The sequence below is a fragment of the Alnus glutinosa genome, chromosome 9 (genome assembly GCF_958979055.1).
Source record: "Alnus glutinosa chromosome 9, dhAlnGlut1.1, whole genome shotgun sequence".
Lineage (NCBI taxonomy): Eukaryota > Viridiplantae > Streptophyta > Magnoliopsida > Fagales > Betulaceae > Alnus > Alnus glutinosa.
The window spans coordinates 28,443,391-28,558,158 of NC_084894.1; the positions used below are offsets into that span (position 1 = coordinate 28,443,391).

Below are 114,768 nucleotides of genomic sequence, written 5' to 3' on the forward strand. Positions count from 1 at the left end.
TTTTTTTTATTATGAAATTGAGTCTTCAGAAGATTGCTTGGTTTTTTTTTTTTTTTTTTTTAGATACGTGAAAAAGAAATTACATTAACTAGGGCCGGGCAACCCAAACCATAAAAAAATATTAAAAACTTTACCAAAAAAGCATTTTTTTTGCCTGCAATTTAAAAAAATAGTTTTTTACATTTTTAAATCAAAAATTTTTAAAAACGTAATTTTCAACTGTTTATTTTCTACGATTTGATTTAAAATCGTACTTTTTATGTACGAAAATCACAATTTCAAACACACCCTTAGTATATACAAACAACAAAGGTGGCTGGCTGCTTGGAAAAAAGAAGCTTCAAGATCGATTACTCTTCTTTTCTAATATATTTATGAGTAATTAATGCTAAGAAACACAAATATTATTTCATAAATATCTCATAAATTTAAAGTTTTGGGTCGTTCATTATTAAATCTTATCATGTTATTTTTATAAAATATATTTGTGATGAGTAGCAACACAAATATATTACTCCATGTAATTTTATTTGGCAATTCTCAACGATGGTGCAACCTGTCACGATTCCGAAGGAAAAATTCTTTATGCATAATCATGCAAATGCCCCCTCTACCATTCCTATCGGTGAATCAAAAAGGTAATCACCTATTATTAGTAGCGATGGTTCAGTGGTTCCAAAAGATTTTTTTTATGAAGTGTGGTAAGTATTAGGAATGATGAGTTTGAATCCTCCGATGAGAATTACTATTTCTTGATTAGTGTTGGCTACTTGAGTCTCACGTACTGATGCTCCGGTAGGGCTGGGTCAGTATTTACATGATTCGGCAATGTACTTACGTCTACAAGTATACTGATATATTTCAGTATCTGAAGAAAACTCTAATTGTACGGATATATTTTGGAACACCCTCAAATTTTTTATAGTATTCTCTATACCAAAGAGAATATGAGCCATTTGTTTCAACAGTCAGGCTATGACTCAATTAGTCTTAAGGAAGTACCTACCATTCTTCGCCATCTAGGCCCCTCCAAAGCAATTGTTCTACCATAAAATAGTCACAATTGGTCGCCCCATCCTACTCTTTTAATTAGAAGAAAGGAAGCTAGTACCTCTTATGAGGTGGTCAATCATCTTTAATGTATTGAAAATGGTTATTAGCTCCCAAAATATGTTGGGGTGGTTAGATCACTTTCAAAAGCATATTTTATAAGTGGTCCGGCCACTCTCTCACCCTTATCTCTTACCCTTAATAGATGATCGTCCACTCATTTGAGATTGTTTAATCACCTATTTTTTCTTAAAAATGGTGACCGACCATTCCAGTACGTGTTCGTTACCTTCTTTGGTTTTTTTTTTTATTATTTGTTATAATATAACATGGCTCGGCTCATTATGAGTCATACATCCTCAATTGCAAGACCCTACAAAATTTTAAGAATTGGAAGGATCTCAATTCCGTACTACAAACCAAGATGATCGATGGAATTCACTGCAATCTTCGATCTGCCCAAAGAAAAATGAAAGGGGGATTGAGGACTCCCTGATCTTTAAAGTCACAATCATAATCTAGACAATCTCATTGTTGTCCTATTTGCCGATTGCCATTCGACTAGGACATTATTGCCCCACCATCAAAGATATTTACAACCTCAATCTCTTCTAAATTTCTAATACTCCTCCTCTCCTCTCCCCTCAATTGCTGATTTTTTTTTCTCTTTATTCGAAAGGATAGGAGAGGTCGGCCAACTGTAACTACTCTTATATGCTGAATTGAGAGTGACTTTGATCCTTCTCTCCTTTTTTTTATTATCTTCTTTATTTTTTTTTTCATTTGTTTAGGAAAAAACAATGTGGATTTTGCACAACATTTCTTATAAATAAACGGAGCAAAAAAACAGCTTAAACAAGGGCTGGAGAAGTCAACCAAGTAATTATAGAAGTTACTCTTGTGTTTTTTTTCCGTCCCTCTAAAAATAAAGTGACTTTTAAAATTATCACTTGATCAAAATTCAATAGTCATCAATTACAAACTCAATACTAATTTTAAAAGTTATATTATTTTTAGAGAGAGTATGAACAAAATAATAACTTTGGACATTCAAAATATATTATATTATGCATCAAAGGACGTCAACCAGAGTGCCCACCGCATTCATTCGGCCAATTAGTATATTCTATGTATTATATACTATATACTATATAAAGTAGTGGGTTGAGAAAAGTATATAGCCTTTCCTTTTCAATTTTCCTCTCAATGTTTGTAAAAGCACTTGCAAATTGAAAGACCCCTTTCACTTATCTTGTGCTTATCCTCTCTTTTTGCTATTATTTCTTTTATATATATATATATATTCGTTTTTCAAGCTAATCTATCAATGACCTCAACATCATTGTCTTTTCCTCTTTGAAAACCCATAAACAAATGCAATTATAGTGGTTGAATTTATGACTTACCTGCCACGTCCACCCTTTCTTTTTTTTTTTTTTTTTTTCTTACAAATAAACTAGTTGATGAAAAGTTTGACAAATCAAAGCCTATTAATTATAGTTATACTAATACCATTGTTTTACTTCCATTTGCTCCCAACGGCACGGTGGCTTGTGCACCCGGCACCCCTCGATGGGGTAGTCAACACCCCTCCTAATTTTATTTTATTTTTTTGTTTGCGATTATTGGTGTACGTGCTAGAGTCTATTCGATAATTCGTAAAATGCTTTCGTGTCAATACTAATGAACGCCAATAATTATTTGGAAAATAAGTAGCAGGCTTGTTGTATGATTCACTAATTGAATTATAGATAATAATAAAAAATATTTTATATATATATATATATATATAGAAACTTTCAACGTCTGACGATCAATTTGGAGGCCATTTTTGGGCTCTGAAACCAATTGCATTAGTCAATTGATGACAACTGTTTTAATCATGCGCGTATTATATACAGTTTGATTAATTCTTGAAGAGGAAAATGTATTCAATCCAATCAGTGGGCAATGACTTTAAAATACATTTCAGTAACCAGCTGGAACCTATAATTGCCACCACAGGTTACGACCGGTTAAGACATTAGGAGGAAGAGTATAACTTCTATCCGGTCGTGGTAAAAAGGAATGGTTTTTTACCCACCAAAAAAAAATTGACATGCTGGCTAAAACTTAAAAAATGAAATGATGTTGGTGTATTGGATCCTTCTTACAACTCTCCACTTCTCCCCACCGCCCAAGAAAATCACGATTTAGCCTGAAGAAAAACTCCCCCAACCGGAAGAGCACCAGCACTGCCCCAAATCCGCGGCCCCACCGTGGCACTACCCAGGCCGAAGAGCCACCACCACCGGGCCACGCGGCCACCCAAGGGGTCTGGGGGTGGCTTTCAGGCCACCCCTAGATGGATCTAGGGTATGCTCGAAGGCCACCCCAAGCCCTGGGGTGGCCATGCGACCACCCTCGGCCACTAGGGGGTGGCCACGCGGCTACCCTTGGTCCATGGGGAGGTCGCACCGCCACCCCGGGGTCGAGGGGTGGCCTTCGGGCCAACTTTCCTGTCCCTCACCGTCGGCCCAAGTCGACTCTGTTGGCCAGCCTATTGGTGGCGACTGCGGTTGTAGTGGCAGCGGTGGCGGGTTACGCTAGGGATGGGGTTTCTGCAGGTTGCAGTCTTGGTTGTTTGAGTTTTTAGTTCATTTTTTTTTTCATGAATTGGGTGTGATTGGGTGTTTTCACCATATATTGCTTTGGTGTGCTAAACTGACTTGTCAAGTGCTTATTGGTGGGCAAAAAACTCTTGTTTTCTGCCATGACCGTATAGAAGGGGTTCTCCTTTGAGAAATGTTTTATTTTATTTTCTTATTTTTTTTCATGTCCTCTTATTTTAAAAATTAATTATTAAATTTGTAGGACTCATCATGTTGGTCATTCCTAGATGTTTAATGTTATATTTTTAGCAAAATGTTTTCTTTTAAATTGGGTCAGGAGAAAGTCTATTAAATTGACATTTATTCTTAAAACATGTGATTTTCAAAAATAAATAAATAAATAAAATTCTCCTATATATATTATATATGTTTGGAGCATCCACATTTTGGATTCCTATGTAAAATGACTAACCAAACATCTTCATCCAATTTTCTTGACCAAATGCATTTTTCTTTTCATCTAGAATTCTTACCCAAATGTAGGGAAATATTGTAAATGAATGAATAGGGTTTTTTTTTTTTTTTATGATTTTCTCTCTCTCATACTCTCTCCCTCTCCCTCTCTCTCTTTCTTTATTAATTTTTCTCTCGATCTTTAGAACAAGTCTATGTTTAAAAAAAAAAAATGAAAGAAAATAAAGAATATTTAAATTATATAGAAAATAAATAAATAATCGAATGTAGAATGCATTTAAAAAGTCATTAACTAAAATAGAAAAGATAGTTTGTGGTTATATATATATATAGAGAGAGTAATTCTAAATACTCATCTTCTATTCTATTACATTCCTATACTATTAGGCAAATGTAAAAGTAACCATCAGCCTTTAAATTTTTTTATTTTTTAATAAAAATTGATTTAATGGTTAATAAATACTGCCACATCAATCTAATGATTAAAAAAATGAGATGAAAATGAGTATATCGAGTTAATATTTTATCACATTAATGTAGATGTTCTAATGCCGGCTATTCGAAGAATTACTTTGTTTGTTTTAACTGTAACCAGTAACCATGCATTATTAATTGTGCAAAGCGTGCATGTTTCTATTGAAAACTTTGGGTAATTAATTAGAACTTGGCCTATTTTATATTCAATTGACTTATTAGAACATTAATCTAAAATAATTTATTATTTATTCTAGTATACCATACTATCATGAAATCAAATTCTGTTGGAAATCAAGATTGTGGGTGGTAAGAAAAATATGTTGCATAATTAACGTGGAGGATTACAATGAAATGGACAGGTTAAATGGATTTGGACACGAGTGACTATAAAACGTTACAATTTATAGTGGTGGCATCATATCATCGTCCAATAATGCCTCCAAAAATTGACTTATTTGGTTTTTTCCCACATTTTGCATGAATCATTATATACAATTTGACAACGTCTCTGGCCAGCCCGCCATAGGGTTTGCCTAGTGGGGGACAGCTAGTTTAAAATAATATTATTTAGTTTGAGAATTATGGTAAAAAGCTTAAAAAAAAAGGATTGCCTTTGTCTGATAAAGAAAAAAAATGATTAATGATCAATCAAACATTTGATAGTGGTATTGAATAATATTGGCATGAATGTTTTGTACAATTTTAATAATTTTTTAAAAAAAAAAAATTAAGTATTGAATATATAGAACCTACGTGTAGGAAAATAGATTTAATAATTAGTTTGAAAAAAAATTTGTAAGAGAAATGATTATTGTACAAGTACTCTTGACACAACTTTTTTACTACTCCAACGATTTTTTTTCAAACTAACCATTGGATTTGTTTTCTTACATCTGGGTCATAAATATCCAACGGTTGATCTTAAAAAAGAGTAATGTTTCTTACACAACTCTCTCACAACTCTAACTACTTTTTGTTATGATCAATCATTGGATTTGTTTTTCAACATGTGAGTCCTAAATATTCAATGGCTGATTTTAAAAGAAAGTTGTTAGAGTTGTACAATAATTGAACGAAAGTGTGTATATTTGTTGTGCAGAAAACATTACTCTATAAATTAATGTGGCAGTTTTATTGAATAATGATTGTTGTACACCAAGTGTACAACAATCATACAACACCCCTTCACAAGGGGTGGGCCCTACAATGTATGGGACCCACCCCTTGTGAAGGGGTGTTGTATGATTGTTGTACACCAAGTTTTATTTGACACCTATTATGTCGGGAGAAATGATCCCTACACTCATTTCTCACAACAGCTCCACAACAAGCTGATGTGGCTAGTAATATTTTATTATTTTTTTACAAAAAGAAAACAAAACAAAACAAAAAAAATAATAAAATATTACCAGACACGTCAGCTTGTTGTGGAGCTGTTGTGAGAAATGAGTGTAGGGATCATTTCTCTTATGTCGGTTCTTAAACAATTAAATATATTTTTCAAATCTTATTGTTTAATTATTTTTTTTACTCATATCGTATCACGTATTAACCTAAACTGTCACGTTAAATTTATAAGAGAATTATAGTAAAAATTGTAATAATCCATAAAAAAAAATTTATTTATGTTTTTTTTTTTTGTTGTTGTAACTCTCGTCCTATCAGATCACTGACGTGGAACACACTTGATTGAAAAGAAAGAAAGAAGAAAAGATCTTAAATTTTTTTGAGATTTTTTTTTAATTGATATTTGAAAATTGAAAGTAAGAAATATCAGAATTGGAAAAGGAAAAAATAAATAAAAAAAAGTCGAGCTCTGATGCGTTGGTATTTCGTCCGAAGAATCAGACGGTGGTGATGGACCCAACCATCACAAACAAGAATTCTTCACTGCTCGACGAGGAATGCACCAGCCGGGAATCGAACCCGGGTCTGTACCGTGGCAGGGTACTATTCTACCACTAGACCACTGGTGCTTGTTGTTGTGTATGTAAGCATATTTAATATTAACCGCTTCATCGCCAAAAAATACAGGAAGTCATAATTTAATGCTTAAAAACAAAATAGCAATCATGTGCTTAAATAATTTTGAAAAACTTTTGATCAACTTGGGTTGGGCTGCTTGAATAATTTAACTGCCATGTGGCATATGTCATGTTAGTCAAAACTGTTTGATTAATAACAATTTTTGGGCCTAGGCTTGTTGGTCCTTAACACCCATCGGTTAAGCAAACTGTGAGCAAATTTTTTTGTGTTTTTGGAAACATCACCTTCATTAGAAGAGAACAGCCCCAAAAGAGGATTATGATGATTCAAAGGACATCACAAATACAAGATTAAAAACAGAAGACAAATTTATCGCCCGAAAGCGAAAGCACAGCCCAAAGGCCATCATAGTGACCAGAGATGAAGAATTTATACCCATTAAGTCAAGATAAAACATGAGCTATCAAATACAATGAATAATAAGACATGAACTTACATTTAGGCCTCCAAAAAACAATAAAGCACAACCTATCTAAAGATAAGAGGCCAGGTCTAACTAAAAGCTACTTAAAAGCCCATACGAAATCAGTCCATTGCAATGATGCACTATGAAAAAAAAGAATATACAAAAACCAAAGAGAAAAACATCCACCGCCATCGCTGGAAAAAGAGCCAATCATCACCTGAGTCGATGCGTGCAATGCACCAATATCTCCCAAGACTCCCAGCAGAACCCAACCACTACAAACCACCACCAACAGTCACAAACTAAGCCTGAGAAGCAAGGCATAACCCTCACGTGCCAATTCGGGAAGCAAGTTCCCCAGCGCATGTAAGCCACGCATCGGTCAGGGAATAGCGACACGACCGCAGCTTAAGACAATCGGACCGGAATACGGTGGCAAAGACGGCTAGGCAGCGCGTGACGGGAGATCTCTAATTAAAACGCATAGATCTAGCTCATAAATAAAACTTTACCAAGCACTGCTAGATAAGGCGAAATACACTAGGGACTCAAAGAACAACTGGTTTCAAAACCAACAAAGCCACTGGAGATTTCCTGTCAGAGAAAAGAAAAAACAAGCAAAGAACACAAAATCATAAAACAAAAGAAACACTCCACAATCCCAAAGGATCAAGAGAACACCAGCCACCACCCGAACTGGTCTGGGTGGAACAAAACACCCTACCCTAGTGGTAGGGACAAAAAACATCCTCCACTGGTAAAGGTAGGGAGGGACAAAATCTCCAAGCTCCAAGCTTGGAGAACAAAAGACCGGGAGGAGGGAGGCGTGAGACCTCCCTCCCATGGCAATCAGATCTCTAAAGGAACTCTCTCTCTCTCTAGGAAGTTGAGAGCTTCTCTCTCTCAAATGTTCACGTCTTTCTCGCAAACTATGAGCGAATTAAGTTTATATTATTTATCACATTTTTATTTCACAATATTAATGTAGTAGTCTTACTCAACTCTTATTATTATTATTATTTAACAATAATAGGTTTAAAGATTAGTTGACACTATCACGTTAACATTATTGCCATCAAATTTATATCCAACCTTCAAAAGAACATAAACAATGAATTTTTCATCCATTTCAATGTCATAAAAGACTTTGTTTTGCAGCAATAGAAGGATTACACTTTACTTTTGTTAAATATGAATTTAATTATTTAATTAATATTTTAACACTCTCTTTCAGGCGTGGACTCAAACTTTGCCTCAATACTGAAATAAGGATTTGAACTCACAATAAATTTGATCATCTAATTAATACTTTAATAACTTCTTCATCATAAGTGAAAATGTCTAATTTGCGTTCTCATCTCACCGACTTAAGTAAGAATTAGAATCACCACCTTGAATGCCGGTGGTTTGTAGAGAGAGATAAAGATTCGTGCATACAATGGTTCCCTATCAATTATGATTCATAAGCTCATAACGTTCATTGTATGTTTATAAGGTGTTAAAGAGAGGGATAAATAAACTTTTATTTTTTTAAAATTTGTTTCACATATGTATATATTCTGAAAAAAAAGAAATGTAAACATTAATACTGTATTTAGTAGTTAAGACAACTACTAAAATCATTCAAAAAGATGGTGAAACTCAAGCAAGCATCACCTTGTATATACACAAATCAACTGAAATGAATAAACTTAGATACGAGAGGCAAATGCCATAAGAATGTACAAAAATGCATTTTTCTACATCAAAACAACCACAACATAGAAGGGGAGGCAACAGAAAAAAAGAATGTCTTCCCTAATGCCTTCAAAATCTTAAGCTAGATTGTTAGCATCTATGGTTATTCTCACTGTCTTCGTTCTTCTATGTATTTGATTGTCCTTCCCTGTCAATCCATCTGTGTTGACTATGCTTTCATTTCCACTCATTTATGTACGATCCTTCCAAAGGCACTCAGAGGCAGAGTGGGGGGAAATCATCTTCATCTTTCAAATGATACAACTGCACTTCAACCCTAGAAACCCAAGCAACATAGAAAAACTTTGGACAGCCCCTCAAAGGAAAAGAAAATCTATTAGCAGCTACAGGAAAATTATTGGAAGTAATATTACCTCTCTCGATTGTTTCCGGGTAATGAATTAAGACTCTGGACTGCTGATGCCAAAGGCTGAGGCGAAAGAGACCCAGATTCAAGTTTATTAGATGGGCGAGGGAAGCCATTGGCAAGTAAACACCCCCATTGGGAAATGAGAGATTGGTGAGAATCTGATGATACAGACTTCTTGCAGCCTAGAACTGGGAACTCATCATGCGAGAGTTCATGGTTGCCTTCATCAGACAAGTTCACCTGTCGTGAAGCTGGAGTCAAGCCATTGTTATGAATATCTCTCTGGAATTGACCATGAACCCCCACTGCACGATTTCTTCCTTGCTTTGAAACTGGCATGTCCCTATATGAAAGACAATTCTGCAAAATTAAGCACAAGAGAATTATGAGACTATATAGCTCATGAATGAAAAGCTTGACCAGCTCATGGCCCCAAGTAAATGATTCAACAAAAATCGCAAATGTCCATAAATATAATTCTGGATGAAAATACAAATTTTGGGAAGTATGTGCCTATTCCTCGTGGTTTTTTCTTTTCTTCTAGACCATAAGCGGAACAAGATGAAGTAGAATTAGAGTAAAATTGTGGTCTTAAAACAACACCATTTTTACTCATTTGAGAATGATCATTCTGTAACTGAAGTGACATTGGAGGCATGGGCAGTAGAGGCGGAGATACAGCATACCCATGGCAAAGCTGACCATATTGCAAGTTCCTAAGGTGACTATCATAATCCCCACTAAGGTCCAGCAAGCATTTTAAAGCTTCTGTGCTTCCAGGAACCCCAGTAATATATCTTTCTCCATTACAAGGGGCAACATTAGCGACAGAGCTGGCAACGATTGAACATGTAAATGCCATACCTGTTTGATTAATACATGAGCATACTAAATTGTTATCTGATAAGTGATTCTCTTTGACTTCAGGCCATAAAGTGGAGACCATCTTATCATTGACTACAAAATTTGCAGGCATCTTTTGACAAGGATTGCAATTATCAATCTTCCATTTCTTTTGAAACAAACCTGAACTATTAAAATGAGTTGCATGGTGAGAGTCCCCTGAAACCAAAGTACCCGAGTTGCTTTTTGAAGGCAAACAATGGGACAAGTCATTAGTCCTTATTCTCAAAATTCTAGAGTTTGAAACCTCTTTAGCATCCCCAGCAAAACAACACCCTATAACAGCATTTTTGTCCACAATGTAGTCCAATTGTGGCAATGGCTCAGAGGAAACCACTTTCTGTGAGTTTCCTTTTGGTCTAATTCCAGGATTGAATTCAATACCTGATATCGTGTCATCATGGAAACCAAAAGTGGACTTTAGAAACACTGTGTCTTTAGAGCACACTATGGGCTGTAATGATAAGGATGAAAAGTCAGAACCTCTTGCACCAGATGCCAGGGAAAGATTTTGAATATCAGTCCAACAATTGCTTCCATGCCTATCCAGAGTGTTGGAAAAGAACATTTTGAGCTCATTTGCTATTCTTTCTCTTGGTAACAAGAGAATCCCGCCAAGCTTGCAAGCCCCATATTTAAGCGCACTACGTATTCGATAGAAATTACCTGGTAGAAAACCCATGAGAGTCTGCTGAAAAAAAAAAAACATTAATGAAGAAAACGTTGATAACAACAACAACGCCAACATATAGGTAAAAGCGATGAATTGGGGTTATACTGGTGATGACTATATAAGAAAAAGAGGTGATGACAATAACAGATGAGGTGGTAATGAACACTAATGAGAAGCTGACAATGATTCAGGAAGTGGAATAATTATTGGCGTTTACAGTAATAAAATGTGGTTTTATTTTTTTTAGGTCCAATTTATGGCAATAGTGAACATAATAGTCATTTGTGCCAACAGTAGTGGCATCATACATGTAATGTACTTAATGACTGTGATGCTAGTAGCAATATTGGTAGAACCCACCTTTTAGAAACAAGATTCATCTTCAAAAGGATGATCTAATTGTCTTTCAATAATATCACCCAGCACGGAAGTCATGCATAGACTAAATGCATCAAAATATAAAGAAAACTGCCTCTACCTCTATTGATACTGCGCCCAAGGTTGTTGTTTTCTTTAAGTGGATCAATTATGTTAAGATGCTTTTGGGGAAATGCTCGTGAGTTTGTTTCAAGTCCCCTTGGTAGCACTGAAAACATCTCAAAACAGCTCCTAAGAAACTCTTTACTTAGCAGTAGATGATCTCCCCCATTTTCTGGTATCTCAACTGAAGAGAGAAAGAGAAAGATCAAGAAAACAACAACAAAGGCATCCAATGTCACAAAGACAATGGGTATATTACTCACCCCTAATCTCAGGAAGAGAAGATCTACAAACTGGTCCACTTAAACTGATACAATACTTTTCCCAATCAAATTTGCTAAAGTAATCTAAAAATCTATAAAGAACCTATTTAAAAAAAGAAAAGAAGAAAAAGGGAAAAAAGAACAAACACAATTAAATACTCAATCCAATATACACATAGTGCAAGTAATTCAATTAAGATTTGTAGGAGTACTCACAGCTAAAGGTTCATTTAGGGAAGAATGAAATAGATGAAAAATATAAAGGACCAATGTCTCCAAAGCATATGTTGAAATCAAGCCATGATGAGCACCAAGAATACGACTTTCATAATAGCACCAAGCTTTTATAAGAATAATGCTGCGTTTAAAGAGATGATCTTTACCAACGAGGCGATCAACCTGCATAACAAGTAGCGTTAGAAATATGAAACTTCCAAAAGGTAGTATTTAATTAAATCCATATTCCATATTGTTTAAAAACATAAAGCTAAACAAAAATGTTGCAATTAGAATGTAATGGAATGATAATCAATGTACAAGCCATTTTATAGACAAATACAAACAAATAATATATATTCTACACATTTTTTTTTTTTTTATGAATTAAATTGATTTCAAAGGCTAATGTAGAAACAAAAATTAACTCATTCAAAATCATTTGTTATAAAATAAGATAATTTATCCTGCAGCAGACTAGTTACATTGAAATACGTGCCAATCACATTTTAAAATCTGATAAGGCTTCCTACATACCTGTTCAAGAAAACAAAGTGTACAAAGTCCTCCTAACTGATTGAAGGATATATCTACCACAATATTTTGTACAATACATTTCAAAATCTTAACCTGCCACCATTAAATGTAGCTACAATTAATAACAAACTTCTATAAGTTAATAATAATACATATAATGACACAAGATGTCAATCATACAAATAACATCTTTTGAGTTCTAATCAAGGAGGATTTCAATTTCAATAGTATTGGGTTGCAAGGCATGAAAATTTCAACCCACATGCAAAGTGACACAAGCCAATTCACCACAGTTTTTTTTTTTAGAAAAAAAAAAAAAAAAAAAAAAAAAAAAAAAAAAAAAAAAAAAAAGTAGAGAAGGTGGAGAAAACCTCAGCATCAATGCAATGAACATCTTTCACTTCATATGGAGGAGCTTCATTATGTTCTTCTCTCCTTAGAACGGCAAGAACATCAGATACCAAGGAATTCTCGATGTTTGGACAGCTAACTGCAGTCAAATCAATATCCCCATCAGGAAGGTATGTTTTTAGTGGAACTGATCCATATGGGAGCACCTGTAAAAATAAGCATACAAAATCAACTTACTGAACTTGTAAGTCTTTCAATGAAATTGAGCAAAAACCCCTTCAGCATCACTTGCTCCCATATATTAATATTCTCAATACTTATAACATCCAAGAATTAGAATTGAGCAGTTGAATCCTTACCTTGCATTGATCGAAAGGATCTGTCAGCCTTCCTTTAGACAAAATAGTTCAGTCCAACAATGCAAGTTCTCTAAATTACAAGAAGTTCTCTAATACAACTATTTAGATCGTACCATAACACCATTATTTACATTTAAGCCATTTGACATTCAATCATAACCCAATGAACCCTCTAACTAACTATGCTCATAAAACAGACATCTACACTCAAGAAAGCAAATACAAGAAAACTTCACTTAACTTGCTGCAACAAGTAAAAGTACAATTACTTACACAATGAGCATCCAATCAACCCTACAATTATACACATGAGAGATGTAAAATATATCCTTGACTACTATCTCCTTCACTAACTCTTACCTTGTTTATATCATTCCAAAATTTCATTTGATATTGAATCTCCAGGTACCTTCATTCATTCATGAATTATGAGTTGATCTCTCTGGAAACACTTTATCACTCATATCCACCACCTAATCATATAAAAAAATGACAAACTCAAATCTATATCCTTCAACTCCAAACACAAATAGTTGGCAACCACAACCTCACATGTAACGACCCGCTTTTTACAAAAGAGCGTAAGTAATTATATCTGGATAATTACGTATCGTTAACCATTCAGAGTTGATAAAATCTAGCAGCGGAAAAATACGAATATCTTTTTTTTTTTAACATCACCGATAGGGACAACTCCCTTACGATATATTCAGAGCTTTAACTGACATCTTCTAGAAAATACATTAAAAATCTTTACACTATTTACAAAGAAACATGTGTCACATATGACACTAAAGCCTGCATGGAACTTATTAATTACAAGTAAATGTCTAGACATATTACAAGCAAATAGTACAAACATCTATGAGTACAAAGTACTAAAATCCTAACTACACAGCTATAAATCTCTTAAGCTAGCAGTTAATCCATTCCATAATCTTCAGTACCTGCGCAAACATCTATGAGAAGGTGGTTACCGCCACAATCCCATAGTTCCATGAGTGAGCTAACTGTCTTTCAACAACATCATGATTTATGCGTTATTTTAAGGAACAGATATGACATAATGATGTGGTGATAGTTTTTCATGCAAAGTTTAACAGTTTATATAGTGATTACACTCCTCTCTTGTAAGGGCACGTTCCCCCGTTTAATTGTGTTTCTCGAGGCCGTTCCCTCTACATTACATTTTAATTAGCTTTGTTTTCGCACTATTGGAGACCTCCCTCCTCTAGTGCTTTGAAAGACGTTCCAATCAATATGATTATTAGGGTTTCCGGTTCAACTCTATCATGAACCTTTGGGAGACGTTGCGCCCAATATTAATAGGTTGATTATTAACAGTATGCAATAATCAGTCACACGAATCCAATTAAAATAAAACATAAACACAACATTACTGAAATCCAGTGCTACCCTCAGTAAGTATAAAAATACTTACAGTCCTTTTGTGCTGTCTCAATTCATCATCTGCATCAAACACATATACATGTGCATACAATGTCAATATCATTACTTTCTAGAAACTCATGCCTCAACATGAATTCTATTTTTATACATAGACACATACATAGAAGCGATCATCTATTAATTGGAAAATCACTTACATTTATGAACACTCAACATGGTTAAAACTTAATATTTACTTAATCAATTAGCAAATCAATACTTTGGAATAACATCTAATCTAGGTCTCAAGTAATCACTCGAGTACAATCTAAAACTCTTAATATCATTCTCTATAGCATAGAGAAATCAACCAACAAGAAACCTATGTATTTTTCTAACAAAACCTAATCACTTTTAGGGAACATCAATCTAATTACCAAACCAATTAACAAAACATATTAACAATTATTTCAACCAATATATTTGAGAAATCATAATAATACAGCATGCTCAATTTCCATAATACTCAATTTCTAAAACAATGCATTGCATGATTAAACTCATGAAATCGTTTTTTAATTCTAGAGTTTTATAATTAATCAAGCCCTTAGTTTAAACAACATCACTCATTAATTATCAATAATCAAACATAATCAATACTTTAGAGTATATATATATTTTTCAAAATATAATATACATAAATAAGTTATAATTAGAATACTCAATTCTATAATTATTAAAGTTATATTTTAATATACTAGTTACTTGATTTTATGAAAATATATACTTTTAGGCTAATTAAAAACTTAGAAACTCACATTAAGGATTTCCACTCGAAAATCCAGCGAAACGGTGAGTTTGGTCGCCGGGGAAAATAGCCGGAAAGTCGCCGGAAAAGTGGCCGGAAAGTCGCCGGAAAAGTGGCCCGAAAAGTCGCCGGAAAGTGGCCGGGAAAGTCACCGGAAAAGTCGCCGGAGAAGCTGCCGGAGACACTGCCGGCGGCGGGTCGCCGGCGGGTCGGGATTCCAGGTTCGGGTCAAGCTCAGTGGGTCTGGGTTACTGCTGGGTTTAATGGCTTCGGTCTGGGCTCAGTGGGTTTGAGCTGAAGTCAGCCCATGGTGGTCATGGGCTTGGTTGGGTCAGATCAGATTGGGTTGGGCTGGATCGCTGCTGGGTTTGAAGGGCTGTTTGCTGAAATGGACAAAACAGCAAAATAGAAGGAAAGAAAGTTGCAGAAAATAACGCAGACCGGGAGAGCTTTGCATAAAATGGAGAAAGAATGAAGAAGGAAGTTGCTGTCTAGCTTTCTCCCTACTCAGTTTCTTCACTCCATCTCTAAATCTCCCTCTAACTCTCGGTTCACTGACTGAGTTTAGTGCATGCATGGTCTTCGGTTCACGGCTTCGGGGTTTGGCCGTGTCGATGGGTCACAGGTTGCTATGGATTCGGCTTCCCTCTCAATTTCCTTTCTCATTTTCTGCTGTGCCACATGAGCCTCAGTGTAGAGGAGTAGAACAGAAAAAAAAAAAAAGGAGAAATAAAAGAGGAAGAAGAAGGAAGAAGGGAACCGGGTCCTGACAGCTTCTCACCAAAACTCTCATCTTACACTCTCTGTATTTTTTTTTTTTCTTCTTTGTTTCTCTCAGACTGTCGGTCTTAAAAGGAGAAATAAGAAGGATTAAAGAAAGAAGGAATAGGGAGATAAGGAATAAAGAATTAAAAGTAGAAAGAAGGTGATGAGAGAGAGAAACATAAAATAATGAACACAAAGCATTCCATATTCGCATCTCTCCCACTAGGTTAGTGCTCTAGCATGATATAAAATAAACAAAACCAGCTTGTCAAGTTATCATTTTGATGCCTTTCGGCCAAATCGGCCACTGCATAAATATATGCATTATTATGCTTGAAGTGCCGACTGTCTGTCGAGGGAATAAAAGAAGAATAAAAAGAAAGGAAAAAGAAGACGTCGAGTGGATTGAGTTGGTGAAGGTACTTCCGCGATTAGTATAAATAGAAATGGAAGGTTTTAATAAACCAAGGGGGAAAGCAAAATAATGTGCGACTGCTTAAACGATTTAAAAATAGGTTTAAATGGAATAAAACGGCTAATCAATTTTAACAGACTGTGTTATAAAAACTGGGTCTTTATCAATTTAATAATTCACTAGAGTGTATTTTAAATTCGTTTTGAGTTTATAAATATATTTTATTATGAATAATAATGCTTTTATTATTATTACAATAAATAATAAATTGTCAAAATCATATTTGCGTAATTATGAAAATAGGATAATTAATCTAATGATTAATTATCTGTCTATTTTATTAACTCAGAAATAATCAGTTTTATTAAAACACAGCTTTTCAAATCAATTGAAAATATTTATAAAACAACTAAAATAATTATTTTTATTCTTTAACGTATTTTAAAATATGTTTTAAAATCCGGGGCGTTACATCACATCACACAATCAAGATTTCATCCAAATATATCTTGAAGAAAAGTAAAGGGCACAATGACCGTGACATTATTGCCCACCCTATACCATCACGAATGACGATGCAAAACATTAAAGCACCCAAACACACCACCTAGCTCAAAAGGCATTATCTTGCAACCCAATACACATACAATGCACTATAAGTAAAACCCAATATAGCATTCATGCAATGGGAGAACCAACAATTTTTTCTCCACCATACGTGATAACACAAGAAAAAGAACAAGAATGAGCATATATAAACAGAATTGCAAAAACTAGGCAAACCATGGAAGACCCACATGAAAGAATTGATAGAACAACAAAACACAGAAATTTGTGCATGTGTATGGTGTACCTCACATCCAACACGAGACGTAATGAGACCCTGAACATATTCAATGACCTCCCTCCTCTTGTAGTTGGTGGCCAAAGTGGGGTGAATCCTACACACAACCTCATGGGTGGTTCGCTCCGCTACAGCCCAAGGCTCGGCCCCAATGGACCCCGGATCAGGGTTCAAGGCGGGCAATGGTGGCGAAGTGCCGCAGAGGCCATATTCTTCGAAGACGACATCATTGGACCTCGGTGGCAAACAGACTTAAAGATGGCCCATGAAAGGAAAGAAGACACTTTTACACTAGAACTATGACACAACACAATCCAAATGCAATACAACACAACACAACAAAACACGCTAATCAATAATTCAGAGAGCCCCAGAAAGAAAGGGAGAGAGAGAGAGAGAGAGAGAGAGAGAGTTTTAGGTTTCTTGAGCACCAGGTGGGGCGAGAGAGAAACGACGCCGTTAGTGCAAGTGATTGGTTAAAGAATGGGATGATCATTGTGGTTTTGGAGTGAGTGCATTGGGATCATTGTGTGAATCGAATTCCCAATGAGGGAAAATATTTTTCTTTTCTCTTTTTACTTTTTTGATTCGATGTGATATGAGAATGGTGAAAAAGGACGAGAAATGGTTAGGATATGAATCCAATTTTCCAGATTCTGAATTCCCCAAATAAAACCTTTTTCCTGTTGAAGCAAACCCAACCCCACCCTTCGAAAAAAAAAAAAAAAAAAAAAACCTCAATCTCTACCTTTCTGGTCGTTTTTCTTTCCCAGAACAAAAGACACCATGAAATGTCAACGTATCTCTAGATGAATCTGTTGGAGTCATTAATGGGGTGTTATCACTAAAATTATCACACTATCTCCAGTAATTAAAAGCCAATCTTGTAATCATTAATGGGGTGTTATTACCATTTTTTATTTTTTTTTTTGGTTAAATGGAAAAAGCTAAACCAAATCTTTTTTTTCTTTTTCTTTTTTTAATGGAAACATGTCTATCACATTTACTTAAATGCTTCACCATGCCATGACATTCATTCCTGTGATTGACTGATTCTGATTGTGCCTCCATTGTGATGTTAATGCTTCCCATGCATGCTATCATTTTTCCTTGGGACTTCACCTTTGTTCCCAAAGGAGAAGTATTTTTAGTGTCTTCCAATATTGGAGAGATAATTAATGCACATACAAATCAGGTATTCATGAAACATAATGGGATAATTAATGCACATACATATCATGATAAATGCTATATACCACACTTTTTATTTAATCATACTGACGTGGCCAAGTGTATTAGCATTTGAATCAATCCTTGTTAAAAAAGAAAAAGAGAAAGAGATGCTATAATACTACATTTTAATCCTATTTTTATTTCATTATGTTGACACGACATGGTACAGTAGCCTTTGGATCAACCTTTATTAAAAAAAATTATATATATCTAAAGGTGACTAAAAGTTGTCGTGTCAGCAAAGTGGAATAAAAGTGTGGTATATGGCATTACTTAAAAAAGAAAATCCAATAACTGCCAAATCCTATTACACTAGTAGTCAATATAGTGAAATAAAAATCGCATAAATGTGTGGTGGATAGCATTAGCCCCAATAACATCTTGAAGAGTAAATACAAAAAGAAATCTCCAATTGGAAATACGTCCTATAATTGCAGCAGCCAGTAGTGAAAGATTCTAAAATTTGAACTTCATATTAACAATTGGGAAAACACTGAAAGTGACTTATACTGGAAGATTTGGGCCTTTGTCTCAGCAAATTTAGGCCCCATTGCACTTGGGCAATATTTGATCCTGTGCAATCAAATATTTGAAAAGGGTGTTCGAATGTGACAAAAAGTGTTTTTAAGTTGCTTGTTATTGTCTTTCAATTCACTCGAGAACAAAAATACAAAAGACAAAAGAAGAAAAGAAAAGACAAAGGGCCCCATTAGGAAGAACAAACGTATAGGGCATTGCTTAATTTTGTTTGATCGAGTGGGAATAAAGTCATTTCTTACATTGTATGTAGAGCAGAGATACGTATTGAATAAAAAGTCAGATTGGTTGAACATTTCAGAGTAATACGACAAGTTTGAAAGGAGTTGTATTATGGCATATGAGTCATGACCACTTCTCGTAGACGTATCAAAGTTTTTGAAGCTTAAACCCCAGCTCCTGATTTATAACAACAGTCAACAACAGATAGCCGATGATATTGCGTCGTCATTGCTTTACGATAATCTTAGCAGCCCCTTCTTCCTCTCTCTACTTCCTCACCTGAATGCCTCATCCTTATCATTTCTTTACAAGAAATACCAAACCAGAGACATAATAAATAATAATATCAATTATGCCCTAACCCCTCCTGCTTTCATGCCTTCTAACATACATAGATCCGTGCTTGGTGCATTTGTAAATCAAGCTATTGGTCAAGTGTTTTCTGTCAAATAGATTATATTAATTTTATAAAATAATAATAAAAAAAAAAAAAAAAAAAAAAAACGATGCAATCATGTCCCTTGAATAAAATAACTGCTAAAAATAAAAGTTTCTCGGTTACAAACCAATCATGGCTAAGATTAAGTTGTGAAGCAAATTGTGTTACGATCCCTTATCATGCTTATTAATATTGAGATCCTAATTTCCAATTTAATAACATTACGACTCTGCGTTCAGACTATTTATAAATTGATGCTTTCCGTCAGAGTCATATTAGAAATAAAATAAATACAACTATATATTTCCCTTGGATAAAAAAATTTAAAAATAAAAAAGTGACTTGAACATGGCCTAGCACAGTCGTTGGGCTGGGGCCCGGGTCCAGTAAGGAATAGCCTAGTCAGGAGCAGGCTTGCAAGGTTCGACTACATCAAATTATCAAACCTAACGTTGAGTATTCCTGGACTGATACAATATATGCAAGCGGTGTGGCTTAATAGCCAATTGCTGGCTTCAAGCCTTCACCATGGTGGTAAACCCAACTGCTGCGCTGACACAACATTTACTGGTTTACCTCTAAAGACGTGGAAAAAAACTGAACCCAACCAGACTGGCCAGCAAATCCTACTCTTCATTAAAAATGGGGAAAATAGACAGCCTGAGAAGGTAAACGATCATCAATGAAGGGGCAATAAACAGCCTGATAAGGGAAAAGATGATTGGGAACCACTCTAATGTAAGGTTTTTGATATGCAATCCAGCAACCCATATGCCAAAAATTTTTGAACGTCCGAACATAATTTCAGCAGCAATCTTTAAGGAGGAAAGTAAAATCTAATGGGAATCGTGACAGGATCTAATCCACAAAATGCTAAAATAAAAGTCATCGAAGTCAAAATACATTTATAACATGCAAAAATATGAGCAGCAGTTGATATTGAAACTCTCAGAGAATAAAGCAAGGCATGTTCTAATGATTCTCAAGTGCGAGCAGCAACTGGGGGTCCAGCAGGGCGCGGTCCTTGACCAGGTGCACCAGGCCTTTGCTGCTGATCCTCCTGATACAAAAGCAAAGAAATAAGGAACAGGCATCAAAAGAAAGAACGAAGGACATAGAATTCCAACACAAACAAGCCATTGCAAAGGTGCATATACTTATTATTTAATAGGCTCGCCAAAAGCACATAGGAATACAGCACTAAGATATATAAATGCTAAATGAAAGCTTAAAAAAAAAAAAAAAAAAAGGATTACTACCAGATTCACTGAACATGTATTTCATGTTTAGCAGCCAGAATACATTGGAGAAAGACGGGTAATATAATTACGAATATCATGACAATATCTTTTTGAAAAAGAAAATTCAACTGAACCAACATTCTTTTCCTTGCCACTATTTCCCATCCACCAACAGAGCTTAAATAAAAATATGGTCCACTCTGTGTACTACTTACTAGTCTAACAATCAAATAGAACTAAAATTAGCTAGCTGTACAATTATTTTACTAAACACAAGCAGTCCAGACTATTGGTTTCAGACAATCATGGGCAGAGGAAGAACCTGAAATACAATATTACCCAGACTCCACACTTCAAAGTTCATTGATTGGAGTAACATAGAATGCAGAATACATGTAGCTACAATTAAAACAAGTTCTTATAGAAACATAAGAAAAGTATTTCCAGAAGTTATATAATAAAGCTTCAGCCAAAGACCGTACTACTAAACTACCACTTGCATTAAATGCATGGTTTAGATGGCAGCCATCAATTTGCAAGTCCAAACTTGTAAAATTTCAAATTTGGGATATGCAAAGTATCAACAAAAAGCTGAGCACTCTTAACCTTACAAGTCCAACAGAAAAATTTGAATATAACACGACAACTAAAACACCATGAATCCATTCAACTACAATGCAAGGCCTCTGTACAATGTTCATCCTGTAAGCGACAACATACTAAAGACTACATCTAACAGCCCTCTAATCCTGGGGTAGGCATAAAATTTAAGACTATCAGCAAGAGATTCAAATGAAATCTGTAACTAAAACTTATTTGGCTCGATGAAAAGTTTTTTAGACTAAACTCAGATGCCAATGTGGAATTTCACAGACAGTAGAAGCAGAACCCTATAGTAGAAAATGATATCTCTCCATAACAGAATCAAACAATCAAATTACAAGACAAGGCAAACCCAACAGAGTAAAATAGTGATAGATGTGATGGGCGTACCCGGCGCCTAAAACGCTGTGGAGGTTCACGGTTCCTCCTGTTGGTACGGGACCGGACCCTCACAACATGAGAGTGGATTGCGCATGAAACACAGTACTGCATCTTCACGTACAGCTTCGGAAGAATGTAACCTTAAAATAGCATTCACCAAAAAAAACCAATACCATCATATAACGATCAATCAACATTGAATCATTAACCTCGAAGAAATAGAAAAATGAAGATAATTTTGTACCATCGTAAACACAAGCTTCTTGGACATCTCTAACTGCCGCTTGCTCAACTATGTTCCTCACCAGAAACCTCTTAATAGATTTGTCCTTTTACACAACACCCACCCCAAACACACAATGAGTCTTATTTTCTCGTCAACATCATGAAATTTCTCAGCAACCAAACCAGGCAGAGACAAGAGCATACCTTAGGGCAGCATTTGCCGCAGTTGGAGCAGCGGATGAACTTGACGTGGCCACGGCCGTGCTTGTTTCGTCCACCGTTCCTTCGCTTGAAAGTCTGCGCAAACAGAGAGAGGGACACACACACACATGTAATTAAAAGATGATGCGCAGCGATGAAATCCAGTGGTGAAGCTTAAAGCTTGAGGCTTTGATATCTTACCATGGTGATTGGGAATGTGAAACCCTAACCGTAGATCTCGGGCGCCTCCTTCGTCGTCCTTGCCTTTGCTGTGCTAGGGTTTTGTGAGTGGGATGGGTTAATTGAGATAATAGGAGAACGGAGAGTATATATATATCCTGCGCGGTTAGGGTTACTATATGGCCTGCTGCTACAAGGGTAGTTTATGAATCTTCAACTGGATCGAGTCGGGTGATACCCATGTTCAAGATCCGTTTTGCTTTTCCAATACTGTTAAATCGTGTTCGTGTGTTGGTTAAATATTATTGAAACATGAGTATAAAATTATTTAAGTTAATTATAATTTAACCTATTTAATTAAATGAATCAAATTCTTTAATTCTAACTCGCTAATTTCATGTTAAATTTGCATCGGAAGATTATGTAAAAAATTATTGGTCATAAATGTTGTGTTGTTTCAGGTTGGGTCTAGACATGGATATAAGATTATATAGGTAAATCTTAACTGACTTATTTAATTAAACCGATCAAACCCTGTTGGTACAGTTTTCGGTTCGGCGATACGAGCTATTTTAAAGTCTTTCTAATCTCCTTCTGCAAAACATTATAGCAATAAGAGTGCTTGCTGCAAGTACCAGCTGGTTCCACTCCGATACTTAAGTCAATTTCTTTGATAAAATAACGACATTGCTTCTATAATAATAATTTCAGCATTTTGATACATGGAGGTTGGTCTGTATTTATACTGAATGGTTGAGACGGTTAACCCCTTGAAATGAGGGAGAACGTCTCTCTGATCATGGTCTTTGAAATGTGGGTTACTACACGTCCCAGAATGTAAGTCTTCTGATAATCCGGAACATGTACATCCACGACCGGATTGGAGGCATCTTTGCGGAATGTGGCCGAGTATCTCAGATTCTCACGGCTTCTCGTCCTTTGACAAAAAGTGGGCCAAGCCCTGCATTAGACTCGGCTGACGAGCCTTCTTTTTTGAATTAGGTGTGGGCCTTAGTTTGACTTTCTAGCCCACTTCCCTTTTGATAGGGGCTTCCTGAATTCTAAGCTTGTGGAATCAGGTTCATTCAAGTTGGGCAGACCGGTTGGGCCCAAACTTTTGTAATGGGCCCGTTTGGGCTTTGTGGATGATAATTTCCCAACAAACCCTATAAGCCTAACCTGCTAATTTTGTATTGTGTTCGTGTCAGGTTCGCGTGTCATGTAAAAAATTACAAGTAATATTTCCAACAAAGCTAAAAAGAGAGAGAGAGTTCTTCACGTGTTACAAATGTCATCTTTGTTATCTTTTTTTCACGGCCAAATGTTAACCCATTGTTAACATGTTATAAAAAATATTAATCGATAATAATTAGAAAAAATAATTTATATCATTCAGGTTTGTTATTATACCAAACTGATTTATGAGTATCAAAAGTATGGTAAAGATCATTGGGATAAGCTAGGTGTCCAAAATGGTCCCTACCGTTAAGTGTTTAACGAAAATCATTAGATGCATACGTAGATTTATATCACAGTCTGATTAACATGTAGCATAGCTGATGGCACACTTGCTACTATTTTGAGGAAAGGTGGACAGAACAGAGGAGGAATATTCAAACCGCTAAAGGAGAGCATAAAATTTTCAACCTTTTGAAACAAGGTGGCCAAAAGAAGAACACAGAACAAGGACACCAAAAGAAAGAAAATATTATTACAAACATAACAGCTGATACATGGAAAGATAACCAAAAGACGGCAAATCTCACTACAAACTTTGGTCTCTTATTTACACTGATGCTTATTTTTCCTACATACACCTGGCCAGACCCTGCATTCAGTAAAAACCCATCCACAAGACTGAGCTTATTGTCTCTCGAGACATGGACTCTCCTTCTCATAAACTTCACTTGCATATTTCCAGTTAATAACCTTCCATATGTTCTTCAGATAATCCGCTTTCACATTTTTGTACTGCACCAGGACAATACTTTCAATTGTAAGTTGCAAAGAAGAATAAAATCAAGCAAGATAGCTGCAGATCATCGTGTTAGAATATAAATTAAATATTTAAATTAATCTATTCCTATTATCTTAAGCTTTTGGAATAAGTTGTGATTTAATATAGTAATAAAGCAAATGTCCTAAGTTTGACCATTGTTCCCGTCATTCACCTCATATTTCAATGAAATATTTTACGTGTTAGAACTCACTTATTAAAAAAGAGTTTGAGCCCACACGAAAATAGGAGTATTAGAATATATATTAAATAATTAAATTCATCAATTTTTATCAGCTTAAGCTTTTGAGGTAAGTGGTAACTTAACAGTATTTACCCCAAAATTACCTCAGGTAGCTGCTTAATATACTCCTCATACTGAGAGGTGTAGGAAGAGGCAGTAATCATCATTGCTGCATTATGGGGAAAAAGAAAACTATATTCTCCCCATCTTTTGTTCCGCTCTCAAGTCCTTGAACTTATGAAGTATCGTTTTCATCGTATACCAATTCGTTAACATACCACCGGGCCATTTTTTATTAACATAATGACAACGAGCCCTTATTGCAGCCCGTGCCACTGAATCAGCTGCTTTATTTTTGGTACCAACAATTAAGAATTGTTTTTCCCGACTTGCTGCATCAAAAACTAAATCACAAGCTTCTGATAAAAAACGAGCGGTTCTAATAAGATTTATAATATGAATACCTTTACGCTTTGAAGAGATATAAGGTGTCATTCTAGGATTCCATTTACTAGTACCATGACCAAAATGAACTCCTGAAACCATAAACAATAAGAAAAGGCAGCCAGGGGTTGAAGGGATGGGGTGGCCAGGGCAGGGCATATCCCCAAGCCATGCCCCAACTGGAAGTCCATTCAGGTCAGGGCAGGTCTCTATAAATCATATGGGGCCCTATTGTAACACCAGTGAGGTTCACAAGCAGGATGTGTGCCAAGATTCAGCTGCAGATCAAATTAGGTTCGACTACATGGACAATATAATGAACTTTCATATGGGCATATCATAAAAGTAGCGTCATATATCCAAGTGCAAATGCACACTATATCCATCCACGATTCCACTTTTCCCCCCAAAACTGAGTCATACAAGAAGCTTTCTGTCTCTGTAAAAAAATTATTAACTCATCTCCAATGCGTAAAATTTGAAACCATCTAAGAAAATGCACAAGATTCTATCTAATTGGATGCTTGGGAATTATCATGTAATTATGAGACAGAAAAATTCAAACCATCCTAGCTTCTAAATAACATCAAAAACAGAAAATTCACCTGTAGGTAATATGCATGCTCCCAAACATCTATTCCAAACAACGGGACCCAAGCTGATCCTTTAGTCACAAGTGGATCCTGTAAAATTTTATGCCGTCAAACATAATTTCAGATGTCACTTATCCAAAAATAAAAATAGAATGAATTTTAAATCTAATATAAACAAGAAAAAAAGAACTCTAGAGCATCTAAATTAATGGAAAAGCGGGACTACCATTAAAAAAAAATGCCTTTCAACAAACACAAATATATAGTTCTATCACAAACTTGAGAATACCCTGCCAGTTACCAACAAGATGCATCAAAATGTCCACATAAAATAAAAGAAAAAAAAATTAACTGACAAGATTTTGCTACAGAAGACAAAGTTCCTAAATTAGTTAATGCAACCAACAAATTTTTATGGCCAGTTTAGGTTCTTTTAGGTAAATACAATCACGCACCCATATGACATTAAACCTGTGACCTCACCCTCAACCCTTGTTTATGGGGGATGATTTCATTTGGTCCAAATACCATTGGCTTTATTGTTAGGAATTGAAAAGGAAAAAGTAGAAAACAAATCCTTCTTATATTCTCATCCTTTATCCAATAAATTGCCTCCCATCTAAAAGAGTTCATTATTATAATCATTGCAACTCCTAAAACAAAGGATTAATGTTGAACCATTGAACTTCTAAATTCTTCTTAGTAACTTCACACTAGTGAAAATATGCATATAATTTCAACTGCAAGCAGCATCAAACACTCATGCACAGAACATTTTTAACCTATAAAACAGAAGCAAACGCTGTTATGCCCAGTCCAGAAGAGGCATTCGATTTTATGGACAATACATTGAATCTTGTTGCAGGTAAAACAATCTTACAGACAGTAAAATATCAGCACGAATATCTGAACCGCAAAAATCATTGCAGGTTAACACAATCAGAATAAGCAAAGATATGATGACCACACCTGATTTGCAGTGGTTTCAACTGAAAGCTTCTGCTGCTCCTTATCAAGAGCAAGCCACTGTCAAGAATTCAAATATAATCGAGTTCCTATAAATTTAGTTCTCATCTCCATTCAATACTACTAACAGAATCTCATGGAACTAATAAAAATATCTCAAAGAAGCTTCGAAAACTTACAACCCATCCAGAGCCTTGCAAAGCAGCACCTTCTGCATTGACTTTCTGAATCAATGCTTCAAGAGAACCAAATTGGTTGTCAATGGCCCAGCCTAGGGAAGCCTTTGGAGGCTCACCACCTCCTTCCTGCCACAACATTTCAGAATGTAATTAAAGACCCGCAAAAACCGACATCGAATAAAACCCAATAATCAAGAGATAAGCAAACTTACACTAATGGGTGCGAGATTCTTCCAGAAAATCGAGTGGTTTATATGACCTTTTGCACAGGGAAGGAGTAGTTAATGGCTAAACAAAGCTGCTAAATACCATAATATCTATCAAGAAGAAGGTTCGCTAATGAAGTATAAGAATTTTAACTTTCTGACGCTTTGTTTTTATTTCCGTAAAGAATTTTTCAGACTTGTGGTCGAGGCAGAGGTCGGAAAATCCTGCAAGAGAGCATAAAACGACAGGTCGTTTTACTCCAAAAAACTGAAAAAAGAGCAGAGGAGAGGACCTGTAGTAGTTTTAGGCTTTTAGCTACTACAAGTATACAACAGAGCGCTTATCGCTAAGTATAGAAGCAGACGACCTGTAGACCATTTTACTGGAAGAACGACTTGTGGTTTGCACAAGCAGCTGACAGTCATGAATTACTTGTCTTTAGATTTCAATTATTGAGAAAGAAACCTAGAGGAATGATAGAATTCTCAAAACTTGTAAAAATTGAGCTGTGTGTGTTTGGATTTGGAATTCCAATTGCAGAGAGAGAGAGAGAGAGAACCTCCGCCGTTGAATTTGATGGCGCTCTGCAATCCGACGATGGTGGGGGAGTCGGCCTTGGAGAGGGCATGGTGGAGCTGCTCAAGGGCCTTGTTGTAGTTGGAGATGTAGGTCTGGTGGTGCTTCTGGTGGTGGAGCTGCATGATCTCAGCGCTGATCACCGGCTCCAGAGCCCCGTAGTCGTAGGGCAGGTCCGGCAGCGAGAAGCTCTGCAATCCACGAACATGCCGAAACCCCAGTCCTTGGGCTTTTCTGCTCACAATTCGTAGAGCCATCCACAAACTGCTCTCTCTACCTCTCTGGCTCTCTGTAGCTCACCCTCGTCTACATGTATCTACGAGTGACTGAGTCACAGTCTCACTCATGGCATGGGACGTGGCATTTCGGTTCTTAAGTCACTTTCTACCTCTCTCATATTTGTCTTTAAAAACACGTAATTCTCATTTTTCTTTTTTAATTTCAGTTATTTTTTTTTTCGCTTTTTTTTTTTTATTATTATATTTCTTTTTTGAATTTATAAAAACATTTTTATATGCATAAACCTAGGACTGCAAAAACAACTTTCACACATGTACTCTGCTTAGTTTGTGCAAGTTACACTTGGATAAATCCATGAATTACATATTTGGAGGGTTTGATTACCGGCGGTCTCCCAACAAGTCACTCACCGAAAGCTCCAAAAGGTCCAATAGGTCAAAAGGCCCAACGGGCCACAATCGAAGGCCTAGAAAGAGGACGATCCATAGTTAAGGAGCTTGGAAGGCCCAGGCAACCAACAAGGTCTCATGTGCACTCTCGCCAAGGTATAATGCCCAACAATTGATTCCCCACTCTACTAACTCATCCAACGGCCTACTCACGTCATACATTCCCCTAACAAACTTGAGGAAATAATCTCCACGGACCACGTTAATAACATATTGCTAGTAAAAATTCCTATAATTCTAAAAAGGAATGCAGGGGACGAAGACCTATAAATGAAACAGGAGGGCATTTACTCAAGTACGCCTTATTTGCCTTATCAACACTGCCAATTTTTCCTCTCACTCTCACCGAACTGACTTAAGCGTCGGAATTGTCCCGCTGGATCCACCCTGACAAAACCTCTAACCTCCTTTCTCTCTCATATCCTTTCCGGTGAGCGGCATGTGGTCACTGTACTGACAATGCCAAATAGACCTATATGGTAATTTAAAAAAAATAAAAAATAAAAGAAGCAAGCTATTTTCTTTGGGGAGGGGGGTGATAACAGATGCTGGGTTTTCACTGTCTCAACACTAAACAATTATGCAAATCTTTCAGTGTTTGGAAATAAGAGTATACAATTGACATATTGTCATATTCAATTCTGGTATGCATTCCATTGGGAAGCCTGATTCATACAAAACTGATAACCAAAACTACTATATAAGAAGATAAACTATTCCTCTTAACTCTGCCATATCATTCCAGAGCAGTTACAAGCTCAGATACCTAAATGGTTGCTATGCAACACATGGATGACCTTACCAGCAACATCTTCATCGCTGGACTGGTTTGTCTACCAATTTTGATCTAAAGAAAAATGATTACTAGCGATCGCAAAGGCTTTATTTATGCATGCAGGTCCTTGTTTGAATTCCATACAGGGGCTTTTGGAACAACACCATCACCTAAAATCGCAGCTCCATTTTCCACACTTAAAAGAGGATCAGATTCACTTTCCTTTGCCTACAGCAAAAATAAAGAGGTTCAGTATATTCATTGCACAAGCAAATAATACTACAGGATTATAGGAATAAAGAGAAATAAAACAGGTATGACAAAATAAAAGTAAAATTAGATGTGTGCAGTTCAAAGAGAGAGCGTAGAGACAAAGACCTTTGGGAGGTGGGAGATCCAATTTTTGTCTAATTTTTTTCATCAATAATAATCTAAAAATAATGAAAACCCTTGCATATATAAGCGTGTAGAATTGAACTACCTGGGCCAATGGCGCAGATGCTTCATTAGCCTTCTGCTGGCTCTCAACAGTGCAACAGTAAGAATAGAGTCCCATTCCAACTACAGCAATCGAAATCCCTAAAATATTGCGCCACCTAAATGGGTCATGAAGTAGAACATAGCCAAAGGCCAAAACTAGGCAGGTTTTCAGATGTCCTAGGACCTGATAGGTGACTGCAGATGTCTTTCCAATAACCAGAAAGGTACTGAAGTTTACAGAGACAGAAATCAGGCAGGACAGAACAATGAAGAACTGCAATGAAGATAACATACATATAAGAGTTAAATTAAGAAGCAGTATTTAGAAAAAGAGAAAAAGAACCTTCCACCAACGTGTGCCTGGGGGAGGGAGAGGGGGCGGGGGCAATTCTTACCAGTACTTGAGGGGTATATCTGAAAGCAAAAACGTTTTGATTAGTCAAAAGCCCATCCAGAAATGGGCCAACGATGAACAAAGTCATCGCCTGATAGGGGCAAGACTGATATAGAAGTTGGGTCGAAGTAACTTTGAACTTCTTCTGGATGGTATTCGTCATCTGAAAATAACTGGTTAAGTTGTTCGACAACAGAAACACTTTTACTAACCACCAAAAAAAAAAAGGAAGAAGATCAGGCCGTACAGTAACATATGACTATTACTTGTACAATGCAGAAGCATTACATATACAACCTGCTAGTTGCTCTGGCCACAAATGAAACTTATCCTCTCTCTCTCTCTCTCTCTCTTCCATTCTTCTTTTTCCTAGATACATGTAAGTACTAAGTTGGTACAAAGAACATGCAACACAGTAAAAGGTCACTTTAGCTAAGGATACAATCTGAGCAACGCAGGTTGTGATAACTGCAAGCAGAGACAAGAAAGAACCCAGACCATTGAGCTGAAGATCAGTCACCGTTGCAATTCCAACACCACAAAGAAGAATGAGGAGTGAAAACTGGATACTCCTACTGTAATATAGGTAAAGAAGCATCAGTACACAGTGTAATTAAATGTTTAGTACATCTAGATTACATCCAGGGCAGAACAGGCTCACCACAAATTATTAAAGCAGAAACCCACTTCATTTGGATAAACTATAATAGACAAGCAAGATCATAATGCATGCATGCATAGGTCAGAAAACAAGCAGAAGCCACTGAAGAAATTTATAGATTTTCACACAAGAAAAAGAAGGAAGACAATAAAGAAAAGAGAGAAGTTTAGGTTATTACTGAAGACCAAATTAAAGATTAAATATCACACGAACGTCTGCCTTTTAAAAGTTGTACAGATATCATTTAGTAGACTTGTGAAGGTCATACTAAACTTCATTCCCAAGATAACCATTCATATGCACAAGTGTGACCTCTTCATTCTAGTCCCAAGCTTCGACATTCTCTAGGTGGCAAATGCCTTCAAGCCAGTAGGTCTACTACAAGCCTCTTAACAACTAGTGCCAAAGGCCATCTCCATTGGGCTAGGCTTCGACAATGATGGAAGTGTTTCATGGTCACCTTAGGCCATCTTCAAGTGTTTCATGGTCACAATGAGGTTCAAGGAGAATTAGGAGTAAAGTAAAACCTAGGTTGTTGGTAAGTTGGAACCCCGACTAACATAACAGTTTTAAGTGGTTTTTAACCAAGACGATTATCATAGGGTAATAACCAAGGAGTTTAACAGAACCTAACTTAATTTTAAGATAAGTGAGAAATACTACATGGGAGCTAATAGGTGGTTAAATGTGAAATAGGTTTAGTGTTCAGGAAATTAAACCACGACTAACAATATGATATAAATCGCAAGTGATGAGCAAGACACTAAGGAGGTACAGTGACGAAGGACTTTAGCTAGACAAGTAAGCAAACCCCTTTCAAAACTAGTTAAAATTTTATCACATGAAATATGTTTTAGTAAAGTATATGTATGTATTAGAAAAGCATGAAATAGGTATTTTCCGCTGCAAGTTTCATGTTGAGGGATGGCAATAGCGCCTCAAGGTATTTATAAATGCACAAATACAATGGGGGCGTTACAATATATGTCCCTAAAGTGCTTTGCAAAGTCAAAACTCTTTCTTGGTAGTGGCGCCAAGGCAAGTACCAGAACCCTACGTCTAATGAAAACCATAAAGCATCTTTTTCCAAGATTTGTTTCCATTTCATAATTGTAATAAGATAATTAATCAACTCTTTACACTGTATCCTTTTGCATATGAGCATGTTTAATATATTTCACACAGACATTACATAAAATTGCAGAAAATCAAGCAAATGCAAGCATGTTATAGGCTGGGCACAAATGTACCAAAAACACCTTAATATTAGGCTGCACAAGAAACTTAAAGTTCTATACACATACCATATATAAACCAAACAAGTAAAACTCAAGATACTAGACAAATTAACAGAACATTAACAAACACAATTGCCTACTCGATTAAGCAGGAAGATGCATCTTCCATACATAAATTTTTACTAGTGGACCACCAGGTCAGAAATTTTAAAAAATAAAAATAAAAGATGTATAAATATCAAAATAATCAATTAAGGTATAGAAGGCATAAGCAATGCACACCTCTGCATATGCATTCATAGGAAGATATTGGGCTAACGAGATAGAAATTCAATCCAAAGCAGAGAGCTCAAAGTTCTTTATTTAAATTAGATAGAAGTCATACACATGACATACGTTTGAAGAACACAGACAAATGCCGCAAATTTATCACATTACGGATTGGAGATTAATTTAAATTTACCTGAATATTTTCCTAAAGAAAAGAGTCTCCAAAAGAACAGTACAGGGAATGATCGCCAGTTTTGTCATCTAACATTCAAAACCAAAAGAGATAAATGTTAAGAAACTGACATGCCTAATTAATATTTTAAATTGATGAATCAGTAATGTGACAGAATTAAGATAAGAAAAGGGGTGAGAGAGTCAAGTCACATATATTATCACTTTCATAAAACATGGTATTATCAACACACAATACCTCAAGACACAAGTTAAAATCTAAAATTATGTATTCGCATGGACCATGTTTTGGGATCAGGCAGGCTTTGGACACGGGGAAGAATGACCCCATGTTATTCAGACTGCATGAATCACATAGTACATACGCACATTCCGTATACTGAACTCTTTTTACATTTTGACATAGCGCGAGCAACTAATCTGTTGAAGCACAAGCACTAGCAACGCATGAATGTTATACTTCAGAATGGGATTGGCATATAACGAGAACGATATAGCATAATGATCCCATTGATAAAACAATATGATGTTACAATCACAGAATATGGACGATAAGTTAGACTAGGTTACCTGATAAAAACCAACAGAATTGAAACCCAAGCTAAGATTTAAAAGTCCAATGGAGGTTCCATTTAGTATGCCAAAACCCATTACAGCTCTTGGATCAAAAGGCTTGTGCTCAAACAATTTCATCCATAGCGCCACATGAAGAGAACAAAATGTGACCAGAAGATGCCAGCTTGTCAAGGTTGTGGCTGCGCACCACCCATTGCAAGTTAGTATCTTCAACTACACATCAAAGACCCAAAAGTTGAGCAAATAACAACGACACCACACTAACAATTCAAAACAACCACATTTATGAGAAATGACTAACTACTACCGACCACATTCCCTGATACAAAATCAATCACCCCACATGGTGGTTTTGGACCCTCTACAACCATAACCCTTAAAAGGAAAAATATTAGCCTTTTCATAGATGAGAGCTTTCTTTCCTATTTCCTTACCAAGACATTAATTTAAATAATCGCCTCCTGTTAAAATCAATTCTTCAATGGCATGTAAATCGCATAACAGAACCCATGATCTCAGTACTAGTTTTATGAGCTGAATACATATGGGATACTCACCAAATGTGAAACCAAGCGTGCTAATAAGCGCCTTGTTGCAAATTACGATCGAGACGGACGACACCACCGACAAGCTCAATGCCCCAATGGTCCCCAGCTGGAACTTCTGGCTCTCACTCATCTTTCCCCCTCACCTCTCTCTCCAAGCCCCACCTCGATACCTCTATGGATCTATCAAAATATCAATTCCCCCTATTCACAATCAATATCTCATACACATTACAAGCACACATCTATACCATACACAAACTTGTCTGCGTATACGTATACATGTACTTATTCAACACAACTACACGTAGGTACATAATGTTTACAAGAAATTCACGAATTGTACCTCAGTCGGACATAATTTATCGCACAAGGTGGCTCAGCTGTGACAATGCCAAACACAGAAAGCTTCAATGAATGAGAAAGAAAAATTGGAATGGGGATAGCGATTAGCACAAATTACAATCATGAACCCTAGATCTGCTACAGAGAAAGAGAGAGAGTCACCGTTTGAAGAATCTGGGAAGTGAAACCGAAGGAAAGCTCTTGGGATTTTTATAAGAGCTCTGGCATTGATGGTCAGCAAGTCTGGCTTTTGAGGAAAATGAAACGAAAATGACTGAAAGGGAGATTACCAGTAACATCGGCTCCGGCGTCGTTTTTGCTGGCCCAAATTTATTGAGCAAAAAACTTTTACAAAAAAAACTATATACATTATATTATATATAGTTTTCAAACCCCCCTCATAATTGAACAAAGAATTATAGGTGATCACAATCTTTATGTACGTTACCCTGTAAATTCTGTAATAAATTTGTTACTATATTGTTTTAAAACATTTTAAATGATGTACTTGGAATTAATCTTTATGTCGTAATAAATAGGCCCCAATAACCCAATTAATGTGGTTGTCCCCTTGTCCCATTGGTTTTGATTATGATAGCAAAAGTCACCTATTAATTAACGTAGCTGCTAGCTAATTGATGTCTTACCTAAACTAATTAAGTTGCTCATGTGTCACGGAGTGGTAGTTATTGAAGTGTGCGTTTTGACCGGTTTGCTTTGTCCTTATAACAAGAGATGTGCCAAGTAGGCAATGTATGATCACATTCATTTTCGACTTATATTATTATTAGGGGTGTACAAACAGTTATAACTGACGGTAATTGGCTAAAACCGCTAACCAACTAGGCGGTTATTGTATTTTATCAACTGCAACCGCTAATCGTTTAGGCGAAGACGATTTTTTTTATAACTGCCGGTTAGCGGTTATTGAGTATATAACTGGCAGTTGTATAACCGCTTTTTAATTTGGGTTTTGGGCAGATTTTGTACCAGTTTTGGCCACTTTTGCTTCAGTTTTAGTGCAGGTTTTAAATCCAAAATCCAAAATATGAACAAATACAAATCTAAAACAGAACAATCTAAATATAAATTTAAAACATTACAAATCCAAAATTATATATATAAGCGGTTATTGGTTATTAACCGTTTTTTCTAAACTTTATAACCGCTAACTGCCTCCGCCTAGGCGGTTAGCAGTTATTTATAACCGCTTTTGAAAGAGGTTATGCAGTTATATAGTTAGTGATTTTAAAGCAGTTATAATCGCTCCGTTTGTACACCCTTAATTATTATCATTAAAAAAGAAAAAAAAAAAAAAAAAAAAAAAAAAAAAAAAAAAAAGAAAGTGTGTTAGAACATATTAAAGTTAATTTTTAAAGTATACGTTAAATATTTCATTTTGAATCCATTGAAAGTGAAATTCCATTACCAATTTATGATCATTGCTATAATCGAGTAGGAATATATGATTCAAAACACGAATGGACAAAATTTTTACAATTTAATCCACACAAATCCATGATGTATAATGGATGGCTTAGTTATAGACGGGCCTCAAATTAAAGGGCCATTTGGCAAAAATCCCAACAGACTTTTATAAATATAAAAACCACCAAGCCACGACCCGACTAGCTGCCAAGATTTGAACAAAACTTTACTCAAGTATAGCGCCTAGCAATTGATTCTCCTCCATCTGCTAGCTCAACCAACTGTCTGTCCACGTCACGCATTCATTCCAAATATTCTAAAAAATGAATCTCAACATCAGTATTCTACTCAAATTTCTTTTCCGCTTAGCTTCCCCCCCCCCCCCCTCTCTCTCTCTCTCTCTCTCTCTCTCATATTCTTTTTTGCAGGCGGCATAAGGCTCACTAAAAAAAAAATGACAATTATGGACCCTTTTTTTTCTAGACGATTTCTAAAATGGTTTAGAATTAAAATTTTACATATGATTTTTAAACAATCGTCTGTAAATAAATAAATATGGACGGTTTGAGTAAACAGTCCATAAACGTGCAAACCGTTTGTTTCAAACCGTCTGGAATTATTGATATTAATGATATTAAAAAAAAATGGTGACAAAAATCACATGGATTAAAAAAAAATTATTATTATTAATTATGGACGGTTTTTTTCAAACCGTCTAGAAATGTAAATTTTTAGAAGGTTTTGCCCAAACTGTCTATAAATTTACAGACGGTTGAAATTTACATTTTTGGACGGTTTGTTTCAAACCGTTTGAAAATTCATAGGGTAGTCAAATAACGCAGATCGACACCCTCAGCCATAGATTGAAACACTATCGATGGCTTAAATGTGTCTAAAGAAAATGACGCGGATTGAGAAGAAAATGAGTAAAATTTGAACCCAGCCCTTCGATCTGAACCCCACATCGCATATTCACCAAGCAAAGAAGGCGTACAACCCCTAGCTCTGAACCCCATATCGCAAATGTGAACCCCAACCCCTTTGAACCCTAGCCAGCCAAACGACAACCCTTATGAGGCTTTGCTATTGAGTGACTTTTTTATTTGTTTTGGATCAAAAGGGTCTTTCCTTTTTGGGTTAATTGATTCACAAGGGCGACGGGATCTCGATAGAATGGCGGGATCGAGACGATGGCAGAGAGTGCCGGAGATGGAGTGCCAGATCTGTTAAACCTACGCCGACGTATGAAACATTCAGACCATATATATATTATGTCTATTTTGTTTAATTAAAAAAGATATTATCAAAACTATTTTTAGTCTTGAAAAATAATTTGAATTGTATTTATTTAAAGAGCACTCCATAAGCGTATTTGGGCTTGTTGTTAATATCGAAGAGGTTCATGGTGCCCTAGTCAATTCGGTAACCCATTAGAGTGTGTGTTTTTCTGAGTCACGGCCCATTGAATAAAATATGCCTATTTCGTTTTGATTGATGGGCTTTGACCCATTAGCATGCGGTTTTCTGCCCATTGGTAAATAAATGTTTCTTCATTTTGATTTGATTACTTAAAAAGAAAAAGAGTAATTACATTAAATAAAGTAATAAACCCAACATTTTTTTTTTCTCTTGGTTTAAATCAAAGTCTAAAATTACAATTATCATAACGTACCCTTTTTGTTGAAGATCATCGTAATCTACATCCTCATTGAGTTTTTATTAATTAGACTATGAAAACTCACATAAATTCTCCACATATATATTATATACATATAAACCTATAAAAATAATGACATATTTATCAAAGTTAACGGTTTTCCATATAATGTTAGAAATTTAGAATATTAGGATGACAAAGAAGATGTTTTTTATTTATAGAGTTGAGTCTTCTTATTTTTCTTCTATGGATGACTTTGCGCTTAATGATGTGACATTGATATTAGATGCTGATATGGATTCTAATGTGTCAACTGAAACACACATGAAATATTACAAACTATTGATTTTGAGAAGGAAAAAAAAAAAGTGACAGATGAGCCTATTTAAAATTTGTGCAAAACCTAAGAACTATATTATTGAAATTAGAAACTCAATGACTAAATTCAAATAAGATAAAAACCTAAGGAATAGATATAATTTTTCCAAAATTTAAATCATACAATTTTAATCTAGCCCCGGTTTGTTTCTCGGAGGGCCACCGATAGGTATTCAACAGTATAATTTAGAACTTTACACTATTCATATAGAATTTTAAAAAAAAAAAAAAAAAAAAAAAAAATGGGAGTGTAGGTGTTAGGACCCTAAATTTATTAGTATTTTCTGTCCAACTCTCTCAAGATTTTGAGAGAAGTATTTATGTTATTTCTATGTTGTTTCTTTTCATGCAAGTTTATTAATTTCCATGTAAAGTAATATCTTTTATTTCCTTAGTAAAAGTCCTAGTCCTAATTGAAGTTGTAAGAGGCTTCCTTATACGAGAACTCACGTCTCCTAGTCCAAACCTAATTCTAAGTCGGTTGTAGTTCTATTTAAGCTTAAGTTTTGCAATAAACTGGCAGAAAATTATTTAGTCACTCAACACTCGTGTTGTGAGATTTAAGGTCCATTCAACGACTTTAAAAGTTTAGGTTTCCTCAGAATCTAAATTATCCCGTTACCAACTTAAATTTATAACAGTAAGTCCACCCTTGTAAGAAATTGTTTAGGAGAAATAGTAATTATTTTGTTACAAAACAAAAAAGGATGGGAAAGATTGTGGGAATTGGATATTCAGTAAAATGCATGAGATATTTTACATGAGACTCACCTGTTTTGATAAGTGATTGAAGAACTTAAAATTTATTTGAGCAACTGAGTCTCATAAACACTCTTTTTATAAATACTGGTCAAATTGCCAACAATTTGTGAATAGCAAATTACTGGGATAGATAATAGAAGACAAGTGTTCTTATAATTACTCTTTAAATTTGAATACCACAAATGGCACAATTGGGAAATGGGTATACCCTGAATGAGATAATTCTCAAAAATAACTATGTGAAAGGCCCAGCGGGTGCTATTTTAGCCACCTCAGCATCAGAGAGCCACTTTCTCATACCTCCACTACATAGTACACACTCTGGCCCTTACCAAATTACCATTGTAAAAAGTAAAAAAGCATGGGGCAGCTAAAATATACATACTTTTCACTAATCTACCTCCAAATGATAGATGAAACTCTAAAATTGAACCCCTTCGAAGGTTTGACCGAACTGCCAACCGGCAGACGCCACGTTGTAGCTTGTCACAGTCCTACCGTCACTGGCGGTGACTTGGAAGGATAGGCTTTGGCCGTTGAGATACGAATTGCTCTGCCAGTTTTGTCCCCAGTTCCTTGACATTGCCTGCCATCCTGTTTTAGACCCCTTGATTGATACCGCATGGATATCCCCTGCACCGCCCACGTTGGTGATCAAGACCAGGTTGAAGTAAGAGTGGCCATTGATGGTGAATCTTATTCCTCCCTTCTTCATACAGGGCACTCTGTCATCACCAATACAACCACGTTAGTATAATGAGCTAGAAGAGTTTTAGAGTTGAAAGCTACTGAGGCATCTAATTTTTGACACAATTTACGAATTTAACACTAAATTAGCGAGTTAAGATTATAAGGTTTAACTATTTAATTAAATCGATCAAATATATAACTTTATGCTTATGTGGTTATACTCGACTCAAACCCGACACTCAAACAGAAATTAAGAAGCAAGCAGCCAATTAAGCAAAGTTCAGGTCTACTTCGCCTACCTTCTGAAGGCCACGGGCACTATTCCAGCGCGGTATTCTGCAATTTGCAAGAAAGCAGGCTCTGCCAAATCAAAATGTTGGAGTGGAGGATTGCACCATCCTCCATTGTCATTGGCCTGTGCGAAATTGGGCGGGCAAAAGTTTGTAGCGGTGACGATGATAGTGCCGGACCGGCACCATCTGGGGTCATTGTCGCATCGCATTTCATAGCAAGAACCACAGCTAAGGCCATTGTTGAACAAGGCTGTGCTTAGAGCTGCAGTGTTAGTTCCATACCCCTGGCTGTACAAGTTCCCATATCCACATGCTCCTCCTGCAAAAAGCAAAAACCCCACATCAAACACAATTCTCAAAGAAGAAGTTGAGAGTACTGTTTGATTATAAACTATATACATGTGCAAAAAAAAAAGACTTTACTTACCCATTGTGCCTGAGGCGTCGCCGCCGCCGTAGAAAGTGGCGTGAGCGCTTTCCCACCCTCCATAATCAGCGGTAGTTCCATGCAGGTGCAGCTGAAGGATGAAAAGGAGAAGAGCAAGAACTGCCATTATAGGGCTTTATGATGTGATAAAAACAGAGGAGCTTAGACAGGGAAGGTGTGGTTTGCTTTGTTACTTCATTAATGCACGAGTTGGTTACTATTTATAAGGAAACTGAGTTAGCCAGACACACACACACAAACACTTGGTGGGGATTGACAGCCGGCCAAAGCCTCAAAACGATTTGAGAAAATCAAGCGCATGTGCGCTGGTTCTACTTGGGGCTACCAACCGCTAAACCCGTGGACCAGGCCTTTGCACATGCATGTCTCAACAGTTTTCCTACAACTTACATGGGTTATGACATCATGTATGGTTTTATTTATTGCTACTAGTTTATTATACGTTTTTTATTACAATTTTCTTACACAAGAGAAATGATCCATACACTCATTTCTCACAATAGCTCTACAACAAGCTGACGTGACGGGTAATATTTTATTATTTTTTTTGTTTTCTTTTCTTTTCTTTTTGTAAAAAAATAATAAAATATTACCCACCACGTCAGCTTGTTGTGGGACTGTTGTGAGAAATGAGTGTAGGGATCATTTCTCCTTACAAAATCACGTCGTAATTAACACGACATTTATTACGTGAGTCACTTTCTAATTAATAATAGCAACGGATAACGACAGTCTAAATACGTAATTCTATCAATTTGTAACGAAATTTAGACTACCACGCCAGTTTATAAAGAGATTATAATAAAAGTTGCATAACTATATATCTTTTATGGATAAGTCGACTAGGTCCATTGAAAGCTGAATTTGCACTTCCATTTGGAGTGGGTAGGGTCTGAAGAGATAATGGTATCTTTGCACATGGGCGGAAATCTTGCTTATTGAAAACATTGGGTTCCTAAATCATTTAGACGATGCTCTTCTTCTCTCTATCTTTTTGCTTTTTAATATATTTTGTGAGGCAGTTTTGAGGGGCATACTTGCCAGTTCAACGAAATGGATAAGCACTTTGGTGATAGGACCTGCATGCCTTTTGAGCCTCTGGACTGTGACTGCAACTGTCAATCCTACCACATAGGCATCAGTGGCTTCCAAGTTGAGAAGTGCATGTTTATGTCAATCACGGACCGGGATCCTCTCCGGTCGGAGAAGATTCGAAAAGAAGCCGATCATTTATATATAAGGGTAGTTTTATAATTATATATGTAAAATTATAAAAATATTTTTGTGTATTAAGGATCGACTCATTTTCCGTTGAAAAATCAACTGAAGAGGATCTTGATGCGTCAATCACACGATGACCTTGATACGAGGATCAGTAATTTTTCACACGATTTGTGTATTTGACACAAACTTAACATAAAATTAACTGGTTGAAGTTTAAGGGTCTGTCCCGTTTAATTAAACGAATCAAGTTAGGGTTGACTTATATAGTCTTATAGTCCGTTTGGGTTTGCGATTTCAAAAAGTGCGATTTAAAATAATGATTTTAAAATGTGCGATTTGAAAAAAGTGATTTTTAAAAACGCAGTTAAGCGTTTGGCAAAATCGCAGTTTGGCCTTTAAAATCGCGAATTTACCTTTAAAATTATGCGTTTTCAAAAAAGCACCATCTTATCTGCGATTTGAAAAAGCAGATTTTCTGCGTTTTCAAATCGCAATTTTTAAAAACGCAGTTCCCAAACGATCTATGTTCTGCGATTTGGTTTAAAATCGCACTTATTGTCTACGAAATCGCAATCCCAAACACACCCTTATACTCATACCTCGACACGATTTGAATTCGACACGTAAACACGAATTGTCACTCCTACTTGATACCCTCTTTGTTTAATATTTAATCACCCAACACGATAGAATATTTAATGATATTAAATCATTATTAATACTTTAAAACAAATAAATTTAATTATTAATACTTTAAAACAAAATATCAGTTTTTACTTATCCCTCTCAATCGTGTGATTTGTTTTACACTAATCTGGCAGAAATATGTACGGATGTGCATTTTATATATTGCATTTGGATAATCATTTTCCACCGAAATATAGTTTCGAGTCTGACGTGGGCGTGGCAGACGTGAGACATCAAATGTGATGTGTCCAGTTTTTGTTGGACGTTGAGTCACATGGATGGCCGACTTATATTAAATTGGTTGGAGGCTGACGTGGAAATATTGGGCCGGGCAAGAAAGAAATGGGTAGAGTTAATTTAGTGGTTGAAGCAACGATGTCATACTGTTCTTTTCTGTGATAGCGGGCCTTGGAAGTTGGAAGTATTAATTGGTACATAAATCTGCCAAAAAAGAAAAAGAAAAATTCATTTTTTTGTGTGGAGTCGCATCGAATTAGGGGTGGGCAGGATATCCTATTTCCACCAACCGCCTACCGGCTTCTGGTGATAAGTAGTGAGAATAAAAGAATTGTTTCAACATCTGTTCAATTCGGTACGTACTAGAATTTTTATTTCGTCGGTTAACTGAATCGATATTTACCCGACTTCACAAAGTAAACCGAATTTAATCGAAATAGTCAAATTTTATTATTGTTGGTATAAAGTCGGTTATTTAACAGAATTTTTGGATTCGGTAGGCAAAAACACTCATACCGTCGCCGATTTAACCCATACCCAACCCTATCTACATGCTTGAATGTTCTTAGCTTCATCTTGTAAAAATATCAATTAAATGATTATTTTTTATTATTTTTTTATTAATTTAAGCTTTTAGGATAAATAAGAAAAATGTTATAAACCACATTTTTCATTCCACAATGCTGATGTGACAGTCCCAACCAACTTTTTTTTTTTTTTTTTTAACAATGACAGATTCAACGGCTGGTTAGGGCAGTTACTTTGAATAACTATATAATAAAAATGTGATTTCTAGCCTTACTCTTAAAATAAACGATAATAATGTTATACACCACACTTTTATGATTTTATCCTACTTTACTGATGGCCATTATCAATCGGCCCTTAAATTTTTTCAAAAAAGAGCGATCTAAAAATTAATTGACAATCCCACGTCATGTCAACAAAATAAAATAAAAGTGTAATTTCAACCGTATCTTAATACTCGATGCTTATAGAAAATAATATTATATATTCGTTGGAGTTCTCAGTGACGTGTTGCTTGACATTTTACTCTAAGCAAGTAAAGATAAAGGCAGAAGTTGTGGATAGTGATATATGAACTTCTGTGTGAATATATTTTTTTTATTTACATAAATTTTTAGAATAAGTAATTAACATAATAATATCATAACAAAATATCTTAAGTTCGATATAGGGTTCCTCTAATAGGCATAGATAGTTGTCAACTTGTCATTATCTTATAGGACAGACACCAAAATCACTAATAAAGTTTCAACCGGTGGCGATATCATCATGTCGGTCCTACCATGTGTAATAGCACATGCAAGCTCATGCTTTGCGGCTCCTGATATTCATGTCCCATTTGTAATCAGTTTTGGAAGCATTCATAAACTATAAACTATATATATATATATATATATATAAAAGTAGCTTTCCATGTCCGTTATTTAAAAAAAATAAAAATACTTTTAGTCGCTTAAAACACGTCATGTCGACTGGTGTGACATAGTTGTGATAAGTAAGTGTGAAAATGATGAACTTGAAAAAGCATCTTCCTTGTATCCTAACCTTATATTCTTACCCTAATAGAATAATGTTGCTGTTTGGCTGCCATACCATTCTTGTCTGCTCCTGAAGAGAAGGTACTGAGTTGGGTGTGAATCTTTTCTAACCGCCCTTTCTTATTTTTTTAGAGGATATATGTTGAAGAATCTCTATTGTAGATTGCATTAACATTTCATGATTCTCGAACATTATATGTTACAAAAGTCTCTCCCCTCGTCCCTCTCCATCTCTTTGTATATTATTCTTTTAAAACAAAAACATCCATAATTCAGAACATTGAAAAGAGATGGTGTTGGTGAAGAAAATAAATTGTTAAACAACTTTAGCTTGTCATCATGTGTTTATCACCATTGTTGATGTTCTAAAACAAATGTAACTAAACTAGGACAAAAGTTAGGTGAGACAGGCTATTTTAGAGGATGATTTGCAAGTGGTGGTGTCTGTATTTGTAAATCAGGGTCCTTCACTCGAATGGCAACTAGAATTTTTCATTTTTGAAGTTCGCCAACTTCTGAGTAATATTTTAGAGTGGTCTATCTAAAAAAAACTCATTGCAATGTAAATTGGACTACGCATAACCTTGTTATATGGACCGTCTTTACTGACATTAGTGGAATCATTTTCATTTCTTCAATGCCTCCGGTCGTTGTGGTCCTCATTAGTGACATCAACCCTTTTCAGACAAATCATTTGCCTTGTTGTTTGTTCCATTACTGAAATTTATTTACTGTAAGAGTGTAAGTGAGGTTGATTTCCAATATTTGATGAGATTTTGTGGTCCTCATTTGCCTTCCCTGGTCATGATGCCCCTCAACAGAGGGAATGCAATTTATTTTCTTTCTCATATTTTAATATCAATTTTGCAGAAATGAAGGGAAGGAACTGGACTTGTGATGAAGGAGACCCGACACATCGTTTTCTGGGAAAACTTTAATTAAATCACATCCACAAGGAGGCAAGAGTTATGTTTAGTATTTGTTGTTGAATAGGGTTCAAGGAAAGTGCCCTTCACAAGGGATTGTCTGATAGTCCCACCGGCATGAGAATGAAACTTCCAGCCAGATGTTGGGTTCCTGTTTTCTGGTTAATGCTAGTAAGAACATGGTCACAAATCTAAGCCACAAAGGCCCCCACTTGAGCTCCCATGAAGGTGCTTTGCTGCTAAGTCGTAAATACAGCAACCACTCTCTCTCTCTCTCTCTCTCACTCTCATGAAGGTGCTTTGCTGCTAAGTCGTAAATACAGCAACCACCCAATCTGAGGAATTCTCTCTCCCTCCCTCCCTCCCGCTCCCAAAAGGGTGCCAATACAGTTTGCGTGTCAGGCGCGAATTGTGTTGAAGCATAGGAAATAAGACTATGTACGTCAAACCTAAACTACTAATTTCGTGTTGAATTTGCAAATCATGTCAAAATTATCGGCCCTACTTATTCGCACCCAGTAAACTTGGAGTGCAAACCTTACCTACAAGTTATAAATCCCCTAGCCTCCCTCAACATAAGTCTCCCAATTGCTCCCTAATACCATAAGATCAATAAGACATTTGTCCATAAAATCCAGCCACATACTTAATGAGATCTGCATATTTGTTAATTGCTTTTTGTCTTTTGTTTTCTGTTTCACAAACTATTTACTTTTATATCACATCATACCACTTTTTCAAATAAAAGCCTTCCAAAATATTGAAAATTGGGCAGTGACTTTTGACACTTCTTTAGTCACCGCAAAGGTACACACAATAATCTTAAAAAACCATTCTCCAAGCTGGACTTATCTGCAAAATCCCGAGTTCAAGAACCTAGACAATTTCCTCTTGGTCTCCTACATTCAGGAAGAGACTTTTTACCATCCCTAGTTTCCCCTTCCAGAGAAAAACCTGCTTCGGCATAAATTGCTGAAGAATAATGCTAGAAACAACATTTTTATCTTACAATTATTTCACAATGTTGACGTGATAATCCCAACTAACCTTTTTTTTTTTTTTAACAATGACCAATTCAAAACTTGATTGAAATTGTCACGTCAACATTATAGGATAGTTGTGAATAAGAATTGTTCAAAGGAGGGTACAGAAGAAAGAAAGAAAAGACTCGTTTCCAAAAGGGAGCTGATTTCTCTGTTGCATCTCCAAATGAGTAAAAACTCACAAGTTTTCAAAAGATAACAAAACTGCTCGGCAAAGAATGTCTCACAGATTATAGTAAGAATTCGCAAACCCTAGCGTAATCAATAATCAATTGCAATAATTAAAATAATGAGTCACGGTTCAAAGTAAATGTATTCTGTGGAAATATATCTATAATTCCAATACTTCTGCTAATGATTTTCCATTTCTTACTGTTTTCCAGGAAGAGGGGATGATGATACTGACCTCCGCTGTAACCTGTAGTCAATTTTTTTCACTTGAATGGTTCCAACAGGTCGCCCTACTTTGTTATCAAATGTCCAATTTCAACAATTGCTTGGATAGAACTTAGATGACATCTTGAAGGCTGTAACGTCTTCGATGACCTGCGCAGACTTGTCTGGTGTTTCAGCTGCTTTCATATCAGTGTTGCAACCCCACACCCGAACGGCGAGTCTTCGACACTTCGGAGATGATTGTTGCAAATACATTTTGTACCAGTTGATAACGTCTATCTTGTGAATGCCAGTGAGCTCCTCTGCTTCCTTCTTTGACAAATCAAATATATACCTGAATATCAATGCTATGAATAGTTAGAACAAGTATAGTGCAGCAACAAATAGGGAAATGATAAAACTATATTAGAAAGTTATGATCATCTAACAGCATCTATCTTTGAGCAAGGATATTTTCCATATGATTTCCGACTTCCCAACATTTAAATAGTGCTTCCCAACACCCTCAAATCCCAATAGCATCAAACGCATTGGGAGCAGAGAAAGCATTGGGAACGAGAAGAAAATAAAACAAATAAAAAGGAAACAAGCAATAAAGCAACTGATCAGTCATCAAACTCTCTCATTATCATGACACTGACAAAAAAAGTATAAGCATATACATCTTATCAGTCAGATCCAAATACTCGTTTTAGATCAAACTGGTACCACCAATGTGCAGAAGCCTAGATTGTTTTAATACACTACTTTTAGATCCAACAATACTACTAATCTAATTATTGTAATGCACCCAAAAAGAAGAAAAGAAAAAAGCAGATGAAAAGGCATGTCTAGTTTAAAACTTGGATTAGTCTGACTATGAAGATATATTAGGGAAAAATATACCTACCCCCTCGAATTGACACTTACCACCAAAACTATCATGTGCAACACTTGACCCTCTTCAACTACCATTTTCTTGTAGTTGGCACCCTCCATTAGCATTAAAATGGATTGAAAATGCCGCATTTGGGCCATATGTGCAAATTTTAATTTGAAATACCCAAAATGCCCCAATTTTAGGAGTTTGAATGTCACATTTATCCTTAAAAAAAAAAAAAAACAAAAAGAGAGAGATGAGGATGGTTGGACCAACCCCTTAGGCTGAGGGGTGGTTTGGGCACTCACAAATGAGGACTTTGGGGTGGTTTGAGCACCCCAAAAAACAACTTTGGAGATGACTGACCCACCTCAATAGCCTTGGGGGTGGTTTGGCCACCCCCGAGATCCCTAAGGGGGGGTGGCCAAACCACCTAGGCTAAAAGAGTTATTCGGCCACACCTAGAAAACGACTCTGGACCCCAAACATGAGTGTGGTTTGGTCACCCCGTTAGCCCATTTATTTTGAAAAAATTAAATTTTATTTATTTGCCTTTGGTTGAAGGGTAATTTGGACATTTGAAGTAAACAATACGCACGTGCAAGTTACTGCACAAATTTTGGTCCATCTTTATGCCAAACACTAACAGAGAGTGCCAATTGAAAGGAGGTGGTAGTTTGAGTGGGTCAAATGTTACAAATGGTAATTTGAGAGCTATCTGCAAATGACCTGTGAGTTTATGACGGTTAAGTGTATTCTCCCCTAAGTTTGTCAGCCCAAACACCCTGATTTTTGGATCTAAAAACCATTGGAAAAGAGATACGATACGCTAAACCACATCCATTCACATGCATCGTCAACCAGCAATTTAATTGATCAGTAAAGTAACAAGTCTCTTAAGTTGATAAAACAACAGATCCTATGGGAATCACAATCTGATCAGACATAACCGATCCAGAAAATGATAATAATCATTCAAGAAAAAGTTATAACTGGATGGTTTTGATAATCCAACCACTTGAAAGGAAAGCTACACAAGTTTCATGTAGGCACATAACAAGGTGAAAATTTCCAAACATTCTCATTTAAATGTTAAATCACACTAATAATTGCTAATACCATTAGACAGACCACAAAGCTTATATTAGTACCTTTTATCAACAATTTGATTCCAGAACCGATTGCTTTCATATGTAAGAGATGGATCTTTCTCCAGTAGTTTTGCCATTAGGCCACTTCTGTAATTCTCAAAGGATTCGTCATCAAGCTTATCCTGCAATGCAGATATATTTTTAGATACAGAAGTCTACTTCTTTTCTGTTTCTTTTATAGTTAATTTATACATAACCCAGTGGATCTTGAACCCACAACTGCACCCTCTAACATGTTCTTTTGGGAGGAGGTGCCATTTTAGCTAGAGTATATTGGCTTTTTAAAAACAGAAATTTTTAGACAACAAATATGAAGCATTACGGAAATGATCTAGAGAAAAGGTACTACAATAATCCAACTCTTCAGACAGTTAACACTAAAGCAAGGAAAATTTTAAGGCACTTTTGAGAAATAAAAAATGAAAAAGAAAGCCCCGTCAATCAAAGAAACACGGTTGCTACAAAATTCTGAGTATATCAACTACAGTCTGAAAGGCAAGCTCCAAAAGGTTCCAGTCAAAGTCAGTCCCTGAAAGATCGTCCAAACAAGCAAAGATTTCTTATTTTCCTGAGGCCATTATCATACTTTAACCACTCAAGAATGACTTTGATAAATAAGAATATATTAGTCTTATCAGAAGAAGAAGTTACTGTGTCTAGATGATCTATCACAAGAGGCCCCTATAATCAATTCAACTGCAGACAGCCCCTCCCTCTCTAATTATATATATTATACATATCTTATCAGCAGGACATGCTGGGAGCATACATTTTAAGCACACAATGGTAAAGAAGCTAAGCAGCATTTCGAAGGAATGAACTTAAATTGCTTACCAGCAATTCTTCCAGACCATTTATGAAGTTGTCAATTCTCCCTTGCAGATAGATTGGGCTGTATTCAGAAGATTGAACAATGAAACAAAACCCAAAAACACGGTACGTTACTCGTGGGCTACATTCAACAACATAGCCAAGCTGCTCCTTTGTCCTATATTCAAGTATAGTTGAAGAATTAGAAAACTATAGCATAAAAAATAGTCAAACATGAAGAAACTCAGTTCCATCTATTTCAGATTTGTCTCCCAAAAAAAAAAAAGAAAGATAAAAAGTGGCAAAAGATTGCCTACTGCCTGTTGTTCAGGTCAATTTTTGGTGCAGTAAACAATTGCCCTTCCCACACAACCCAAAACAAAAAATTTGCTACTACTTTCGGCCTATTAAAATCACCTCAGCTGATTGAAAAGTGGTTCTTCCACAATTTCCTCAAAAAGGTCCATCAAAGCTTTCAATTTGGTTGATTCTATCCCAATTTCCTGCTCAACTTGAAAATAAAGCTGCAAGGAAAAATGGAACCAAAAGGAGAGAAGCCCAAAAAAGAAAAGAAAGGAAAAGAGAAGAGAAGGAACAAGTCAGAGGAGATCACTAAAAGATAGAGGACTTGGAGGCGTAGATGTAATACGACAATATCCAGTTTCAGTTACCTCAAATACAGAGTTTCTTTCCAACTTATTCTTCACACTGACATCTCTAATGAGGTTGGCACCAGAAGGAAGATAAATAACATGTTCTTGATACCTCATTTCAACTGGAAGTGGTGGCACAGAGAAGTTAGTTTTAAATATTTTTGATATGCCAATTGCTTCTTCTTCTAATAGATTGCCATGGCAAAGGCCCTCAATGTATAGCTGTAGAAAATGCAGATGAAAATGAATAATGCCAGAATATGTGTCATTATTAGAGCAAAACTAGAGTAAGATGAAAATCACTGCATTAATCAACTAGATAAACTTATTGCAATTATCGTCAAAGCTTATTCTACTAGTGGAAGGGCAATATTGAGAATCAAGAACCCATCATATAAACAGAAATATATTTTGTGCACCTGGGAACGCAGCTCAGGGATAAACGCCTTCAAATCAGCAAGAGACAAGTCATTAAGAAAGCACAGCTTCTCATCGACATCATAGAAACTCTTGCACAGCACTTGCAATCTTAAGTATGATGAATGACTTAGAGGCTTCATGTTGGTGTTTCTTAAAGTTCTTTTCATATCTTCTTGGATGACCTGTTAAAGACAACTTCAGTTGTTCACAGATGAGACAAACCAGCAAAAATCCAAACCAAACATAAAATCAAACTAAAATCAGATACACAGCAGAAAAGAAACACAAAGCTACACTTATATGTACCTTAAAACGATCATTGGTTGGCAAAAGAGATTTGGCTACTGCCAAAACTTTAGATAAGAGAACTGGAAGCTTATCATTGAATCCATAGACCTTCAGTTCCAGCTTATCACTGAAAAAAGATACGGAAGTTTCTAACTTGGCAATACTGGCCTGCAGAAATGGAATGAAGGTTCCAGTCATATTCAAACCTAAACGCCATATATTTGAAGACAATTGTTCTATGAGAAATGAGGTTATTAACCAAACAAGAACAGAATGGCGTTCATCGATGACAAAAAAAAGGTATTTGAGTAAATCAAAGAGGACCATCCATAGAAATGACCTCTGAATAAGGTACTATATAATAGTGCTTAGAACCAAAACAGAAAAATAATGCGGTGCTACTATTGGATGGTAAACAAAATTTAAGACATAATAATTGATAAAAGAAACATAAAGTGATCAAAATTTGTTCAGAAATAAGTTTCTTTGAACCTCTAAAAAAAACAAGAAATAAAAAAACCACAACAACAAATACTTTAGAGAAAACATAACACACTCTTGAACACAAATCTCAATTTTCAAACACTAAAACACCAACAGTCATCCAAACGGGTTTTCAGATGTGACTCCTCCACTAACTTTCTAAAACAAACCACCAAACACTTCCCAAAAAATAAAACACAAAACCCTTTTTAAATAACTTCTCCACACCATGTTTTGAAAACACATGCTCATTTTTTCAGGTGAGGAGACTCCATGTTACATATTATTTTTTTGAAAAAGGTGGAGGTTGGAGTGGCGGCCTCTCGACAAAACACTTTTCACAAACTACTCAAAAAATAAACCACCACACACTTTTTAATTAACTCCCCACACCTTATTTTGAAAGCGCATGCTCATTTTTCAGGTGTGGAGGTTGTTTTGTTATATATAAAACAAATAAAATAAGTAAAGGCTAGCACGGCGGCCACTCATGATGCCTGCCCAATGTTGGAAGGTTAGGGAAGTTGGTGACCTGATGACAAAAGAGTCAACGACCAAAGCCCTAGTGAACAACCAAGTCTTTGACCAAGAAACGAGAGAAGTCCCACTACTGCTGGTAGGCCAGTCGGGCCATGAGCACGGGTCTAGCGGCCACCCTTGGAGGCTAGCTCCAGTAGGTCTAATTTTTTTTTATTTTTTTTTTGACATTATTAGTTTCTTTTACTTTTTAAAAACACTTCACAGTTTTTTGCTGTTCATAAACACTTCTTAGTTTACCAAACAAATTTTCTTTTGTGGACCCCACAAATAATACTTTTTCAAATGTGGCCCCCATCAAAACACTTTCCAATGTTCAAATTATCAAAAACTCTTTTCAAAACCCAAAACACTTTTCAAAAACTTTACCAAACAGATACATCATCTTTGGATAAGCGTCCACTGCTTTCCAGTCCATGCAGTGAGCCACTAGAGTAATCAGCTCTACAATAGAGAAGTTGCAGAACAGACAGATTAAAGCTTAATAAATTGCAGAAGTTTGTCCGTGAAACAAATCAGTCATTGATAGGTACACATTGTCATTACTTTTAAAAGATAACTGACCTGATATATGATCTCATTCAGCTCATCTTTAAGAAGGTGAATAAATAATTCTGTCAAGAGACAACTCTTCACATTATCGTATCCCCCCTTCAAATTTATGCGGAAGTATGTATTTGCACGAGGAAGTTTGAAAATATTATCAAACTTGTACCAGAACTTCATTAGCGGTTCATCCAGTATGCACCTTGGAGAAGATGCATTTGCAGGACCATTAGATGCACTATTAGCACGAATTGAAAAATCACGTGGAATGAACTCATTCTTCGCAGGCAGGTGCAATAAATAATCAATTTCTGGAGGATCCCTCCACAAATCCATTAAAGATTGAGAAATATCTTCCTCGGTGTAGCGTGAACAAAACCAAGGCTCACATTGGGAATCTGGAACACAGTTAGAGAATAAAATGTTATGGAGCTCAATCATTTTTATAAAACTATAACTTCCAGCATCAGCTATTAGGATAAAATGTATAATTCACTATAACAAAACCAGAAGTTCGACAGTAACTGTGGAGTTGCAAAACTAAGATATAAAACAGTGAAAGAAAGACATAGAGAAGTGTGAAATATTTTCATTCACCCAAAAAAATAAAAACATAAAGAAGAACAAAAAACACTTAAATGAGACTCTTATCACCCTTATCTCATAAAAGGAAAACTGAAGTTCACAATACAGTAAAATATACTAAGAATGATAAGTGGATCTAAAAGATTTACCTTGTGAATTAAAGGACTTTGATATTACATCGATCCTCATGTTTTCTGGTGTGAAGAAACCAAGAACATATTTTATCATTTCCTCATCCCATATCTTGTACACATAATCCCCATAAATAACATGCTCTGCTGGATAAAAAAGCAAATTCTCTGCATTTAAAAAAAAAAAAAAAGCAACATTGAGAAAAGGAAACCTCCACAGGCCAATGGAAAATGAAATAAACCATCACTTCTGAAGAAAACAAGTACACCAACATAGAGCAGTGACAATTATTTGAGAAACTAGCCACATCTTATTTAAAGATCAACACGCAATAAAGAGCCAGATGCAAGTAAAACTAACAAAAGAAACACCTGAAAGCTCAGCAGCGTAATCATCCTGAGGTTGCTCCTCTGCAAATCTAAATTCCATGTTCCCAATATCCTGGAGTTCCTTAAATATCCATTCTTGCGGGGCAATTTGACGTAACAACATAAGGTACTGATATACAAAGCCAATGATCTCGAATATCTGCACAATAAGCACAACCATATAGCAAAGTAAAAGTAAAAACAATAAGTCAAATTTCGGTTCCAATGATATCCTTAGCACTGAATGATGCTTTCAACAAGCTCGCAAGTGCACCACATTTTAATAAGTTTATGATTCATCACATTTCTAAAAAATGCCTCTAGGAAAGCAAAGCCAAATCTGAAGTTGATTTCCATGATCAAGAGGACCGTCTCACCAGATAAAAGAACTCACATAAGGGGTCATAAATGATAAATGTTATTCTTCTACAAAAAGCAATCTTAAGAAGATAAAAGCAGTACCTTTTCCAAGCCAGAGTCAGTGAGGTGTATGGACATGGCAAAGACGTAGGCTACAGATGATCGGTGCATTCCTTCATCCCCAACACCAGCAGATAGAGATGTTGCCCAACCTCTAGCCTTTAGAAAGGAATGCAAGCTTCCTCTGCCCTCTAAAAAGGTCACAATATGTGCTCAGAATTAAAACTGAAGCTAAAAAACATGTGGCTGGCAATAGTTGTTCTTTTTTAAAGATTTCATCAATTCATGGTACTGTGCAAGTGAGTATGGTAAGAAAATCTTTTCTTTTCGGGTTATTCTTATTTTTGTTGTCTAGCTTTATGTGACGTGTGAATGGTGGTTAACCGCAACAAAGTTCTATTAAAATATTTCCTTAACATTTTATAAATAAATCAAATTTTCTTTTACAGATGGTAACCAGTAATTCACCACGCTTGCAATTGTTTTCCATGACATGTATTCAGAAGCTTCATATATCTAAAAGAAACCACAAATTAGGCAAACTTCTTTCACCTAAGAAGAAGGCAAAGGTATAATCAAATGAATGAAAAAGAAGCACTGCAGATTTCTAACAATAATCAAACAAAGCATCAAGAACAATAAGCATTCCCATCTTTCACTCAATTCATATATTTTTTATGCATGTACACATGTTATGTGTATTCATGTATGTAAAATCACTTTGTTTAAATGCGACCATCTAAGATAAGCCACAATGTATATCTTACCATGTCCGAGGAGATGTGCTAAATAGTCTTCTGGTTTCTTCAAATAGTCTCGATGAAGACATGGCAGTGTCCATGTTAAGTCGAGTATATGAACATCTTTGACAGCTTCTAACCTATAAAGTTTACCAGCTTTCCAGATAGAACCTTCCGCCTTAAACTCCAGATTCACTTGAGGACCTTTTTTCACATTACCAAACAATTCCTCAACCCAACTCTCAAGAACATCCAGAGACTCTGCAGCATTACAGTGTAAAACTATTAACATTAGCAAAGTGAAGATTTACACTCAAAAACATTTCTAATCAATTCCCTCTATGAATTTCACTTGTGTCTTCAACATGTATCAATAAAATCAACTATTTGCACTAGTATCCCACATACACACTAAACAAGGAATTGATAAATTTATGACAGCAAACAAAACACCAAGACGAGCCTTTATTCCCCTTTTTCTAAGAGGTCCATGGTTTCAAGTAGGGTTGGTAATTTATAATAAGGTTTTTTTTAAATTAAAAAAAAAAAAAAAAAAAAAAAAAAAAAAAAAAAAACTTTAAAAAGATCGGGTCGGGTAGCCCGGCGGGTTAGTCGTGTTCAGGTTGAAGGTTTCAACCCGATTAGTAATCGTGTTGGATTCGGGTTGGCGGGTCAAGCGGTTTGACCTGAACCCAACAACCCGAATTGCCAACCCTAGTTTCAAGCATTAGAACTGCAGATAAAATATAAATTTATGCCTAAAGAGAACGTTTCAAAATGAATGTGCTTGCCGTTTGGAGTCAACATTGGGTCCGAATACTGATAAGAAAATGTGAAAGTGGGCCCAAACAATTACACAGGCTAATTGGAGGGGAAATTGCTTTACTAACCAGATGTCTTAATAACACGTCCACTGGACTCATGACTCCCACTGTTCAGTGTTCACCCCATGATCAACACTATCTCCACGAAAGACATTTATCCCTCCCAATACAAACAAGTTACAACTAGGCAATGCAACATCCAGGACCCACCAACATTGGCATCACACAACCACCGGCACCGCCAAAAAGTCGATTGACCACTGCCATCATTACCATCAATGTCTCCACCATAACATTATCACCAAAACACTGCTATCACCACCTCTCCACTGCCAGACTACCTACATATGCCACTTCCATGGAACCCAATATCATTTACAAAGCAGAAAATCCTTACCTCCACTAGAGTTTAATTCAGCTGAACTCTTATTCCTTATACCTATTTCAGTCCAAGCACACCCTAAATGGTGCAATATACAACATACAGTATCTGGAGAATCAGAAAAGAAAACTCTACCTCCACCAATGACAACCAGCTTCATTAATCCACCATAGTAGTAATCTCTGTACAATTTCAATATTTGTTCCCGCAAATTGATCCCTTTTTCCATAGCATCAACCAAGCTCTTCTTATTGCCTGCAACCAAGCACAGAACAAATTACTTACAAAAAGAAAAGGGTGTTATATCACAGAAACTGACAAAATTTTAGATGCAAAGAGGAAAACATAACAGATTCAAGTTTACCCCAAAAGAATCTGTTAAAAGGGTGACCAGATGCAGCTGTATGACATTGAAGTTGTTGAAGGCGGCATCCGTCATTTTGCTGAACCTGGTTGAATTCTATTTCCATTTTATATTATATTATGGTACACAGCATCAGCAATAAGAAATATATGTTAACAGCACAGTTGTAAGTAAGCAAAAATCAATCTCCTTTAGAAAAGGAAAAAATGAAATGGATTTACTCAGATAAGAGTGGGACACACCTGAATCTACAGCAAGTACTTCTCTCTCCATGGCTTCAATTTTCACTAGAGGTGAAACAAAAAACTGAGAAAATCTGATAAAACGAAAACAAAAAAAACAAAAAACAAAAAAACATAATTATTAATACACTCACTGATTTTGAAATGCAGTATATTGGAAAATATATTAACAAACAATTATATAAATAACTTGGCCAATACCACTAGAATTTCAGGCAACATAGGACAAGACACTGTGTCATTAGCAATCCATATTGCAATAGCAACAAAATACGGGAGAAACAACATAGCATATATATTACATTACACATCAGTGAGAATTTTTTGGTGAACGTTTATACAGTTTAAAAATCAGGGAGATGACGGCGATGTTAGACATTATCACACCGTTGCATTCATTGATCTTATAAGCATCCAGTTCCAACGGTCTATTACACTGTTCATCTGTTACAAATATAAACATCTTAAACAAATAGATTTTTCTTTCAAAAAGAACTGCATTTCCTCCAGTTAATATTAACTGTACTTGCAGCATATGCAAATTGATATTTTCAAAGTTTTAGACACTGGTTGCAATCATCAAGATGAACAAGATCTACTACCAAAGTCAAAAGAATGAAGGAAACCACAACCTTGACTGATCAACCAAAAAAAAAGAAAATGACTACACTTATGAATACAAAATCAGCATCTACCGTTTCAAGGCACCCTTGAGAAACTCTCGTTTCACTTCAAAATGGTAGCAGGTATGCTCACTTTCTGTGTATGCATTTGAAGAGCCTCCATGCTTGGACAAGTAACTATCATACTACTAGCAAAAAAGAAAGAGTCAAACTGGTTGGCCAAACTACCATTACTTTTTTTTTTTGATAAGGAAGAGAAATATCATTAAAAAGCACAAAGCGCAATCAAGTACACAGGAAGTATACAAGAAAGGCATCTAAGAAGAAAAAGAAAACAATACAAGGAAATCATTAAAACTAAACGATAAAGGTGTGAGGAACGCCGCAGCCCAAGAGTACAAAGAATGAAAGAAAAAGGAAATGAGTTCCTCAATAGATCTTTCTTTGTCCTCAAACTGCCTATCATTGCGTTCCCTCCACAAGCACCACAAAAGGCAACAAGGGACCATCTTCCACACAGCTGCACTTTGAGAACGACCACCCGTCCACCAGCAAGCGAATAAATCTACCACCCGAAGAGGCATAACCCAAGACAAACTGAAGCGACTAAAGATGGCATTCCATAGAACGCGTGCAACCTCGTAATGGAGAAGAAGGTGATCCACCGACTCCCCATTCATTTTGCACATGCAACATCTATCAATCACAATGACACGCTTCTTTCTGAGATTGTCCAAGGTGAGGATCTTCCCTTGCGCTGTCGTCCAAGCAAAGAAAGCCACTTTCAAGGGAACCTTGGTCCGCCAAATACTTTTTCAGGGAAAATGAATAGCCTCTTTGCAAACAAGAGCCTTATAGAAAGATCTAGCATCAAATTTCCCTTTGTGAGAAGGAGACCACCAGAGCGGATCTTCCCCATCACAATTCACTCTGGTTGAGTACAGCAAAGAGAAAAAAGAAGCCAAAACATCCACCTCCCAGTCATGGGCCGCTCGAAAGAAGCTAACATCCCACGATAGGACCCGCTCACCACAACCAAATGGTCTGCAACATGTGTATCCTTGTCACACACAATGTCGTACAAAACTAGGAAAGCTTCCTTAAGAGGCACCTCACCACACATCATCCCAAAAACGGATCCTAGATCCATTTCCCAGAATAAGTCTAGTATAGCTGCAAAACAACCTCCACCCCTTCCTAATATTCTTCCATAACCCCACTCCATGAGACCCAGGGGGGTCTAAAGAACACCAACCATCCCAAGTAGATCTGAACTTTGCATCCACAACAAATTTTCAACAAGCCTTTCTCTCATGGGCATAGCGCCACAGCCACTTCCCTATCAGAGCCATATTGAAAATCCTCAAATTTCTGATGCCCAGCCCACCACTAGAAATAGGAGACCAAACTACCATTACTATATCACACACAACCAATCTCTGCTTTTATTTTATTTTTTCTTTCCAAGCGATCTCTATTTTAAATTGAAAATAATCAACAATAGCTAAAACATGCATAAGAATATTGACCAAGTAAAAGAATCTAATGTAAAAATGACCTAGAAACAACTAATGCACTGGGATCAAGGTGAAAACTCTCAAACAAAAATTCAAATAAAGCATTTTATGCTGGTCCAGGGGCCTCCATGCCTAGAATGTGTAGGTTGCCATCCAGAAAATGAAAATCTCAAATCATCCAAAATTAGGAAACGGATCCTCTCCATTTCACGAGTGAAATGGAGAGGATCCGGTCCCTTGTTTTACAAGGGGCAAAATTGTCCAAAAAATGCTATTCCCCAAAATTACCATTCCCTGTGACACCCAAAATTTGTTCCACGTACATTCAAAAGCATAAAATGGTGACTTCTCAAGTGAGTATTGAAAGAAATTTCACCCCATGATTTCTTTTTCTTTCAAAATAAGTGTTCTAATGATATAAATTTCACAAACAGACCTCATTTTCATCTGGAAATTCAGTACTCCCCATGAAAAGCATGTGCTCTGCAAAACATAGAATTTGTAAGTAATGTCCGTGTATCAACTTTGGAATTGCTGATAGAAAATTGAAGCAAAAGAAAGAAAATTGGTGAAAGTACTATTTCCAGTTGAATAGCACAATGGCATTGCAAAAATGTTTGCAGGACGCAGTTCTTCCATTTTAATGTAAATATCCAAAATATGACCCAATGCTACATAGCTACTCTTACACTTTACCTCATAACTAAATAAGTATCCAAGATTCATAAGCTGCTAGTCACTCACTATCTAAAGCAATCCTCAATATTAAGAGTTCCCTCCTCCTCTCTCCACATACGCTTGAACCTTTTCTCTTGGGGAAGCAAAACAGGCAGCTAACTACCAAGGCTAGAAAGAGGGTTGATTGCTCAATATATATTTTTTTTTTGATAAGTAAGAAAACTTTATTAAAAAAGCGAAAAGCGCTCCTAAGTACACAGGAACACCCAGCTAACCCACAGAAAAAACCCACAAGAACCTACGCACGCACAAAACCCAAAGCCCCCAAAAACCCAAAATCCATAAGAAACTTCCAAAAAGCCCAAACTACAAAATACATCCCAGAAGAAACCCCCACCCAAAATCCATGAAAACACCCCCAAAACCTTAAACTCGAAATACAAGCAAATTAAGAGTTAGAAATAGAATTGAAGTGTAAAATGACCAAATTAAGCATTCTACAAATCTGTGAAGTATTGGATTCAAGCCCCACTTAGCCTCCATTCCATTCAAACAAAAAGAATCTAACTTCTTCAGAAAAAAAATATATGGTAAAACTGAAACATTATATTTACCTATCGCAAAAAGCCTATGATCATGTTAATTGGGATTTTCTAATGTAGATGATTGGGAGATGTGGTTTTGGGGGGAATTAGTGCTCTTGGATAGCTCACTATATTTCACCGGTGCGGTTCTCAGTTTTGGTGAATGGCACTCCTAACGGTTATTTTAGTAGCTCCCGTGATTTGAAACAAGGAGACCATTTGTCCCCTCTGATGTTTGTCATTGTGATGGAGGCATTAGATAGGATGATATATGCAGTAGTGAGTGGGGGATTGTTATCTGGCTTCTATATGGGGCCGGGGATTGATATCTCCCATCTTCTATTTGCAGATGATATGTTGATTTTTAGCAGGGCTGACCCAGATCGCCTTCGACATTTGTGGTGCTTGTTTTTATGTTTTGAAGTTGTCTCGAGCTTGAAAGTAAATTTAGCTAAGTTAGTATTGGTTCCTATGGGTGATGTTGATGTGGATGGGTTGGTAGATATTGTGGGTTGTGGGGTTTTGCCCTTGCCTTTGAAGTATCTTGGTCTTCCGTCAGGGACTCCTACAAGGCCAAGGCTATTTGGAATGAAGTTATTGAAAAGATAGAGCGGTGCTTGGCTAGTTGAAAAATAATGTATTTGTCTAAGGGTAATAGAGTTACCCTTAAAAAGAATACACTTTCCAACTTACCTATGGACTTCATTTCCCTCTTTCCTCTTCTTGCAGGTGTTGCAAACCGTATTGAGAAGTTTCAACGTGATTTCCTTTTGGGGTGTGCTAGGTGATGAGTTCAAATATCACTTGGTAAGTTGGTCCAATGTTTGTTCTTCGACCTCTGAAGGAGGGTTGGGGATTCAGGACTTGCTAATGTCCAATCGAACTCTCTTAAGGAAATGGTCATGGCGCTATGCGCATGAGAGAGAGGCTCGGTGGAGAGTGATGGTCAACTCTAAATTTGGTAGTTCGTAGGGTAGGTGGTATTATGTTAAGTCTCTTGGGACGCATGAGGTGGGTCTATGGAAGAATATTAGGAGAGGTTGGGGGAATTTCTCTAGCCATACCAGATTTGAGGTTGAAGATGGATCCAAGGTTCGTTTCTAGCATGATTCGTGATGTGGGGATATGACTCTTAAGGTCGCATTTCCATATTTATTTCGCATTGCGAGTGTGAAGGATGATTTTGTTGCGTCTCACTTGGAATTGTTGAGTGAAGCCACTTAGTGGAATGTAAGTTTTGTTAGACCGGCTCATGATTGAAAGGTGGATGTCTTCACCTCGCTATTCATGGTGTTATATTCAGCTAGAGTGAGTCGGGAAGGTGAATATAAGCTTTGGTGGATCCCCTCCAAAAGAGGTTTGTTCGCTGTTAGATACTTCTATAGTGTCTTGGCGTGCAATGAGGGCTTACGCTTCCATTGGAAGAGTGTTTGGCAAATGAAATTTTCTTTGAGGGTGGTCTTTTTTGCTTGGTTGAAGGCCCTATAAAAGGTCCTTACCATGGATAATCTTAGGAAACAGCATGTCATAGTAGCTGATAGGTGTTGTATGTGGAAACGGAACGAGGAGTCTGTGAGCCATCTTCTTCATTGTGAGGTTGTCGGTGCCTTATGGGATGTATTATTTAGTCGATTTGGGTTTGCTTGGGTTATGCCTAGACGAGTAGTCGATTTATATGCTTATTGATGGACTGTCGGGAGTGCTCAAAGTGCTATTGTGTGGAAGATTGTGCTTTCATGCCTTTTGTGGTGTCTATGGAGGGAAATGAATGACATAAGTTTTGAGGTTCAGAGGACTTTGGAGGAGCTGAAATCGTTAATTTTTTATACTTTGTATCTATGAACAGCAGCTTTTGTTTCTCTTTATTAGCTATCATGAATTCTTTGTTCTCTTTTCTCCTTTTAATTAAGTGTTTACTGATGTATACCGGGGCGCTTTACGCTTTTTATAATATCTCAATTACTTATAAAATGAAATAAAAACCCTATTGAGGATGTCAACTTTCAATATCAAAGATGCAGTCAAAAACCATATCATTCACAGAGATTTTGTAGCTAATTGATTATCGTTGTTTTTTTCGGTGCCAAAAGAAAAGGAAACGTGAAAGAAGGACAAGTTTGTATGTTGATAAATGATAAATAATCAAACCTAGAAAATGCGCAAGCCCCTGTGCCTCAAAAGGATCAGAGAAGCTGCCCATTCCTACACACATTGCTGCCGCTGCCTGCAACAATAAACATACAATTCCAATAAACAAATCAAATTCAAGGCTGGTAATTGAAGAGGACTAATTAGAGAATCAGGACGGAAAATGAGAAGCCCAAGTAGACACGATGGTCGAGGAATGCCAATTAACATCATGTTCACACAAGCTTAATCAAACAGTATCTTCAAATAAAAAATAGGCAGAAACGTACAAGTTATTTGATTCACAATAAACCAAATAAAAATAGTAATAAACTTGGAAGCAAACAGCAGTCCCACCAATCTCAAATTTGTGATTGACAATCAGAGTTTCAGAACGTTTACAACATTTTATGGGACAACCAAGCCGAAATTTGATTTTCAATTAGAGTAGCAATGTACAAGTGAGTAGAGCAGACTTTAAGTTCCGTCGTTTTCTACCTTTTCCTATCCTTTCTTAGCAACCATACGGTGAATTTAGCAACTTTCTGTAACTGGGTTATGCACAAGGATCCCCAATGTCAGCTGGGTATTGCAGATTCGAATGTGGAAAAACAAAGACTAACCTTCTTAGTCTGAGAAGAAGAAGCACCTTTCTTTCCTTTGCGAAGAACTTCATGGTCCTCCCCTTCACCTTTCTCTTCTTCTTCCTCCTCCTCTTCTTCTCCTTCTTCTTCACTGTCCTCGTCCTCTTCCTCGCCCTCCTCTCCTTCGCTATCTTCACCATCCTCATCGCATTCCTCTTCTACTTGTTCGCCATTCTCAAGGGTCTTAGGAGGCCCATCTGGGTAAATCTCGGGGTCGTGAACCAGCAAGGCTCGGAGCCCATTCTCGAGCTCGATTAGCCTGTACAGACGCCTATCATTCGGAGACTTAATCACCACATCGTCCGAAGACAAAGTGCAGCGAGCAGAACCCATGGTTTGTTTGTTTGATAGAAGAAGAATGGGGAGAGAGCGAAACGTCCAGAGTCTGCAACGTATCGCTCTCCTTCCTAGCACTCCGACTAAACTATTTATACCAAAAGGTAGTGTGCGCGAGGGTTTTGATGGAGTCAAATAAGATTCGATGCGGCTTTTAGAGGTCGTAAGCTTGTCCATAGCGATGGTGCGCCTGGTGCGGAAAATTGTAGGACCATCATATCCCCGATCAAATTGGCTTATATCCGCGCGGTCACCTTTAGCAATTGAGAAATGCTAGGTGTACTTAAATTTTTACAAAGAGAAACTTACAAATTGACATGGAGCCTCATGAAAGGCTCCACATCAGCTTAATAATTAAATCAAGTTAAAACAAATTTTAATACATGGACAAAAATACCCTTCTATCTTTTGTTAAACTCACCCGCCGGAAACTCAGCAAGTCGGCCACCACAACTCTGACCCCGACCACCAAAAACCCAGCACCTTGACCCACCGGAAACACAGTGTTAAGGGATTTTCCTCCCCACCTTAGAAAATGTCCACGTGGAGCCTTGAGCTATACAAGGGTAAAACGGACATTTTACATGTATGAGTATAAAAGGGAGTATCAAAATATTATTAAGAGGAGGATCTATTCTGGTGAGCACTCTTTTTCTCTCTCTCTCTTTCTCTCCTCTCCACACAAACCTTGGCTGACTTGATCGTCGGAGGAGGCTTCGCCGGCCGACCCCCGGCAAGTCTTTCTTGTTTTGCAGGCCAAGGCGCGGGCGAAGAGGACGTCTCTGATGATGCCACGTCACCGGACCAAAAAAAAAGCATCAACATTTGGCGCCGTCTGTGGGAACGACGTGATCGTCCTTACTAAAATCCAGAACGGTGACTGGTAATCAGAAACGCTCTTCGGCAGGCAATGAGAGCAGATCCCTGCTCGCATGCGGAGATTTCAAGAGGACTCCTGCCGATGTTCATCGCTACCAAACCAGGAATGGCCTCTACGAACATGCAAGATGAGTTTTTTATATCATGGAATTTCGTTCTCACATCTATACTTTTCAGTGATGCTTACGGAAGATAATTTCTAAAAAAAAAAATTGGTGTCCAAAATCTTGCTTTGTGAGAAAAGGAAAATACTTAAGTCTTTAAAATCATCCATTGCATGAATCGTGGCTCTGTCAGTAAATGAGAGATAGAAAGAGTGGCCACGTTTTGTGACTAAGGAAAGTGTGGCTACATGGCTTGGGGTCAAGTCAAATTTTTCTGACAGAAGTCATACTTCATTTAATTGACTTTGACAAAAAGCAAAAAGTGAAAGGCTGAGAGTAGGCCGCGTGCTAAACTTCAAGAAAATTGTGGAGAAAGCAAATATTATTTTATGGAGTTCTGTTCCAACTTGGTCTTGAGCGAGTTTCTAAGAAGGCTTTTCTGACAGCATTATTAATTATGCTTTGTGATTGATGAAGGAGACATCAATATGACCCCGGACGCGGCTCGCCCCCGGATTCAATTTTTATGAGTGTACGATTAAAGGGAGTCCCTTGCACATGTTAAATGGGGGCCCCCTGCACCTGTTATGTGGCCTCCACTACGTGGTAGTAATCCGGGAATGTTGGTCCCCGACAACGGATATCGGCACAAGAGGCTAAGGCGTCGAGGTTCACCTCTCGTCTTGTCTTCGGACATCCACGTCAAGGAGAAGAAAGGATGCACAGCAACAGAATTCGAAATAATATATCGTTCATGAAAGAAAAACAAAACAAAAGGGGAGTCCAAGGATGTGTCCGAGGACGATTCCGGGTTGTTTTTAGAAACTGCTCGAGATGCTTTCACAGCTTCGGCTACTTGTTGATATGGGGACAGCAACTGGAGGTCCGGGAGCTTTCAGAAAAAATCCTCAGAAGTTCCAGGTGACTTGCACTCCCTTTGGTATTGCTGGGGACAGAAGTCCGGGATCAGAGAGGGAATGTGCAAGTGGGGTCCGTTTGGCCTCATTAAATGGAGCAAAGATTTAATATTTAGCTCATCGGTCTTGAATAGTTCTAAAAGGAGTTCCGGGGTAGTCAGAGGATGTCCCACATTATAGTGCGCTGCGCATGGCCATCTCCGTGCGTGGGCAAGTAGTCTTACTTGGAGAAGACTCATCTTACCTGGGTTAGTCGATCGGCCAGCCCATCAACAATTGGCTTCTCGTGAACAGGCTCTTAGGCTGCATATGGAGCCCATTTCGGTTCAGAGACACTCTAGTGCACTTAACTGTTTATTAAACATGCGCCACCTTCAGGCCATGGTCACTCATGTAGATGGTTTGATTTTTACGATTCCTAAATATGAGAAAGCATGGTGCGTGCAAACCGCATGGTCGGGCATTTTCGAGGAGTGATACGTGAACCGCTCTTGTATTTCGGCTAGCCCGTTCAGGCTAAGAGGAGGCTTCTGTGCAGATGGAAACGGATGCTAGTAGCGATATAAGATTGAAGCCAAATACCGAATATAAACTTAATGTGCAGCTAGATGGATGAGGGAAAGAGGTACCGGGTTGTAAAGCTTCTGGTAGAGGTAATTCTGCAGACTCGGAAAGGTGAGCCATGCAGAGGTGAGTTGGGTTTGAGAGCCGAAGATTTGTCTGAGGTCGGTTTCGGGATTACTTCCGAAGTCGATTCCGGAAACTTGCCCGGACTTCGAGCGGGACCCCGGACCTCAGAGACAGAGAGCTCTACTGTTGATTATGAAGCCAGCTTACAATTATACGTGTGTGGGAGAAGAGTGGGTCCGGCTTTATAAGTTTTTGTTGTTGTGTGAGATGGTGTTACGACTGAACGGAGGTGGGTTATGTAGCAACAATTCACCCCGGACATGTTCTGTAGCTAGTTGCCCAGCACTGCAGATGCCTTTTGCAGAGCCGGACATCTAGGAGTGAACTATGGGTTGCACCAATCAGACTCCCCTCCATGCACGGTCGGCGTCGCCGAAGACTTAAGTTGCAGTGAGCAGTCAAAGTCCGCGCTTTGTCGTCTCTGGAACTGCTTCCGAGGGCATGTCCGTGGTCGTCTCCGGGGTTATTCCCTAGAAATAGTCCGAGGTTAATGCTGGAATCTTTTCCGAGATCGTATTCGGGATTGAGCCCCATCTCCCTGCGTTGTCCCAGAGCCTTCTTCATGGTGGGAGAAGGAAGTTCAGTTTGGTGTGCTCCACGAGGGTTGAAGGTTCGAGATCGGGGTTGAGCGTCGGATCTGTAATGGTACTCACTCGTGAGCGTCGACCATCCTTTTTGGGTCGCTTCATATCGCTCTAGCCTCCTGTTGTTTGGGGAGCGAGGGTCCTGTTTTCTCAAATAGGAAGAGGTACGTAGATATGTCGGGATTGCGTCCCACAGCGAAATGGGGGCCGCGTATGATGGAAGGAAACTTGTGTTCGAGATGAATCGCTGATTCGGGGCTCGAAGACCTCGGGCTAGACCCCGGACCCCAAAGGTGGATGCGTGTGAGTGGCTGTTGAAGGCTAGAGGCTCGGGGCTGAGTATTCAAAAAGGAATTGACCGGAGCTATACACCCTTCCGTCTTTGGCCGGGGAGGTTACTGAATGGACCAGGCTTGAGTACAATGCATGCAGAATGCAGGTTGCATACTGTGCTCGTCGGCCTCCCCGTGTATGTGGGAGCTGAACGTGATCGGACATCCGCTTGATCCCGACAACGGTGGTATAAGAATGATGGTATCTTACGAACAACGGTGGGTAATCCTTTGGGCTCCAAGAAGTATTTAGCTGAGATAGTCCCCAAAGTTGATTCCGGAATTTTTTCCGATATCATGTTTGAGGCCGACCGCTTCTTACATAGCAGAGGACTGTCTTCGGCTGAAGAAGTAGCTTAATACGATTGCTTTTATAGCAGTCGAGGGTCCGGAGGAGTGCAACAGCAGAATTCATGAAGGAATGTCGTTCATGAAAGAAAAACAAGGCAGGGAGTGAGTATTAGATGCTCCGGGGTTGTTTCCGGGATCATTTCCGAGACTATGAGACACCCATGTGAAGACTTGCACTTGTGGTGAGCGGATCATCCCGTAGGAGGAGACAAGAGGTCGCCTGAATATGCTGGCTAAGCATGAAAATGGACATGGCCCGCCGATTGAATAGCAGAATATGAAATGGTAGACCTCGTGGCACACGTTTGGCCGCCCGGAACTTCGGGCACACTGAGCAGTGTCCGACCATCTAAGATAGCACTAGCCAAGGATGTTGGAGGAGGAGAGGGCATTGCACAGTTGTCAGAAGCGTGTTGTTCTAGCGGCAGCTCTGGTAGAGCCCTGCCCGTGGGAGTCTGGGGCCCGGCCTGGCCTTTCACCAAAAAAAAAAAAAAAAGGAGAAGAGGTTGAATTCCACTGAATAAAATCTCGGGACCGGAAGGATTCAGGTAAGTCCCCTTTTCTCTTTTTATTTCACTTTTATTAAAATTTGGATGTTGAATATTGGTGGCATGGATGTATGTATATCAATACCCCTTGGGATAAGATACAAGGGTAATAACTTTCGGGATATCAAACCTGGGAAGGTCTCTGATAATTTCGTGATTTCAAGATTAATGCTAGACATATTCTTTTGTGCCTGCCGACTCTCAATTAATATTTGGATTCGCTAAATGCTTTTGTAAGCTTCGCTGCAGGCATGATTAAAGACAAGGACGACGAGGAGCATAACCTCGGTAAAAAATCACATTGACGAGGAGCATAACCTCGGTAAAAAATCACATTGACGAGGAGCATAACCTCGGTAAAAAATCACATTGACGAGGAGCATAACCTCGGTAAAAAATCACAATGAAGACAACGAGGAGCATAACCTCGGTAAAAAATCACATTGACGAGGAGCATAACCTCGGTAAAAAATCACAATGAAGACGACGAGGAGCATAACCTCGGTAAAAAATCACATTGGCGAGGAGCATAACCTCGGTAAAAAATCACATTGACGAGGAGCATAACCTCGGTAAAAAATCACAATGAAGACAACGAGGAGCATAACCTCGGTAAAAAATCACATTGACGAGGAGCATAACCTCGGTAAAAAATCACAATGAAGACGACGAGGAGCATAACCTCGGTAAAAAATCACATTGACGAGGAGCATAACCTCGGTAAAAAATCACATTGATGAGGAGCATAACCTCGGTAAAAAATCAAGAGAGGAATAAGGGCCTCGGTAAAAAACAACGAACCCGAGGAGGTGACCTCGTTAAAAACAGGGAAGAAGACGAGGATAAGGCTTTGAGAGAATCAGGTCACCGAATAAAAATCGGCTTTTGGCTTTTCGGCCTTGATTCATTTTTATAGGCTCTGTGCTCCCAAGACAAATCACTCCGGCTAGCTATCCTCAGACCGGAGTGCTTTGGGGGGGAAGAGATTGGGGAATTGATTATTGAATGTTCGTGGAATGCATTTCCGGGGTAGATCGAAAATTGAGAAAGGAATATTGACAGATAGAAATTTTCTATCAAATTGCAATTGCAATATTACGGGGAACACAACCTCGTCAAAAAATCAAGATAAGGAATATAACCCTAATGGCGAATCATCAAGGAGAGACAGCTTAGTCCCGGTTGGGGACATCTTTTATTGGATAAGGCCGGAATGCCTACATCCCGGCCTTCGGATGGCTCTAACGAGACTGGGAACTTAGACAGAAGCAAATCTGTCCACGGATGACACCAGAACGATTGTTTCTCCATTTTCCCTTGTGAAATCCCACTGATCACCGAAGCACATCGGGATGATTGCTGGGAATGCCAGAAAAGCTGATCTACTGAGTGCCGTAGATTGACAACAACAAATTCGGCGTGAGAAATTATGATTTCCCATTTTCAAGACCATTTGTTGTGCTCGGAAACCCTTGGGCTGGGGAAACGTCCCTGTAGCGGACTTTGCTCCCGGGACGCCAATGAGTTTCGGACTCCTGTGGTAGAATAACGCGAAAAATGGAATGGGATGTTTCGCAGACTATTCCTCCTTGAATAAGGGGGCCCTCCTCGGATGAGGAAGCTAGAAAACCCTTTTCGGACAAAGGACCACCCCTCTCGATAAAGGACAGGGGGGTGATGAGGAAAGTCCAATATCAAAGACAGAACTAATTATGACGGCCCGTCCGTCATCGGGAGCTATCTATGCTTGGGGTTACATGAAGGACGAGAAATTTCCGGTCTAATGACCCAGAAGTCGAATAAGGAAATTGGGGTAATTACCTCTTTTTGAAGAAATGGAAAAGGCGATTGCGCCTCTAGCAGTCCCTGAACTTCAGGCGTGCCGGTTAACGGGCACGCATATACCAAAAGAAATTAATGGCCCGGCGAAAGGTTTCCGGCTGTTGGGAACGGTAGATATGTTAAAATGCCATTGGAATTATCGTCCGGGAAAGCATAATGCTGATGCTTTGTATGACGTTGCGCGGGCATAATTTTACGATTTATGAGACATCCATTTCGGTGGTAATCCGAGGAAATTATTAGAGATTAATTTGGAATTCACGTCGTGAGGGTGTAACTTTCGTCAAAGAAGAAGATTTTATTAGATTTACTCAAAGGGCACACGTGCATGAAGGCAAAGAGAATAGACAACCCCGGAGGAATACTATGCATGATAGTCATTTGATTACAAGTAACCCTAACACAGTGAAGAGGAACTGCCTGAAAAATCTTGAAAGGATCATCTGCGCAAACTCCAAGCACGGCCTAAATAGTTGGGCTCCCACGGACTGATGGGACAAAAGTTGGGTGCTGCGCAGTTCCTGTAGGCTGGACAGGAACAGGTTGGTGTAAAGCCGGGGGTCACACACCCTTGTGTGTTTAAAGCCGGAGATCGCACATTCAGAAGAACCGCCGTGAAGAGCAAATACTCTAGGACCATCCACGATGAATTTGTAAATATGTTCGGTCGTGAGGACCGCGCCAGGAATGAAGGGCAGTGCAAGAAGATCTGAAAAAAAAAAGAAAGGGAAAATCCGATCTCCGGGGGAGGGATAAAAAGGAAGGAGAATCTACTCGAATAAGCAATCGGGAGACCAATGACCTTCTTGCAAAGGGAGTGACGAATAAATAGGAAGATAATGACAATCAATACACACATGATTTACGGGGTGTTAGGTGAGCCTGACTAATGATGAATTTATGATGAAAATAAATTCTTGATTACCTGCCATAGATGGCCTGGAGCCGCATGGAACAGTAGTCAAATAAATGTTCAAGTTTTCACGGAACCAAAGGAGGGCATTATGCAAGTTGGGTGAGGAATGATCGATGAGTCAGTCAAGTAGCAGAGATTTCATTAGGTAAATTCTCCATACCTTTATACCAAAGATAGGAGAATTGGGGGGTAAGTGTTAAGGGATTTTCCTCCCCACCTTAGAAAATGTCCACGTGGAGCCTTGAGCTAGACAAGGGTAAAACGGACATTTTACATGTATGAGTATAAAAGGGAGTATCAAAATATTATTAAGAGGAGGATCTATTCTGGTGAGCACTCTTTTTCTCTCTCTCTCTTTCTCTCCTCTCCATACAAACCTTGGCTGACTTGATCGTCGGAGGAGGCTTCGCCGGCCGACCCCCGGCAAGTCTTTCTTGTTTTGCAGGCCAAGGCGCGGGCGAAGAGGACGTCTCTGATGATGCCACGTCACCGGACCAAAAAAAAAGCATCACCACCCAGCATCCCAGACCCACCGGAAAAAACACAGCACCCCAGACAATCTTGGACTCGACCACGATCCCAACCACGCTTCTAGTCCCCTATCTCTGGCAATCTCTTTCTCCCCCCTCTCACCGGTTCAGCCATCGGATTTTTGACCGGATCCAGCCGAAAACCCACGCTCAGCCGGCGTGGGTTTGAGAGTTCCGGCTGAAACCTACTCTCAGTCGGCGTGGGTTTGAGAGATTCAGTCGGATCTCACATTTGGCCAGATCTGGTATCTCACACTCGGCCAGATCTTGTGAGATCCGGCCGTATCTCACTCTCCGCCGGCATGGGTTTGAGAGATTCAGTCGGATCTCACATCCGGCCGAATCCCATGCTCAGCCGGATCTCACCAGATCCGGCCGTATCTCACGCTCGACCAAATCGCTGTTCCGGGCAGATCTCTTTGAGAGATCCGGCCAGATCCTCGGGTGTGCTGGCTTCCTGTGATCGGGGCCGGGGGTTTTCCGACGTGGCTGGAGGACCGGCTGTCCGACGAGCTGGATTTTTCCGATGATGGGAAAGAGATCTGGATGGGCATTTTTCTTTGGTGTATCTTTTTGTGGATTTGAAAGGGTATTTTCGTCTAATGCCAAATGCAATGTCAGTTTGTAAAGATCCCTTTGTAAAAGTGTTAGTACCCCTAGCATTTCTCTTAGCAATTAGCATCTATACAATGTATAACGGGCTTTTTTGGCAAATACATGTACAGAACAGAACAAAATAGTGAGTTGTTAATTTTGAAATTAGTAAAAAGTGATGATGTGATATAAAAAAGTGAAAAAGTTTTGTATTATAGTGAATTTTTTTATTTGAATGGTAATAAAACATTATTAATGTGATATAAAAAGTAAAAAAAGTGGGAATGTTTTGATGTTGATTGGTATTGAGAAATATAAAAAAGTTTTTTTAAAAAAAGGTACATGAACAATACACGCATTACCCAGCCGCATTATCCGTTATCGTCCGCACCCGCTGCCGGAAAGCACATGTCACGTAGGTGGTCGGAGCTCGGCGCGTGGTCTTCACCCGCCAGAGAGCCTTTTGCTCTTTGGCACGCGTGACGGTCACACTCCGCCTTTTATGGTTGTGCATGGTGGGGGATGGTGTCTACGGTGCCCGATCTGCTGCGAGGTGCAACCGGTGACGGCGCGTGTCCTTCACGCGTTGCCGTTTCTAGTGAAGTCAACTCTGTCTTCACTGCTGGCGGCTTATTTTGGATGTTTTTCTGCTTTGTGTTTATGTATATTCTTGTATCTGTGTCACAATCTACCGTTTGGTAACTACTTTAAGCTAGGTTTTTTCATAGCTTTGTAGGTAGAGATTATTTATCTCTAGTTCACAGCTATAGCTTTTGGGCATTGTAGTTGTATTTGGTGTTCTTATTCTTTGTATTGTTTCTCTGATTGTGTAATCCATTTGGGGATTATTTATCAAAAATGAAGAAGAAGGCATTGTTTCAAGAAAAAGAAAAAAGAAAAAAAATCAACTTTGAGCTTTGTTTGGCTGGCTTTTTTTTAGATTGAAGCAAATCGATTTGTAGAAAATTTCATACAACCCACATATAAGAGTGACACTTGTCTTTTAAACATGTGAGAATCACATGTTTTTTTTATTAATGTTATTAAAAAAGCATGTGAGAAGCACATGCTATTAAAACAACATGTTTTTTTCATATGCCAATGGACACATATCGATCTTATATGTTAGTTGTATAAAATTTATTACAAACCGATTTGTAGGAAATTTCTATCATTTAGATCGTGTTTTTGAGGAATGTTAGACATCCAAATACTTTTTTATAGAATTTAGTTTCAACCTAATGTGTCACAATCCCATGAGATCTATCATTTTGGAAAGTGTACCACAATCTTATAGGATCGTGACACATCAGGTTATAACCAAATTCTAAAAAAAAAGTATTGAGATGTCTAGCATTTATCTTTTACTAATTATGTAATGCTATGGATATTTAGTATATACATTTTTTTTTTAATTTTTTTATATATAATCAAAATGATGTATAGACTCTACTTAAGTAGTTAACTACTTAACTAAGCTTATATAGTTAGTTAGTTGCTTAATAATATTAAGTTAATATATATTAACTAATTAGTAAATAACTTAATATGATAGTTGATACTAAGTCGGTATATATTTATACATACCTATAACCTATGCGTGTGACTTATAAGCTTTAATCGAGTCGAGCGAGTCGGCTTATAAGCTTTAATCGAGTCGAACGTGTCAAATCGAGCTTTATACGAGTTAACATGCTTTAATTGAATTTGGTCAAATGAACTGAATATGTTACAGAATAATTGAGCGAAATTTGTATAGTCACAAATCGAATTCGGATAGAGTTTAAACGGGTATTAACGAGTTGTGGAACTGTGATTTATTTATTGTCCACAACCAAGTGGCTTTCATCAAATGCGGCAAATTCCTACCGGACCGCGTAACTGTCAGAACCAGGTACGTTTTCATCTCTCACCACGATGACGTTTAAAGATCAATTCCCAAAGCCTTTAAAATCGCATTTTTCCATGGCTAACCCTAACCCCAACTCTTGATTTCCCTTCGAAATCAGTCGGGAACCCTAGTAAATCCCCAAATCTATGGTTTCAATTGCATTTTGGTTGTGCTAATGGACACGGACATTTGCCGCTGGATATCGGAATTTGTGATGCGAAACACTGCTGCCCAGGACCACGTGATAAAGAAACTTCTCCGGGCCCTTCCGGTCTCCGGCGCCGACTCGCGGTTAAAGAAGACGGCGCTGCTCCGAACAATACAGGCCGAAATCTCGGACGCCTCGCTGAACGAGACAACGCTGGATAATCTGGAAGTAATGGAGGAATTGGACCGAGATGACGGGGCCGAGATATCGAAGGCGTTGAAGGCGGCGTACCGTGCGGTGGCGGTGGAGTGCACGGTGAAGTACCTTGCAGGGACCGGCGACCGGCACGGGAAGTACTTTGAGGCCGTGAAGAGGGTGTGGAGGGGGAGGATTGGCGGTTTGGAGAGGTCGGGGAGGAGCGAGCTGGTGACCGGCGAGTTGAGGCGGTGGGGGGATGACGTGGAGGCGGCGGTTTGGGACGCGAAGGTGGCGACGAGGTTGCTGAAGGTGAACACGAGGAACGAGGCTTTGGAGGCGGTTAGGATTTACATGGGCGAGGCCTGGGCGCTTATGGGTCCGACGTTTCTTCAGTCCGCTGCGACGGTGGCCGAGCCCGATGGTGTCCAGACATACGGTGCCAGTGTAGGTGATTTGGCTTTGAAGAATGTGGTGAACCGGGTCGAAGAAGTGGCGGCAAAGAATGTGCCTAATGTGGGTGAATTTGCTGTGAAGAAGGTGAACCAGGTTGAAGAGGTGGCGGTGAATACGCCTTGCGTTGGTGAATTGGCTGGTAAAACAATGAACCAGGTTGAAGAAGTGGGGGCGAAGAATACGCCGAATGCGGGTCAGGATGTGGATGAATTGACTGCAAAGAAGGGAAATCGGGTGGTGGCAAATTCGCGGAATGTGGTTGAGTTGGAAGCGGAGAGGGTGAACCAGGGTCAAGAGCTGGCGGCGAATATGCCGAATATGGTTGAGTCGGATGCGGAGATGGTGAATCGGGTTGAAAAGGTGGCGGCAAATATGCCTAATGTGGTTGAATTAGCTGCAAAGACGGCGAATTGGGTGGCAGCTAATATGCCGAATGTGGTTGAATTGGAAATGGAGACGGTGAATCTGGTTGAAGAGCTGGTGGGGAATACGTCTAATGTGAGTCAGGACGTGGGTGAATTGTCTGAGGAGACACCAAATCAGGTGGTGGTGAATACGCCTTGTGTGGGTGAGTTGGTTGGTAAAACAATGAACCAGGTTGAAGAAGTGGGGGTGAGGAATACGCCGAATGCGGGTCAGGATGGGGGTGAATTGGCTGCAAAGATGGCAATTCAGGTGGTGGGAAATTTGCGGAATGTGGTAGAATTGGAAGCGGAGAGGGTGGACCAGGTTGAAGAGCTGGCGGCGAATATGCCTAATGTGGTTGAATCGGATGCGGAGATGGTGAATCAGGTTGAAAAGGTGGCGGCAAACATGCCTAATGTGGTTGAATTGGCTTCAAAGATGGGGAATCGGGTGTCAGCTAATATGCCAAATGTGGTTGAATTGGAAATGGAGACAGTGAACCTGGTTGAAGAGCTGGTGGGGAATAAGTCTAATGTGAGTCAGGACGTGGGTGAATTGTCTGGGGAGACAGCGAATCAGGTGGCATCGAATACACCGAATGTGGGCGTGAAGAGTAAACCTGAGTTGTGTGGAGGAGAGGGAAGGGGATTGGTAGCTTTGCAGAGTGGAAGCTGGGACTTGATTGTCAGGGATAGAGCTGCTGCAGGGAGAGTTGATGGTAAATTCAATTTCTACTATTTTCAATTTTTTGATCCTTTTGGTTTCAGTGCGAGAATGGATTTTCATCGATATGAACTTAGCTATTGATACTCCTTGAAATGTTGCATTCTCGTTGTTGTTTCATTTGGTTGCTGGGCAATTATAGGATTACATTTCATTGCTTCCTTTGTCATCTGGATTTTAGGCAGTTAAATAGGGCTAGATGTAAATTTTGTGCTCTTCATTTTTTTCTAACGTTGCTATTTAGTATTGGTTCTCGAATTTTCTGTTTTACGTCAATTTATTTCTGCTGCTCTTGTCAAAGCCATTAACTTTTCGTAATTGAGTGTTATTTAAATGTATACATAATTATGGTCGTCCTTCTGTTTGCTTGTGTTGTGTCGGTTTAGTTATTGCCAAGGCTTGATAACATTCCCAAGCTTAAGATTTATATTGCTAAGGATTCTTCTTTCCCTTTTGATTTTTTGGGGTTTTCCCCTTTCATTTTACTTAGAGATACAGAAGAGGGTTGAGCTACCCAGATGGAAGCATGCTGTGGGCCATAAACGCTCTAAAGGAGGAGTTAAGATTACTGATACCGAGGAAATGGACATTGATGAATTATGTAGCAAATACGATTCCCTGCGTTCCCCTGACGTTGATAAAGTACAAGAAGCACTTAAATCCAGTTCTTTGGAGTTAAGAGCATTGGTGAAGGACCCTCTTCCTGATGCATTACGGTTGGCTGAAACTGTAATATCAAACATGGTGTCAAAAGATAAGCAGCATGGACCTTCTGTAGAAAACCAGGGTCGAAAAGACGTTAATGCACCCAACCCATCTGTAAACACCGGCAATGAACCTGCAGAAACTAATGACTCTAATCGTGGAAATCAGTCCTGTAGTCATCAGAGCAATGCTTGTAAACCAAGCTTGATGGAGCGGAATGGCACTGCCTGTGCTTATGAGGTACCTGTGTTCATGTTATGCTTACTGGTTTGTTTTCAAATTGTGTGGTAAATGGAATTATAATATCATGTTACATGCAAATAGTTGATATATCATGTAACTAAATTATTTACATATGCCATTTTTGAAAGCTGTCTGAAATTGATTGGTTTGCTTGTTAGAATATTTGTATGTCTGTGTGTTGTTTACTTGTTAATGTTTGTATTGGTTTACATCCTGGTTTTCATATCTCATGGTTACATTCGAAAAGAATTATTTAATAGCACACAATCATCGGAAGATCATCTCTTATCGATTTCACTTGGAAAGCATTGAGTTCCAGGGTTTTGGTGGCACACATGACTGCGCATGTGGGTGTATGCTTGATCCTTTGTTTGCTTAATAGAATGTTTGTATTGGTGTATGTCCAGGTGTTTTGATCTCATGGTTACATACATTCTCCAGTGTATATGACCTTTTAATTTGTTAGATTGCAAAACACAGGCAGACTTTGTTAATAGTTTTTATAATTTTCTTGCTAATTTGCTTATGTTTACCAACTATACCCAACCACTCATTGGAGTTTTTATCCCATCGCCATATAAGTTTTCTGAATCCTCCAACAATTTTTGGTCGATAATTATTTTGCCATATTTATTTATGGACATAGCGAAGCAGTCACTTAAAAGTTTCGCTACTGAATAGCCAAGGAGAGTAATTCTTTTTTTTTTTTGATAGGTAAGAATAGATTTATTAAAAAAGCGTAAAGGCGCCCCTTGGTACACATGAAATATACACAAGAAGCACCAAAAGCTAACCCACGACAACTGACAGAAAACGGAAAAAGAACCTCAGAACCCAAGAAAGAAAACTCAAAACAACCCACAAAGAGCCCAACCAAACACGAGAAAAAAACCCACAGACCCGTGAGAATACCCACAACCCACCAAAGCACACAACTCTACAACATGCGGGCCTTTCCTTTACCATGCCTAGAGGAGATTGAGGCGTCGCCCTAATTTATGGAGCTTTGTAGATTCAGTAGCTCCCTCTTGCCTTTTGACTTCTGGCGTGCTATCATCTTCTCTGGCAAAAAATCTTCCTCCATGGCGTCCCGAATAGCCAAAGCCTCCTCCTCAAAAGAACCATCCAAAGCCCAATCCAAGGGTAAACCATCCCAATAATCTTCGTCCTCCCCCTAAACCACAATCTCTCCATTATGATCAAAACCGACAGGCCAATTTCGAGATTGGGAAAATCCTTTTCCATAAGTGGGAAAAGGAGAAAAAAGGAGGTAGGCATCCTCTCGGGGGGGAGGAAGGTCCAACCATCTCGACCTCGACGGCCTTCTGCGGCGATGTGAAAATAACTGGCACCTTTGGGTGAGGATTGAGAAATCCCCTTCTTAGACCCTGCTTCACTAGAGGCTCTGTAACCTCCTTCACTGGCGGCTCTGCGACCGTAACCTTTTTAACAGCACAGCTAGCAGACATCTTCATGGCTTCTAGAGAATCTGAAAATAGCTCATCATTCCATTTCACAGAATGCCATTTCCTTAGTTTCTTCGCCCTCCGGTAGTAACACTGAAAAGGCTTAGAAACCACCACGAGGATGGATGATCGCAACTTCTCACCCAATCCAGCTGCTCCAGTAAGAGACGAAGGGGCAAAACTAGGTTGAGGAATCTGAAGTGGCCTCAATGGAATGAACTTAAAGATAGCAGTTGGAGAATGGGCCGGAACCGCCTGAAAATCAGAATCCAGCGCCGGCGATGGAGGAAACCCGAAGACTGTAGAGGCTGGACTTGAAGGAACCGGAGTCACCCCCGGAAGAAGATAGAAAAGGAGCCATCCCACTAGTTGACGACGAGGGTATCTGTCGAAGAGAACACCCCAAAGGGATCGGCGACACCGGATCCACTCCCACTGGGTCAGTCCTTGAATGCCTTGACAACCCATCCCTAGTAAAATGCAACCCCAACAACTCCCCAAAAGCTAATTCCGGCGACATCTCCAGAGTGGTACTCGCCGGACGATTGGTTTTGGGGTTCGGCAGAAACCGGCCCAAACGACAACCTGAGTGTTTCCGATCCAAGCCTGGGCCAGTCCTCAAACGCCTTGTTGACCCACCCCCAATAAAATGCAGACCCAACAACTTCCCAGAGGCTGACTCCGAACGGGAGGCTCTGGGTCTCGGCATAAACCGGCCCAAGCCAATACCTGTGTGTTTCCAACCTAGGCTAGACCCGAAGAACTGGTCCATAAACTTCCCAGCAGCTTGGCCCATGGCAAATTTGAAACTGATTACCAGCTGTTTCCACGTACACAAGTTTGAGTATTTGAAATTCAAATTCAAACTTGGGAGAGACTTCTTGCCCAACGGTTGGTGATTTTGAACTTTGTCCAGAGGATCCAGCGGGGGAGATTCCAAGGAATAGCAGTCTATCGCCGTTCTCTGGTCTTCCTCTGCAAACCTCATCACCGGAAGAAAATCACATGACTCCACCGGCGAATCCCTCAATCTAGAAGGAAGGACCCCCATGCTGGACACCTTCTTCATGGCAGTGATCAGGTTCGACCTCAACACCTCCGGAAAAGAGAGCCCAGTCCACTTCGTAGCCAAACCCAAACTTGTCCCTTCTACCTTCCCATCCTTCTGTTCCAACGCAGACGATGACCCAAGCCCGCATCCCACCATGGCTGAGAGGTAATCTGCCGCCTTTCTCAGTTCGCCAGAGAACTTGTGCCATCCCCATCCTCCACTACCCTCAGGGATCAGAATGAAACCTTTCCGGCCACCATCCTGAAAACTGTCGCCTCCAAAAAGCGGCCAGCTTTGTTGCCACCTATCCGAGCAGTCAAGACTTTCGGCCCTTCCCTGAATTACTTGACAAAATCTTGCTCTACCGGGGAACCCAAAAGCCCTACCATCGTCGACACAAGCCACTCGGAACACTGGAAGCTCAAGATGACCTTGCTGGAGAAGTTTTTTCTTTTCTCCTCCACCCTCAACACTGACGCCCCATCCAAAACCGAAAAGACAAAAAGTCTTGGCTTCTACTATAAATCGCTTGTCCATCTCGCGATAGACCCAAAACACAAAAAGGCCACGTCAAGGCATCACATCGTCGCTGGAAGAAAAAACCCACCCAACCAGAATGGTAACTGGCTTACGCCCCTACGGAAAAGCGCGGCCCAAAAAAATGGGACAGAACAAAGTTCTAGCCCCGAAGAACAAACGTGAGGCTAGTCGACGGAAAGGAAAGAGCGAACTCTCGTCCCCTTTGTTGCTTAATCAAAACTCGAGAGAGAGAGAGAGAGAGAGAGAGAGAGAGAGAGAGAGAGAGAGAGAGAGAGAGATCCTTCCTGTCTCTTTGTTGCAAGACACCCGAGAGGAAGAGAAAGAGAGGAATCCAAGGTCCCAGCCAAGGAGAGTAATTCTGTAAATATATGTTTAGCGATTGGAGCCCTGGCTGCCCGTGGGCGTTGATATGGTTTAGGAGGTCGGCTTTCACTTCTTAGAAAGTGTTTTCATATACACAATTTTCCAATAGGGTATGAAAAAGAGAATGAATACTTCCCCTTTATTTATTTATTTTGAATCTAAGTTGTCTAGTGGAATGCACAGATGCCTCTTCATTATCATGCTAAGAGCATGTTTTGACATTAATGTGGCGTTTGGTTCGCAGAATCTAACATTTTCCCGGCATCTGTCTAAGAATCTAGATTTCCAGAAATGGATCATTCCCATGTTTGAGAATGATTATGAATCTGATAGGATTTTTGGGAATATGAGATTCCCGTGTTTGGTTTACTCTTGTAAGAATTATTATTTTGTTTTTTCGAAAATATCATTATGTTTCTCTATTCAAGTGCATAAAGCTGTTTGACTCAAAATTATTTAAAAATTAAACAAAAAATGACAAGGAAGAAAGATTATATATAAACTATGGTTTTTCTTTCATTTCCCAATATATAACCTGTCTATACTATTTGATTTATTTTCTTTATTTATTTATTTTTTTTTATCTATAACCAAATCAAACTTAGAAATTTTCGTTTTTTTGGGGAATAAAATTGTTCCTCACTTCTGTATATGAATTTTACAAATGGCCACAATCAAATCCCAAAAGTAGCATTAAAAAAAAAAAGCAACAATTTTTGTAAGGATTGTGGTTTAGCGTGCACAAGAGAAGAGGTTTAGCACCTTATTAATAAAAACGAATGGGCAAGGGAATGTGGGCTTCTTGTCATTTAAAAGAAAGAAAGCTTTCTCAAGGCCAATGAAATGTGGATTCCTACACCTCTTAAAGAAAATTCACATTCCTAGCAAAATGCAATTGGGAGGGATCGACATTCCCTTAGGTATTTGGATTCTGTTCACTCAAGTGCAACCAGGAATTCTAAAAGATTACTCCCATCCAAACGCATTCTAAGCATGTGATAGCGTTTAATTGTTATTTGTATTGATCAACTTTCTTTTAGTAAAAAATTTGTTGATAAGTTGGCATACAGTCACTTATCAAAAAAAAAGTTGGCATACAGTTATTTTGCATATTGAGAGCATTATGTCTTTGCAGTGGGATGACTCACCTGAAGGAATGACCAATGATGCAAGTAGACTTCACCTGCCCAGCCCAAAGAGAAAGCTTGTGTCTCCCTTGAAGAAGCACGAGGTTACAAAGTTGGCCCGAAGGAGACAGATAAAGAGATGGAGTTTATTGGAGGAAGACACTTTGAGGACTGCTGTGCAGAAGTACGTGCTTGTTCTGACCTTGAGAAAACACCTTACTAGAATTTATTTTTGAAGATTGTCGGACATCTAATTGGTTTAAGATTTAAGAAGTATGTAAACTTTCATATTCTCATTTTTCTTGTTTCCTAATGAAGATATGGTAAAGGAAACTGGAAGCTCATCTTGAATTGCTACCGTGATATTTTTGAAGAGAGGACAGAGGTAAATTATTTTACTCATTTACAATGCTTTAGTTTTGCCTGCCTTGTAATCTTTGCACCCAGTATATAAGTGGGGGGTTACTTTCTCCAGGTTGATCTAAAGGACAAGTGGAGAAACATGTCACGGTACTGACACCTCAAAACAGCCTGCAACCTTTTGTATTTTGCTCCAAAGCACTTGGGAGAAGTTTTTTTGGTTCATCCCATAACCCTCCATGTTAATACTCAAACATGGGTTATACGACATCAAGGATACCCCCACTTGATAGTTTTACTTTTTGCATTGTGCTTGAGGGAGGTATAGTCTCTTGCACCTTTTTTGGTCTCTCTTCCGTGTCTGTACTTTAGCAAGGCTATAGAAAGTTAGGGATGCTGATGGGAAATAAATTATGTAGTTCTTGGGTTGTGTACATTATCTGTATTTCTTGTTCCCATGAATGAAATGTATGTATGTTGATGTATCATGACACATGCATGGCAAATTCAAATTGATGAGATGGCCTGAAACTCACGATTAGATATTTTTTTAAGCATTTTTGTCTCTTTATAGCCGCCTGATGGGATGGCCTGAAACTCCACGATCAGATATTTTTTAAAGCAATTTTGTCTCTTAATAGCTTTTTACACAATGTACTTTTTTGTTAACTTTTCTCTTGCCATCTCATTTCAAAGAAAGTAATTTTATGGGGTGTGTGACTCATATATGTAAGTCCTATATATAAGTTCATATATATGAGTTTCACATTCCATATGTCTTGATGTAAGATTAATGTAAAAATAACATATCTCCATCCCGAATACGACTAGTCAGATTTGGGCATTAATTTTTAGACGGCGCAATAGACAAAATTGCTATTAAAAAAGAGAAGAATGTTATACCTTTTTCTAGTGTCATGTTAGTATAGAAAATTTTCTAGAATGAATTATAGCATTTCTGATTAAAAAAATACAAATTTTTATTTTAACTATTTATTTTTCTATATACATTTCAACATATTCTCTATTTTACTTTCTATTCTAATTAAATATTATTTTTCAATCTCTTTTTATTATTTTCTTTTATTTCTGTCTTTTGTCTCTCACACTCCCTCTCGCCCAAGCAAAACCCATAGTCCCATATGCAATTGAAGGCCATTAATTACTCGCCTCCATGCTGACTTTTACACTGCCCTGCATTTCTCATAGCTCACTTTTTCTTCACTCGAAAACTTCACATTCTTGTTGGAACACACAGGTTCTGCAGAATGCAGTAGGGCCATACTGCATGTTACTTGAAGTCAACTCCTCCATACCTCCATACTTCTCTAGATTACAGAATCAACACTGTCCATGTTACACCATGCTGCAAATCACTCCATCATGCTGCTGAACACCTCAACCATACTGTCCTTTAACATTTGTTTAGTTATGTAAATCAGTTATTTTATTCATGTAAACATAGTATAAATTGGTGCATTGTTCACCACTGTTTTGTATCAGAAATTCAAGCAATATATATACAGTTGTCAAACTTCCCTTTTCTATTCTGAATTTCTTCAATTCTAACATGAATTCCTCATGGTTTCCTTTTCCTCCTTTTTTATTTACTTCCATTTTTTTTCTTCTTCTTTTCTCATCCCTATTTTCTTCTCCTACGAAAATACTGCATGTAACATGTATTTTGGTTTTGTTTGGGTGGAGGAAGAGGGGGCAGAGAGAAAGAGAAAGAAAGAGAGAGAAAAAAAAGAAAGAAAGGGATAAATATCTTATTGGTATTTGAGTTTTAAGCCATTTTAAATTTAGTACATAAGTTTTATTTTGTATCACAGGTGGTACCTGAGTTAGGGGTAAAGCCTCAGTTGGTAGCTCTGTTAGATTTTTTGTTCAAATTTTAACAGCATGAATAAAAAAAAAAAAAAAAAAAAAAAACTAAAAATCTTCAAAAATAATAAAATTGATAAAAAGAAAAATTTGAGGGTTTGCCCGTGAAGGTGGTTGAACCACCCCTGTGGTGGCCATCCCTATGGGCCATGGGGGTGGTTCAGCCACTCTCAAAGGACAAAACCCAACAATTTTATTTTATTTTATTTTCTGCCAGGGGTGGCTCAGCCACCATTTTTCTTTTCTTTTTTTCCTTTTTTTTTAAAAAAATATTTTTCTAATTAATTTTTAAAGATTTTTAGTTTTTTTATTTTTTTTATTTTTTTATATAGTGTCAGCGGTTGACACGTGGCATGCCGTTAAAATTTGAACGAAAAATCTAACAGAGGTATCAACTGAGTTTTTACTTCTAACTCAGATACCACCTGTGGTGCAAAATAAAATTCAGGTACTAAATTTAAAATGGCTTAAAACTAATTAGGTACCAATGGGGTATTTAACCCAAAAAAAAAAAAAATTAAAAAAAGGTTTATATATAGTGTGAACATTCATTGTTCATTCTACAAGAAAAAATTACATTTTAGCTAGCTACATTGTTGGAGAGAAAAAAAGGGTTATATATAGCCTATAATATAGGGAATTTGACTACTTTAATTTATTGGAGATGTTCTTACCTGATTGACGCCCCCTGTTTACTAATGAGTAGGATGCTAATTAAGCTTTTATTACTAAAGTCCCTTATAAATTAACATGACAATTCATCATTGATAAAACGATTAGTCAGTGAATGATTTGTCAATTATACACTCTTAATAATTTCACTGATTATGAACTGTTACATCGATTTGTGAAAAAAATTGTAGTAAAAGTTGTAGCATTTCAAGCAATTTCCTTTTCTAACAGAAGGAATAACGATCAACGCAACCTCAAAAGGAATGCAGTTTTTTGCCTCTACATTTTTCCCTTTTTCTAACTCATATTTTTAACAAGACAAGCCGATCGAACTTGTGGTGGTAAAGGAGGTGGAGGCGTGGAGCCTAGATTAGGCAGGTAAACCACATGAAAAAAAAAAACACTAATAATATATAACACTGAGAAAAGAGGAAAAAAGAAAACGGGAGGTTGGGAGGAGGGAAGAGACAAAAGCCGATCTCTCCTCTCTAGCTGGGCACTCTCATGATTAGATGTTGAAGAGTTATGATCCGATAGTTAGGCCCAAGCTCATTTGCCAAATGACTTTCAGAGTTGAAAATGACTCCTCTCGATCTCTCTCTTGCATACACACCTTTTTAGTTTATTGAGGATTTCCAGAGACAACGAGTCATGTTGGCATGAGCGACGTCGTCGATTGTTTCAACGATTATCTTGTCGATCGGAAAGCACAAAGAATGCAGACGTACGTAGCTCCTTGCTCGTATATAAAAAGTTAAATAGATTGGACAGAAACTCTGCAATTCGTAGACAATAACATTATATTCCTTATAATAGCTAGACACAACAGCATAGTATGTCTGAGGTCCATTTTCCTTCTGCTGGATCCCATGCAAGAAGGAAAAAAAAAAAAAAAAAAACCACAACAGCATTGTGCTTTAATTTAACACGCGGACGCTAGCTTCCCTGGAGCTTTTTTTTCATCGGTATTTTATTAGGAAATGCACCAAGCTAAGTGCATGCAATACTGGACTTAGTCCACCCTGCAAAAAAATCAAATTCATAAAGTCAGGATGTCGTTAATTTATCAATGATCATGTCGTAATATATACTAGATAAAGAAAGAGGATCCCAATCTCTGAAATTTTCTGTCATCAGGGAATGGGAGAGCGGGGGTGCGGGTTCGGATGCTCAGGTATATATGTCCCCAAGCAGTATGCTTAGAGTGCACGGTCCACCTGTCTGATGCAATTTGGACCCGAAACTCTGCTCTCATCCCCTGTCTCTGTCCGGACAAAAAATTAGAGATAATCGGGGGTCAAAGAAAGAAAATTTACTTGGAACAGTCAGTAGTGGGCGTAATTGTGTAAGGACAAGTGGTGCCACATTTCTCGGGAAGGGTGCCAACTAGATCGTAGTTGATTCCTGGGATCGGTTTAAGACCATTCATGATGCAGCTGCATGCGGCTCTGTCATCTGCTGTGCCATTGGAAGCAGCATTGAGTGCTTTTATGCCCTCACAACAAATTGTTGGTACGGTCCCTCCCACGATCGCATAGGGGATGCATGGAGTCAGCAAGGTTGTGATCTCAGCGCATGTTAGAGATGCATGAACATGAGCAGCAGCCACCAACATGCACACAAGCACTGTTGCGTATGCCATCTTAAAAGCTGCGAACCTTGCCATGGTAGTATATAATTTTGTTCTAGCTCTCTCACGCACCAAGCCTTTCTTAGCTTTATTTCTGGGTATGGGGACAACAGCATGGCTATCTGGGCTTTATATAGAGTGCCAACAATGGTGGAGGCTTGGACTTTTACCGTCAAGGTTAATGGCTAGCTGCGTGAAAACTCTGACTGGGTGAGAAGATTTTCCCTCAATTATATATGATCATGACCGATGGTTGTTGGCAAGAGGATCCAAAAAATGTTTTTGGACCTTCATGTGGAAAAGGGAGTTTCGTGAGTTGGTTATGTACGTAACTACATGCTGACATGGTTATGAATCATGATCAACATGTTGAAGATGGAAGAATATGCTTAGAGGAGGAACTTGTCATTAATTAATTAATTAAGCGGCCTTGATTTGCGGGGACTTGAATTTCTGAGAAACGAACCTTTGAATAAAAGTTAATCAGACTCGTTGAGCCTTCCTTTCAGGCTGCCTAGCTTGATTGGTATTTCTCATGTTCGTGAATGAAAATGTTTGGGATATATATTACAATTTTTATTATAATATTTTTATAAATTAATGTAACAATTTATAATTAATAAAATAATTAAGAGTATATTGTTGATAAATCAGTCACTAACTAATCCTAGCTCCTTACCTTGCCAGCTAGAAAAAGGACATTTTACATGCATGGAAAATGACTGTTACATAACAGTTATGTACATGTTGTATAGGAGTACTGTAGACACATGGGGTAAGACCATAAATTTTATTTCTAAATCAATCATTAAATCTATAAAACTAACATATGTAAATACTTGTGATTTATAAAGATTTAATAGTTAATTTGTAAAATAAATGTCAATCAACATCGAACGAGATGGGCTTATATATACCGACAAGTGTTCAAATCTGACTAGTAGCATTCGGGATGTTGAAGCTCCACTTGGCAGTTTGCCAAGTCGTTGCTATGAGTTTACCCAACGACGACCAACCGAATATCAACCTGTCCGTAGATTAAATTCATCGGACGTTAATAATAATTTCTTTGCACATCACCTGGTTTTTATTTTACTGCTCTTGTAATCAATGCAACATATGATGTTATTGAAATTTGAAAGTGCATGGGACCCAAGTATGATGAAGTTCGTGGATTTATACCAACTCTTTAGAGATTAGGGATTAGGGATTAGGGATGGATACTCTTAGATTAAAACTTCAATGAAAGCTCATGAAGGGAGAGTTGGGCAGCTTCCTGTTTGAATGGTTATAATTCGGGAAGGGACGAGGGATATTTTGAGGTTGGTGTCTCTTTATTAAAAGTTTGTGCCGGTTTTTGGTAGGCTTGTACAAACAGAGTGATACTAATCGCTCTGCAACCGTTAACCGTATAATCGCTTTCAAAAGCTGTTATAAATAAATGTTAATCGATTCCATTGAGGCGATTAGCAATTTTACGGGTAGGCGGGGGCGGTTAGTAACCACTAACCGCCTACCCTTAATATATATATATTGAAAAAAAAATGTATTAAAAATTTGTTTGTATTTGCATTTAAGGATTTGTAATGTTTTGATTTTGGATTTGTTTGTATTTGGTTATTTGGATTTGTATATTTTTTTTAATAGATATTTTGGATTTGTATATAGATTTATTAATTTTGTACCAAAAGGTTCAACAATTATTATTATTATTATTATTATTATTATTATTATTTTGAAAAACTTAAAACCTGCCCAAAAACCACCTCAAAGCCTAAATTAAAAAGCGGTTTTCAAACCGCTGGTTATAAATATAATAACCTCAAATCGGCAGTTATAAAAATAACCGCTAACCGCTTAGGTGGAGGCAGTTGCAATTGTAGTTGCAGTTGTTAAAATTCAATAATCACCTTAAATGATTAGCGGTTTTAGCCTATAACTGCTTGTACACTCCTAATTTCAGGTATATCGTGTCAATCCGTTTAAGTAGCTATTATTTTTTTTAGTGTTTGAATCAAAAATTTATAGAGCCGTGTGACGTTTTTTATTTTTACTACTCAAATCTAGCTGTTTTTAGGCTTATAGGGCCGTGTGACATGTTCTCTTTCTATGTTTTTTATTTTGTTGTAATCGTCCTTTTAGAAGAACAAAAACGTGGAAAAAGGAGATCCGAGAGTTGATTATGTAACTACATAGTCTACATGCTGACATGGTTATCACTTATCAAACATGTTGAAGATGGATGATTATGCTAGAGGATGAACTTGTCTTTAAGCGGCCTTGATTTGCGGGGGGGACTTTGAATTTCTGAGAAATGAACCCTTGAATAAAAGTATGCCTACAACAAAGTCAGTTGGACTTGTTGAGCATTCCTAGCTCTCCGGCCGGCCGTCCTAATTGGTGTTCTTTTTGGTAGGGAAGGATAATGTTTGGAATACTATAATTTTTTTTTCTTTTTTAATAGACGTGACGGTTCATAATTGGTGAAATGATTAAAAGTGTATAATTGGTTAATTACTAACTAATCTTTTTCCCAATTATGAATTGTCACTTCAATTTGTATGAGACTTTACAGTAAAAGTCAAGCCAACTTGATAAATTTTGAGGCCTAAGGCGACAAGTTTAAGTGATGCCATTTCTTAAATTTAAAAATTAATTAAATTAAATTTATTTTAATATTTATATTATATATTTTTTATTTAATATGTCAATTAGAGCACTTTCTTCTATTTGTAAAATGCATTTTAAAACTTTTTTTTAATAACTTATTAGATATAGAATGATTATTTTTTGAACGAAAGATTTGAGTATTTCATTGATAAAAATCACGAATGTAAAGCTCTTACATCACAAAGCATAAAGATTTGCAAAATCATAACAATATGCTATGAGGTTACATAGTTATAGATACAAAAAATATTCTTATAATAAAGTGCTATATATGACTTTCATCTTCCGCTAACCCATTTACAAAAATAGTTAAAAAACAGATCTGTTCCGGACATACTAGATCTAAGACAAGGGTAGCCAAATATTTTAAAAATTTATATAAACTAGTCGTGAGAGATAATCCCTCACACTGAACTATCCAGGTTGTGAGAGATAACCGCTCACAACACAACCAGCAAATAGCAGGAGCGGCCAATGAGGAGATGTATGGCACAACACGGAGGTAAATTGACGGATGCATAACGGAGATGTCAAAATTGCTGATCTGGTCAGATAACACCTACAAACAAAAGAAAAAATCAAAATGGGATGGGGAGGGTAGGAGCGGGGAGTAGAAAGGGAAAGGGAGAGGAGGAGGAGTAGATCTACTCCCTCCTCCTCTTAGATCTGTTTTCTGAGGGTTGAAGTCTAGGGTCATCTATTTGTTGGAGATGCTCTTAGTTGTTGTAAGAAATGTGAATTCAGAATATTTCTCCCTATTACCAAAGCTTGTTAAGTTAACTATAGAATGACTTATCACTTGATTCAAAGACATGAAATAATAAGATTTAAAGAAAAATAAAGAGAAAAATGGAAATAAGTTATATAAAGATTGATGTGTAATAGAACATAATGCGAAAAAAATAGTTGGACATTGAAGACACATCGATGATGTAATTTGATGAGTGCAAAATATTGTATATTTGGACTCCCTAATTTGCATATGCTAAACCTTTAACCTTATTATTTTCTAATGTTTTGAGATTTTTATGAATTTTGGGGTACATAAATTTTGAGAAAATTGAAACCTCATGAGTCTACATTAATATCACTTTGCACTCATTTGAACATGTCCTTTGTGCTGGACACCCTTCATATGATATGAGAAAGGCATTTTTGGGTTTTTAGCCTTAAATGTCATGTGCCGTGTACATGTAGTGTTTTCCATCCACTTCAACGGCATAAACTGATGGAAGGGGAAAAAACAAGCAATTGATAGTTTTGAAGGCCAGAGTGCAAGTCTTGGTAGTTCGAGAGCCATCTGAAGAAATTGTGGTAGTTTGTGGGGCTAAATTGTATTTAACCTTATTTTCTTTTATTTCTGTCTTTTGTCTCTCACTCTCCCTCTCGCCCAAGCAAAACCCATGCATATGCAATTGATGGCCATTAATTACTCGTCTCCATGCTGACTTTAATTTACACTGCCCTTCATTTCTCATAGCTCACTTTTTCTTCTTCACTCGAAAACTTCACATTCTAACATGAATTCCTCAGGTTTCCTTTTCCTCCTTTTTTTCCTTTTCATCCACTTCTTCTTCTTCTTCTTCTTTTTTTTTTTTTTTTTTTTTCATCTCTATTTTCTTCCATTTTCTTCTCCTACGAAAATACTGCATGTAACATTTAATTTGGTTTTGTTTGGGTGGAGGAAGACTGGAAGATCAGAGAGAGAAAATTAAAAAAAGGTTTATATTGTGAACATCCATTGTTCAATCTACAAGAAAAAATTACATTTTAGCTACATTGTTGGAGAGAAAAAAAGGGTGATATATAGCCTATAATATAGGGAATTTGCCTACTCCATTGGGGATGTTCTAACCTGATTGACGCCTGTTTTGACTATTTACTAATGAGTGGGATACTAAAGCTTTTATTATTTAAGTCTCTTACAAATTAATATGACAATTCATAATTGATAAAATGATTAGTTAGTGAATGATTTGTCAACTATATACACTCTTAATCATTTCACCGATTATGAACTGCTATGTCGATTTGTGAAAAAATTGTAATAAAAATTGTAGCATTTCAAGCAATTTCCTTTACAAACAGAAGGAATACCAATCAAGGCAACCTGAAAAGGGAATGCAGTGTTTTGCCTCTATATTTTTCCCCTTTTCAACTCATATTTTTAACAAGACAAGCCTATCGAACTCATGGTGATAAAGGAGGTGGAGCCTAGATTAGGCAGGTAAACCACATGAAAAAAAATAAAAAATAATAATAATACTGAGACAAAAGCCGATCTCTCCTCTCTGGGCACTCTCATGATTAGATGTTGAAGAGTTGTGATCCGATACTAGTTAGGCCCAAGCTCATTTGGCGATGACTTTTACAGTTGAAAATGACTCCTCTCTCTCTCTCTCTCTCTCTCTCTCTCTCTCTCGTGCGTACACACTTTTTATTGAGGATTTCCAGAGACAACGAGTCATGTTGGCCTGAGCATCGATTGATCCAGCGATTATCTTATCGGAAAGCACAAAGAATGCAGACGTAGAATTAAGTTGTGTTGCTCCTATATAATAAGTTAAATAGATTGGACAGAAACTCTGCAATTCGTAGACAAATGACATTATATTCCTTGTAATATAATAGACACAACAGCATAGTATGTCTGAGGTCCATTTTCCTTCTGCTGGATCCCATGCATGTATAATATTCCTTTTTCATGTAATGAAATATTATATTGCCTAGAAAAAAAAGAAGGAAAAAAGAAAAGAAAAAAGACAACAGCATTGTGCTTTAACACGCGGACGCTAGCTAGCTTCCCTGGAGCTTTATTTTCATCGGTATTTTATTAGGAAATGCACCAAGCTAAGTACATGCAATATTGGACTTAGTCCACCCTGCAAAAAAGATCAAATTCATAAAGTCAGTATGTTTATCAACGATCATGTCGTAATATATACTAGATAAAGAAAGAGGATTCCAGTCTCTGAAATTTTCTGTCATCAGGGAATGAGAGAGCGGGGGTGCGGGTTCGGGTGCTCAGGTAGGTCCCCAAGCAGCATGCTTAGAGTGCACGGCCCACCTGACTGATGCAATTTGGACCCGAAACTCTGCTCTCATTCCCTGTCTCTGTCTGGACAAAAAATTAGAGATAATCGGGGGTCAAAGAAAGAAAATTTACTTGGAACAGTCAGTAGTGGGTGTAATTTTGTAAGGACTAGTGGTGCCACATTTCTCGGGAAGGGTGCCCACTAGATCGTAGTTGATTCCTGGGATCGGTTTAAGACCATTCATGATGCAGCTGCATGAAGCTCTGTCATCTGCTGTGCCATTGGAAGCAGCTTTGAGTGCTTTTATGCCCTCACAACAAACTGTTGGTACGGTCCCTCCCACGATCGCATAGGGGATGCATGGAGTCAGCAAGGGTGTGATCTCAGCGCATGTTAGAGATGCATGAACATGAGCAGCAGCCACCAACATGCACACAAGCACTGTTGTGTATGCCATCTTAAAAGCTGCGAACCTTGCCATGGTAGTATATAGTTTTGTTCTCGATCTCTCACGCACTAAGCCTTTCTTTGCTTTATTTCTGGGTATGGGGACAACAACGTACATGGCTATCTGGGCTTTATATAGAGTGCCAACAATGGTGGAGTCTTTGACTTTTACCGTCAAGGTCTAATGGCTGCGTGAAAACTCAGACTGGGTGAGAACATTTTTCCTCAATTATCATGATCGATGGTTGTTGGCAACAAGATCCAAAAATGCTTTTGGACCTTCATGTGGAAAATGGAGTTTCGTGAGTTGATTATGTACGTAACTACGTACTAGCTGACATAGTTCGAATCCCCTCTTCTCGATCTTTTTGTGCAGATATGTTTAAAAAAAAAAAAAAACAACTTGCTGACATGCATGGTTATGATCAACATGTTGAAGATGGAAGAATATGCTTAATTAGAGGTGGAACTTGTCATTAATTAATTAATTAAGCGGCCTTGATTTGCGGGGACTTGAATTTCTGAGAAACGAACCCTAGCCTTGAATAAAAGTATGCCTATAACAAAGTTAATCAGACTTGTTGAGCCTTCCTTTCAGGCTGCCTTGATTGGTATTTCTCATGTTCGTGAATGAAAATGTTAGGGATATTTATTACAATTTTTATTATAATATTTTTATAAATTAATGTAACAGCTTATAATTGATAAAATAATTAAGAGTATAATGTTGATAAATCAGTTACTAACCCTCCTTTATACAATTCAGCCCAACTAACTCTCTTTGACAAACTATCGATCTGTTAACTTCTAACAGCTTAGTGCTCACGCTAACTCACGTGCTAATTAGAGAGCACGTGGCTCAAGAGAAAGCTTAATTATAGCGAATCCTCTTTTATCTTCACGCGTGACCTTGGCAGCTAAACATGTAAATCTTAGTGAATTATACAGATTTAGTAGTTAATTTATAAAAGAAATGTAAATCGGCATTGAATGAGATGGGCTTAATTATACGGATAAGTACTGTCCAAATCTGACTAGTAGTATTTAATTGGGATGTTGAAGCTCCACTTGGCACTTTGCCAAGTCGTTGCTATGAGTTTACCCAACGGCCAATCGAGTATCAACGTACCTGTAGATTCATTGGAAGTCAAAAATAATTTCTTTGCACGTCACCAGGTTTTGACTTGACTGCTCTTGTACATGTAATCAATGCAACATATGATGTTATTGAAATTTGAGAGTGCATGGACCCAAGTATGGACAAGGACCCTCTGTCGACCCTCTCCATTTGAAATGGAGTGAAATCTCTTCATTTTTATTTATTTTTTAAGAAAAGATCAATTTTCATTAATAAAGAGAAGGGTACAAATTTAGCCACCATAAAGGTGTACATAAGAATCACTATAGAAGTGTACATAAGCCACCACCATAAAGGTGTATACCCAAGTTGAGCCAACAACCGACTCAGACTATTACAGACAGAATGCTACAAATAAAATTTAGCCAACCAAAACGATGCCTATGCGGTGACATAAAAACTACTAGAGAACAGGGAGTCGGTCACACATTTTGGCCTAAAAGTAAAGACTAAGTTAATAAGTACAAAGCAAACTGCCTTCACAACCAAACAGGAACAGGAAAAAACCCAAAAACAGAAACTACCATCCAGGAGGATCGCTACCGGAGGCGGCGCGTGGGGCCCACGCGCCACTGCAAGAAGACCCACAGACAACGGCTGTTCACCAAAAGCCTCTGATCTCCACCACACACGGCCAAAACAAACGGTTCGTGGTCATCACGCGCCACACAGACCAGAACCCAACCGAACGCGTGATAACCACGTGCCGACCACCGGGACTAAAAAGGGCCGTGGAAAGCGGCAGCAACACCAGAAAGCGACGGCGAACAAGCTTGGAGGGCGGGTGTCCAACAGAAGACGACAGAAAATCACAGATCTGACCTCCAAGCGTGTGAAAACTCAGCCAAGATCTCCGCCGTTGGCACGCACGGGACGACCACTCCTCTCCGGCACCTTCTCCAGTGGGTTCACCTGCCAAAACAAACTAAAAAAACAAGAAAACTAAACCGTCATAGTCCATAAGGACTATGAGGACGATAACCACCAACGGAACGAGTCCATGGGGACTGGACAAAGGAAAGGGGGGTGGGAGAAAGGAATCGGGGAAACGGAGGGAGAAAGGGAGGAGGAGGGGGAAAAGAATCGGGGAAGGGGGAGGGGGGCTAGGGTTTCGGTGAGGGGTTTCCTACCTCCACACCAGCCCTGAATAATATTACAGAATATATATTTTTAAATTATGAAGCCTTGATAACCTCAAATGGTGTCATGAAATCTCTTCATTTGGTATAAGGATTTGATATTTCTAAGTCACATTATTTTACATTAAATCAAATTAAGTGTGGGATTCAAACTCACCAAGTATGATGAAGTTCATGTATTTATACCAACTCTTTGGAGATTAGGGATTAGGGATGGATACTCTTAAGATTAATAAAACTTCAATAAAAGCTCATGAAGGGAGAGTTGGGCAGCTTCCTGTTTGAATGGATATAATTCAGGAAGGGACTAGGGATATTTTGAGGTTGGTGTCTCTTTATTGAAAGCTTGTGCCGATTTTGGTAGGCTTGTACAAACGGAACAATTAATATTGCTCCGCAACCTCTAACCGCTTATAATCGTTAATCGTATAATCGCTTTCAAAAGCGGTTATAAATAAATGCTAATCGACTTCGTTGAGGCGATTAACGATTTTAAGGGTAGGCGGGGGCGGTTAGTAGCCATTAACCGCCTACCCTTAATATATATATATATATATATATATATATATATATATATATTGAAAAAAAAAAATGTATGAAAAATTTGTTTGTATTTGCATTTCAGGATTTGTAATGTTTTGATTTTGGATTTGTTTGTATTTGGTTATTTGGATTTGTAGTGTTTTGGATTTGTATTTTTTTTTTTTTATAGATATTTTGGATTTGTATATAGATTTATTAATTTTGTACCAAAAGGTTCAAAAATTATTATTATTATTATTATTATTATTATTATTATTTTTTGAAAAAATTAAAACCTGCCCAAAAACTGCCTCAAAGCCTAAATTAAAAAGTGGTTTTCAAACCGCTGGTTATAAACAATATAACCACTTTAAGTGGTTAGCGGTTTTAGCCCATGACCGCTTGCACACCTCTAATTTCTGGTATGTTGTGTCAATTCATCTTAAGTAGCTATTATTTTTTTTAGTATTTGTGTCAAAAATTTATAGAGCCGTGTGACTTTTATTATTATTATTTTTATTGTTTTTTATTTGGTTGTAATCGTCCTTTTAGAAGATCAAAAACGTGGAAAAAGGAGATCCGTGAGTTGATTATGTAACTACATAGTCTACATGCTGACATGGTTATCACTTATCAAACATGTTGAAGATGGATGATTATGCTAGAGGATGAACTTGTCTTTAAGCGGCCTTGATTTGCGGGGGGGGGGGGGGGGGGGGACTTTGAATTTCTGAGAAATGAACCCTTGAATAAAAGTATGCCTAATCAAAGTCTTTTTTTTTTTTTTTTTTTTTTTTTTTTTTTTTTTAAGATGCCGAAGAAAAAATTACATTGAACTAAGACTGAGCAACCCGAAATAACAAAAGAAAACACTAAAAATGAAAGTACATTAAGGCAATGCTTTTGAAGATGCGGGCTTCTTTGTTCTTGACATGGATGCCAAGAACGAGACCACTAGTGAAAGTGGTAAATGGTGGATAAGGAATCCAAATGACCTAACACTACGGGTAACCAAAACAGAGAATACAATGAAGATATACAACAATAGAAATTAGAAAAACATAAATGCCCAAAATACAACATAGAAGATTGAAACCAACAAAGAAAAATCGGGGCAGGAGGGTGAGAGTCTCCTTGGTTGGCGCCTGTGAACCACGTGCCAGCTTCTAGAGACCTCTCCCCACCCATGAGAGCTGCACGCAACCAAAAATTAACAACAGCAGAAGTGGTGAAGAGCGGAGGGGAAAGTTGGGCTTGCACACACCGGTAAAATAGATCTACTTGCTGGCGCGTGCAACCCACTCTCTGGGCAGTGGGTATCGGAATGAGAGGCGGTTGATGTCATTGGAAGCAGAGGATGACGGTAGTCACGGTGGAGAGGTGTGTGGTATACAAAAACTGGCGAAAATGTGTAGATCTAGATTGAAAATTTTCGATCCAAAAACCTTGCCAATTTTCACAAAAACCATAGAGGATGAAAGAGATGGTCGATGATTTCTTTGTGGATGTACAAAAAAAAAATAAAAAACCTTCAAAGAGGCAAATAAAGTTAGGGAAAACCCCAACTGGATAGGGGCCTCATGAGAGGCAGTAGCAAAGGAAAGGGAAGGAAAAATGAAGGAAAGGGAAAGGGAAAGGGAAAGAGGAGGGGGGGAGCTCCCATGGTTTGTGGGTTCTCTGGTTTTTCATAGAAGGGGAAGGGTTTCGCGAGAGAGTTTTTGCTCTCATTGCCTAAAACAAAGTTAGTTGGACTTGTTGAGCATCCCTAGCTCTTCGGCCGCCCTAATTCGTATTCTTTTTGATAGGGAAGGATACTGTTTGGAATACTATAATTTTTTTTTTCTTTTTTTACAGATGTGACAGTTCATAATTAGTAAAATGATTAAAAGTGTATAGTTAATTAATTACTAACTAATCTTTTTTCAATTATGAATTGTCACTTCAATTTGTATGAGACTTTACAGTAAAAGTCAGGCCAGCTTGATAAATTTTGAGGCCTAAGGCAACAAGTTTAAGTGATGCCATTTCTTAAATTTAAATTTAAATATTTATATTAATTTTTTTATTTATTTAATATGTCAATTAGAGAACTTTCTTCTATTTGTAAATTCAAAACTTTTTTTTTTGATAACTTATTAGATATAAAATGACTTTTTTTTAAACAAAAGATTTGAGTATTTCATTGATAAAAATCACTAGTATAAAGCTTTTACATCACAAAGTATAAAGCTTTGCAAAATTATAACCACATACTATGAAGTTACATAGTTATAGATACAAACAAAAATCTTACAATAAAGTGTTATTTATTATTATTATTTTTTTTTACAAACGTGACGGTTCATAATTGGTGAAATGATTAAAAATGTATAATTGATTAATTATTAACTAATATTTTTCCCAATTATGATCGAATTGTCACTTCAATTTGCATGAGACTTTACAGTAAAAGTCAGGCCAGCTTTATAAATTTTGAGGCTTAAGGCGACAAGTTTAATTGATGCCATTTCTTAAATTTAAATATTAATTAAATTAAATTAATTTTAATATTTATATTATATATATTTTATTTAATATGTCAATTAAAACACTTTCTTTTATTTGTAAAATGCATTTTAAAACTTTTTTTTAATAACTTATTAGATATATAATGATTTTTTTTTGAACGAAAGATTTGAGTATTTCATTGATAAAAATTACGAGCATAAAGCTCTTACATCATAAAGCATACATCTTTGCAAAATTATAACCACATGCTATGATGTTACATAGTTATAGATACAAACAAAATTCTTACAATAAAGTGCTATAAATGACTTTCATATTCCTCTAACTCATTTACAAAAATAGTTAAAGAGCAGATATGTTCCAAGCAGACTAGATCTAAAATAAGGGTAGCCAAATATTCTAAAAATTTATTTAAACTGGTCGTGAGAAATAACCCCTCATACCGAAATATTCAGGCCGTGAGAGATAACCCCTCACAACACAACCAGCAAACAGCAGGAGCGACCAAGGAGGAGATGAACGGCACAACATGGAGGTAAATGGATGGATGCATAGCGGAGATGTCAAAATTGCTGATCTGGTCAGATAACACCTACAAACAAAAGAAAAAATCAGAATGTGATGGGGAGGGTAGGAGCGGGGAGTAAAAAGGGAAAATGAGAGGAGGAGGAGTAGATATGCTCCTTCCTCCTTTCAGATATGTTTTATGAGGGTTGAAGTCTAGGGCCATCTATTTGTTGGAGATGCTCTTAGTTGTTGTAAGAAATGTGAATTCAGAATATTACTCCCTGTTACCAAGGCTTGTTAAGTTAACTATAGAATGACTTATCACTTGATTCAAAGACATGAAATAATAAGATTAAAAGAAAAATAAAGAGAAAAATGGAAATAAGTTATATAAAGATTGATGTGTAATAAAACATAATGTGGAAAAAATTGTTGGACATTGAAGACTCATTGATGATGTAATTCTATTTATTATACACAACGCAAACAATGAGAATTTATGCATTTTAAAGACTTTTCATATTTTTCTAAACATTCAATTCAAATAAACTTTTGAAAAAAAATTATGCATGCATGTTAGACTAATTTCATAAATATAAAAATTGTGCTTTTAAAAAGAGTAAATAAGTAAAACTTTTCAAGAATTTATGGTTTTTTTTTTTTTTTTTTTTTTTTTTTTTTTTTTTTTCTGAATGTGAATAATGAAACTTCTAATTTGTAATTACTTTTACTATGATTGAGGGTCTTAATTAGAAACTATTTATTAGATTTTTACCATATTAAAGTCTTCAAATATGTTTTGGAAATAACCTTTATTGTACAATTATTAACTGGGGGCATTAATTAAAGAGTATTTTATTAATCTTTTACCATATTAGAGACTTAAAATGCTTTTTTGAACTTTAATTTTTTTTTTTTAAAAAAAAATATAAATTTATTGTATAATTATTAGTTGAGGGCCTTATAGGCAACCACTTAATGGTTCGTTTAGGTATTGAATTTTTAGAATTAGAATTGAATTCTTATTCTAATTGCGAAATTCGAGGCAAAAAGTTGTGTTTTTAGCTGTTGAATTTTTAGATTAGAAAATATTATTTTTAATGGTAAGAAATGATTGGAAGTTTGAAAAGTTGTGTATAATGATTGGTATTGTGAAAAGTTATGTGAAATAATGATTTAAATAATAATTATTTAATTAAAAAATAAATAATTTTTCTTTTTAAAAGAAAAAACAAAATTAAAATTAAAATTAAAAAAAAAAATAGAAGCAAGGGGCCAGTGGTCGGGGATGGCCGCGCGGCCACCCCCAGTGGTCGGGGGAGGCCGCTCGGCCACCCCCCAGCGGTCGGGGGATGCCGCGCGGCCTTCCCCAAGTGGTTGGGGAAGGCGCGCTGCCACCCCCGGCAACCTCAGGGGGTGGCGCAAGACCAACCCCTAGATTTAAAGGTAGCCGCGAGGCCACCCCCGAGGTCGGGGAAGGCCGCGCGGCCTTCTCCAAGTGTCGGGGGTGGCTGCCGCCCGAGGTCGGGGAAGGCCGCGCGGCCTTCTCCAAGTGTCGGGGGTGGCTGCCGCCCGAGGTCGGGGAAAGCCGCGCGGCCTTCTCCAAGTGTCGGGGGTGGCTGCCAAACGGCAGCCACCCTGCCTTTTTTTGAAAAAAAAAAAAAAAAGTTATTATTTTTTTAATGAAATTAAAAAAAAAATACTTTTTTTTTAAAAAAAATTTATCATTATTTTATTAGGTAAATGCGGGATCCACACACTGTACGTGAGTCCCGGTCATCATTGAAGGTAGAATTGGATAAAGAAGAATAAGTTTTCTTCTCTGTATCCAAACCACTCAAGGCTCTATCAAGCCACCTATGATAAAAGTTATAATACCCTTAGTATCAATCATTCATTCGTAAATAGTTAAGTCAGATGTCAATCAACATCGTGCTGGGGGCGCCCCCTACGGACAAGTGTTCGAATCCGACCAGTCGTATTTGGGATGCTCAAGCTCCACTTGGCACTTAGTCAAGTCTTCTTTGCAATGAGTCCACCCACAAGGACATAACCACCAAATATCAATCTTTCAAGATTTGGTTTGGAGGATAACCGCCCATCATTAATTTTCTGAGACATCAATTACTTCGAACTTCTCTTCCTAGTTTTTTTTTTTAAGTGCTTAAAAAACTATCTGATCCCGATCGAGTTTCAAGCCATTCCATCAATTTTAATTTGCCATGTGTCATGATATATAAACTTATATACATTTCATTCATCTGAACAAGATATACAGAAAATGTACACGCATAATCCAAGACTACATAATTTATGTTCCACCCTCATCATGCGTTGTATAACCTTGCTAGAGTATGAGCACGAACGATCCGAGTTTTCTGTAATTTGTTATTCGAATTGCTAATAGCATTAATTCGTGTAGTAAATGTAGCTAGGAGAGTTTTTAACCTTCTCGAATAAGTCTTGTGTTGCCTGCTTATTTTTTCGAAGAGATGAACTTCTTAAGAGCTTTCTTATATTTACTGAGCGAATAGCAAAAGTACTTATATTCTATACGAACATAGAGAGGTTAAAAAAAAGGTATGTGATACTATACCTCCCTCAAGCAAATTAATGCAAAAAGTAATTAACAATATCAAATGGGATATATATCCTTGATGTAATATAACAACCCATGTTTAAGTATTAACATGGAGGGTTATGGGATGAACCAAAAAAACTACTCCGAAGTTATATACTGCAGCAATGGAGCAAAATACAAAAAGTTGAAGACTTTTCATATCTATTATTCACAACGCAAACAATGAAAATTCATGTATTTTAAAGACTTTTCATATTTTTTTAAACATTCAATCCAAATTAGTTTGCTATAATGATTAAGATTTCTCTCTGGCCACTTGTTATGAAACTTCTTTTTCCCGCATTTTTTGGATCTTCTCACGGAAATACATCCTTTTTCCACATTTTTGGATCTTCTCACGGAAATGCCATTTTTCCACATGAAGGTCCAAAAGCATTTTTGGATCTTCTTGCCAATAACCATCAATGATAATTGAGGAAAAATCTTCTCACCCAGTCTAAGTTTTCACGCAACCATTAGACCTTGACGGTAAAAGTCGAAGCCTCCACCATTGTTGGCACTCTATATAAAACCCAGATAGCCATGTTGTTGTCCCCATACCCAGAAATAAAGCAAAGAAAGGCTTAGTGCGTGAGAGAGAACAAAAATTATATACTACCATGGCAAGGTTCGCAGCTTTTAAGATGGCATACGCAACAGTGCTTGTGTGCATGTTGGTGGCTGCTGCTCATGTTCATGCATCTCTAACATGCGCTGAGATCACAACCTTGCTGACTCCATGCATCCCCTATGCGATCGTGGGAGGGACCGTACCAACAATTTGTTGTGAGGGCATAAAAGCACTCAATGCTGCTTCCAATGGCACAGCAGATGACAGGGCCGCATGCAGCTGCATCATGAATGGTCTTAAACCGATCCCAGGAATCAACTACGATCTAGTTGGCACCCTTCCCGAGAAATGTGGCACCACTTGTCCTTACACAATTACGCCCACCACTGACTGTTCCAAGTAAATTTTCTTTCTTTGACCCCCGATTATCTCTAATTTTTTGTCCAGACAGAGACAGGGAATGAGATCGAGCAGAGTTTCGGGTCCAAATTGCATCAGACAGGTGGGCCGTGCACTCTAATTAAGCATGCTGCTTGGGGACCTACCTGAGCACCCGAACCCGCACCCCCGCTCTCTCATTCCCTGATGACAGAAAAATTTCAGAGATTGGGATCCTCTTTCTTTATCTAGTATATATTACGACATGATCATTGATAAACGACATACTGACTTTATGAATTTGATTTTTTTGCAGGGTGGACTAAGTCCAGTATTGCATGCACTTAGCTTGGTGCATTTCCTAATAAAATACCGATGAAAATAAAGCTCCAGGGAAGCTAGCTAGCTTCCGCGTGTTAAAGCACAATGCTGTTGTGGTTTTTTTTTTTTTTTTTTTTTCCTTCTTGCATGGGATCCAGCAGAAGGAAAATGGACCTCAGACATACTATGCTGTTGTGTCTAGCTATTATAAGGAATATAATGTTATTTTCTACGAATTGCAGAGTTTTTGTTAAGTTTGGTGCAATTTTTGACACGACCCACAAATTCGATACAAACACGACAAGAAAAAATCAGATTTGAATTTATTATCAAGTTCGGATCATAATTGAGTCTGATTATGACGCGGGTTGACCCGCTAATTAACATGATTATAACCCGGTTAAAAAAAAAAAGGAAACTTCAAGAAAAACCCCTAGGTCCGAATCATTGTTCACTTTGTCTTTCTTTCACTCATTTAGTCTGAATCAGTCATTCACCTGCTGTTCATACAGTCAGTGGCGGAGCTAGGATTTTAGTTTAGAGGGTTCAAGATTAAAAAATAAATTGAACAAAAATTGATTAAAAATATTTTTTAAAAATATAATTAATGAAATAAATTAACAATTCAATAAAATTTAAATATTATTTAAAACAAATAAATAAAACTTACAAGTTTTTTTTTTGTTTCACGCATAGTACTAATCTCCGGCCCATTTGTTAAGTAAACAAATTAACAATCAATCAACATTTTTTTTTTTTTTGACCATGCTTGATCAAAACATCGTAAGAAAAAAAAAAAAAAAATTAATCAATGTAAAAGTTTGATTGAATATCTCAAACTTCTCAAAAAAAGAGAAATTGTCAATTCAAAAAATAAATAAATAAGAAAGAAAGAGTAATTGTTCCAAAAAAAAAAAAAAAATTGCTCTGCTGTGATAGTTTTTTTACTAGGCTTTCAACAAAAAAGAAAAAAAGAAGCTAATTACCTTTGCTCTTGCAACTAAAACATTGACAGTGTGATATTAATATATTAAGGGTGTGATATGGATTGCGATTTTCTAGACAATAAGTACGATTTTAAATAAAATCGTAGAACATAAATTGTTTGGAAATTGCATTTTTAAAAATTGCGATTTGAAAACACATAAAATCTGCTTTTTCAAATCGCAGGTAAGATAATGTTTTTTTGAAAACTCAGAATTTTAAAGGTTAATTTGCAATTTTAAATGCTAAATTGCGATTTTGCCAAACGCTGCGCTTTTAAAAATCACTTTTTTCAAATCGCACATTTTAAAATCGTAATTTTAAATCGTAATTTTTGAAATCGCAAACCCAAACGGACTCTAAGTCGATAACAACAGTGTGACACGATAAAGAAACAAAAAAAAAGAAAAAAAAAAAAAAGAAAAAAAAGAAAAAAGGGAGCAACTGGGCAGGCATATATGGCAGGCTGAAAACTTTTGGACCTTTGGTCAACTAACATTTATTTAAACGACTCGTTTTGGAGAATACTAAAAGACACTGTGTCATCTTCTTCCACCTTCATCTAACCTAAAAGCTGAAACTAACAGGGAAAAAAAAAAATCAAAGACATCGTCGGCGCTACGCGAATCTTTGCCTGTGAATCTTGATGTTTGATGAGTAGGGGGGTAAGGGCAATGATTGCCCCTGATGAATGGACCAGGGTGGGCAACCAAGGGGTCAAGAGGATTTTCTACCGGAGTTAGGAAAATTTCTGGGGAGTGAGGGGGGGCACTTGACCCCTCTTGACCCCCCCTCCCTCCGACCCTGCATGCAGCCACGCCCACGAGCCCACGACGGCGACGACGCCTCACAGAGTCACACACACAGCCACGACGCCTCACAGTCACGGTCTCACCTAGCTTCAGCCTTCAGCAGCTTCAACGGTTCAGCTGGTCAGCCCTTCACAGTTCGGTGACTTCGGTTCACAGTTTGTTGATTTTGGGTTCAAATTGTTGTGGGTTGCTCTTTGCGATTTTCGGTTGTTAGTTCTTTCACTTCTTTGTTAGTTCAATTCGATTTTCGGATTTTGAAGTTATCCCCATTGTTTATTGGATTAAACACTTTTTTTTTTCTTTTTTCTTTTTTTTTTCTTGAGTTTTGAAAACTTTATTTTTTTAGTAATTGAGTTTCAATTCGTATTACAGAAATACTTCAATTTTGGAAAAAAAATCAAATTAGTATCTCAGTTAAGTTTTCCGTCCAAAAACTAACAGTCGACCACGTGTCAACACCTGAGGTTGAGTGTTGACATGTGACAATATATAAAAAAAATTAATTAAAAAAAAGAACAAGGGGGTGGCTCCTTGGCAACCATGGGATGGTCGGGCCACCCTAAAGGGTCAATCAATCTTGAATTTATTTATTTTTTTTGTCAAGGGGATAGTTCGGCCACTCCAAACTGGCCAAGAGGGTTGGCTCAGCCACCCCCTTGTTTTTTTTTTTTTTTTCAATTTTTTTTAATTTCAATTAATTTTTAAAGATTTTTAATTTTATTTTTTTTATATAGTCCCATGTGTCAACCTCAGAGTTTGACACTTGGCAAGCCGTTAGTTTTTGAATGGAAAACTTGACTGAGGTACTAATTCGATCATTTTTCAAAACTAAAGTATCATCTGTGATGCAAATTGAAACTCCTGAACTAAAAAAATAAAGTTTCCAAAACTCAGGAACCAGAGGTATATTTAACTCTTGTTTATTTGAAGTTGTTGATTTTGGGTTCAAATTGTTGTGAATTATAACTGTGATTTAAGGTGGTTGGTCATTTGTTGTGGGTTGAGATTGAGAATGGGTGGAGAAATTTTTCCCTTCTTGTTTACGGTTGGGGAACCGAATGGGTTGAAGGGATTTTTGTTGTTTTGCTTTGAAATTTCCTTGGGCTATTTCTCCTAACGACCGAATGATAATTTTTTTTTTGAGTTCTCTTGTTTTTAGGTTGAGCTACCAATCGGGTTGCTTACTTGTTTCTCTTATGGTAATCGTGTTTATCGTGTTCGGTTACTCAGTTTACAATCGGGTCGTGTTCGGGTTACATGTTTCAACCCGATTAATAATCAGGTTGAGTTCGTGTTGGACCCATTTACGTAATTGGGCCATTCGGGTTGACACAAACCCAAATTGCCAAGCATAATTTCTGTCCAATCTATATATTTAACTTTTTATATACGAGCAAGGAGCAACACAACTTAATTCTACGTCTGCATTCTTTGTGCTTTCCGATAACATAATCATTGGAACAATCGATGCTCATGCCAACATGACTCGTTGTCTCTGGAAATCCTCAATAAAATGTACTGTGTATGCAAGAGAGAGGAGTCATTTTCAACTATAAAAGTCATTGGCAAATGAGCTTGGTCCTAACTATCATAACTCTTCAACATCTTGGTTTAGAAATGCCTACTGAAAAGAGGACCATGCACCTTGGTTTTCAGAAAATATTAAATTGATAGCAATACTAGGGGAAAGGAGCAGGAAAAGGCAAAAAAAGAATAAAGTACGAACTGAGAAAGAGCCGATCTTTTTTTCAGTCAGTACATGAAAGGGAGAAGGAGAAAGAAAAGTTAGTGACAAAGTTTACAGGGTATCAAATTTAAACCAGATACAAAGGAAAAAGGATGACATCATGGTAGCATCCCAACATCCAATAGGAATGACCTTTCATTCCCATATGTTCTAGCATCCCAGCAACACAAAATCCCATATTGAATAAATGATGGACATTGCAACAGAACCTGAGGGAGCTACCCCTTTTTGGGGAACAACCCTAAGAATAAACAATTTAGAATCAATCCTTAACACCAATGGAATAAATAATAGAATAATAGAGTACCTTCTCTGGATGACTAGATGTCAAGCTTATAAACAATCTACTAGAAGGGCGTGCCATAAACAAGTCAGCAGGTCAGCAGCTTAGCAGCCAGATTGTGTCAAAATGTGGTGCTACTTTCACTTGCAGAAAGTGAGGGGACTTCAGATTTCACAATGGATGATCCTTTGCCACTAATGTCAAGCCCCTGCAATTGGCCGAGCGGATCATTGTGCATCATTTCTGAGAATGGATGAGAATTTGATTGATGCAGTTGATGAGTTGACATGCTAGATTGGGAATGACTGAATGGCAACTGCATGTTCTGGTGGCAAGCAGGTCCTGGTTGTTGTGGAACTGGGAAAAATGTTGATTGGGTGTATGGCATATGGTGCATTCCCAAGTTAAATGACTCAGAAGGGCTCATTATTTCGCCAGTGGCAATCTTGAGTCTCTCAACTTCCTTCTTCAGTGCTTCATTCAGAGCTGTATGATATAACGGACAAATTTCAAACAAAACTTTTAGCCCAGGAAAAAGTCATTCAAATAAACACATTTTGATTAGGAGAGATCATAAGAGAAAGTATAAAACAATTTGTCAAGCATCAAAATGAATAATAAATCTGTGTATCAAACATACCGTCACGCAACTGAGCTTGTTGCTCCATAGCTTGTAACCGAAGCTTAAGCTCTGTGTTTTCACTACTCAAACCAGTTGTGTCCCTCTACATATGAAGAAAAGAAGTGAAGAGGTCATAATCCTTGATTAAGCAACACTAGGTATGAGTGTGTGTCTGTGAATTCGCAAAAGAACTCTGAAACCAACAAGTCAAGGTTTAACATTGAATAAACCTTGCAGCAGAAAATGAACAAACGAAATGATGTTAAAAAAATCGTCACTATCTTCTTTTTTCAGCTATAAACTGAGTTCTTGTGTAATTGAAGAAAATTTTTCAGGAAGAAACTAAATACCATAAGACTACATCACAAAATTTCAATTTATCACTTACGACAATTGTCACCTTCAGGAAGCATGCTGCATATCTTATTTTAAATTATGTTTCAAGTGCAGAAATAGATTGCCAGCATACATGAAAAATACTAATTATTATGCTGCCGCAAAACAAGGTCTTTCTCTTGGGTAATTATTATGATGCATCTTCTTTTTTTCTTTTCTTTTAACATGCAAAAATATGAATGTCATCCAACGAAACCATAACTAGACTTATCACGTTCCATTGTACAACACGTGATGGCCAAAAGCTTAAAGCATGTTACTAAGACCAGGGGAAAGAAAGAAAGAAAGAAGATCTAGAAACTGCCAAGACTGACCTGGAATAGTGTGAGTTGGGCAGAAAGAGTGGTGGCTTCTGTCTGAAGGGTCTGAACCTTGCGCTCAAGTTCTTGTATATAGCGGGCCTTCCTCTCCTTTGAACGGGCAGCAGACTGGCGATTTGCCAATATCCTATATATAACAACTAAAACCTTAGCTCAAGCGCCAAAAATGCCTAGAAAACGGATAATTGAAATGCATTTGACAGTTGCAAAGAAACATGTATCCTAGTGTGTTTGGGTGCTTCTTTTTTTTTTCTTTTCTTTTTTTTTTTCTTTATTTCTTTATTTCTTTCTTTTTTTTCTTTTTTTTTTTCCAGTTGTGTTTGTGAGCTTTTCGCTTGTGTAACTTATAAATTTAACTGTATGGTGATTGACATGTACACAGTTTACAAATGATATAATACAACTAGAATCCAGACAATACAAGTCAATTTCAATGTGTTTCCAAATTGTTAATTTCCACAAGTTTGCATTTCCTTCTGGGATTCAAGATTCATAATCCAAACACAACATTAATGCAATAGTTCTAATAAGCACAACACTTCTTATAATATATTTTTCCCCCTTTTTTATTGAATTTCCGGCTGAATGTTATACATTATAAAAAAAAAAAGAAAAGAAAAAAAGAGAGGGCTACGCTAGAACCTCCACCGCCCCCTATAAATAGTGATGTAGATTCTAAGAAATTGGCTAAATCTATAGAAACACACTTTATGTAATTTAATGATGAACTAGCATATCACATAGCAAAGAGATTTAGTAAAAGAAATAAACTTTTAAACACAGAAGAAAGCTCTGACCAAGAAGCAAGAGATTCAATAATGTATATTTTAAAATTTTCAGGATAAAAATATATATGAGGACCTACAAAAGGAAATGGTTATCAATGTGAGTTCTCAGAAAGTCAAGTCAAACCATTTGCAAATCATAGCTCAAATTTGAAACAGTGCAAAATAGTACAAAACAACAGACAGCCTGCATAAGGTGAAGGAAAATGCTGAAGGTTGCAAACCAACAGATCGACATTGCAAATCAGTAAACTAATTTCTTCTGAACATTGTAAGAATACATATGTACGCTTATCTATGTAAGAACACTAAGTATTCACCAAAAGTTTATAAGAAGATACTTCTTGCAGCCAAATTAAAGACATCCAACTGTAGCTGAGAGAGAGAGATCTGACTTAACAATGCCAATCAATTCCAGATAAACTTGGAGATCTTACTAAAGCATCAACATTAACTAAATCTCTTTTACTAGATGACCCATGTTGCTAACCAAATTCCAAAAAACAAAAAACAGTAAACAAAGATGATCACTTTGTGCAACAATCATAACCCAAAAGGCATAATTCACAGCAGAAGTGGGATGTAATCTCAAAATGGCCACCAAACAACACAGTCACACCAAACCCAATACGCACATTGAGTAAAAACTTTCAATTTTTTAGAAATCCAAACTTTAGAAAGATAAAAAAAGTTGGAAGCTTTTTAATAAGAAATAGAGAGAGGGACCTTTTGGCACGCTTGGGATCGATGCTCCAGAGCTCGGCGAGCTTGTCAGGAGGCATGGCCTTCTTGGCCTCCATGATCTCGCCAAATACGCCGGTGGACGACGTGGTAGTGGAGGAGCCATCAACGGAGCTGCTATGCCTATGCCTCGCCCTATTCCCACTCCCACTCCCACTCCCACTCTTCTCTCCTCCCCCTCCGCCTCCATTTCCCTCGCCGGCACTCTGATTCGTGAGCTTTTCCACGTCAATGTAGGTCGAGAACAGGTCGTCCTCCGATCCCATCTCCTCCATGCTCGCCGTGGACGACCCCCCTCCTCCGCCACCGCCACCGGCGATCGGATCGGACGGCGAGATATCCGCCATGTCGTCTGGCAGACGGAAGCTGACCTCCGAGTGGGCCCTCCTGTGGTGGGCCCCGCCGGCCCTCATGTTCCCGAACATCGACAACGACGTCGTTGCAGGAGGAGGAGGCGGATGGGCATTGGCATTGTTGTGAGGATTGGGATTGGGATTGGGGTTAGGGTTTGAGGGTGGATCTTGCATTCGTGCGGACATTGACATCTTTTTTCGCGAGTGTGTGTGTCTGTCTTAAGCCATATTATGTGGTGCCTCAAACACAAATGCCGTTTCTTTCGTTTTCTTTCCCCCTCGTTGCAAGAAACACAAAAATAAACAAATGGAAGGTCCTTATCTTCCTATTCTTCTATGCCATCATTTTTTTCTCCCAAATAATAATAAAAAAAAATACTTGTTCCTGCCCTTCCCTTATTTAGATTACAACTTTTTAGGGTTTTTTTTTTTTTTTTTTTTTTTTTTTTTTTTTTTTTTTTTAAAAAAAATATTTTAAATTTTAAATTATCCATCGATCTCTATAAACTTTATAGTTTAATGATTCATCCCATTTTCCTTTCTTTTGATTAATATCACTATAAACACACACACAAATATATATTCAACAATCTCCCTGAAACCATTAGATCGACAATGGCAGAAATATGATGAATTTTGTGCGGTAGCAATAATGGGAACCCAATTACCATGGAAACCTGGCTCGATCAATTACTACAAGATGAACACGTACACCAGGACCACCACAGAATTTGAACCAAAGTGCTGCAGCCTGTACCAGTGGACCTGGTTAGAGAATGACATCCAATTTTATGTATTGTGGACACACAATATGTTGATGAATAATGAATATCCGTCAACTTTTTTGTTTTAGAGCACTAGCAGCAGATTCTCAACTATTTTTCTTATATTTAGGAAACAAAACTACTTTTTGCTTCCCTATAAAAAAAATACCCCACAATAGATTCTTTTACCTTTCCCTATATCAATTAAATATTATTTTTTTTACTCGTATTTTATTCTTTCTCTCTTTCCTACTTTTTCTCTCTTCCCACAATAGATTCATTCCCAATCCCCTCATCTAAATATAGGGCATCTGCTGTGGGAAGTTTTTTGATGTTTTTCATGAAATTTTTCCTAAATATAAGGAAGGGAACCAATATAAGATAACTGCTACTAGTACTCTATAGTGATTAATTTATCATGACCAGGGATGGAACCAACAATTTAAAGGTGGGAGGACAAAATTTTAAAAAATAAAAGTATAGGGTAAAAATTTAGTTTTGAGGGGACATTTCATAAAAAAATCATAAAGTTTAAGGAAAATTTAAAAAAATTAGAGACAGTTTTAAAATTTTGGGAGAAGATTAGGGTATCCATGCTTTTGCCCCTAATCATGATAGACTTCCACGTCAATTAAGCTAGGTGAAATTTCAATTATTTTCTTAAAAAATTTAGCAAAATAAAAAGGCTGTGATTCAATTATCCCATTTATTGTTTCGGCGATGCAAGCCACACCTCTGCCTCAAGAAGGTGGCTGGACCACTCCCATCAACTGTTTTAAGGTGGTTGAACCATTCAAAAAAAATATTTTGGTGTGTTTCGACCATTCTCTCTCTCTATCTCTTTTTTTTTTTTTTTTTAATGTCCTTTTGGCCCTAGTTTTTAAAAATATATATTTGTTTTTAATAATTTTTAAGGATATAATTGAGATTTCCCATAACTTATTTAACATGGTAGTCACCAACTTGACATCCTTCTATTGGTTTTGAAATGTTAAATAAGTACCCGGGTAAACCTCTTGTTAAAATTTGGACAAAAGATCAGAGTAATGCTAAAAAGATGATTTATGTCTTTTTTGTGTTATCTCAAAATTGATGCGGCTTTTAAAATTACTATTAGATTGGTAATAGACCATTATTAAATTTTGATCCACTTTGGACTCTTCCACTTCAAACTGTTAGAATATTAATTTAAATAATTAAGTATATTATTTTTTATTGGTTTAAACTTTTAACACAAGTAATAATTAAGCATAATATAAAAACAAAAATGCTGAGCTGTGGACAGAGAGAGGTGAATAATATCAACTAGTCACACTTGGTGAAACAAACGCATTGTGACTAAAATTTACGATAGATCCAACTGCTAAGTACTAATCTTACTGTGGACAGACATGTGGATAATATCAATACAACCCCAGTACTGCATCACTTTGGATATTTCAATATAATGGGAATTAATCTTTTTTTTAACTCAAGCTCTTGACCTTTTCCTTAATCCTGACTAATGTAATGCCACCCTTCCATACTAACAATTTAAAAAGTCAACCATATAAATTTGAAAGAAGGAACAAATATTGCATGAATACTACAAATTCTTGTAGTTTTTCTTGAACGTTTCCTTTGTTCCTTTGTAAACTAGGCAAGTTTACACACTTTATTGAAGACCTTGCTTGTGGCACACAAGTTTAGGAAGTTGTTGTGTCTTTATCACTTAAAAAAAAGAAAAAAGAATTCAATCGTTTAATTAATATTTTAATACTCTTAATCTTTAAGTTTAGATTTAAACTTTACGTCTAGTCTAAAAATAATTAATGTAAGATAAGAATAATTGGAAAATCTATTGAAATTTCTGTTTTTACAATGATCGGTTATCCTTTGTTTGAAAAGGGGGTGGTCTTTTTCTTTTTTAGTGTTGTTAAGAGTATTACAAGCACTTTAATTACAAGTATATTACAAACTGATATTCAAATTTACGTGATACTTACCATGTCTGACATTAAATAATTAAATTTGATTGTTGCTGATATGATAGTGTTAAATGGACTAACACGTCACTTTTTAAGTTTACGTGATGTTTACCACATGCATTATCTACTAAACAATTAAATTATAATAGTATTACCTCAAGCATTTTTTCTTTTTCTTTTTTTCTTTATTATTATTAAATTTTTTTTTTAAGCTTTTCCTTGTTATCTTTGCCGGCTTTGGCATCTTCTCCTGGTTGGTACTTGGTAGTACTAGACAACATTTTCCATTTTTTTTCAATGTCTTTCAATCTCGTCACCTTTGTTTCTTAATTGAGCCCGTCCCAATCATTTTACATATTTTCTCGTCACCTTTGGAATAGTTGCCTAGTTAATTGGTCTGAATCTCTTCCTTTTGTGTTTTTGTTTTTGTTTTTTTGGTCAGAGACTCAGAGGTCTGCTGCTGTGTATAATACAAATCTAAGTGGTTTTATACATACAAGGAGTCTCCTAATTAATCACAGTGCAAAACTCAAAACAGGAGATCGAGATGTCTTTCCTGTTCATAATTGCATTCACTTTGGCTTCAGCTTTCCTCCTTTCAAAATATCTATCTAAGTGTCAAACCACAATTAATCTTCCTGGAGGGTCTCTGGGGTATCCTTTAATTGGAGAGACATTGAGCTTTCTTCGAGCTCAAAGAGAAGATCGAGGCTCGGATTGGTTAGAAGAAAGGATATCCAAACATGGGTTAGTGTTCAAAACCTCCTTAATGGGTTCCCCAATTGTGGTTATAATAGGCCAAGCTGGTAACAAATTTGTACTTGGTGCTGAAAATGATGTTCTTGCTGCCAAGCAACCTGTCACCCTGCAAACCATTGCTGGAAAGCAAAATATATTTGAACTCACAGGTTCCAGGTACCAAAACCAGGCACCAAACATGTTGACATATATTTCGATATAATCCTAGAAATTATAAATGTAACATTAATCAGTTCGATCGATCCATATTTGTCTTTTGTCACACAGGTACAGACTGGTAAAGGGTGCAATGATGACCTTTCTAAAGCCTGAAAGCCTTCAAAACTGCATCAAAGAGATGGATGAGTTGGTCAAGACCCTATTGATAAGAGAAACCAAAGACAGTGACACAATTAAGGCTGTGCTTTTCATAAAGAAGCTTACTTTTTGTGTAGCAAGCAACATCCTTTTTGGTATCAAGGATGAGTACACAAGGGAAGCACTGTTTGACGATTTCTCTTTAGCATTCAAAGCAGTTTGGTCTCTTCCTGTAAACTTCCCAGGCACTGCTTTCTGGAGAGGCCTAAGAGCCCGGTCAAGAATTGTGGATCGGATTTTGCCAATTATGAGGAAGAAAAGGGAGGAGCTTTCAAAGGGGATTTTGAGCCCTTCAAGCGACGTCCTGTCTTGCTTGCTAGAATTGAGAGATGAAAATCAACAACCGATTGCTGATGATATGATTATAGACAATTATGTTACCTTAATGATTGCCAGTCATGATACATCTGCTATTCTTATAAGCTTGATGATATGGAAGCTGGCTAGAGATCCTGAGATCTACAGGAAAGTTTTAGAAGGTAATTAATTAATTACCAGTCCAATTTTTCAATGCAATATCTGGCATATATATTTCTTCTGGCTGATTGCCATAACATTTTTTTTTTTCTTGCTGAATCTTAGAACAAATGGACATTGTAAAGAAAAGGGAAGGAAAAGAAGACAGCCTCACATGGGCGGAGATACAAAAGATGAAGTACACCTGGCGAGTTGCACAAGAACTGATGAGGATGATCCCTCCTGTGTTTGGTAGCTTCAGAAAAGCACTGAAAGATACCAGCTATGGTGGCTATGACATTCCCAAAGGATGGCAGGTAAGGTCTTTCATCCCAGAAATCCCAATTCACCCTAGCCATGCATGCACATCTTTGCTCGTCAACTACTACTTTGTAATAAACTTGTGCAGCCCGCGAGTGTCGGCTCAAATGGTAGACTCGTTTGGTCGATCAGTTGACATAAAGTTCTTGAGGGCGGGGTTGTGTATCCGAAGTTTTGACTTTACCTTGACGGGTTCCACGTCATTTAAAAAAAAAAAAAAAACTAGTAAAGCTCACAAGTATATATGCTTCTGCAGGTGTTCTGGGTGGCCTATGGAACTCATATGAAGAATGAGATATTTGAGAATCCCACAGAGTTTGATCCATCGCGCTTTGAGAACCCAGAAAAGCCAATCCCTCCCTATGCTTATGTTCCCTTCGGAGGGGGACTCCACACATGCATAGGGAATGAGTTTGCAAGGGTTGAGGTTCTGACTACCATTCACAATCTGGTGACGATGTACGAATGGTCGCAAGTGAACCCCGAGGAAGTGATTACCCGTCAACCAATGCCATGTCCATCTATGGGCCTTCCAATTAAGATCAAACCAAGGCATCTATTTTAGAAGCCTCCTTTTGCCTCATGCAATATTACTTTTACTAATTAATTAATATTGTAGCATTCTTGTGTGGTGTGGTGTGGTGTGGCATGTTATAGTAACAAGATGATTGATGATGGAACTTGCTTTATTTTGTATGATGATTGTTGTCTCAAGCCAATTTTGATCCTAGATTAATTTTACTATTTTTTATGACTTCAATTTTTTTTAAAAAGTGGTGATGTAACATTGTATAAGAGAAGCTAGAGGGTCTGAGCAATTCAAACTTGACTCCATAGTTTATAATATTCTATGTGTTGGACCTAGAGAGCTTGAGCCTGCACATAAAGGGGAATGTTAAAATATTAACTAAATAATTAAATTTATTGTTTCTTACTAAGCTTTTAGAATAAATGATGATTCAAGTACCAAATTTTAATTTATAGACAAGATTGGAGGAAAAAGTTTCAGCTTAGATTGGAAGAAAACTTATAAACGAGAAAATATCAAAGGCACATGGATAATAAGATAAGAAGTAATGGTAGATGATCGCTAGATGTCTTCTTTGTATTCCTCTAAAAATAATGTGACTTTTAAAATTACCATTTGATTTGTGATAAATTACTATTGAATTTTAATCAAATAATAATTTTAAAATTCACATCATTTTTAAAAGGACACGAGTAGAACTTCTAGAATTATTATAAAACAAGAACAAAGTTTTCCAACTTGGTCATAAAGTATCCTGGATTAAAAGGATTAGGTTTTGTGGGAGCATAAAAATGAGTTAAATCAAATGGTGGTTCAAAACTTCCATTCATTTATTTCAATTTTACAATATTGACATTCTCGTAATCTTTCCTGAATGGGAATTGTAAAATGGAACATTAAAATGCACGTTCTCTTTTCCTATTGAATTTTGTATGCCGAACGGTTTGAAAACGAGAAAAAAATTCATTTTTTTTTTTGTGCAACAAGTAAGGGAGTGTGTTTTTAAAATTACAAAATTTTAAGTGTTGGTACAGTTTTCGGTATGGTGTGAATCTGCACGTTCCTTTGATGTTCTTCACGCTTCTAAATAACTCTGCAAAACAACAAAACCTAGGGACCCTTCCGGGGGTCCCGCTCCGATGCCTAAATTAGCTTATGTAAGAAAAATAATACTCTATGCATAAAAACTGAGTCTTCGTTTATACCTGGGGTATGAGCCTATTTATTGGCATAGAGGTGGAGTCAAACCTGGATTAGGACTCCTGCTCCTTGTTGATCTAGAACTGCTGTCCGAGTTCTAATTGGACTTCAATCCTTTACTAGACTTCTAATTGGGTATCTTCTTAGACTTCTAATCTGATATCTTCTTAGACTTCTGATCTGATATCTTCTTAGACTTCTGATAATGATCATTATTCTTATCTGTTTGGACCTTATTAGACTTTTGAATCTCCTCTTTGGATCGGGTTGAGTGGGATTTATCCCCAACATTTAAGGGTAGTTTAATGCATTATTTTTTTTCATATTGTAAATTATACAAAACGTTTCAATGCCTTTTTTTTTTTAAATATATATATATATATATATATATATATATATATATATATATATATATATATATATATATATATATATATATATATTCATTAACTATATTTTAATATTATTATTTTTTAAATAGTAAGTTTTGAAATTAAAACAATTAAATCAAATGGATGCGTGTGAGAGCATTATGAACCACCATAATGTACTCGTACCCGGTACAATGTACAGTACCCCACCCCACCCCACCGAAAAGAAAAATAAAATAAAATAAAATGAGAAAGAAACATCTAATGACTCAGAATAAATAACATGTTTTTAAAATTAATTATAGAATTAAACAATAGGTTTATTTAACTGAATGCATACATTAGAACCAAAACAAGTCATTGGAAGAACATGGATGGGTGAAAACATTGGTAATTAAATAAAACAAAATTAAGGTTGATCGAGTCAGAAAGGAAGGTGGTGATGAGTTGGGGTGCCATAAGGGGAATAGGGTGAGTTCATGACAAAAGAAGGTGGAGTACTAGTGGTAGCTGCATGTGCCCTCGGTGTCATCGGGCTTCTCGATCTTGACGACATCATGCCACTGCGACCATGCCCCTCATATGCTCGTTCGCCACTCCTTCTCGGGCCTTTCTCAGCCCACTTCACCTCTGCCACCTTCACCATGCTCGGGTACCTCCACCAACACCCCACCTTTCCTGCTCTTTCTATGTACCTACAACAAATCACAACCCCACCGGCCGGCCGGCCCGGCCACCAAACATATATATTAGCATACCAAAAAGAAATATATATGCTTGGGTGGTACAGCTACGTTTTTTAAAAATGGGTGCATAAATTGTGACGTGAGAGTTCACATTTTAGTAATCGATGAAATAATTCAAATAAGTGTTATATGAACTGTCATGTCGGATTGTAAACATGAAAAGTGTCAAGTAGATCGACTACTACGTGACAATTTACGTTTTAATGATTGATTGATGTGATAAGTACTATTATGTGGACTGTTATATTAGTTTGTAAGGGACTCGTAATACTCCTATCAACACTATTCAAAAAAAAATATTAGAGCAAAGGTAATTTCTGTTTTAGTAATTTAGTATGTACTATCGATGGATATGACAACAAATTCGAGTTTATATTCGATCGATACTCAAAGTGCAAAAGATCAGAATCTCGTGTAATG

General features: G+C 37.4%; 12 protein-coding genes and 2 non-coding genes across 18 annotated transcripts; 3 read left to right on the forward strand and 11 right to left on the reverse strand.

Annotated features, from left to right (window-relative positions):
• Positions 1-6,403: 6,403 nt before the first annotated feature.
• LOC133878734 (small nucleolar RNA snoR114) lies at positions 6,404-6,488 on the reverse strand. Its single transcript, XR_009901977.1, has one exon. It is a non-coding gene; the product is annotated as a small nucleolar RNA snoR114 (small nucleolar RNA).
• A 9-nt stretch (positions 6,489-6,497) lies between these two features.
• TRNAG-GCC (transfer RNA glycine (anticodon GCC)) lies at positions 6,498-6,568 on the reverse strand. The gene has a single exon. It is a non-coding gene; the product is annotated as a tRNA-Gly (tRNA).
• A 2,173-nt stretch (positions 6,569-8,741) lies between these two features.
• On the reverse strand, positions 8,742-15,944 carry LOC133878671 (uncharacterized). 2 transcript variants are annotated; one of them, XM_062317255.1, is made up of 10 exons: positions 15,141-15,944; positions 14,375-14,403; positions 13,294-13,406; positions 12,595-12,780; positions 11,687-11,869; positions 11,471-11,573; positions 11,206-11,391; positions 10,178-10,720; positions 9,156-9,511; positions 8,742-9,058 (listed from the first exon to the last, which is right to left on the reverse strand). In XM_062317255.1, the coding sequence occupies exons 3-9, from the start codon at positions 13,318-13,320 to the stop codon at positions 9,495-9,497; spliced, it is 1,245 nt and encodes a 414-aa protein (XP_062173239.1). In that variant the 5' UTR covers positions 13,321-13,406; positions 14,375-14,403; positions 15,141-15,944; the 3' UTR covers positions 8,742-9,058; positions 9,156-9,494. The 2 variants fall into 2 exon arrangements, 1 of the variants encoding a protein (XP_062173239.1); XR_009901949.1 differs by lacking the exons at positions 8,742-9,058; positions 9,156-9,511; positions 10,178-10,720; ... (4 more) ...; positions 13,294-13,406; positions 14,375-14,403 and adding an exon at positions 13,632-13,892.
• Positions 15,945-20,439: 4,495 nt separating this feature from the next.
• On the reverse strand, positions 20,440-22,592 carry LOC133877825 (small ribosomal subunit protein eS26y-like). The gene is made up of 5 exons (XM_062316250.1): positions 22,438-22,592; positions 22,240-22,332; positions 22,055-22,139; positions 21,820-21,950; positions 20,440-20,645 (listed from the first exon to the last, which is right to left on the reverse strand). The coding sequence occupies exons 1-5, from the start codon at positions 22,438-22,440 to the stop codon at positions 20,568-20,570; spliced, it is 390 nt and encodes a 129-aa protein (XP_062172234.1). The 5' UTR covers positions 22,441-22,592; the 3' UTR covers positions 20,440-20,567.
• Positions 22,593-24,103: 1,511 nt separating this feature from the next.
• LOC133878398 (superoxide dismutase [Mn], mitochondrial-like) lies at positions 24,104-27,952 on the reverse strand. The gene is made up of 6 exons (XM_062316948.1): positions 27,605-27,952; positions 27,051-27,097; positions 26,839-26,964; positions 26,663-26,719; positions 25,706-25,783; positions 24,104-24,387 (listed from the first exon to the last, which is right to left on the reverse strand). The coding sequence occupies exons 1-6, from the start codon at positions 27,876-27,878 to the stop codon at positions 24,280-24,282; spliced, it is 690 nt and encodes a 229-aa protein (XP_062172932.1). The 5' UTR covers positions 27,879-27,952; the 3' UTR covers positions 24,104-24,279.
• Positions 27,953-28,936: 984 nt separating this feature from the next.
• Positions 28,937-34,111, reverse strand: LOC133876985 (UDP-xylose transporter 3). Of its 3 annotated transcripts, none has more exons than XM_062315215.1 (9): positions 33,949-34,111; positions 33,788-33,824; positions 33,454-33,616; positions 32,891-33,075; positions 32,322-32,389; positions 30,402-30,534; positions 29,961-30,122; positions 29,567-29,839; positions 28,937-29,313 (listed from the first exon to the last, which is right to left on the reverse strand). In XM_062315215.1, the coding sequence occupies exons 3-9, from the start codon at positions 33,572-33,574 to the stop codon at positions 29,197-29,199; spliced, it is 1,059 nt and encodes a 352-aa protein (XP_062171199.1). In that variant the 5' UTR covers positions 33,575-33,616; positions 33,788-33,824; positions 33,949-34,111; the 3' UTR covers positions 28,937-29,196. The 3 variants fall into 3 exon arrangements, with proteins under 3 accessions (XP_062171199.1, XP_062171201.1, XP_062171200.1); XM_062315217.1 differs by having other exon boundaries at positions 33,454-33,624; positions 33,949-34,110; XM_062315216.1 differs by lacking the exons at positions 32,891-33,075; positions 33,454-33,616; positions 33,788-33,824; positions 33,949-34,111 and adding an exon at positions 32,559-32,713.
• A 4,047-nt stretch (positions 34,112-38,158) lies between these two features.
• Positions 38,159-39,627, reverse strand: LOC133878179 (expansin-A8-like). Its single transcript, XM_062316692.1, has 3 exons — positions 39,422-39,627; positions 39,001-39,313; positions 38,159-38,736 (listed from the first exon to the last, which is right to left on the reverse strand). The coding sequence occupies exons 1-3, from the start codon at positions 39,546-39,548 to the stop codon at positions 38,433-38,435; spliced, it is 744 nt and encodes a 247-aa protein (XP_062172676.1). The 5' UTR covers positions 39,549-39,627; the 3' UTR covers positions 38,159-38,432.
• Positions 39,628-45,252: 5,625 nt separating this feature from the next.
• LOC133877453 (nardilysin-like) lies at positions 45,253-61,957 on the reverse strand. Its single transcript, XM_062315764.1, has 19 exons — positions 61,477-61,957; positions 60,875-60,950; positions 57,901-57,947; positions 56,020-56,132; positions 55,325-55,398; positions 55,083-55,178; positions 54,854-54,973; positions 53,540-53,773; positions 52,815-52,963; positions 52,356-52,512; positions 52,002-52,151; positions 51,286-51,665; positions 49,720-49,869; positions 49,413-49,595; positions 49,012-49,215; positions 48,758-48,864; positions 48,365-48,518; positions 47,531-47,652; positions 45,253-45,854 (listed from the first exon to the last, which is right to left on the reverse strand). The coding sequence occupies exons 1-19, from the start codon at positions 61,828-61,830 to the stop codon at positions 45,611-45,613; spliced, it is 3,114 nt and encodes a 1,037-aa protein (XP_062171748.1). The 5' UTR covers positions 61,831-61,957; the 3' UTR covers positions 45,253-45,610.
• Positions 61,958-71,860: 9,903 nt separating this feature from the next.
• Positions 71,861-81,327, forward strand: LOC133877400 (uncharacterized). 2 transcript variants are annotated; one of them, XR_009901736.1, is made up of 7 exons: positions 71,861-72,014; positions 72,130-73,933; positions 74,429-74,883; positions 79,442-79,617; positions 79,752-79,818; positions 79,909-80,115; positions 81,052-81,327. XR_009901736.1 is itself a non-coding variant. In XM_062315684.1 (6 exons), the coding sequence occupies exons 1-6, from the start codon at positions 71,973-71,975 to the stop codon at positions 79,948-79,950; spliced, it is 2,586 nt and encodes an 861-aa protein (XP_062171668.1). In that variant the 5' UTR covers positions 71,861-71,972; the 3' UTR covers positions 79,951-80,281. The 2 variants fall into 2 exon arrangements, 1 of the variants encoding a protein (XP_062171668.1); XM_062315684.1 differs by lacking the exon at positions 81,052-81,327 and having other exon boundaries at positions 79,909-80,281.
• A 1,804-nt stretch (positions 81,328-83,131) lies between these two features.
• Positions 83,132-84,090, reverse strand: LOC133878040 (non-specific lipid-transfer protein 1-like). The gene is made up of 2 exons (XM_062316525.1): positions 83,666-84,090; positions 83,132-83,371 (listed from the first exon to the last, which is right to left on the reverse strand). Exons 1-2 carry the CDS (start codon positions 84,013-84,015, stop codon positions 83,362-83,364), a joined length of 360 nt encoding a protein of 119 aa, XP_062172509.1. The 5' UTR covers positions 84,016-84,090; the 3' UTR covers positions 83,132-83,361.
• Positions 84,091-89,240: 5,150 nt separating this feature from the next.
• Positions 89,241-90,231, reverse strand: LOC133878218 (non-specific lipid-transfer protein 1-like). Its single transcript, XM_062316752.1, has 2 exons — positions 89,816-90,231; positions 89,241-89,531 (listed from the first exon to the last, which is right to left on the reverse strand). Exons 1-2 carry the CDS (start codon positions 90,163-90,165, stop codon positions 89,522-89,524), a joined length of 360 nt encoding a protein of 119 aa, XP_062172736.1. The 5' UTR covers positions 90,166-90,231; the 3' UTR covers positions 89,241-89,521.
• An 8,875-nt stretch (positions 90,232-99,106) lies between these two features.
• LOC133878234 (non-specific lipid-transfer protein 1-like) lies at positions 99,107-100,071 on the forward strand. The gene is made up of 2 exons (XM_062316765.1): positions 99,107-99,535; positions 99,831-100,071. Exons 1-2 carry the CDS (start codon positions 99,186-99,188, stop codon positions 99,838-99,840), a joined length of 360 nt encoding a protein of 119 aa, XP_062172749.1. The 5' UTR covers positions 99,107-99,185; the 3' UTR covers positions 99,841-100,071.
• A 3,255-nt stretch (positions 100,072-103,326) lies between these two features.
• Positions 103,327-107,174, reverse strand: LOC133877757 (transcription factor RF2b-like). The gene is made up of 4 exons (XM_062316158.1): positions 106,511-107,174; positions 104,994-105,126; positions 104,302-104,386; positions 103,327-104,147 (listed from the first exon to the last, which is right to left on the reverse strand). Exons 1-4 carry the CDS (start codon positions 107,068-107,070, stop codon positions 103,783-103,785), a joined length of 1,143 nt encoding a protein of 380 aa, XP_062172142.1. The 5' UTR covers positions 107,071-107,174; the 3' UTR covers positions 103,327-103,782.
• A 2,879-nt stretch (positions 107,175-110,053) lies between these two features.
• Positions 110,054-112,213, forward strand: LOC133878250 (taxane 13-alpha-hydroxylase-like). Its single transcript, XM_062316780.1, has 4 exons — positions 110,054-110,524; positions 110,636-111,204; positions 111,308-111,498; positions 111,759-112,213. The coding sequence occupies exons 1-4, from the start codon at positions 110,157-110,159 to the stop codon at positions 112,065-112,067; spliced, it is 1,437 nt and encodes a 478-aa protein (XP_062172764.1). The 5' UTR covers positions 110,054-110,156; the 3' UTR covers positions 112,068-112,213.
• Positions 112,214-114,768: the final 2,555 nt, after the last annotated feature.

Bases quoted from the DNA above. Each gene is read 5' to 3' on its own strand.
- LOC133878671 (XM_062317255.1), bottom strand. From the start codon at position 13,320: ATGAAATTTTGGAATGATATAAACAAG. The intron at 11,870-12,594 runs GTTTTCTCCACC...CTTGTTATGCAG, and splicing joins TTCATTGCATTGATGCTGAG to GTTGATCGCCTCGTTGGTAA. The intron at 11,392-11,470 runs GTGAGTAATATA...TTCTCTCTTCAG, and splicing joins TTCTCTTCCTGAGATTAGGG to TTGAGATACCAGAAAATGGG.
- LOC133877825 (XM_062316250.1), bottom strand. The intron at 22,140-22,239 runs GTATGCTCTTGT...GTTGTGTAAAAG, and splicing joins GCGGCAAATGCTGCCCTAAG to GACAAATCTATTAAGAGGTT. The intron at 21,951-22,054 runs GTACAAAATTAT...TGCTATTTTAAG, and splicing joins AGAAGCTTGTGTTTACGATG to GTTACATTCTTCCGAAGCTG.
- LOC133878398 (XM_062316948.1), bottom strand. From the start codon at position 27,878: ATGGCTCTACGAATTGTGAGCAGAAAAGCCCAAGGACTGGGGTTTCGG. The intron at 27,098-27,604 runs GTTCTCTCTCTC...CCTGTGCAAAAG, and splicing joins CATCAAATTCAACGGCGGAG to GTCATATAAACCACTCGATT. The intron at 26,965-27,050 runs GTAAGTTTGCTT...ATGTTGTGGCAG, and splicing joins AGAATCTCGCACCCATTAGT to GAAGGAGGTGGTGAGCCTCC.
- LOC133876985 (XM_062315215.1), bottom strand. From the start codon at position 33,574: ATGAGTGAGAGCCAGAAGTTCCAGCTGGGGACCATTGGGGCATTGAGC. The intron at 30,123-30,401 runs GTATCCTTAGCT...AGTTATTTTCAG, and splicing joins CAACCTGCGTTGCTCAGATT to ATGACGAATACCATCCAGAA. The intron at 29,314-29,566 runs GTAGTTCAATTC...TTTTTGCTGTAG, and splicing joins CATCTGCGCCATTGGCCCAG to GCAAAGGAAAGTGAATCTGA.
- LOC133878179 (XM_062316692.1), bottom strand. From the start codon at position 39,548: ATGGCAGTTCTTGCTCTTCTCCTTTTCATCCTTCAGCTGCACCTGCAT. The intron at 39,314-39,421 runs GTAAGTAAAGTC...TGCTTTTTGCAG, and splicing joins CGACGCCTCAGGCACAATGG to GAGGAGCATGTGGATATGGG. The intron at 38,737-39,000 runs GTAGGCGAAGTA...TGGTGATGACAG, and splicing joins GTGCCCGTGGCCTTCAGAAG to AGTGCCCTGTATGAAGAAGG.
- LOC133877453 (XM_062315764.1), bottom strand. From the start codon at position 61,830: ATGGGTTCTGCTCGCTGCACTTTGTCTTCGGACGATGTGGTGATTAAG. The intron at 53,774-54,853 runs GTAGAGTTTTCT...GTAATGCTGCAG, and splicing joins GCTGGTTGTCATTGGTGGAG to AGTCTCTGGATGTTCTTGAG. The intron at 52,152-52,355 runs GTGTTTCTTTTG...TTTTAAATGCAG, and splicing joins TTACGCTGCTGAGCTTTCAG to AGAATTTGCTTTTTTATCCA.
- LOC133877400 (XM_062315684.1), top strand. From the start codon at position 71,973: ATGCGGCAAATTCCTACCGGACCGCGTAACTGTCAGAACCAG. The intron at 72,015-72,129 runs GTACGTTTTCAT...CTTCGAAATCAG, and splicing joins CGCGTAACTGTCAGAACCAG to TCGGGAACCCTAGTAAATCC. The intron at 73,934-74,428 runs GTAAATTCAATT...CATTTTACTTAG, and splicing joins TGCTGCAGGGAGAGTTGATG to AGATACAGAAGAGGGTTGAG.
- LOC133878040 (XM_062316525.1), bottom strand. From the start codon at position 84,015: ATGGCAAGGTTCGCAGCTTTTAAGATGGCATACGCAACAGTGCTTGTG.
- LOC133878218 (XM_062316752.1), bottom strand. From the start codon at position 90,165: ATGGCAAGGTTCGCAGCTTTTAAGATGGCATACACAACAGTGCTTGTG.
- LOC133878234 (XM_062316765.1), top strand. From the start codon at position 99,186: ATGGCAAGGTTCGCAGCTTTTAAGATGGCATACGCAACAGTGCTTGTG.
- LOC133877757 (XM_062316158.1), bottom strand. From the start codon at position 107,070: ATGTCAATGTCCGCACGAATGCAAGATCCACCCTCAAACCCTAACCCC. The intron at 105,127-106,510 runs GTCCCTCTCTCT...TGTTATATATAG, and splicing joins GATCCCAAGCGTGCCAAAAG to GATATTGGCAAATCGCCAGT. The intron at 104,387-104,993 runs GTCAGTCTTGGC...CTTCATATGTAG, and splicing joins CCCAACTCACACTATTCCAG to AGGGACACAACTGGTTTGAG.
- LOC133878250 (XM_062316780.1), top strand. From the start codon at position 110,157: ATGTCTTTCCTGTTCATAATTGCATTCACTTTGGCTTCAGCTTTCCTC. The intron at 110,525-110,635 runs GTACCAAAACCA...TTTGTCACACAG, and splicing joins TTTGAACTCACAGGTTCCAG to GTACAGACTGGTAAAGGGTG. The intron at 111,499-111,758 runs GTAAGGTCTTTC...ATGCTTCTGCAG, and splicing joins ACATTCCCAAAGGATGGCAG to GTGTTCTGGGTGGCCTATGG.